Genomic DNA, 124,735 nt, shown 5'->3' with positions numbered 1-124,735 from the left:
GCCTTTCCACTTTTCATCTTCCTCATAGCAGTCCTCACTTCATCCTTACTGATCCACCCCACTTCCAGATTCACTATCTCCACCTCTTCCAACCTTCTCTCTCTCTCATTTTCTTCATTCATCAGCTCCTCAAAGTACTCCATCCACCTTCTCAACACACTCTCCTCGCTCGTCAGCACATTCCCACTTGCGTCCTTTATCACCCTAACCTGCAGCACATCCTTCCCAGCTCGGTCCCTCTGTCTTGCCAATCGGTATAAATCCTTTTCCCCTTCTTATGTATCCAACTTCTCATACAGCTCGTCATATGCCTTTTCCTTGGCCTTAGCCACCTCTCTTTTTGCTTTTCGACGCCACTCCTTATACTCCTGCCGACTTTCTTCATCTCTCTGACTATCCCACTTCTTTTTCGCCAACCCCTTCTTCCTTATACTTTCCTGTACTTCCTCATTCCACCACCAAGTCTCCTTATCTTCCTTCCTCTGTCCAGATGTCACACCAAGTACCTTCCGAGCAATCTCCCTCACAACTTCTGCTGTCGTTGCCCAATCATCCCACCCATCTTTACCACCATCCAACGCTTGTCTCACCTCCTCCCTAAATTTCACGCAACAGTCTTCCTCCTTCAGCTTCCACCATCTGGTCCTTGGTTCAGCCCTCACTCTCTTCCTCAACCTCACCTCTAAAGTCATCCTACAGACCACCAATCGATGCTGTCGAGCTACACTCTCCCCTGCCACAACCTTACAGTCACTGATCTCTTTCAGGTTGCATCTCCTACTTAAGATGTAATCCACCTGTGTGAACTTTCCTCCACTCTTGTATGTCATCCTGTGTTCCTCCTTCATCTTGAAATACGTGTTTACCACTGCCATTTCCATTCTTTTTGCAAACTCTACCACCATTTGCCCTTCCACATTTCTCTTGTTGAGACCGTACCTCCCCATCACCTCCTCATCCTCTTTATTCCCTTCCCCAACATGTCCATTGAAATCTGCTCCAATCACCACTCTTTCATCCTTGGATACACTCTCCACCACTTCATCTAACTCACTCCAGAAATCTTCTTTATATTCCATCTCACACCCCATATGTGGGGCATATGCACTGATGACATTCATCATCACCCCTTCAATTTCCAACTTCACACTCATCACTCGGTCAGACACCCTCCTCACCTCCAATACCCTCTTGACATGATCTTCCTTCAGGATTATCCCGACACCATTTCTCCTCCCATCCACACCATGGTAGAACAGTTTGAAACCACCTCCAATGCTCCTCGCCTTACTCCCCATCCACTTGGTCTCTTGTACACACAGTATGTCCACCTTTCTTCTCTCCATCATATCAGCCAACTCTCGCCCTTTGCCAGTCATCGTCCCAACATTCAGAGTTCCAACTCTCACCTCCACACTTCTACCCTTCCCCCTCTCCCACTGCCTCCGGACTCGCCTTCCCCGTCTCCTTCTCCTCCTTCGCCCAGCAGTAGCACAATTTCCACTGGTACCCTGCTGACCACCGGTACCGGTGGCGGTCGTTGGTAACCCGGGCCTCGACCGATCCGGTATGGAAATTCGTTTTGTTGTCCGCATAATGATTTGGCACATGTTTTACACCGGATGCCCTTCCTGACGCAACCCTGGTCGCCTCTTACGACACACAGGGATATGGTACACCTATTCTAACCGGGGCATACACCGGGCCCAGTACAACTGGTGCTCATTTCGCCGACCTCGGAAGGATGGCAGGCTGAGTCAACCCCCTGGTGTTTTCGACTTGGTTTATATATATTTATATATATATATATTTATCTATATATATTTATATATATATACATATATATATATATATACACATTATATATATATATATATATATATATATATATATATATATATATATATATATATACATATATATACAGATATATATATATACATATACATACATATATTAATTCAGTGCATATTTTATTTATATATATATATATATATATATATATATATATATATATATATATATATATATAAATAAAATGTATGTGATGTGAAGGATAGGAAATCAAATCTGGAATTGAGAGATATAATAGGTTAGGTATAGAAAGCATTAGTGAGGTTATGCGTAGGGGTAGGTTGAGATGGTTTGGACATGTGGAAAGGATGTGGTCAGGTAGTTGTATAAAGAGGTGTATAAATATGAATATGAATGGAAGGAGAGCTCGAGGCCGTCCGAGGAAAACATGGGATGTGTTGCTGAGAGATGATCTTCGTGTGAAAGGCCTAACAAGAGAGCTAGCAAGGGATCGTGCAGCCTGGAAAGCAGCCATTAGGTGAACCACGGCTTAAATATGCAAGCGTGGAAATGGTCATAAAATGATGATGATGATGATGATGATTATGATGATGATGATGCACACAAACAGACAGAAAAGGGTGAAAACATAACCTCCTTCACCTTTGGTGGTGGAGGTAAATATCATGCGATACAGTACTATATCGTTTTTGGCCCTATCTCTCAATGGAGCAGAATCACTTAAAAAATTCAAGTAGCCGGATCTGGATCTTTTCCAAAACCTAATCAGTTCATCCTTGTCACACACCGAACTTGTCCACAAAATTTCGTCTAGATCCGTCCACAACTTTATGAGATATCCTGCACACAAACAAAAACAGACAAACAAACAAGAAGCCATCATGGAGAGCCCGATACTTGCAGAATCCATAAGACAAATTTCACCTCAAAAATAATTGGTGGTTGAATTCAATAACCAAATCTGCAACTCCTCTTAAAATTTCAAGTGAATCGGATGAAAATTGCCAATTTTAGAAATTTGAACTGTTAACCTTTTGGCCGATGTAGACCTCCAAAATAATCCACGGGTTGAATTCAGTGACCTGAAGTAGAAATCCTCTTCAAATTTCAAGTCAATTCGATGAAAATTGAGGATTTTAGAAATACCACCAGTTAGTTGTTGACCTTGGGCCTCTGTGGACCTTTTGGTCCATGATGACCTCAAAAGTAATTGGCTTGTTGAATTCAGTGACCTGAAATAGAAATCCTCTTCAAATTCTAAGTCAATCGGATGAAAATTGAGGATTTTAGAAGTACCACCACAGTTGTTGACCTTTTGACCTCAAAAACAATGGCCCTTTCCTCATGAATAACTCGACCATGTGGTGAAGTTTCGTGAAGATCGGTTTAAAATTGTGACCTGTAGGCGATAAACAGACAGACAGACAGAATAACAAAATCGACGACCTGATATACTTGGAAAAAACCTTCGATTTTTTTGCAAGTAACAAACAGATAGAAAGGGGGTGAAAACATAACCCCCTTCACCTTCAGTGGCGGAGGTAATAAAATGTAAAAGCAGAGGGATGAAATCTCTAAAAAAATATAACAAAAGTAAAACGTCAAAAGATGTCGTCATGGTAATCTGTAAGCAGATTGTTCTGTCCTATTGTGGCGTCATAATGTGGTGTCATTCTTCATTGGTAGTCTTCTTTTTCTTCTTCTGCGAAGTTCTTCTTCATCCATCGCTATCCCACAACAAATTAAAAATGTCAAACGATGTCGTCATGGTAATCCGTAAGCAGATTGTGGTGTCATTGCTATGTTGTTTGGTTGTTACTTTTTAGATATCTTTCCTCTATGTTTTTACTCTTTTTTTAAAACGTTTTTTTTATGGTATATACACACAAACGCACACTTTATAAGTCGGTTCACCTGAGGTGGTGTAACGACCGTAGAATATAGTCGGTGGTTTCGTGTACTTTTCACGGTTTCTGTCTCGTTTTTCTTTCTCTCCCCTCCACTGCAGATTTACAAGTCGTGCTCACATTAAAACGGCATCGTGTCGATATTTCTATGGCCGAAGTTAAAAAAAAAAATGTACCAAGAAGTTATTTAAATATCCGCTGTTTCCGTTTCCGTTTCCGTTTCCGTCATTGCTGGTCAACATGGATGCGCCTGTAAATGGCGTGCCCAGTGATCTGTTTCCTTTTGTGTTGCGATTTCTGCGGGAAAACAGGTTCTCAGAAGCGGCTGCGGCTTTCGTTAAAAAGACCAACCTGGTATGTTTCACAGGGCCGAGTCCCGTCGTCCTGTCCGGCGGTGTAAAGAGCCATGGACGGGCGTCGAGTTTCCAATTGTGGTCACGTGTTGTAGCCACGTGTTTCGAGTTCGAAATCGGAACGTCTGACACCGTTGGCAAACTATACGGGTTCCCGCGTCACGTGTGAATGTTGGATCGCGGGGGTTTGAACCCCCACGCTTGATTATTTATTTGTTAATTTTTCCAATGGTTGTGATCGATCCCAGGCGGGTACAACGAGCGAGGTGTGTGTTCAGTGATTGAATATATTGTTGTAAACGCTTAATTCGTTAGAGTAGACCAAATATACATGAAAACGTCTTTGAGAACATGTTTGACCGCATGGTTTGTTAAAACACACACACACACACACACACACACACACACACACACACACACACACACACACTTTTATTAGTACAGATGCAGATAGAAGGCAATGAGAAGCTTTAATGCTCCTAACGTGTCAGATAACGTTACTCGCATCCTGATGTAGGTGTCCTTTCATTCGTCATCATCGTCTGACGAGTCCTGCTGGTCATGCTCTGGTTCATCATCATCGCTGGCCATGTTGGAGCAAGTGTGCAGCAGCTTGCATGGTGCCGTACCTTTTCAAGCCATTGATGATGCATGAGCAGTCAGTTGGCCGACAAGGAGCGAGCGCACTTGTGCACGACATCAAAGTGAGAACAACTTCGGGAGCCGGGGGGATCCTGTCATCCACTGAATGACAAGGCTGCCATCTTCACTTGTTTTTCCATCCGCGCCCTTGACTGCGTTGGGAATATCTGGCGAATTGACCAAACTCCGTCGTCATATGGCCGCCTGGTGGGTTAAATCGACCTGTCCTGTAAGAGCGTGTCTTCGTGCCTGTGCCTACATTCGTTTATAAGAAATCCACAGCACTACGTATGGAAAAGCTGGAAAGTGTTGAGTTTGACACGCTACATCTTCCCATATGCGTATATCTGTCTGTCTCGACAGCGCTTGCCTTTGATAATAGTGACAGGCAAGAGGAAGTCCTTCACATCGTGTCAACGGTAACATTGTTCAATAAACATCCTCGTCGTGTGCGCCACCGAAATATCCCAAGAGCCCACAAAGGTTTATTTGTGTTTTGTTCGCCAAAAGGTCTGAGAGTTGATTCGAGAGTGAAAATATCTGTAGAATAACGAATATGCTGGTCTGATAATCCACTTGGACAGTTTTCCACAAATTGCGTTTTTCTATGGGAACCCTATAATTTCCCGTGAACGCATTTCGTTTCGTAAACATTCCGAACAAACTTTATAAGTAATTAATTTTGACTCAAGTCCAATAGCTACACCCAAAAATGAGATATCATGCTAAAGCTTATCGTTGACCCGATTCTATGAACTATTCTGTTTCTCAATTTGACTTCAAAAAAGTTGGATTAGCCTGATTTCAATGATTAACCCCAATTTTACTTACCGGCATGTTTTATCATCTTATATTTTTAGTGTAGTTTTTTCCAATCCTGAAGTTTTCAAGAGGATTATTTACAAAACAAATGTACTATTTTGAAGAACTATCATTCCCTTTTCCTATGCAAAAAAACAACCACGCAAAACGGTTTATATTTTGCAGGGTAATGAAAAAAAAAAGGAGTATACATGGGGTTACTTGGAAAATATCACAGTTTTTGAGATTTACACAATTCTCAAGCAAACGCTCTCATTGCAAAATATCCTGTTTTATATTGATATGGTGTATATACTACCTCAATGTTCTGTGTAAGTGGAAAAGTTATTGGCTGAGTAGTATACCCAGATAATTACAGCGCGGCGACATCGCGCTGTTATATAATTGGCTATTCTGACCTGTGTCTTCTGTCACACTTATTGTTCGGTGTGATGTGGGCGGAGATTGCCTGGTGGATTGTGGGCGGAGATTGCCTGGTGGATTGTGGGCGGAGATTGCCTGGTGGATTGTGGGCGGAGATTGCCTGGTGGATTGTGGGCGGAGATTGCCGGGTGGATTGTGGGCGGAGATTGCCGGGTGGATTGTGGGCGGAGATTGCCGGGTGGATTGTGGGCGGAGATTGCCGGGTGGATTGTGGGCGGAGATTGCCGGGTGGATTGTGGGCGGAGATTGCCAGGTGGATTGTGGGCGGAGATTGCAGGGTGGATTGTGGGCGGAGATTGCCGGGTGGATTGTGGGCGGAGATTGCCGGGTGGATTGTGGGCGGAGATTGCCGGGTGGATTGTGGGCGGAGATTGCCGGGTGGATTGTGGGCGGAGATTGCCGGGTGGATTGTGGACGGGGTTAATGCGGAAGAGCCACTTTTTTGTGCTGAATCATTTTCTGTGTGACACCGGAAGTTGATTTTCTGAGCAGGAAGTGATAATCTTCCTGTTCCGTTAGTTGTTGACCCGTAGCGTTGTAACTCTCGTTCTTCATTGTTTTTTTTTTTTGTTTTTTTTTGCACGTCCTTTTTTTTATAGTGCGGCGACATCGCGCTGTTATATAATTGGCTATTCTTTCCTGTGTCTTCTGTCACGTCTTCTGTCACACTTATGGCCGTGTACGTCCCTTTGATCTGAGGGCTATAAATAGAAATTTGTCCAACGTCACAACTCTTCCCATCATGCATGCTAATTCACCGTGTCCACATTTAAATTTTATAACTGCAAAATTGTTTCATCATTCTTAACCAAGACTTTTACTGCCCCCAGCCTCGCGATATTGAAGTATTCGCTTCTTGTTGGTTATTTGGTATACTCTATTTTCAGTGAAATAGATGGTCGGATGTCAGTTTCATTTTTTGTTGCACAAATATGACATACTCTAACTATAGCAGATGCATGTATAATATGGAATAGGCAAAGCCCAGAAGCGAACGTAGAATTCTTCTTACATTCGCTTCTTAAATATATCAAATTAAAGTCTTTTTGCTCTGAAAAAATAAATATTACCTTGACATTGCCTTCACAACAACAACTACACCGCCTAGAACAGGATCTCATCTGAAAAAGAAATATTACCTCAACATTACCTTCACAACAATAACTACACCACCGAGAACAGGATCTCATCTGAAAAAAAAAAAAATCCTCAACATTACCTTCACAACGACAACTACACCGCCTAGAACAGGATCTCATCGAAAAAAATAAATACTAGAAGCGAACGTAGAATTCTTCTTACATTCGCTTCTGACTTTACCTATAACTTGTTCACAACTGTATACGCAAGTTCCGGTTACTTCGGCCTGGATTCGGGATCAGCGATCAAATAACGTAAATCACGATTAAAAATTATTTTTTGATGATGCGGGAGATATCTTTATTAAAATCAGTGGAGGAAATATACACCATGACTGATATTCTTTGGGTCTTTAATGTCTCCGACGATGCCTTTATCTCCCAGCATGCATCATTCCCCATGACAAAAACCAGAAGCAAAAAAAAAAACGGAAGCAAAAGGGTCATAGGCAATGACATGGATTCAAAATTGCCAGGGTATTGTGTTGTTGTTGTTTCGCATTCTCTCATGTGCACGCGTTAAGTAATATTCACAAGATAGAAATAAAACCCAATCGTGTTTCTACACCGCACAGCGTTTAAAAACAACCGGAAGCAAAAGGGTCAAAGCCAACAATACGGATTCAAAATCGTCAGGGGTATTGTGTTGTTGTTGTTGTTTCCTATTCTCTCATGTGCACGCGTTAAGTATGAAGCTCACTGTGTTCGCTAATATTCCATCTTCTTTGACCAGACTACGATGTTTATGTATAGCACGCGTATTTCCTGTATAATGAATGGAGTTGGTGGTGGTAGAGTAGCATTTTTTCTTTCTTTCAAGTTCACCAACAGCAAACAAAATGACATCAAAACGTACATGCATTCTCCATATTCACGGTAAAACTACCGAAGAAGTCAATCGAGCGTATGGAACAAATGACCGGCAGCTAGTCCTTTTCTCCTTGGGCCAAATGTGTCCCATCTTCTTTGCTGGGAATCGTCCCAACTACGCTCGATGGCTAGTTCGTTATTATCACAATCTGATGAACCTGGACAACACACATCCTGGTGTTCGGGAAGCCTTAGAAAATGGAGCTTTATCTGTGAGAAGAACCAACAAATCATTTTCGCGAACTCAAGTCGACATCACCCTCGAGCAGACGGTGAATGCTGATGCTGCATCAAGGCTGACAGGAATCACTTCGTTCAGTCAGTCCGACAGTGTCAGACAGCTGTGGATGGTCACTCGAGCTGCTAGAAGTTGTATTCTTGGAAGTCTCCTCAACAAAGCTGGCTTGAAATTGAAGGAAGACGTCTCCAAATCGTTGAAACTGTATCGAGTCACCCGAGACAATAATGATCTCTCGAAGCTGCTTGACACATCAAAAACACCATGAACCCGTTTGATGAGAACAAAAATGAAACCCTCCACTGCATCACGACTGTGGCCAGTGTACCAAATGATATCAAGGAAGACCTTTTGGGGTTTCAAGTGAAAGCCCAGGAGTTGTGTGATAGTTTCACAACAGAGAGCTTCAACGATCAAGCTCGCTTCGAGAAACCAATCAGCAGAAGGAAGATCAAGAACTTTGTGAGTGCTGCTGTGAATAAAACATCACCACCAATGACCAGAAGGTAGTCGAACTACAAGGGACCAGAGACCTGTTTGGAAGGCTACTCCACATCAGTACGTTGGAAAGGATAAATATTGAGAAAGTCTTTCAATATCCACTGACCCCAATTCCACTCGCCCTGGCACACGTGGATGGCAGCATCAACAAAACTGACAAGTCAAAGCTTCTGCGCAAGCTGGAGGGAATGGTTGAAAGCGAGAAACCAGGAGATATTGACGTCACATTGGTCGATGCAATGTTCCTGCTACACACATTGCTGAATCTCCCTCCCACATTTGGTGGGGTCGCGGAAGTAATCCTCTGACGGTTGTGTGAGATGTCACCACGCACTGATCTTGTTTGTGATATATACATCACTCCGAGTATCAAAGAGGCTGAGCGAAACAGATGAGGGTCAGAAGAAATGACGTTTGCTGTGACAGGTCCTGAACAGAAGTGGCCTCAGAATTGGCAAACAGCTTTTCAGTCATGTTCCTTCAAAGCAGGATTTCTTCACTTCCTTGCAAACGAATGGAAGAACAACAGATATGCTAGCATCCTGAAGGATCACATTGTGGTCATGGGTCTGGATCGTGTCTACTACACGTTCAGAGAAAACGGAGGGAGTGTATTCAGCGAAGACACAGAGGCATTGAACTGCCAACATGAAGAAACTGACACTCGACTTGTGTTTCATCTTGATCATATCATGCAAGTATCACCAACCGCAACGATGAGGGTCAGAAGCAACGACACGGACGTCCTTGTGGTTCTTTTGTGCTACGCAGGTGCCGCGCACGACTGCCCAAACGTATGGATGGATGTTGGACTCAGCAGTAACAACACCAGGCGATGCATCAGTATTCCCAAACTGGTTGATGAATTGGAGTCTACTGTCCTGCAAGCTCTTCCTGGACTTCATGCATTTACTGGTACCGACTTCACAGCATCCTTCATGAACAAAGGAAAACAGAGACCCTTGACATCATGATGAAACACAAACAGTTCATCTTGGCGTTTGCCATGCTAGGGGAGCACCACAATGTGCCTGATGAAACGGTTTTGACAATTGAGCATTTTGTATGGGAAACACAACTTACTCAGCATTGACACTGCCCGCTATGTTATGTTTCAACACATATGCACCAAGACAGCTGGGGGATCCACTGGAGAAGATCAAGGGTGTAAACCCAAGCAGTATGCCGCCTTGTCGATCCGTTCTGATCAAGAAATTCAAGAGAGCAAATTATGTTGCCTCTCTGTGGAAGAAAGCTGCACGTCAAGAGCCATCGAGCTTATGAGGCAAGCCGTGCCAACACGGATGGATCCTGGTTGATGGAAGCTATGCAATCGATTGGTTTGATGGTGATCAGATGCCACGCCACATCAGCCAAATCCTCAGTGAAAAGGAATCCGTCATCGAATCAGAGGACGACGAGGATATGGAAATGTCACACAGAGAATTTTTGTATGGATCGGATGAATTGGACTTGGACGACGATGATTCAAGATGAGCAAAATGGATAGCTCATTCATTGTGTGATGACGGTTCAGATACATTCATGGATTCATTATAAAACCGAAGATTACCAAGACACTTATCGAGATCAATAGGAACATATTGAACTCGAGGGGGATCACTCGGGAGAGTGCAAAACCTCCACCGCCAATACTGCTGGGTCACTCAAGTGAACCTGATATCCTATTCATTAAATTTGACGTCAACAGTGCTCACAGAGTTATAGTTTGCAACTTTCCCTTTTACTTTTAACTTTTACATACTCAATTCATTCGTACTCCACATACTCAATTCGTACTCCACATACTCAATTCATTCTCTAAAAAAAAAACACGCAAAATTTTGTTTTTTTTTCTCCAACAATTTTTTTTTGGGGAGGGGGGGTGGGGTTGGAAATCACTTAATACATGCAGAAATGCAAAAACAAAAATTCAAATATTTTTTCAAAATGGCCACCATAGCGGCCATATTGGACTTTGGACCAAGTCCAAAATCTAATGGCATGATCCTTGGACCATACCTAATCCCCCCACCAAGTTTCGTCAAAATCCGTCGGAGTTTTTCCGTAATACTGTTCACAAACAAACAAACAAGCAGTCATAGACTGGTACTTACGAAATCGTCAACTTGACCTCTGACCTTGTCGAATAAAAGCTGTCTCTCGAGAAGGTAGCGACGCAAACCAGAAGTTTCTTCGATGATTCTGCACCAAACAATCAAAAATCGAATGTTTTGGATGTTTGACCTCACTGTGACCTTGACCTTTGACCGATTTTGACCAAAATGTAATCAGCGCTAGCCACCACCCTCCTGAATCACGTGGTATAATTTGACATTGGAAGCTTCTTCCGTTCTCGAGTTATCGTGCCGACAAACAAACAAACAAACAAACAGAAATGGAAGTCATCAATATACTTACGAAATCTTTTGATTTCGTAAGTAACAAACAAGCAGTCATAGACTGGTACTTACAAAATCGTCAACTTGACCTCTGACCTTGTCTAATAAAAGCTATCTCGAGAGAAGGTAGCAACGCAAACTAGAAGTTTCTACGATGATTCTGGACCAAACCATCAAAAATCAAATGTTTTGGATGTTTTATCTCACCGTGACCTTGACATTTGACCGATTTTGACCAAAATCTAATCAGCGCTCACCACCACCCTCCTGAATCACGTGGTGTAATTTGACATCGGTAGCTTCTTCCGTTCTCGAGTTATCATTGTTTGGATGTTTGACCTCACTGTGACCTTGACCTTTGACCGATTTTGACCAAAATCTAACCAGCACTAGCCATCACCCTCCTGAATCGCGTGGTGTAATTTGACATTGGTAGCATCTTCCGTTCTCGAGTTATCTGTGCCAAACCATCAAAAATCGAATATTTGACCTTGCTGTGGCCTTGACCTTTGACCGATTTTGACCAAAATCTAATCAGCACTAGCCACCACCCTCCTGAATCACGTGGTGTAATTTGACATTGGTAGCTTCTTCCGTTCTCGAGTTATCGTGCCGACAAACAAACAAACAAACAGAAACGGAAGTCATCAATATACTTACGAAATCGTCAACTTGACCTCTGACCTTGTCTAATAAAAGCTGTCTCTGGAGAAGGTAGCGACGCAAACCAGAAGTTTCTATGATGATTCTGTACCAAACCATCACAAATCGAATGTTTGACCTCACTGTAACCTTGACCTTTGACCGATTTTCACCAAAATCTAATCAGCGCAAGCCATCACCCTCCTGAATCACGTGGTGTGATTTGACATTGGTAGCTTCTTCCGTTCTCGAGTTATCATGCCTCCAAACACACAAACACACACAAACAGAGGACGGAAGTCATCAATATACTTACGAAATCTTTAGATTTCTTGAGTAACAAGCAGTCAGAGACTGGTACTTACAAAATCGTCAACTTGACCTCTGACCTTGTCTAATAAAAGCTGTCTCTGGAGAAGGTAGCGACGCAAACCAGAAGTTTCTACGATGATTCTGTACCAAACCATCACAAATCGAATGTTTGACCTCACTGTAACCTTGACCTTTGACCGATTTTCACCAAAATCTAATCGGCGCAAGCCGTCACCCTCCTGAATCACGTGGTGTGATTTGACATTGGTAGCTTCTTCCGTTCTCGAGTTATCATGCCTCCAAACACACAAACACACACAAACAGAGGACGGAAGTCATCAATATACTTACGAAATCTTTAGATTTCGTGAGTAACAAGCAGTCAGAGACTGGTACTTACGAAATCGTCAACTTGACCTCTGACCTTGTCGAATAAAAGCTGTCTTGAGAGAAGGTAGCGATGCAAACCAGAAGTTTCTACAATGATTCTGTACCAAACCATCAAAAATCGAATGTTTGACCTCACTGTGACCTTGACCTTTGAGTGATTTTGACCAAAATCTAATCAGCGCCAGCCATCACCCTCCTGAATCACGTGGTGTAATTTGACATTGGAAGCTTCTTCCGTTCTCAAGTTATAACTTTTTTTGGGATGTTTGACCTTACTGTGACCTTGACCTTTGACCGATTTTGACCAAAATCTCATCAGCGTGAGCCATCACCCTCCTGAATCATGTGATGTAATTTGACATTGGAAGCTTCTTCCGTTCTCGAGTTATCGTGCCTGCAAACAAACACACAAACAGAGGACGGATGTGATCAATATACTTGCGAAATCTTTAGATTTCGTAAGTAACAAACAGAGGACGGAAGCGATCAATAAGATTTCGTAAGTAATAATCATTAATTGTGACGTCAATCGTGACGTCTTAGCACGGTGTCTTGTCATTGGTTGACAGATAAATGGATGTAACTTGGGAACCGCTTGTCCGATTAATATCAAACCTTGAAAAGGCACATACTCAGGTCCCAAGCGTTGATTGTGACGTCAATCGTGCAAAAATAGCAATAAATAAACAAGCAGTCGTAGACTGGTACTTACAAAATCGTCAACTTGACCTCTGACCTTGTCTAATAAAAGCTCTCTTGAGAGAAGGTGGTGACACAAACCAGAAGTTTTTACAATGATTCTGTAGCAAAGCATCAAAAATCGAATGTTTGACCTCACTGTGACCTTGACCTTTGACCGATTTTGACCAAAATCTAATCAGCGCTTGCCATCACCCTCCCGAATCGCGTGGTGTAATTTGACATTGGTAGCTTCTTCCGTTCTCAAGTAATCGTGCCTACAAACCAACAAGCAGTCATAAACTGGTACTTATGAAATCGTCAACTTGACCTCTGACCTTGTCTAATAAAAGCTGTCTCTGGAGAAAGTAGCGACGCAAACCAGAAGATTCTACGATGATTCTGTACCAAACCATCAAAAATCGTAACGTCAACCGAAGCATAAATCTCCATTTCTCCACGCAATTATTTTATATTATTTTATCAAAGTCACAAAACTATAATATTCGCCCATCCACCAACAATCTTTACATAATCTGATGGCTTAGCGAGTCAGGCATGCGACGATAACCTTTATTGGGATAAAAAATGACTTTTAAACACCATCTTTTTCGAAGACAGCGTCTGCGCGCACGGTAAACTTTTACGTGACTCAACGATGCGTCTGCTCGAGCGCACTGCATCACGTGATGACCCGTGACGCGTCGAGTGAAATTTTTTTTATACAATGTTAAAACGTCTCCAAAACATCCGATTTTTACCAGAATTTCGACAACCGAGTTTTAAGCGTCCTCAGCGATCACAAAAACCGAAGACAAAATTAAAATCGAAGTTAAAACGAACTCGTAACGTCGAGCGAAGCAAAAATACTCCATTTCTCCACATGAATTTACGGAATTATGTTTGACCTCACTGTGACCTTGACCTTTGACCGATTTTGACCAAAATCTAATCAGCGCTTGCCACCACTCTCCTGAATCACCTGGTGTAATGTGACATTGGTTGCTTCTTCCGTTCTCGAGTTATCGTGCCTACAAACAAACAAACAAACAAGCAGTCATAGACTGGTGCTTACGAAATTGTCAACTTGACCTCTGACCTTGTCTAATAAAAGCTGTCTCTCGAGAAGGTAGCGACGCAAACCAGAAGTTTATACGATGATTCTGTATCAAACCATCAAAAATCGTTACGTCCACCGAAGCAAAAATCTCCATTTCTCCACGCAATTATATTATACCTTAACGTAACTCAACAACGCATCTGCTCGAGCGCACTGCATCACGTGATGACCCGTGACGCGTCGAGTGAAATATTTTTTATGCAATCTTAAAACGTCTCCAAAACATCTGATTTTTACCAGAATTTCAACAACCGAGTTTTAAGCATCCTAAGCGATCGCAAAAACTGAAGACAAAATTAAAATCAAAGTTAAAACGAACTCATAACGTCGAGCGAAGCAAAAATACTCCATTTCTCCACATGAATTTACGGAATTATGTTTGACCTCACTGTGACCTTGACCTTTGACCGATTTTGACCAAAATCTAATCAGCACTAGCCATCACCTTCCTGAATCACGTGGTGTAATTTGACATTGGTAGCTTCTTCCGTTCTCGAGTTATCGTGTCGACAAACAAGCAGTCGGAAGTCATCAATACACTTACGAAATCTTTAGATTCCGTAAGTAACAAACAGAAACGGAAGGCATCAATACACTTACGAAATCTTTAGATTTCCTAAGTAACAAGCAGTCATAGACTGGTACTTACCAAATCGTCAACTTGACCTCTGACGTTGTCTAACAAAAGCTGTCTCTGGAGAAGGTCGCGACGCAAACCAGAAGTTTCTACGATGATTCTGTACCAAACCATCAAAAATCGAATGTTTGACATCACTGTGACCTTGACCTTTGACCGATTTTCACCAAAATCTAATCAGCGCGAACCATCACCCTCCTGAATCACGTGGTGTAATTTGACATTGGTAGCTTCTTCCGTTCTCGAGTTATCGTGCCTACAAACAAACAAACAAGCAGTCATAGACTGGTACTTATGAAATCGTTAACTTGACCTCTGACCTTGTCTAATAAAAGCTGTCTCTCGAGAAGGCAGCGACGCAAACCAGAAGTTTCTCCGAAGATTCTGTGTCAAACCATCAAAAAACATAACGTCGACCGAAGCAAAAATCTCCACTTCTCAATGCAATTATATTATACCTTAACGTAACTCAACGACGCATCTGCTCGAGTGCACTGCATCATGGGACGACCCCTGACGCGTCGAGTGAAATATTTTTTATACAATCTTAAAACGTCTCCAAGACATCCGATTTTTACCAGAATTTCTACAACCGAGTTTTAAGCGTCCTAAGCGATCGCAAAAACCAAAGACAAAATTAAAATCGAAGTTAAAATGAACTCGTAACGTCGAGCGAAGCAAAAATACTCCATTTCTCCACGTGAATTTACGGAATTATGTTTGACCTCACTGTGACCTTGACCTTTGACCGATTTTGACCAAAATCTAATCAGCACTAGCCGTCACCCTCCTGAATCACGTGGTGTAATTTGACATTAGTAGCTTCTTCCGTTCTTGAGTTATCGTGCCTACAAACAAACAAACTAACAAAGTAACAAACAAACAAACAAGCAGTCATAGACTGGTACTTACGAAATCGTCAACTTGACCTCTGACTTTGTCGAATAAAAGCTGTCTCTCGAGAAGGTAGCGACGCAAACCAGAAGTTTCTTCGTTGTTTCTGTACCAAACCATCAAAAATCCAATGTGTTGGATGTTTGACCTCACTGTGACCTTGACCTTTGACTGATTTTGACCAAAATCTAATCAGCACTAGCCATCACCCTCCTGAATCACATGGTGTAATTTGACATTGGTAGCTTCTTCCGTTCTCGAGTTATCGTGCCTACAAACAAACAAACAAACAAACAAACACAAACGGAAGTCATCAATAAACTTACAAAATCTTTAGATTTCGTAAGTAACAAACACACAAACAAACAAACAGAAACAGAAGTGATCAATATACTTACGAAATCTTTAGCTTTCTTAAGTTACAAAGAAACAGAAACAGAAGTGCTCAATATACTTCCTGAATGTAAAGATTTCGCAAGTAACAAACAGACAGGGGTGAAAACAGTAACCTCTGTCCATCTTCGATGGCGGAGGTTAACAAAAGTCAATAGTTTTGCATGTTCATTTTCCAAACTTCTCAACACATTGCTATTAATACACATGGATGGCAACCATTTCATTTACGAGACAGATACATGGGGAGAACAAGTATTTGATACACTGCTGATTTTGCAGGTTTTCCCACTTACAAAGCACATAGAGGTCTGTAATTTTTATCATATAATAGGTACACTTCAACTGTGAAAGACGGAATCTTAAACAAAAATCCTGAAAATCACATTGTATGATTTTTAAATAATTTATTTGCATTTTATTGCATGAAATAAGTATTTGATCACGTCCCAACCAGTAAGAATTCCGGCTCTCACAGATCTGTTAGTTTTGTCTTTAAGAAGCCCTCCCATTCTCCACTCATTACCTGTATTAACTGCATCTGTTTGAACTCGTTATCTGCATAAAAGACAGCTGTCCACACTCAATCAATCAGACTCCAACTTCTCCGCAATGAACAAGACCAGCAAGACAATGGGCGAGCCCCCCCTCTCGGACGATGCTGTCAATCATTGTCCGTAACCAGTTTTGGTTTTCGCACCCTACTCTCGACAGCCAAATGTTACAGATTCGGCGCCATCCTTACACCCGCCGTCTCCGGGGTTATAACGCCGGCTTGTTCGGCACAATTCTGGGGTGATGCGTCTCGAATCACGATACCAAAATAAACCTGTACCTTGCCAGCTGGGGAAATAGACCCCGGTTACAGACTGGTTTTGTCAGATACCGAGCGGAGTCTACCAGTCTGTAACCATTTTGGTTTTTATATCCAAATCGAGCGGGTCGTTCCTCGGCGCGGCACGAATTAATTCAAAGCGGCAACTTCATATTATACGAATCAGCCAGATTTATTGGGGACATCGGGCAACACGACAATGTTATAATTAATCTATAACCCGTTCTTAACTTGGGAGCTACGGATTATGGGTTTCAAAGGGAACTCCAGCGAGATAAACCTTGGACGACATGCAAACAAGACATAGCCAGCATGCAGACAAGACACAGAATACTTGGTGATGTTTCATGGACGAGAGGAAAGTGTTAAAGGCACGAATGTGGCTCTTGACAAGCCGATGTCAACGGATTCGAGCGCCAAAGCTAAAACACGCCGCGTGGCAAGATGGCGCTCGACCTCCTTTTGTCGTACCGCCCATGCTCGCGGCCTCCGCGCGTTCTGACCCTGTGTAAGGTCGACGGCACAAGACCGTCAGATCGATGGTGGGTTTCAGCTGGTTTCGCACAAGGTGCAGCATACAAGTCCAGGCCTGGCCTGTTCACCAGACCAGGCCAAATCGAGGTGTTGGGCTCCGCAGGCTGGGTCCATGGGATTCCAAGACGTCGTCGAGCCGTGAGGAGGTGAGTAGGGACAGTTAGAGGCTCCGTCACTGGACTCCGGATGAACCTGTCGATGTCTCCTCACGAAAGCCGATCATGCCCCACCTCGGTGCTCAGTTTCACCACTGCCGATCGCAGACTCGTCGCGCTCAGGTTCAGCTTCTCTCCTGGCAGATTCACACTGCCTTTCCTTTTCTCGCTTTCCTCGAAGCACACTGCAGTTTTACTTCTTCAGTTTCACTTCTCCTTTTTTGGCCCTCGCTCGCCGCAAAGCCAACTGTTGACACACACAGCCAGCCCTATTCAGCCGATCGCGCCACACCGGCGCTCAGTTTCACCACCGTCTTCCCGGCGCTCCTGCAGTCTTTTCCTTCATTCGCTCGCCTCAGAACCGACTGCCCAACTCCGTGCTCTCAGTTTTTCCACCTTTTCTTTTTGGGGTACGCCCCTTTACGAAGCTGACAAACTCTTCCCTGCAGTTTCACTTCCTTCTCTTGGCCACTCCCCCTCTCAGTACGCTGGGCAGAGTCTATTGTCCGAAGAGAGGAAGTAATAAGAAGAATCTCTCGGTCCACCACCAATGTACCAACGATGAACAGCCTCTTACACTTCCCGACACACATGTAGCGTTCATTTATCGAACAACCTGGCTAAACTTGCACTTAATGGGGGGTCTGGGCTAATCCTATATTTAAAAACACACTAAGGGCCATTTCCACAACAATATATTGTTGCAAATTCTGGCCCGCCCAGCGTGCGATCGGCCACGTAACTCGAATCGCGACACGTCGCCCACCGGAACGGACAATTCAGTCGTGACCCTCCGGGAACTACCGCCTGGAGCCAGTCACGGGTGGGGGTTTTACCTCACCACGATCGTGCCAATTGCCCACCCGTGCAGGATAGGGTTGCTCACCAAATTCGACCTACCTAAGTACCTGCGCGAGTGGTCGACCGGGCGATCGTACCACTCCACAGGTCGACTCCGGACACGAACCACTTAAGCAGTTCGTTCCGTATTACAGGGATAACCGAGCGGAGTTATCGTCGGCCTTGACGGTTCCGATTATTTACCGGGCGTTTTAAACCCACTATCAATCCCTTACGTGATACAAGATGGAGATTCAATAAAAGGAAGGAGACGAAGCAAAGCGGGAAAACAGTTCAACAAGCAATGCACTTTATTTGCACACACACAGACAAGCCATACAGTCAAGATGCAACCAAAGCAAATGCAATACGGCGCAGAGCTACAACCGAATAAAAGGGGAATTATTTACAACACTTATACAGTTCTACTTGTCGGACTGGCGCCACACACACACATTTACACAAAAGCCCAAACAAAAGAAAGTCGTGACTTCCATGCGCGCCATCGAGTTCCCCTCCCGCAACCTCAGCGTGGTCGCGCCTGGTTCCAATTTCCCTCGCGGCCGGCGAGCCCTCTCTGGCACTCCTCGTCCAGACGCGTAGGCTCACGCCCCACAGCCGGCTCTGCCGCGTCTCACGTCCGCGCCTCCCGCGTGGCAGGCGAGAATTCTACCACTGAGCCACGAAGGACGACCTCACGACGAACTCACGACCACTCCAATTCCAACTGCTCTCTCTCTCTTTTCGACCTCTCTCTCCACCTTTTTGTCTAGCGGGCTCCGCCCTCTGCTCCGCCCCGTTTTCGGCCCCGCCTCCCTTCGAGCTTCTGCGAGAAGCCTCTCGAAGGGGGGCGTGCCCTCTTGCTCTCCCTCCACCCCGCGCCGTGCGGGGGCCGGGGGAGTCAGTTTTGGCTCGGGGCCATGGAATTATTTCCCCAAAATGAGACCCCTCCCTTACATGACCTCTGACCTTTGACCTGCATCGCCCCTCCTCCACTCCAAAGTGCGGGGAAGATCAGGCGGGAAAAGTCCGCGCAGGCTCCGCAAGAGTTTTTGTTCTGGCAATCCTGCGTGCGTTCCTGGACGGTTTCCACCGCGGAAATCATGGCCGCGTGGTCCGTGGTGGACGGCGTTCATAAGTGCGGGTAGTGGCGAAGATGGTGGTGGTCGTTGTGGTGTGGGTTGCACATGCTTGTTTGGTGGTTGGCGGGCGTCGTTTGAGAATTGCGCATGAGGCGATGCTTGCGGGGTTGGGTTGTGGAGGTGAAGGTAGTGGCGGTTTGGTGGAGTTGTTCGGGGGCGTTGTTGATGGTGGCTTTATGGTCGAAAATAACAAAGAGAAAGAAAAATGGCTAACTCAAAGCGTCGCAGCCCGGATGAATCACACATATTCCCTCTATACAACGGGTTTGGGCTAACTACACATGGACTTACCGATATATCGCACCTGAGGACTCTTTTTATGGTGTAATGCGAATTTCCACAACCGTAACAATACATATATATATATATATATATATATATATATATATATATATATATATATATATATATATATATATATATATATATATATTGTGATGTCCACGGGACTTGAACAGTCCCGCCAACGTAGAATGAGCCGAAACGATGGAGGCGGTTTATTTTTTTACAACCCAAAGATGGCGGTTTTAATCGCTCCACAGCAAACGGGACGAGGAAGGTGGCACGAGTCGCTTTTCACTGAGTTAATAATGTTTATTTCTCCAACCAGAAATAATAATACTCGGCAAGAGGAGGGATCCGGGGCGATTCGACGGAATGGTGGTGTGGGTTCGGGCGTGGGGAAAACACAAACAATTCCAATGGATATACAAATCTCAAACCCTCGAAGGTGCCAGGTACACACACACACACACACACACACACACACACACACACACACACACACACACACACACACACACACACACACACACACACACACACACACACACACACACACACACACACACACACACACACACACACACACACACACACACAACGTAGCTGGTCCTGGTGGTCAGGCTGGCCCATGGTGTCGACGCAACAGTCCCTGGATTGGCGCCGGACGAGCTGGCGTTGCGCTCGTCAGGGGCAGGAGACACCGTGGTGCTGGTCCTGGTGGTGTCGACCTCCTGGTGTAGGCCCAAGACCGCTCACATCCACCAGGGAGCCAGTTCTGGCGCCAATATGCGAGCAGGAGAGGGAGGCAGGTCCGACCGCCGTTCGGTCCTGTACTCGGAGCCAGCAGAACTCCAGAGCCAACCGAGGTGAGGCACGAGGCACAGCTAGGCCACGAGACACGACGAATCGAGGAATGAACCAGCGCAACAAGAGAGCACGCTCTGAGACCAACAGCCTCGACCAGACTCTTTCTTTTTATGACTCTTCTTCCTCTTCTTTTCCCAAACAGAACCTTTTTATACTCGAGTCCTCGTCACTTCCAATCTAGCCGTTTTATTGACCCTCCGCCGTCACCTTCCGCCAATCGTGATCACGGGGCGGAGCCATCCGCAGCACTGTCCTGTTACGTCACGGCAAGCCTACAGGGAATACTAATTGGGTTTACGCAGACACACTTACCCTAACCCGTCTCCCTATCTAATTACGTGACAATTATAATTTTCCCCTTAAAGAAATGGACATTTCCTAGACAACTTATCACCACTGAATTGCTACTTATTACATCGAGATCCTGGTAAACTCGAACAGCATGGCATACCTAATTAAACATCCTAATTACCCTTTGAATGCATACCCCCCCCCCTCAGACGTAACAATATATATACATAAATATATCTTCTTCTTCTTCTTTCGGCTGGTCCCGTTCAGGGTCGTCACAGCGGATCATCCGTATGATCCGCATAGTGATTTGGCACATGTTTTATGCCGGATGCCCTTCCTGACGCAACCCTGGTCGCCTCTTCCGACACAGGGATATGGTACACCTATTTTAACCGGGGTATACACCGGCCCAGTACACTGGTACTCACTTTGCCGACCTTGGAAGGATGACAGGCTGAGTCAACCCCCTGGTGTATTAATTCAGTGGCCCAACGGGGATTGAACTCGGGACCTTTTGGATCCCAAGCCGCTGCCCGAACCACTACACCAACACCAGTGTATGTGTGTATGTATATATATATATATATATATATATATATATATATATATATATATATATATATATATATATATATATATATATATATATATATATATATATATACATACATACATACATACATACATACATACATACATACATACATACATACATACATACATACATACATATATACACACACATATATATATATATATATATATATATATACATATATAAACACACATATATATACACACACATACACATATATTTGGCACATGTTTTACGCCGGATGCCCTTCCTGACGCAACCCTGGTCGTATATATATATATATATATATATATATATATATATATATATATATATATATATATACACACACACACATAAAAAATATATATATACACATATATACATATATACACATATATACATATAAAATGTGTATATATATATAAAGGTGTATATATATATATATATATATATATATATATATATATATATATATATATATATATATATATATATATATATATATATATATATATATATATATATATATATATATATATATATATATATATATATATATATATATATATATATATATATATATATATATATATATATATATATATATATATATATATATATATATAGATATATATATATATAGATATATATATATATAGATATATATATATATATATATATAGATATGTATATATATATATGTATATATTGTAACGGAAATGGCCCTTATTGGACTACTAAATACAGGATCAGCTCAGATCCCCCATTAAATGCCTGTTTCGCTCGGTTGTTTGGTAAAGTGTACGTTATATGTGTGTCGGGAGGTGTAAAAGGCTGTTTTTATGTTCATACTGTGGTGGTGAAACGAGAGATCACTCTTCTTCCTCTCCTCGATGGACGATAAGCTCCGCCCATTCGGCTGAGGGGGTGTGGCCTGGATAGAGGGTGTGGCTTGAGGGAGGTCGTGACGTGAGGGGAGGGCTGTTTGTCGCCGAGAGAGGCGGGTGTGTGTGTCGAAGGAGCGAACAAAAAGAAACTGTGGTGAAACGGTGAGCGCCGTCGTGGTGCCAATCGGCTGTACACGGGACAGCTATGTCTTTTTTCGTGAGGAACGAGCCGAAAGAAAGGCAGGGAAGGCAACAGAGAAACGAAGGAGAGAAAGAGTGTTATGTGTGAAGAACAGTCGACTTCTCGAGGCGTGCTCGGAGTCGCTTCGAAGCGAGCAAACGGAGGAGGGACAGTGTTGGATCTGCCGGGAGAGACGCTGACCCGACCTGCATGTCGAGGAATCTGCCGTGAGAGGGACAGCAGCCGGCATCGAGGTGAGAACGAAAAGGTGATTCGACAGAGAGAGGAACTGAGAGGACGAAGCGGAAGTCGGGCTTCGAGGCAGAAGGCAGGAGAGGAGACGCCGGGGCCTCGGACGGTCCTCACTCACCTCATGGCTGGACATTTGCCGATCCGCTTGCGGAGCCCGGCTCCTCGATTTGGGTCTTGTCTTGTGAACGGGCCAGGCCTGGATTTGTATGCTGAACCCTGGAGAAAGATCATCTGAGACCTATCGTCGACCCTACGCGGGGTCAGAGCGCGAGCGCGCGGAGACCGTGTGCGGTGCGAAAGGGGCAAAGGGAGGACGAGCTCCATTTCGCCACGCGGCACGTTCGAGCGGGAGTTGGAATCCGTGGACATCCGCCTGTTGCGAGCGACATTCATGCTTTTGACACTGTCCTCTCATCCATGAGACATCACCAAATACTGTCTTGTCTTGCATGCATGCTGTTTGTCTGTCTGTCTTTGTCTGCACGTTGTCTAAGGCATATTTTGGAAGCAACCCCCTCGAAACCTTTAGTCCGTGGTTCCCAAGTTAAGAACAGGTTGAGGATTGTTAATAAAACCATTGTCGTGAATTTTGCTTGAGTTGTGATCCCCGATGTTCCACAATAAATATGGTTAATTCGTATGAAGTTGCCGCTATGGATTAATTTGTGTTGCGTCGAGGAACGATCCGTTCGATTGGCATATAAAACCAAAATCGCTTCAGACATGAAATCCTTCCTCTTCTCCAATGGCTTGATTTCCAATCATCAATTTGGTTTCAGACCAGGTCACTCTACCCTGGATATGCTGCTTCTGCTCTCCCATCAATGGATGGAGGTCCTCAATGCCAGACAGGAAATCCGAGCCGTATCCCTGGACATATCACGTGCTTTTGACACAGTCTGGCATCCTGCACTACTCACCAAACTCTCTTCCCATGGTATTCAAGGCCATCTCCACTCATGGCTCGCAGACTTCCTCTCCTGTCGCAGTCAACGTGTGGCCCTAAATGGAGTTCTTTCATCCCCTCTTCCTGTGCAGGCTGGAGTTCCTCAAAGTAGCGTTCTGGGCCTGTTCTTTTTCTGATTTTCATCAATGATCTTTCCGACTCTCTGGAAAATCCTCTATTTCTCTTTGACGACGACTCCACCCTCTGCCGTACCATCTGTCATCCCTCAGACCAGCAAGCAGCAGCTTCTTCGCTCACTGCAGATCTGGATAAAATCACAAACTGGTCCAACATGTGGAACATGTCTTTCAATCCAGACAAATCTCACACTCTCACTATGTCTCTTTGAAAGGACCGTTTAGAACCCCCCCCCACCCCCATCCACTTTCTCAACAATCCTCTGGAAGAAGTCTTTTCTTTCAAGCTTCTGGGTCTCACTATCTGCCATGACCTTTCCTGAGAAAGTCACATTTCCAACCTCGCCTCAAAAGCCAGTCGCCGACTGGGAAACCTCCGTCGTGCAAAGTCCTTCCTCGGCCCTCTTGAGCTCGTGACCACTTACAAAGCTTTTGTCCGTAGCCTGATGGACTACTGCTCTCCCCTCTGGGCTGGTGCTCCTGCCTCCCACCTTTCTCGGCTTCACGCTGTCGAAACCAAGGCATTTAAGATCATCGGCATCTCCCGGAATGAAGCTGAGTCTTTGGGCCTCTCACTCAATCACCGCAGGTTGGTCGGTGGTCTTTCTGTCTTCTACTGACTCCTCTCCAGTCTTGCCCCCCTGCTCTCTCTGCGATTTGTCCCCACCACATTTCCACAGGGCGCTCAAGGTCCGCCAACAACCCCCTTCTGGTAAAACTATCAAAATCACGAATCACTGCTCATCTTCACTCTTTCATTCCTCTTTTTTCCCGCCTTTGGAATAAACTTCCTCACTCTATTCTTTCCCATTCTTCCCTCCAGGCTTTCAAAACAGCTGTTCACCACCACCTCTTATCTTCCCCTATCCAAATCCTCGATCTTTTCTACCCCCGATAATCCACCCAAACCCACTTCCTTCAATTCCCCTGCTTTCCTTCCTGAAAGTCCCTGTAAAGCGAAACGGGAAAACAATTCACACAAAGCACATTTATTTCCCGGCACACGGAAAGCACACATATACAGCCAAACCCAAAGCAACAACGACGCAGAGTTACTACCGACTACGCGCACACACGGCAACACTTGTACAGTTCTACTTTACAGACAGCGCCAACACACATTTACTCAAAAGCAAAGGAAAGAAGCCACCCTCATAGACAAGGGGGCAGACAGGCCTGTAGGTCAATTGTGCGCGTGACCTGGAGGAGCGGCCAGGCCCGCGAGACCGGGGGGGGGGGGGTCCTACCCGCGTCCTCGTGACGCGTTGGCGGACGAGCCGCAGATGTGGCCGCATGGCTGTGCCCCGACTCCGGGTTCCTTGGCGGGTTTCGTTGGCACGACGTTTGGAGTGGGGTGGGAACGGGGCCCTATTGTTGCACTATCTCAGCGCGGGGGAAAGGGGAATTGTTGATGCCCTGGGGGAGGGAGATGGCTGGCTGGCTTGGGTCCCACGCTGAGCGATCCCACACCGCGGCCTCGTCGCCGACTGCCGTCCTTCTCGCCTCGGACCCGAGCTCCTTTGCCTCTTCCCGCAACTCTTCTCAGCTGACTCCAGAACCCAACTCGCAGACACACCGATCACTTCGCCACCCGACTCGACTGACTTCATTCGTCTTGCGCTCGCCTTCTTATAGGCCGGCAGGAGCAGTTAATATGCAAATATCCGGATCAGGATGACCTCGGGGTTGGAGCCACGCTCACCCATTGGTCGGAGGAAAGGGGGCGTGAATCTCCCCTGATCCCAGAATTTGCATATATCGATTTCACACAGACGCGCCTGGAGGCGGGGTCAAGCCGCTCTCTCCCCCCCTCTCTCCCCCCCTCTCTCCCCCCCTCTCTCCCCCTCTCTCCCCCTCTCTCCCCCTCTCTCCCCCCTCTCCCCCTCTCTCTCCCCCTCTCTCCCCCTCTCTCCCCCTCTCTCACCCCCTCTCTCACCCCTCTCTCCGCCCTCTCCCCCTCTCTCTCCCCCTCTTTCCCCTTCCTCTGTCCCTTCTCTCTCCCTCCCCTCTTTCCCCCCTCTCTCCCTCCCCTCTTTTGTCTCCCCTCTCTCCCCCTCTCTCCCCCTCTCTCTCCCCCTCTCTCCCCCTCTCTCTCCCCCTCTCTCCCCCTCTCTCTCCCCCTCCCTCCCCTCTCTCCCCCTCTCTCCCCCTCTCTCCCCCTCTCTCCCCCTCTCTCCCCCTCTCTCCCCCTCCTCTCCCCCTCCTCTCCCCCTCTCTCCCCCTCTCTCCCCCTCTCTCCCTCCTCTCTCCCCCTCCTCTCTCCCTCTCCTTTCTCACCCTCTCCTCTCTCACCCTTCTCTCTCCCTTCTCTCTCCCCCCTCTCTCGCCCTTCTCTCTCCCCCCTCCTCTCTCCCCCTCCTCTCTCCCCCTCCTCTCTCCCCCTCCTCTCTCTCCCTCTCCTCTCTCCCCCTCCTCTCTCCCCCTCCTCTCTCACCCTCCTCTCTCACCCTCCTCTCTCACCCTCCTCTCTCACCCTTCTCTCTCCCTTCTCTCTCCCCCCTCTCTCGCCCTTCTCTCTCCCCCCTCCTCTCTCCCCCTCCTCTCTCCCCCTCCTCTCTCCCCCTCCTCTCTCCCCCTCCTCTCTCCCCCTCCTCTCTCCCCCTCCTCTCTCCCCCTCCTCTCTCCCCCTCCTCTCTCACCCTCCTCTCTCACCCTCCTCTCTCACCCTCCTCTCTCTCCCTTCTCTCTCACCCTCCTCTCTCACCCTCCTCTCTCACCCTCCTCTCTCTCCCTTCTCTCTCCCCCCTCTCTCCCCCTCTCTCCCCCTCTCTCCCTTATCTCTCCCCCCCCTCCTCTCTCGCCCCTCTCTCTGTAAATGTATTCACAAATGTCTACCAAGCACAACAATAATAATAAGGCACATACTCAGGTCCCCAGTGTCGATTGTGACGTCATACCAAACGAAGAAGAAAAAGAATTGACGTCAATCGTGCCCGAAAAATAAAACAAATAAATAAATAATTAAAAAACATTAATTGTGACGTCATTCGTGATGTCATAGCACCATGTCCTGTCATTGGTTGACAGATAAATGGCCGTAAATTGGGAACCACTTGTCCGATTGATATCAAACCTTGAAAAGGCACATCCGCGGGGCCCCGGCAATATTCCTGGCAAGTTTCAATCCGATTGTACCGGTGGTCATCTGGTTATTAATCATTTGTGAAAAAATGGCATGATAAGGTGAGAAGGTGTAACGACACCTTCAGCTGCCATATATACACCTTTTCAACACTGAAAAAGCAATAAAATGGCCGTAACTCGGGAACCGCTCGTCCGATTGATATCAAACCTCGAAAAAGCACATCCGCGGGTCCCCAGCAATATACCTGGCAACTTTCAATGAGATTGGACCGGCTGTCGTCGAGAAACGGCGGTCGCAGACAAACAGACAGACACACAGATTGCTGGAATTATATCGATGGAAGAAGTTCAAGATAACAGTCAATCTCCCTCGGTCTGGAGCTCCATGCAAGATCTCACCTCGTGGAGCCTCAATGATCATGAGAGGTGAGGGATCAGCCCAGAACTACATGGCAGGACCTGGTCAATGAACTGAAGAGAGCTGGGACCACAGTATCAAAGAAAACCATAAGTAACACACTACGCTGTCATGGATTAAAATCCTGCAGTGCACGTAAGGTCCCTCTGCTCAAGCCAGCGAATGTCCAGGCCCGTCTGAAGTTTGCCAATGACCATCTGGATGATCCAGAGGAATGGGAGAAGGTCATGTGGTCTGATGAGACCAAAATAGAGCTTTTTGGTTTGAACTCCACTCGCCGTGTTTGGAGGAAGAAGAAGGATGAGTACAACCCCAAGAACACCATCCCAACCGTGAAGCATGGAGGTGGAAACATCATTCTTTGGGGATGCTTTTCCGCAAAGGAAACAAGACGACTGCACCGTATTGAGGGGAGGATGGATGGGGCCATGTATTGTGAGATCTTGGCCAACAACCTCCTTCCCTCAACAAGAGCATTGAAGATGGGGCGTGGCTGGATCTTCCAGCATGACAACGACCCGAAACACACAGCCAGGGCAACTAAGGAGTGGCTCCATAAGAAGCATCTCAAGGTCCTGGAGTGGCCTCGCCAGTCTCCAAACCTGAACCCAATAGAAAATCTTTGGAGGGCGCTGAAAGTCTGTGTTGCCCAGCGACAGCCCCGAAACCTGAAGGATCTGGAGAAGATCTGTATGGAGGAGTGGGCCAAAATCCCTGCTGCAGTCTGTGCAAACCTGGTTAAGAACTACAGGAAACGTCTGATCTCTGTAATTGCAAACAAAGGTTTCTGTACCAAATATTAAATTCTGTTTTTCTGATGTATCAAATACTTATTTCATGCAATAAAATGCAAATTAATTATTTTAAAATCATACAATGTGATTTTCAGGATTTTTGTTTTAGATTCCGTCTTTCACATTTGACGTGTACCTATGATAAAAATTACAGACCTCTACGTGCTTTGTAAGTGGGATAACCTGCAAAATCGGCAAGGTATCAAATACTTGTTCTCCCCACTGTATATCTGATTATCATGATTATGTTGTTCTACATTGTTAAAAATTGTCATATGATAATGTCAATAAATCACGATACAGTAATACCTTGATATACGAATGCACTAACTTACGAGTATTCCAAGTTACGAGCCGTTGCTCGGACGATTTTTTTGCTTGCGTTACCAGTCGAGATCCAAGTTACGAGTGGAGCGAGCTTTGAGAGGCGCGCAGCCAAGCAAGCGAACACCCGCATCTCCCGCCTTTTCACGCATCTCCCGCCACTCACTCGTTCAGTTCTCTTGGTTATCTCATTGAGTAGGGTCGTACTGTATTAATCTGCGTTGTGTAAATAAATTGTAGCAATTAAGTGTAACGGCAAAGGGAATAAAAAAAAATGAAATGTAAAAAAAAATTGTCGCAATTAAGTTTCGGGATAAAGTGAATAAAAAAAAATTGTATCAATTACGTTTAGCCATAAAGTGTGATGAGACCTTCAAATCTCCTCCGCCTATCTCCTCCACCACGGCCGCCACCACCACCTCCACCAGAATCTTCCGTAAGCCGAAGTCGTCTCATCTCCAAGGTAAATACACTTTATAAAACCCGTTTATTTATTTATATTCTATTTTATTATCTTTGTATCATGTTTTGTATTAATTATTTCTTATTTATAAAGAAATTTCTCATTTTTAAAACTACGTAACAAAGAAATTCGGGAGTTTTTTGGGGGGGCTGGAACTGATTAATGGTATTTTAATTAATTTAAATTGGGAAAATTGTTTTGATATACGAGCAAACCGAGTTACGAGCTCGATCACAGAACGAATTAAACTCTTATTTCAAGGTATTACTGTATTGTAATTCAAACGTAGCCTCGACTTATTTTACATTTACATGTATATTCCAAGAATAACCGGGCGTAGTGGCGTGCGCCTGTAATCCGGCTACTCGGAGGCTTGGGTTGGAGGATCGCTTGAGGACGGCAGCTCTGCGCTGAGCCACGCTATGAGAGGGTGTAGGGCAGCCCGGAATCATGGCGAAACCCAATCCTTATCCCTGTGTCGTAAGAGACGACCAAGGTTGCGTCAGGAAGGGCATCCGGCATAAAACCTGTGCCAAATCAGTATGCGGATCATAACGGATGATCTGCTGTGGCGACCCCTAACGGGAGCAGCCGAAAGACGAACAACAACATGTATATTCCAAGAATCATCGGAAATTGCGATATTTTCCAAGTAACCCCATGTATACTCCTTTTTTTTTCATTGCTCTGCAAAATATAAACCGTTTTGCGTGATTGTTTTTGCATAGGAAAGGGGAAGATAGTTCTTCAAAATAGTACATTTGTTTTGTAAATAATTCTCTTGAAAACTTCAGGATTGGAAAAAATACACAAAAAATATATGATGATATAACGTGCCGGAAAGTAAAATTGGGGTTAATCATTGAAATCAGGCTAATCCAACTTTTTTGAAGTCAAATTGAGAAACAGAATAGTTCATAGAATCGGGCCAACGATAAGCTTTAGCATGATATCTCATTTTTGGGTGTAGCTATTGGGCTTGAGTGAAAATTAATTACTTATAAAATTTGTTCGGAACGTTTACGAAACGAAATGCGTTCGCGGGAAATTATAGGGTACCCTAGAAAAACGCAATTTGTGGAAAACTGTCCAAGTGGATTTTGATCAGACCAGCATATTCGTTACTCCACAGACATTTTCACTCTCGAAACAACTCTCAGACCTTTTGGCGAACAAAACACAAATAAACATTTGTGGGCTCTTGGGCTAAAACCAGCCATGACTGCCTCCACGAAGAATAAAAAGCACGCGATGAAGGCACTGGGTGTACAACTGCCAATGTATGTTATTGGGAAAAGGAACAGTCCACCCACAATCATACCACCCGACCTGACGGCAACACATGCAAGTGCAGCACTGAGAGCATGTCAACAGACTTGCTGTGAGTCTTTGTGCATGTGTATGACACATCTGAGAAAACGAGTTATTGGACAGGATTCAACATTCTAACAAGAGTGCAAAAAGAAGTGATGACAAATGTGATGGGCTACATGCCTACAATTAATGCACCCACAACTGAATTATTAACCATCCAGGAAATTTTGTGACAGTCCATTTCTATCCAGTCATTTCTTCATCTTGAGAGCATTGCAGTTGCCTTGATCAGGCACTGTACGCAATGGCAACAGAAATTGCATGGAAACCTCCGGAAAGGTGTGGGGGGAATCGTGCTGATGATGGGGAACTTCCACACGATTTGCATCTTGATGTCCACAGTTGGTAAGATGTTTTGGGATGCTGGACTTTGAGATCTGGCTGTGGAATCGGGAGTCATTGCGGAAGGATCGCTCAACGAGGTTCTTGAGGGGAAACGGTCCAACCGGGCTGTCTATCTTCATAAGTTGACGCATGACGTGCTGCTGAGGTTAGCATGGTAACAAGGCTGCCATCTTCACTTGTCCATCTGTGCCCTTGACTGTGGTTCGGAATGCCTGGCTTGAGGCCCTGTCACACACACCTTGACGATTTAGCCAACGTATGTCTGACGTGTGCAAAATTGGGCTAAAACGCCGGCACATGTCGAATACGTTATGGGTAAGTTTGTATACGTTAAGAGCACACTGGCATACGTCGTAGCACGCTGGCAAACGTCGTTGTTCACCGAGCTGTTAGACAAATTTTCCATGCTTGAAATTTCCCGACGTATGCCAGCGTATGATTCGCACGTTCCGCATAACGCTGGCCATAAGTTGTAGGCACGTTACGCGATCGTTGACACACGTCGACACACGTTACTTGTAAGGTTCTCATAAGTCGAAACGCGTGAATGTAATGGTTGGCGTCAGTGTTCCAGACTCCCTGGTTTTTTTTCTTCGGTATGACAGTGATGTTGACACTTTGATTTCTAGTGTGGTTATAATATAATATAATTAAAAGGCTGCCGCTCAACGATTGAAATCATAACCGTCATACTGAAGAAAAAAAAAAAAACCAGGGAGTCTGGAACACTGACGCCAACCATTACCTTGACGTGTTGACGTGTTTCGACTTATGAGTAACGTACAAGTAATGTGTGTCGACGTGTGGCAACAATCGCGTAGAGTGCCTACAACTTGTGCCAGCGTATGCGGAATATGTGTCATACATCGAGTACGTCGAGAAATTTTCAACATGCTGAAAATTTCTCGACGTACTCGGCGTACAATGACTTATGCCAGCGTACTACGACGTATGCCAGCGTGCTCTTAACGTATACAAAACTTACCCATAACGTATTCGACGTGTGCCAGCTTGGTTCAGCAAATTTTTCATACGTCGGCATACGCTGGCTAAAACGTCAAGGTGTGACAGCGGCTTCACACTTCAATGTCTAGTGCGGTTATGATTTGAATCGTCGAGCCGCAGCCTATTAATAGCCTACGCCACGTGATCGTCGGCGATACGCTGCCGCGCTATGCATAAGTTAGACTATCGTTGGGCATAGGTTATGAACGCCGACAACACGCTCAGCATTCGTTGGTATAAGTTGTCTATATGTGATTAAAACGTTCTGTGTATGTTACTAATACGTTATGCATTCGTCCAACACGTTATTATACGCCCAAAAATTAAAAAAACATCAATAGTTCAGCGTACGCCAGCGTTTTAGATCAATTTTGATTCGTGGCCATACGCTGGCTAAAACGTCAAGGTGTGACAGCGGCTTTATTGACTAAACATCGCCATATGGCCGCCTGGTAGTTAGAATGACGTGTGTGCTGTAGGAGAGCGTCCTCACATGGTGTAAGCTGTGTTGATTCGAGCTCCCCTCGCGTACTTTGGAACATTTGGTATCTGAATTTTAACTTTGGTCTCTGGTTATTTTGACAGTAAAGTTGACAGACAAACTCCTGGATGATGAAGAACATCTCATTGGTCATGTTCCAGCTCGTTCCAAGCGATGTGAAGATAGCTATGAACTTCTGATCACGCAGTGGGATTTTCAAAGCCTTCATCTTTCCTTGCCCAGCAAATGCATTGAGGGTGTCACATTCAGTCCATGGATAAAGTCCTAACAAGGATTTGTACGTGGCAAAACACAAAGGAATCATGCCTTGGATGCCCGAAAGATGGAGGGACCTGTCCCTCTCTGTCAGCATGCAGGAATCGAAGTAGAATATCAACCATCTCTATACATGTCATCCAAAAATCTGCAAGTTGATCTCTGTCGTGTCATAAAACTGTCAGGTAAGCGAGAAACCGGTCAAGCATCGTCCGGCAGGATTTGTTAGTGATTGTGTGTGGAGTGATAAATGTTTTTGTTAAGCTCGGACACTAGCTAAATAGTGTCATTCAAGTTCGGCAGATCTTTAGCAAGGTTGGTTCCCAACCATTCTTCAAAGAGTGACCATGCTAACCTCAGTCGTGCTTCATATGTCAACTTGTGAAGACGGACAGCCCGGTTGTACTATTTCCCCCTCAAGAACCTTGCTTATTGATCCTTCCGCAATGACTCCCGATTCCACAGCCAGATCCCAAAGTCCAGCATCCCCAAACATCCTATCAATTTGGGATATCAAGTTGCAGATCGTATGGAAGTTCCCCATCATCAGCAAGATTTCCCCCATACCTTTCCGGATGTTTCCTTGCAATTTTTGTTGCCTTTGCTTCCAGTGCCTGATCCAAGACAACTGTAATGCTTTCAAGATGTAGAAATGACTGGATCGAAATGGACTGTTGCAAGAATTCCTGGATGGTTGATAATTAATCCAATTGCGTGTTCGTTAATTGTAGGCAGGTATCCTATCACATCTGCCATCACTTCCTTGTGCTCTCTTGTTAGAATGTTGAATCCTGTCCAAGAAATTGTTTCCTTGGATGTGTCAGACACGTGCACCAAGACTCGCAAGTCTGTTGACATACTCTCAGTGCTGCACTTGCATGCGTTGCTGTCAGGTTGGGTTATATGATTGCGGGTGGACTGTTCCTCTTTCCCAAAAAACGTATATTGGCAGTTGTGCACCCGGTGCCTTTATTGTGCGCTTCTTGTCCTTCGTGGAGACAGTCGTGACTGGTTTTGGTGGTGCACATGATGAGGACGTTGGTTGAACAATGATACCGTTGACATGATGAGGTTCTGTTTCCACTTGGGACTTCCTCTTGCCTGTCAATATTGTCCAACGCAAGCACTGTTGTGATGGATGGATGTACGCACATGAGAAGGGTTACTATGTCAAACTCAACACTTTCCAGCTTTTCCATACGTAGTGCTGTGGATTTCTTCTAAACGAATGTCGGAACAGGCCTGAAGACACTCATACGGCACACACGTCCATCTAACAACGGCCATATAGCGACGGAGTGTGGTCAATTCACCAGATATTCCTAACCCCAGTCAAGGGCACAGATGGACAATAAGTGACGATGGCAGCCTTGTTATTCATTGGATGACAGGATCCCCCCCCCCCCCCCGCTCCTGAAGTTGTTCTCACTTTGATGTCGTGCAAGTGCGCTCGCCCTTGTCGGTCAACTGACTGCTCATTCATCATCAATGGCTTCAAAGGTACAGCACCACGCAAGCTGCTGCACACTTGCTCCAACATGGCAAGTGATGATGAGGAGCCAGAGCATGACCAGCAGGACTCATCAGACAGTGATGACGAATTAAAGGACACCGACATCAGGATGTGAGTAATTATCTGAAACATGAAGAATAGCATTGAAGCTTGTACTTACTCAATATCTGAATGTTAAATAAGTTAAACATCATAAATATTTCAGGAAGCACGATGCCAGGTCTGGACAATTTTGTGCGAGAAAAATCCAAATTCTGATGCATTTTTCTCAATTATTTTGGAATGAAATGGACCAATATTTACTGAAGGTCTACTGAGCATATCTTAAGGGTTGTATATGCCTCAGATTAACTATTGCCAAGTTATCGTCAATTTTCAGAAATATGATCAAATGAGGCATCCATTTTCCAAGATGGCCACCGAATAGATGTTTCGCTGCTCTTTCGAGATGTCCATCACTAACAGACATCGACCTAACTGGAAAATACAGTGGCTTTTAATCCCTCTTTCTGCTAGTCAACTCTTGTCTGGTTGGCTGATGGATGGCTGACTACATGTTGTCCCCATCGTGTGCTGCCTTTTTGGCTGCTGGTTGCATCATTGGTGAAGGGCGTGGCTATGCCGCTGATGCAGTGCCCCAATTACCAGTAACATACTGGTGCTCACTTTGCCGACCTCGGAAGGATGACAGGTTGAGTCCAACCCCCTGTTTTTAATTCAGTGGCAAACGGGAATCAAACTCAGGACCCGAGGATCCCAAGCCACCACCCTAACCGCGAAGCCAACACCAGGCTTACTATATGTTGTTAAAATATTAACTGTTGATGGTTCATGGTATATAATACAAAGGATAATATAGCTGTTTTTTTTTTAAATCTGAAAGATGATATGTGAAATTCAGAAAAAAATCTCCACTTTGAACCCACTTGACCTTTGCATGCTTGAAAATGGCCCTAAAAGTCGTTATCTAGGTTGGGATCCATTTGCATCTTTTCCCACATGCGATGAATAATTTATCCAGCATGGATCGTTCTTTTTCACGATGAATATTGTCGCAAGTCTAAATTTCACATTTATATAATTGTGCCACGGCCTGGATTTTAATACAACAAACTGGTCGACAATGACCAATCCACTTATTCAATTGATTTGGTTTTCCGGTACAACCGTGATTTGTGTGTCGACTGGATATGGTTTGTAGACTGTAAAATATCCCTGTGACTTTATGCTTCATTGCACTTCCATAGTTACCTCCGCTACCAATGGTGGAGGAGGTTGTTTTCACCCCTTTCTGTCTTTCTCTGTTTGTCTGTCTCTTTTTTTTTTTTTCTGTGTCCAGGATATCTCAAAATGTTGTGGACGGATCAGGATGAAATTGGGTGTGTGACGAGGACGAACTGAATAGATTTTGGTGAAGATCCGGATCCGGATCCCAATCCGATTACTCAAATTTTTTAAAAGTGATTCTTCACCATTGAGAGATGGGCTGAACTAATATATAGTACGATATCTCAAAGTTGTGGACTGATTCGGACGAAACTCAGTGGACGGGTTTGGTGTGTGATGACTAATTGATTTGATTTTGGTGAAGGTCCGAATCCGGATCTGGATGTGAGAATTATTTAATGTGTAAAGTTATTCTTCACCATTGAGAGATGGGGCCAAAAACGATATATAGTATGATATTGAATTGTTGCAGACCCAGCATCGCAGGGGTACAACGTGGTTGGGGTTAGGGGAGGGGGGGGGGTAATCCCTGGTTCTCTGTGAACTGCGAATGCCAATTGCTTGGCATGTGACTTGGGGTCCTCTGTCTGACACAGTTGACCTTGGAACACCTGTTCTTCTTTATCGGGGAATCGTGCCCTCGGCAATTATGCTCTTATCTTTATTAATTTGTGAATAATGCGGCCAAGCTTTACGCAAGCACAATGCCGGACTGATACGAGAGCCCGTTAGTGGGGAATTATAACCTCCCGGCTAATCTACATATGGATATTGCTGGACTGATGGAAGAAAGGATGACCACGGGCAGATTGGAAATGTAACAATAATTATTTATTTACAGCGAGCGATGAGAGGTATGTGAAGGAGGGAGGGGAACTTAAGAGCTTTAATGGCGTCGAAGGGAAACCGTGGCAGGAAAAGGGGAAATGCAATCTAAAAAAAAGAGTGTAATCAAGGTGTGTATTTATAGATAAAAAGGACAGCAAATATACAAGTTGCAGACTGAACCTATACCTTAACTACCTGCTAACAAAACAGGGTACCTATCGGACCACACACATGGTGAGGGAAATTGGGACTGGTACGTATATCACCGTCACCCTCCTCAACTCGGTACCGCTTTCCGAAATGGCCCCGACACTGCTCTCCACCACCGAGGGTCCACAAGCTCCATCAGGAGCAGGAACCAATGTGTCCAGCACCTGGGAAGAGACTAGTGCGATGACCCAGGCAGACAGACAGAGACAGACAGAGACAGAGAGACTGACTGAGCTCGTGCCACGACCAGAACCCCGATAGCTCGAAGCAAGAGAAGAAGGACCGGCAACCAGGACCAAGGTCGCTCGGGGCCAAGACAGAGAGACCGAATCGGTGTGCCGAGCACAGCTTTATAGGCATGGGGGCAGGCGGAGCCAAAGCCACATGTCAGGTCCCCTGAGGAGGCCCAGGACCAGCCATTGGGCCATGCCGGACCCCATGAGCCGGCCCCATGTCAGCCTTTGGAGGGTCCCCCTGCAGCCCTGGATATTCAGTCATTTGGTCCTTCTGGCTGCCGTCATGAAGCTCCACACACAACGTAACATATCCCCTCTACCCCCATGCTCCTGGGACGAACCCCCAAACGTCCAACAATGTTCATGGCACAAAGCCAGGAAATGGGGCAATCATTTCAGGGAGGCGGGGTCATGTCTGTTCGTTTGCCAGTCATTTTTGGTGGTGGGGGGGGGGGAATAAACGAGGATTAGGGAAACGAAATACAGTACAGTGCCTACCCAATCCCTCAAGATTATTCTAGGAAGGAAAAGGCAGAATTGCACAAAATGAAAAGGCAGAAAAAGAAGGCGCTATTCTTAACGTTCATTACGGAGATGACTATTCAAAACGTCTACATGCTGTGTGCGTTTCAATTTCAGCATGTGGTTTATAAATCTGTGACAATACCTCTGCCACTGAAGGTGATGGAGGTTATGTTTTCACCTCTCTCTGTCTGTCTGTTTCTTTGTCTGTGTGCAGGATATCTCAAAAAATGTGGACTGATCCGGATGAAATTTGGTGGACAGGTTGAGTGTGTGACAAGGACGAACTGATTAGATTTTGGTGAATATCTGAGAATTATTTAATTTCTAATGTGATTCTTCACCATTGAGCGATCGGGCCAAAAACGATATACTGTATAGCATGATATTTCAAAAAAATGTGTTTGGCCAGAGATGTTCTCATGGATCAGGCATGACGGGGCGGAGGTATGCGCTCTACCGAGTGCCCTTCTGGTTATATTTGTGTTGCTGTGCAAGTATGTGCTGTTAGCTTGATTTTTCATGTTGAAATTCTTCTCCCCATGCGTAGAAAACCCCTGAGCCCAAGGCACCCACCCTTCTGGAAATGTACAATGTGTGGTCCAGGTAAGTGCTTTTCTACATCTGCTTTGTTATGAGAGCTTAGAGATTTGTTAGAATCCTCTTAGTTTTGTTTCTCTGTGACATAACGATTAGAGAGTCCACCACTGAGTGTGGGAGGCCGGTGGTTCAGACCCCAGCTGAGTCAAACCAAACGCTTTTTTCAATTATGGTATGTGCTACTTCCTTGCTTAACGCTCAGCATTTAGAGGGAAGAGCATGGATAAACCCCTTGGGCTGGCATTTCATTGGGGGGGAGAAGGGGAAGTTACCCCTTATTTGGCCCGTTGGTTGTGGAGAGAAAAGCGACAACGTAAAGACGGCATTGCCTGTAATCGGTACACAGAGTGTACTGGGAGGTTATTACTTCCTCAAATGTCACTAGCTGCATTTGCCTTTCGTTTTGTCCAGTGTTGTCTCATTTATTTGTCTGCACATGCAGAAGAGACCATGTTCTGGGGGAACAAGAAAAGAAAAGGAAGTCGATGTATGAGGTTTTACATGCCTTTCTCCAGGCTAACCACTTCAATATAATTTGTTTTTGCCTGAGATTTAAAATGGTGAAAACCAACAGCCTTTAACCTCACTTAGAAAATTGTATGAAAACTTGCTTTGCCTACTACAGGATGATCGGTTTAAAAAAGTTTCTCACCAAATCCCACTTGCACTTCTGCCTAATCATATTGTATGCTCGATTGAAAAACAAAAAAATCAATGTCACCCGTCGGGTGACCCGTATCTTGCCAAAAGGTGACCACGTGTGACTTCTTTAAGGTCACACTGAGGTGAACAGAGCTGCTATCCACCAGGAACGACTCCTTGAGGAATATCTGCCTACGAGAGATTCCGATGAGAATCGTTCTACAGAGTAACCATGAAAAATATGCGTTTTCCTCATAACGTCACCAAATGACGTCATAATGTCTCAAGCTTGACATATCTAGAAAGCACTCATCGAGGTGTTCAATTTGAGGTACTACACGATATGGTTCCGAAAACTTGAAAATTTGACCTTGGGGTCAAATGTTTGACGTAAGGCGCTAACCATGAAGGTCAAGGCCGATCGCCACCAAAAATTAATCAGCTGAGCGCCAGACCATGAACTATATTCCCATGAAGTTTGAAGACGATCTGATCAAAATTACTCAAAAAATAAGGGTTTCGTCGACTCCCCTGATTTGCAACAGTGACCTTGACCTTTGACCTTGACCTTGAAAATTTTATGCACTGAAAGGGACCTCTATAGGCCTCTGATATGTGAAGTTACAAAAATTTCCAATGATAACTGTGCTCTGCAGAGTGATTGACACGTGATTACAGACAAACGAACAAATATAAAAAAATAAAAATAAAAACATACAAGCTGATTAACATATCTTGCAAAAACTTCGTTTTGGCAAGATAACAAACAAAAAGTTTTTGGATAGTTGGAAATAAAATTCATAGTTACCTGTCCAATGTCAAGTTGGCACGTTTAAATGACAAGGATTTGAATATTTATTAGTATTTTTTTTAACATGCCAGTCCTTTCCAGTTGCTCAAATCAAATTATCAATTAACCCATCACTATCTCTACCCACTTTACCCAGTCGCACCCAACTGTCCCTGGACTCTGTATCCTTTTCTCCTGACAAGGTGGAGAGCTTGCTTTCAAACCTCGAGTCAGATTCTGCAACCGGTCCAGACGGCATCAGCCCACGTGTCCTCAAAGCCTGCTCTTCTGCTCTTGCTCACCCTCTCTCTCTGTTCTATTCACCCTCTCATTTGCCCAAGGTCATCTGCCATCTGCTTGGAAATCTGCTAACATCACTGCCCTGCATAAAAAGGTGCAAAAACAGATCCCTATAACTACAGACCAATCAGCCTTCTCCCAATCATCAGCAAGGTGATGGAATCCATCATCGCCTCAGATATGAAATCCTTCCTCTTCTCCAATGGCTTGATTTCCAATCATCAATTTGGTTTCAGACCAGGTCACTCTACCCTGGATATGCTGCTTCTGCTCTCTCATCAATGGATGTAAGTCCTCAATGCCAGACAGGAAATCCGAGCCGTATCCCTGGACATATCACGTGCTTTTGACACAGTCTGGCACCCTGCCCTACTCACCAAACTCTTCCCATGGTATTCAAGGCCATCTCCACTCATGGCTCGCAGACTTCCTCTCCTGTCGCAGTCAACGTGTGGCCCTAAATGGAGTTCTTTCATCCCCTCTTCCTGTGCAGGCTGGAGTTCCTCAAGGTAGCCTTCTGGGCCCTGTTCTTTTTCTGGTTTTCATCAATGATCTCTCGGACTCTCTGGAAAATCCTCTATTTCTCTTTGCCGACGACTCCACCCTCTGCCGTACCATCTGTCATCCCTCAGACCGGCAAGCAGCAGCTTCTTCACTCACTGCAGATCTGGATAAAATCACAAACTGGTCCAACACGTGGAACATGTCTTTCAATCCAGACAAATCTCACACTCTCACTATGTCTCTTCGAAAGGACCGTTTAGAAGCCCCACCATCCACTTTCTCAACAATCCTCTGGAAGAAGTCTTTTCTTTCAAGCTTCTAGGTCTCACTATCTGCCATGACCTTTCCTGGGAAAGTCACATTTCCAACCTCGCCTCAAAAGCCAGTCGCCGACTGGGAATCCTCCGTCGTGCTAAGTCCTTCCTCGGCCCTCTTGAGCTCCTGACCACTTACAAAGCTTTTGTCCGTAGCCTGATGGAGTACTGCTCTCCCCTCTGGGCTGGTGCTCCTGCCTCCCACCTTTCTCGGCTTCACGCTGTCGAAACCAGGGCATTTAAGATCAACGGCATCTCCCGCAATGAAGCTGAGTCTTTGGGCCTCTCACTCAATCACCGCAGGTTGGTCGGTGGTCTTTCTGTCTTCTACCGACTCCTCTCCAGCCTTGCCCCCCTGCTCTCTCTGCGATTTGTCCCCACCACATTTCCACAGGGCGCTCAAGGTCCGCCAACAACCCCCTTCTGGTAAAACTACCAAAATCACGAATCACTGCTCATCTTCACTCTTTCATTCCTCTTTTTTCCCGCCTTTGGAATAAACTTCCTCACTCTATTCTTTCCCATTCTTCCCTCCAGGCTTTCAAAACAGCTGTTCACCACCACCTCTTATCTTCCCCCATCCAAATCCTCGATCTTTTCTACCCCCGATAATCCACCCAAGCCCACTTCCTTCATTTCTCCTGCTTTCCTTCCTGAAAGTCCCTGAAATGTCCATCTTCTCTTCGCCATGTTCCCCGTCCCATCCCCATCCCTCTCCCTTCCACAGTTCACCTAATGTGTCTGTTCCCCAATGTTTTGTCCCTTCCACTCCCGCCCCTCTTGTCTCATGCCTCCTTGCTGTGAGTTGTGTGTTAGCTCTCATACGAGCCTCGACCAAGGTATACAAAAAAAAAAAAAAAAAATCAAAGGGTGATTGCATGTGTGTGGAATGGTGATACGCTCGTTAAAAACTGCAGAATAGGCCAGCTGAACCGGCCAAGCTCATTCGACGCATATCGAGAGAGAGTGCGAGATGTCATTTCCAATATTCAATATATCGGAGGCGTTAACACTTCAGTCGAACACTTGTTAGAATGTTGCTTTAAACTAACTTAACATTGGCAGGTGAGTAAACTTGTTTATTTGGAAGCACTTTCATATTGTATTGACAAATTTTGATTTTATTTATTTATTAATTTTGATGATTCCTGGACAAAAGGTACACACTCAGATTACATGTCGATATGCTGGAGTTTACTTTGCACTAGCCTCGGAATGTATTGTTAAGCATGTGGTGTTAGGCGTAAATGGGGAATAGATTATAATAGCTATTTCATTTTGCATGTCAGCATAAGTGTGACGTAATTGCTTTAATTAAATGTTGAGTGGTGTTCAAAAGCTCTTGTACTTCCCTGTCCAAATGTCTGTTTCTGAGGCCCATTTTCCACCTTCATACTCAGGCCCGCCCTGCATTTTCAAAATCGGACGGGGCTGATAAATAGGCCTCGTCATGTGGGGTGAGGGGGCTGATTTTTAATTTCTTCAAAATCTTGTGAATTAGTTTTTGTAAATTGTTTTAACATGTGGTCCAAATTGACCAATGTCCGTACAAACTGAACTGCCAAATATTTTGAATAAACTGAGCCTAATCCTAACTATGTAATTTCAAAATGTACCTTTAAACGGCCCTTCTTGGGGCCAAACACAAAGTTCTGAGAAACAGAACTTTCTGCTCAAGCACAGTATTTTCCCACAATCCTTTTCATTAAAAAGTATTAGAACGAAGTTGTCTTTGTTGTTGTGGGTTATTACCTGTAATGACAAATGTTCTGACAATTTGCATGAATGATGTGCCGGTACAATACATTACATGACTGTATGCCAGTGAACTGGGACCATTCAAGTATTACGTACACAAGTCCAACCCATTTCTCCCCCTGGACTAGCCCACTGTGTTCAACAAAAACATGGGGATAAATCTTGACTTTTCACTGCCATTACCTCGTCATGTAGGTTGTACTTGAATGTCCACCTGGATCCACCAGTAACAGTAATAATGTCAAAAGATTTATTCTCGTAACAAATTAAAAACTTTATTCGCTGCAAAGCTGAATGACCAAAAAAAAAAATCTTAACAGTCGCAAATTTAATGAGTTTATTGATGCATTTGTATCTCAACAAAACTAATTTATCTGCAAGTATCTCTCTCTCTCTCCAGTCCAATAACATAACAGATACATGTGTTCAGTACATTCTGCCAAATACTAATTAACTTTAGTAGGTTTAGTATTGATGTAAATCTTCAGGCAGAAACCCCCAAAAGTCACTCTCATCAGACTCATCAGATAATTGTGAAAGAGATTCATCCCCTGAGCTACCTGAAGATAAGTCCAACACAACAGTGTTCTCATCATCTGTGGAGATGGCTTCACCCATGTCATTGTCCATTTCTCGCGTCCAAAAGGCGACCAATGGTGTTGAACAAAGGTGTTTTGTTTTGCCATACAGGTAATCTTTGAAAAAATAAAAATTAAAAAAAACATTTTTTTCCCCACAGCTTAATTTTACGGGTCCGATAAAAAGACCCCCTGAAAATCGACCACCGGGCCGATCAGCCCCGTCAAAATGCAAGCCATTCATACTCACACGAAGCGATCAGATAAAGGGCTCTGTCATGCATCAGGAACACAGCTGATGTGTGATTGGAAAATCACCGCCTCCCCTCACCCACCCCCCCCCCCGTCGCAAATCCGCACAAACCAGCGAGCCTGGCTCAATGCATGCGGTGCCCAATCAGTTGTTTCAGCGAGGGTCCAGTTCCACCCTGTCAGAACTACCACAAACCCCGACCGCAAGTTGTGCACAGAATTGGTGAGTCTCTAAAGGAGAAGCGTGAGTTACACAAGTGAGTACTCAGGAGGAATGCAGGCTGCAGGGCATCTGGTTTCTGGCATCCCATCCTTGGTGCTCCATCGTTCTTTGGTGATCCCGCATTGTGCTGGTGGTGCCATGGTGTCATGCAGCACTAGTCTCTCTTTCGTGCTCTCGCTCTCGCTCTCGCTCTCACTCACCCTCCCTGACTGGGATGCGAAGCTGCTGTAAAGATCCCTCGTATGTAATCTATGCCTGATATACACCACCAAGCAGGCATGTCCACTATTCTCTCCCTCACTCCTCTCTCTCTCTCTCCCTCTCTCTCTGTCCCCATTTCGTCACCCTGTATGAGTGCGTAAGGTTGATCATTAAGCCATCGAGTTACTGTTGCACACGGGCTTGTTTATTATTGAGTACAGTCTGGTTTTACAGCATGTGCGATCATGTTCCTTCTTCTTCCCTGCCCAATTGTGAATAAATCCTGATTGAAATGAGAAATTGTGTGGTCATAAGGGAACGGGATGCCAACCACGCTTAGAGGATTGACATTAAAATCAGTTAGCCAGGTAAATTGGGGTTCGCACAATTGAAGCCCCATAAAAGGTGAATTGTGTAACGGTTTTCTCTGCCACTTCGGACAGGCCGATTTTCTACGGTCATGTGGTTTTAACTGCTGACCCACTCCCCAAATTATCGAGCGGACACAGCGACCTCTTGTCCCTTCCTCACCCAGTGGGCGCATCGGTCTTAAAGACCCGTCACTGTCACAATGTCTACAGTACATTGATTGGACTTTTGTTGTCTCGAGCTGTTTTTTTTTATTACTCTTGATATTTGCTTTCATTCGACATTTCTGTGTATGACATATGCTGTTCTGGTTGTGTGGGAAAAGCTTTACCTTTCTTATACTAAACAAATCAGCCATTCCTTGTGTTGAGACTGAGTGGCCTTTACCTGTGGCAGATCTCATGTACAGGTCAAACGAAAAGCAGATTCAGTATCGGAACATGCCCAAGTGAAGCGTGGTCGGCAGGCAGACCCATCAAGTAGTTCTGAGAGTTCAGAGAGCGAGGAGGAGGCTACAAATGCCAAAGGTAGACTTGTCACACTTGGACCCATTTAAATGGATTTCTGCTTGCATTGTGTTCCCTGATCCCTTCCCCCTCTCTTTCATTCTTCTATCTCAACTGAAACACCTGCAAAGTGTCATTTATATTTATCTTTCATCTCATTTTGACACAATTGGTTTGCTTGTGTGGTGGACTCATGTGTTATTCTGGCTTTAGCAACTGCACAGGATAAGAAAGTGAAGTCCCAATCAAAGTCTGGGAAAGGAGAAAGCAGCAGTAGCAGTAGCAGCAGTAGTTGTGAAGAGAAGGTGGCTGAAAAGCAAAAAGTAGAAGGAGGGAAGAAACATCTGCAGGTGAGTTTGGCTCCACGAAGAAGGTAGCCATGTTGTTTTTTGTTGTTTGCATATTCTTCATGATTGTGTATGTTTTTGTGGTGATGTCATGTAACTTTGCTTATCTTGAATTTGTTGACGGGTTCAATAATTTTTATTTTATCTCCTGATGACATTGGTGTGGGCTCAATGGGATATTGTTGCGGGGCCGGGTATCGGTGGCGAGCACGACCGCTAGAGGGCGCAGTAGAGTCGGCTCCTCCGAACACACCAGAATTGAGGTCGTGCCTTGTGGATAAGTCCGAAAGGCACGGGTCCCTTACTGGACCAGGAATCGCCAATAATTCGACCGCGTGGGGTAGGGTCAATTGTCAAACTTCAATATTGGATTCGCTATATATGCTAGATATCCCTTATTGTCGGGTTTTCCGTGTGTGTGTGTGTGTGTGTGTGTGTGTGTGTGTGTGTGTGTGTGTGTGTGTGTGTGTGTGTGTGTGTGTGTGTGTGTGTGTGTGTGTGTGTGTGTGTGTGTGTGTGTGTGTGTGTGTGTGTGTCTGTCTGTAACGTGAGGCTCCACAGCACAAACCAGCAAACCGATTATTTTTCAAATGGTACTCCTTCAAAAATAGGGTGTCTATTTACAGTCATATTTTATGAGGAGTGCCAGTTGGCAAAATACGCAATAGGAAAAATCTTGCCAGGCAGAGGAACAATTGTATGTGAACCAATACGTCTTGGCAATTAATCTTCGTCGGTGGATCGGTCAGAATGAGAAGCATCGTATAAAGTGCTTCGATTCTAGCGAATCCCTCGTCGCCGACTGGCTTGTACCTAATTACCCACGCGGACAAAGCTACCGGGGAATTCACACCCTCGACGGACCTCGAGCGGAACGAGCCGTTACCGAGCCCGAACGGTGTGTAACCCGAGCGGAGATTAAGGCCCGGTCACACCTTGACGTTTTAGCCAGCGATGGCAACGTATTAAAATGTATCTAAAACGCTGGCTTACGTTGAACTTTTGATGTTTTTTTTTAAAGATTCGGACGTATTCATAGCGACTTGGTCTTATGTATAACGCATTGGTAACGGACACAGAACGTTTCGTTGTGTTATAGATAACTTATACCAACGAATGCTGAACCTGTTGTCGGCCTACACAACCGATGCCCAACGATAGTCTAACTTAGGCATAGCGCGTTGCACGCATCGCCGACGATGTCGTGACGTAGCCTATTAAAAGGCTGACGCACAAAGATTCGAATCATAACTGCCGTAGAAATGGAAGTGTCAACATCGCGGTCACACCTTGGCGATCTTGCCAGCGTATGCCGACCTAAGAAAAATGTGTCTAAAACGTTGGGGCACGTCAAATACGGTATGAGTAAGTTTGGTATACGTGAGTAGAACGATAAAGTACGCTATCATACGTCGTAGTAAGTAGAGTACGTCAAGAAATTTTAAACATGTTCAAAATTTTACGACGTACTCGGCGTATGACACACGTTCCGCATGCGATGGGGATAAGTTGTACACACGATATGTGGACGCTTACACACGTCCACAAAGGCTACTTATAAGCTACTCATAAGTCGAAACACGTCGCGGTAATGTCTTTTTTACGCGAAACTTATTTCTAACTTATGTTTGACGTGCTTTGAACCAATTCTTTACGTAGTCCCAACACACATCGACGTATGTAGACGTATTCCAATGACGTCTTCCGGTCGACAAAAAAAATAAATTAACGTGTTTATAGCTTACAACTGCCATATAAAGACGTGTTCCCAGCGGTTTTGGGAATTGGTATATAAAAATGCTGCTCATAAAAGGGGAACCCAACAGTGTTTTTGAGTCCTTTTTGAGTCGATGTCCATGTCAGCAGTAACAGTATCAGTATCAGTAACAGTATTAGTATTAGTATTAGTATTAGTAGTAGTTTGTTCATGTTGGCAGTAGTAGGTGAGTGTGAGGGGGAGGGTGTGGGTTATGATGGATCGTCCTTGCGTTTAACGATTTAACGATTTAAATGATAAACTCGACGATTTAAATGGCTGCATCTCCACTATTGAAACTAGACCCTTGCGCTCAACAATTGGATTTTTTTTACACTCAACGACTTTTAAACGGTACCACTCAGCTATTTTCATTGTTTACAATGAACGATTTAAATTGCTGTCACTCGCCTTTGTTTTTTGACGCTGGCGCTCGGAAATTTTAATCGTTTCTATTGAACGTGCTAAATCGCTCAAACCCCACTATTGAAAGTAGACGCTTGCGCTCAACAATTCGATTTTTTTACACTCAACGACTTTTAAACGGTACCACTCAGCTATTTTCATTGTTTACAATGAACGATTTAAATTGCTGTCACTCGCCTTTGTTTTTTGATGCTGGGGTTTGGAAATTTCTAGCGTTTCTTCTGAACGTGTTAAAACGCTCAAACTCGACTATTTTAAATAGACGCTACCGATGGACAATTGGAATCATAGCCAAGCTAGACATCGAAGTGTGAACATCCTCGTCATGCCGAAGAAAAGTTTGAAGAATGCTGCAAATAAGTGTCCTGGCCGTGGCCGTGGACGCTGACGCAAGGACGATCCATTATACCGACGTCTTTCAGCCTATGAGTAACTTAAAAGTAACGTCTGTCGACGTGTGGCAATGATCGCGTAACGTGCCAACAACACGTTAATCATAGGTTAGAAATAAGTTTCGGGTACGCTAAACATTACCTCGGCGTGTCTCAACTGATGATTAACTTACAAGTAGCATGTGTTGACGTCTGTCAACGATCGCAGACCGTGCATACAACTTGTGGCCAGCGTAGCGGAACGTGCGAGTCATACGCCGGATACGTCGTGAAATTTCAAGCATGAAAAAATTTGAGGACAACCAAAAAGTACAACGTTTAAAGCCAGCGTACAATGACGTATGGCAGTGTTTTTCAGCGTGCTCTCAATGTTATCAAAACTTACCCATAACGTATTCAACGTGTGCCAGCGTTTTAGAAAAAAAATTCAAAAATCGGCATACGTTGGCTAAAACGTCAAGGTGTGACCGGGCCTTTACCGAGGCCCGTCGGACCAAATGAACAATTTACCAGCCCGAACGACCTCGCTATTTCTCAATTCACACCTTGCCAATTCACCCAGCATATGAAGCTGGCCGGCCTCTGGTCTGGTCCCGTGAGGTTCTGGAGGGAGTGCGGTGGTGCCGGCCACTCTGAAAACGGGCTCGGACCTAACCTACCGTCTCCCCCCAACCTATCGCCTTTGCCTGTCTTTGTCCATACCCACTCCCTTAATTTGCAACAATGAAACAAAATTTAGCCCCTTTTTATTTTATTTTATTTATTTTTCTCTATAATTTTGTCTCTCTAACCCCCTTTATCCTCTTTGTCCAGCTAACCTATCCTGTCCATCTACTCCCAGCCGCTAAGTTCCTTTTTTGGAGGGGACTAAGGGAGAGACGAGCATCCTGTCTCGAGGCCCAATGAAGCCCCAGAATAGCCTCCTACATAATTCAGCCATCTTAAGGGGCTGTCACACCTTGACGTTTTAGCCAGCATATGGCAAGGTCTCAAAATGTATGTAAAATGCTGGTGTACGCTGAACTATTGATGTTTTTTAAGTTTTGGGTGTATAATAACGTGTTGGACGTATGCATAACGTATTAGTAACATACACAGAACGTTTTAATCACATATAGGTAACTTGTACCAACGAATGCTGAGCGTGTTGTCGGCGTTCACAACCTATGCCCAACGATAGTGTAACTTATGCATAGCGTGGCAGCGTATCGCCGACGATCACGTGGCGTAGCCTATTAATAGGCTGCGGCTCGACGATTCAAATCATAACCGCACTAAGACATTAAAGTGTGAAGCCGCTGTCACACCTTGACGTTTTAGCCAGCGTATGCCGACGTATGAAAAATTAGCTGAACCAAGCTGGCACACGTCGAATACATTATGGGTAAATTTTGTATACGTTAAGAGCACGCTGGCATACGTCATTGTATGTCAAAATTTTCAGCATGTTGAAAATTTCTCGACGTATGACACACATTCCGCATACGCTGGCATAAGTTGTAGGCACGCTATGCAATCATTGACACACGTTACTTGTAAGTTACTCATAAGTCGAAACACGTCAATGTAATGGCTAGCGTCAGTGTTCCAGACTCCCTGTTTTTTTTTTATATAATTTTTTTTTTCTTCGGTATGACTGTCATGTTGACACTTCGATTTCTAGTGCGGTTATGATTTAAATAGTTGAGCAGCAGTCTTTTAATTATATTATATTATAACCGCACCAGAAATCGAAGTGTCAACATCACCGTCATACCGAAGAAAAAAAATAATAACTAGAACTGCCACTTTATAACTGCTGGCAGTGATGACCGGGTACCCAGTCCGTCCGCCTTTGATACAACATGGGACTTTCTGCAGATGACAGTCGCAAAGTTTCGCATTGAAAGGATAAGCGGTGCCAGAGAAAACATTATTTAATAGTGATACAAACACAGGCCTGCTTCGAGAGGGCGCGGAACAGACGAGTTACGAACCGGGCAGCACAAAGCGTTCAATTTCGTTATTACTGGCTTCCAGATTCAAATAATTAAATAATTCTGGCTCCCAAACCGCGTGACCGATCAGGTTGAAATTTTAAACTTTTATTTCGCATGTCACCTGAATTATAAATCTGAAGTTTCGCATATATAGAGGCAGCGGTTCCAGAGTAAACATTAATTAATATTTATCCTTCAATCCAAGATGGCGGCCAAACCATGTGACTTGTGACGTCATAATTTGCAGCACGTGTGCAAACACGATGGTGGATGATAACTGCAAATTTTCGCTTCTCCAGGTTAAGCAGTTCCAGAGAAAACATTATTTAATATTTTTCTTAAAACCAACATGGCTGCCAAACCCTGGGCCCGATTGCGTTGAAATTTCAAATCCTCATTCCGCATGAGCGTTCCACCATAAACTTGATGTTTCACATTTATTGATGCAGTAGTTCAAGAGTAAACATTAATTAATATTTTTCCTTCAATCCAATATGGCTGCCAAACGTTGCGTCGTACCTCAAAAGGGGGTGAGAACTTTTTATTCGTCATGGAGAGGCGGTCATAGTGGTCGAGTTTCGCCTGGATCTGTTCAGCCGTTTCAGAGAAAAAGACGTTTGAAGATATTGTTTTTCAATCCAAGATGGCTGACGAACCATGTGACCTATGACATCAGAAATTTATATTCTGCTTCCAACTGGGTATTGGAACAAGTTTGTGAAGTTTCGTGTTAATCGGTAAAGGTGCGTTTTTCTATCCAAGATGGCCGCCAAACCATGTGATGTGTGATGTCATAATTTTTACCATGCGTGCATACACGATGTTAGATGATAATTACAAATTTTCGATTCGTTTGGTTCAGCGGTTCCAGAGAAAACATTATTTAATATTTTTCTTTAATCCAAGATGGCGGCCAAACCGTCTAACGTATCAATTCGAAATTAACAAACTTATATCGCCTACGTGTCCCGAATATAGTTGTGAAATCTCCCCTTCATCCGACCAGCGCTTCTGGAGAAGAAGATGTTTGAAGGTTTTAGGGTTTTTTCAAGATGTCCGCCGAACCATGTGACCGATCAAGAACAAATTAACAAACTTGAGAAAGGACCTCATGGGGAATATATGTGTGAAGTTTCGTCTTCATCTGTCTTGCCCTTCTGGAGAAGAAGATTTTTAAAATTTATTCATTTTCAATCCAAGATGGCTGCCGAACCTTGTGACCTATGACATCATAAATTTAAATTCTGCTTTCCATCGTCGACCCGAACAAGTGTGTGAAGTTTCGTGTAAATTGGATAAAGTCTATTTTTCTATCCAAGATGGCCGCCAAACCATGTGACTTCTGAGGTAAAAATTTTTTACCATGTATGCAGACTTGAGGGAGGAAGGCACTTGCAAATTTTCGCTTTGATGGCTTATGAAATACCAGAAAAAACATTATTTAATATTTTTCTTAAATCCAACATGGCGGCCAAACCATGTGACCTATCACTTTGAAATTAACAAACTTGCATCGCATACATATCACGAATATAGTTCTGAAATCTCGCCTTCATTGGACCAGCGCTTCTGGAGAAGAAGATGTTTGAAGGTTTTAAGGTTTTTTCAAGATGGCCGCCAAACCATGTGACGTATCAACAACAAATTAACAAACTTGAAAGAGGACCTCAGGGGGAATGTGCCTGTAAAGCTACTCAATCTGCACAGCCGTTCTGGAGAAGAAGATTTTTTAAAAAAAACACAAAAAAACAAGATGGCGGCCGAATTACGTCACCGATGACGTCAAAATATTTTTTTTCTACGATGAATTTTTGTGTAGATGATGCTCAAGAAATTTCAAATTTTTGCCATGTGGCGTCTCTACTTGACGAATTTTTACTGGGATACCTCTTCACTGATGACGTCACGAAAAATCACACGTATACCCGAGAGGGAGCTTGTTCAAATGTATCAAGCGAAATTTTTTTACACGAGAAGGTTTCCGAGATACAGAGGTCCAAAGTTGATCTGTTTTTTCAAGATGGCGCCCGTATCACGTGACCTATGACGTCATAATTATCAATTATGTATGCTATCAAAAAAGATACATATCTGGTGAAAATTTTGTGTCGATTGGTCTTACCATTTCTGAGAAAATGGCATTTAAAGCGAAAAAAACTGGAAATTTTGCAAATTTACGGCGGAAGAAAAATAATAATAATAATAATAATAATAATAAACAGAAGAAAAACAATAGGTTATCCAGTCCATTTGACTGGATACCCTAATAAACAAATCAGGGAGTCTGGAACACTGATGCTAACCATTACCTTGACGTGTTTCAACTTATGAGTTCCTTACAAGTAACGTGTGTCGACGTGTGTCAACGATCGCGTAACGTGCCTACAATTTATGCCAGCGTTATGCGGAACGTGTGAGTCATATGCTGGCATACGTTGGGAAATTTCAAGCATGGAAAATTTGTCTTACAGCTCGGCGTACTACGACGTATGCCAGCCTGCTCTTAACGTATACAAACTTACCCATAACGTATTCGACGTGTGCCAGCGTTTTAGCCCAATTTTGCATACGTCAGGCATACGTTGGCTAAATCGTCAAGGTGTGACAGGGCCTTTACCAAGGTGGGTCCAGTGGCCTACGGAGAGCGAAGGGATGGATGGTGCGAAGGGGTACATTTCCTTACTATCCTAGCACTTATTAACTTTAAACTACCCCTGGGCTTTTCCATACGCCTGGCTCTTTATCCCCCGCCGCGTGGCGGAAATGGGATATTGTTATCACCCGGGTCGTCCGTCCGGCTGTCCGTCCGGCTGGGCGTCAACATTTATAGCTGTGAGTGCGATAACTCATAAACTGTTCGCCATATCGATTTGAAATTTGGGTCACACATGTACCACCTGAAAAGTAAGAACCCTATTGATTTTTGGGCGTGGCCGGATCCAAGATGGCCGACTGGGGCGGTCGTCCGGCTGGCTGGCTGGGCGTCAACATTTATGGCGTCAACATTTATAGCTGTGAGTGCGATAACTCAAACTGTTCGCCATATCGATTTGAAATTTGGGTCACACATGTACCACCTGAAAAGGAAGAACCCTATTGATTTTGGGTATGGCCGGATCCAAGATGGCCGACTGGGGCGGCCGTCTTGAAAAAAAATGTTTTTTCGCCATATCGATTTGAAATGTGGGTCACACATGTACCACCTGAAAAGGAAGAACCCTATTGATTTTGGGCGTGGCTGGATCCATGATGGCCGACTGGGGCGGTCGTCCGGCTGGCTGGCTGGGCGTCAACATTTATGGCGTCAACATTTATAGCTGTGAGTGCGATAACTCAAACTGTTCGCCATATTGATTTGAAATTTGGGTCACACATGTACCACCTGAAAAGGAAGAACCCTATTCATTTTGGGCGTGGCCGGATCCAAGATGGCCGACTGGGGCGGCCATCTTGAAAAAAATGTTTTCTGTAATAAATGGAAAACCGCTTATTTGATTTCAATTATTTTTCAATGGCGGGGGATTCCCCATCTCTGATGGTATATTTTTAAGCTATAGGTTCTCACAACCATGATTCCCGTCACCTGTGTTGGTGTCCATTATTAATTTGGGCCCTGCCCACAAATTTTCACTCGTGCCCTTGCACAATTTCATGGCTGGCAGCGTGGCTTACTTGGCAGGGATTTCCCTCCTGCCGGACTCTAACTATGGCACCCCCGGGCCCTGAGGCTGTCTCCGAGCCTACCTGCTCCCTTTGAGTGTGGGGGGTTGCCCTTCCTCGTATTGCCCCCCCTTCCATGCCCACGTGGCATTTTAGTGCTCCGGGTCCCTTTCTGAGGGTCGCCCGTGCCCACTACACGATCCCGGTCCCTTGGACCCTTGGCCTAATCTGGCCGACTAGTCCGGTTCCCAGGGTGCCCTCTACTCATTACGCTCATTACAACAGCCACGCTCCCAGCCGGTCAATGAACTCTTGCACCCCTCCAAATGGGGTTCGTGCGTTCATACACCACCAACATAGAACGACCTCCTTTTAGTAAATTTAACTAACATTACTCTGACCCCGGGGTCCCTTGGGTGGGATTCACTCCTCCCCCCAATCATTCATTCACACCATGTATTCCACCTTCACTACCTGTGTTCCCCTTACTATCTCGTGCTCCCTCGTCGTCCCTTACTCTAATGCACGTTCCATTTAATCTACGTAGCTAAGATACGTCCCCACTACACATTCCATGTCCGTCCATGTCTCCCAAATTCATTCTAAATCTAAATCTACTTTCCCACTAACGATTCCACGGGCCCCATGGAGGACGGCTCATGCCCCCATGAGGCCAGTCTAACTAAGCTAAACCCATCCCGCTAACTAATGCTCCTATATGCCCAAGCAGGATGTCTACCACATCCCGGCCGGGGCCATGTACTTGGAGCGGGGCCCCTTTGTTTTTTTGTTTTTTCTTGCACTGCCAGGGCGGCTGTCTCCAGCTCACTCGCTCGTCCCTTCCATCGGGCGATACGTGCAGCCATGACGTCACCCTGCAAATTGCACCAAGCGCTCACCTTCGAGGCATCCGCCATGCGAGTCGACGTGCGCTGCTCACCTGAAGCTCACACCGCGAGGTCTGTGCCGATGACGTCACTCGCACACGGACCCTGCGTGTTTTACCGTGCCGTTCCCGCGACTTGCTCCGCGCGTCTCGCGCACGCCTCTTGCGCTGTGCAGCACGTGGAGCCTCGCACACACACCCGCATGGGGACCCGTCCGTTCCAAATTCACACAATACTCGCCAACATTTTCGCCGTCCACGTGGCCGTCTTGTCCCAAACACAGAACGTTTCTGCATTGGATTCCTTCCACGCAGACGAGCGCGCGAGGACCGTTCGCAAAATGCGGAACGGGTCTTGCACGCGGCGTTTCGCGGATCCGGAGCGATTATCGAAATACCTCCACTACTTGGCTCGCTACTCATGTCTCCCATCTGGACCGGTCCAAGTACCAATTCCATGCATGCACTCACGCACGCCATGTTACTCACACCACTCGCACGTTTCAACACACTCGCACCACTCATACACTTTACCACACACACTGGGACATTTACATCAGGGATTTGTGTTACCACAAGAAATCTCGAGGTTTCCATACCCCCCAAGCTCCACGTGCACTCATTCGCGCACCATACACTCGCTCGACCTCGCACGGCCTGACCGGACTCACCTGGTCGCAGTCCACTTCAAGGGAACATTCCGTCTCCCTCTGTTCCTGAGGGAGGCTATCCTGATGCTCGCACCGGGTCACGAAACATTCCACCAGCTCAACTCCATTGTGCCTCACTAACTCTACTTGTGTGTGTCACTTCAATTTCATGCAATTCGTCCCCCTCTTTTGATTTCTGTGTCTCTGTCACCTCATTTATTATTTCCGTTAGTTCCTGGCTTTTCGGCTCTTTTATTCCCCGCGTCTCCGTCACCTCCTTTAATTTTTCCGTCGTCCCCTCATGTCTCACTCTACACATTTCCCCTTTAATTGTGGTGGTGTCTCTCATCATCCCGACCTCACCCCTCTCCATTGCGGGCCGAACACATTTTGCACTCCTGGTCGGTTCGGTCGCTCTGCCACGTGGTGCCGCCATTATGCCTTTTATGCCCTCCAGACTTGCCTGCAGGCTCAACCCCATGCACTGCATTTCACTCCTGCCCTCATCCATTTTGTGCTCCAAATACCCCTTCATACTTTGTGCGCTCACATCCATTTTGTGCTCCAAATCCCCCTTCATGTCATCCATTTTGCACGCATTTGCATTCATTTATTTTTTCATCCTTTGCGCATCTCCCCTCAGTGTTTGCATATCACCCCTCATTCGGTTTTCCATTCCTGCTAGCATTGCCATCAACTGGCCCATGTCAAATGACCCTGACAAAGCCGATTCACTTCGTTCGGGCGCGGATCCGCCGGGGGTCGGGAGGGACATTTGATGTGGGGGGGGGGGTTATTGGCCGCCGCCCCTGCCCCCCATTACCACCTCTGAGTTTGGTTGCGGGGGCACGTCTTCTTGCATGGGGGTGTCCTGGGCCACTGGTTCCTCTAAACTTACACCAAAACCCACTTGAGCCAGCTCATCTTGGCTTGCCATGTTGCATATTAAGAAATACATTTTACTCGCTTGCAATTTGGGGGAAACGGGGGGGGGGGGTTGCTCCACGCACCCCTGATCCGACTCCCGTGAATTTCTCTATGGAGGCGTAGGGACCGAATCGCACTCCTGAACACCAATTGTTGCGGGGCCGGGTATCGGTGGCGAGCACGACCGCTAGAGGGAGCAGTAGAGTCGGCTCCACCAAATACGCCGGAATTGAGGTTGTGCGTTTTCGATAAGTCTGAAAGGCACGGGTCCCTTACTGGACCATGAATCGTCAATAATTTGACCGCGTGGGGTAGGGTCAATTGCCAAACTTCAATATACCTAATTACCCATGCGGACAAAGCGACCGGGGAATTCACACCCTCGACGGACTTCGAGCGGAACGAGCCGTTACCGAGCCCGAATCGTGTGTAACCCGAGCGGAGATTACCGAGGCCCGTTGGACCAAATGGACAATTTACCAGCCCGAACGGCCTCGCTATTTCTCAATTCACACTGTGCCAAGCCAATGAAAGAAAAACAGAAACGAGCTGGAACACTTAGCAAAAGCGATATTTATTTATGATGGGGCAGGGGAGCACGCAAGAAGGCAGAGTTTACCGAATAATGAAGGCATAGCAATTTATGTACAAGCACTTATGCAGTTTTACTTAATAGACTGGCACCACACACACACACACACACACACACACACACACACACACACACACACACACACACACACACACACACACGTACACCCAAAAAGAAACGGACCCGTCAGGTCTTCATTGGGGGCCTCCAGCTCGAGGAAAGGCGAGCTGGAGGTCAGAGCCTATTCTTGGACCTTTCTGCCTCATGCGGTCTTCGACGATCCGGTGTGGCAGGACTCGAACCCGCCACACAATGCCGCTCCAAGCCCAGGCAGGCGATCCTCGCGGGACAGGCTCGCAAGCACACAGGCAACAAGATAAGACGCTCTGTTGGTGGGACCCCAGGAAAGTGACTACTGGCTTCAGAAGACCACCAGACGTCCAAAGGCCGAAGACCAGAAGACAACCACTCTTCCGAAGACCAGAAGACAACTCTCAACAACTCCCTCGTTTGACCCATGCGTGCTTCTCTTGTCCCACGCTCGCCCTCCCTTATTGGGCAGAGAGAACGCTCTATGCCCATATTTGGAGCCAAGCCAGAACAAAACGCTTCTGCCCATATTTGGGGCGAAGCCAGAGCGTAATGCTTGTGCCCATATTTGGGGCGAAGCCAGCACACCAACGTCCAGAGAAACCCTGCTTAGCACACTGGACTCCGCCCACATACGTGCTGACACGCACACGTGCAATGGTGCCAGTGGATGATGGTGGAAGGAAACGAGGGCAGGTGTCGTTGTTGTTGGTAATTTAAATCCTAACTATCAAAATAACTCACAGCACACGTACAAATAATCACCCATTAAACATAGGATGGGACCCCAACTAGAAACACATACTTACCGATATAGCTGATCTATAGGACCTCGCTGTTGTGTGAAGTAAGCTTCCAAATTCGCAACATTATAACAGGTTAAGTTATTGAAATTTAATTTTAAACTATGTACTCCGATAGTGATTGTGATCAAATTCACTGTATGATGGTAAGCCTTGTCGTAAATTAAGATTGTGTATTGAGATATCCCACCTGCTTGTCATGTATGTTCAACTTGTCTCGCTTGATTGCATGACAAGTCACTGTCGAACTGCAACGATGGTTTTTCCCCACTCTCCAAAATTTCACAAGAGTTAAATCATTGAGGTCTGAACACAATCTTGTCATAAGCTTTCCGGTTGATGGTCATTGTTATTATTTTTTGTAATACTGTTACGTTTGAGGGGGGGTATGCATTCAAAGGGTAATTAGGATGTTTAATTAGGTATGCCATGCTGTTCGAGTGTACCAGGATCTCGATGTAATAAGTAGCAATTCAGTGGTGATAAGTTGTCTAGTAAATGTCCATTTCTTCAAGGGGGAAATGATAATTGTCACGTAATTAGATAGGGATACGGGATAGGGTAAGTGTGTCTGCGTAAACCCCTTTTAGTATTCTCTGGAGGCTTGCCGTGATGTCACAGGACAGTGCTGCGGATGGCTCCGCCCCGTGATCACGATTGGCGGAAGGCGACGGCGGAGGGCCAATAAATGGCTCGATTGGAAGTGACGAGGACGGGAGCATAAAAAGGTTCTGTTCGGGGTCGAAAAGGAAGAGGAAGAAGATGGGGACAGAAAGACCGTTTTTTTGGGGGTGGAGGTTGTTGTGCTGGGAGCGTGCTGTGTTGTTGCGCTGATTCGGCCCTGGTTTCATCGTGTCTTGTAGCCTTGCTGAGCCTCGTGCCTCACCTTGGTTGGCTCTGGGGTTCTGCTGGCTCGGAGTACGGGGTCGAACGGCGGGCGGACCTGCCTCCCTCGCCTGCTCGCAATTTGGCGCCAGAACTGGTTCCCTGGCGGCTGTGAGCGGACTTGGGCCAAGACCAGGAGGTCGACAGCACCACGGTTTCTCCTGCCCCCCTTGACGAGAGCAAGGCCAGCTCGTCTGACGCCAATCCAGGGACTGTTGCATCCACACCACGGTCCAGCCTGACCACCAGAAATAGCTACGTTTTGTGTGTGTGTGTGTGTGTGTGTGTGTGTGTGTGTGTGTGTGTGTGTGTGTGTGTGTGTGTGTGTGTGTGTGTGTGTGTGTGTGTGTGTGTGTGTGTGTGTGTGTGTGTGTGTGTGTGTGTGTGTGTGTGTGTGTACCTGGCGCCTTAGAGGGTTTGAGATTTGTATATTCATTGGAATTGTCTGTGTTTTCCCCACGCCCAATCCCACACCATCCCGTCGAATCGCCCCGGATCCCTCTTCTTGCCGAGTCTTGTTATTTCTGGTTAGAGGAATAAACGTTATCAACTCAGTGAAAAGCGACTCGTGCCACCTTCCTCGTCCCGTTTGCGGTAGAGCGATTAGAACCGCCATCTTTGGGTTATAAATAAATAAACCGCCTCCATCGTTTCGGCTCATTCTACGTTGGCGGGACTGTTCAAGTCCCGTGGACGTCACAATACATTGTTTATTTATTTATTTTCAGGAGTGGGGACCTGGAGTTCCTCCACTCCATGGAGGCCCTTCTGGTTTGGGCATGAAATGTTGCACCCAGGTCACATCTCATGTCTCATTTTTCTTCAAGAACTGATCTCCCTCCCTTTTGTGGAATTTCAGAAGCTCTATTGCATTGCCCACACAACTTGCCTTTTGATTAAACCTGTGGTGCACCATTAACTCTCCTTATTGAATTTTAAGTGAGAGTGGATGACACTTCCAATACTTTCCTCCTGAAATGTAATGCACAGTAATCTTGCAATTCTCCAAAATTGCTGTCTTCATTAATATTTATTTTGGTGATCGCAGTTGCTTGCATGTGAGAATGCACAATATTTCTCACCAATTCACCCCCATCTTGGAACTCTGTACCATATAAACAACTGCATGAAAGCCATACATCACCATCTTATATGGGCAGTGTCCTGTTAATCTTGATTGGTTTGATGTTTTCCTTCTTGAGCAACTTCATGAAAGATCACTCTTCAACTGCATGTCACCAACTCTGTTTTACCAATAATCTTTTGACTTGTGATCATGTCACTTTTTTTTTTTTTACGACTTGCTCAGTGTTGACGCCCTCACTGCACAAAAATTCAGCGTTCAACTTTTTTCCACATCTTCCAATATAACGACCTGAACCTTGAAACATTGTATTTGGAAGGTTTTCTCTCATTTTTAATGATGGTAACCCTTTTTGGCTGAGTTGCTTGTGCAGATATTATATACCTCTTGTATTTGAGAAGTGTGTTTGGGTAAGATTTGCTTCATGACTTTTTTCGATGACCAATGTCTGTTCTGGATGTTTTGTTTTTCAGAAGGAAAGTGCAAAAGAAGAAACAGCAGGTTCAAAGAAGAAGCAGCAAAAAGTAAAAAGCAAAGTTGCAGTCAATCCACCAGCCACGGCAAGTCAAGGTCAATTGGCTACAGCTGGCATGAAAGGCAAGAAGGGAAGTCGACAATCGGATGCTCCTTTGAACAAGAGGGCCAAAAATTGTGGTGAGTTTGGATTTTTTTTTTTTTTTTTAATCAGCAAGATGCGAACTTTTATTTATTTATTTATTTTTCTTCTGACAGTGTTCAAGGAGTTCAAAAGGTTCAAGTGGCAAAATTAGTGAAAATATAGTGTCCAAGTTGTTGTTTAAATTGTTGTTTTTAGGATGTTAAAAAATATAATCTGATTCTGAAACCAAAATGTGCAACATTTTCAGTTTGGCAGCTCTGTAATCCCTTTCTCACATTAGTAACACCCGCTCCCACCGGGAGTAAAATAAGGTATCAACACCTTTATCGTGGAGAGTAGTACTCCATATAGAGGGATGATACGGGTGAAAATTGGCCACCCATTCAAATGTGGACACAATGATGGGCTCATAAACAACGATCGAGTGAAGTCATAAACATTTAAAAGCCATACCTTTTCTTCTTGAGCATTTTCTGAACTGCCAAGACTTTTAAAAGATGTCAGAATACATTGCTAAAGTACCACATCGGGAGATCGCGAAATAACCAATTTGTAGTTCTTCTTCTTCATCTTTTTCTTCTGCTTCATCATCTTCTTCCCCTCTAAAAACAATGTAAAACTGTAGCCCAATCTACCTACATAACTGCTGAAGCCATGATTGTGATTACAACGCGAGGAAGTTACTTTGTCTCTGTGCTCGTGCACGCATCCCAAAAAATTAAAACATATAAAACAATTGTTTTAATTGGGCAAAGAAATTGAACGTAAATGTGGACTCATCCAGGCCAAGATTGTTGGGGTGGGGGGAATGGACACTCGACAGAACCATTCCAAAAGTGATACATGTCCAAACTATCATCCAAATCAACTGAAACAATTATTAAAACGATTTAATAACAGAGGTGGATTTAATCCTTACCAGAATAACAAAATTGATAAAACATAAAGCACTTTATTATTTTTAAAACTATATAGTAGAGTTCCCACAATAGGGTCCCGTGACTGTTTTTCCAGGACCAAGGTTTGAAGGTTGATTTTAGTCAATTTGAGGGTGCTGATTAAAAGAGCTGGGGTGAACCTCGTGAAATGTGGGCGAACTCGGCCAGATGCAAAAATTCAAAATGGCCACCATGCTACTTCCAGTATATCAAAAATTGCATATCTTTGGTTCTACATGTCCGATTTTTATGATTTTGGGTCAAAATATATGTTTTGAAGGTCAAGGATGTCTTATATTGCCATTCCAGATTGTTATATTTAAGGGTTAAGTCACAAAATATGAAATATAACTTTTCGGGGGCCAAATCCAAGATTGTCGTCGAGTAACATCTGGAAAATAGCAAAAAATCAATTTTCTTCTCATAATATTATTGGCAGTGAATCTTTTCATGCAAGTAAATGTTTGATTATATGTCGGAGTGCACAACAAATTGAGACAAGAAGAGAAGGACACAATCATTGTCTTTATTTTCAGAACATGATGTGAACATAATATCAATTTCTCAACTTTTACACTGTTCAGGTAGTTATACCATTCTTTTGTATGTCCCTCCTGTACTTTATCTAGAACAGTAATATGATGAAAGAATATCAACATTCCTTCATTTTGTCTGTAGAGCAATAGTGTTTCAATGGAAAAATGAAATAAAACATGAATTATCTGAATTCCTGGCAATTGACGCTTTCCCGGTAATTATTCTTGTAATTTGCATTGACCAAAGTTTGATGTACTGTCCAAACTGTCTTTTATCGAAGACAGTCATAATAAAATAATATTAACATCTCTTATATTTTGACTGTGCCAATGTTTTTACATTTGTAAATGAAATGAAATCTCCATTGACACACATACATGTAATCCTTCAGTCACTATCTGAGTCGCTGGCTCCAGTCACAAACTTCATTACTTTCAGCCTCATCATCGTGCAACAATGTCTGTTCTTGTTCAACCAAGTCATGTAAACTTCTTGGGAGTGCATCATGGGTATACCTCACTGACACACATCTACCATCTTTCATTGTCCATCCATGGTTGGTGGGATTTGGGGGTGCATCCGGCTTGTCATAGTTTAGTTGAATGTAAACTTGGTAGTTAACTCGCGTTGCATGCAGATTGTGAGAATCTGGATCTGGTGGGATGCGGGACGTGAACTTGTTTTTCATCTGACCCCACTTCCGTGCTCTGCTTCACCTAACGTTTTACTGATTGTGTCATTATAGATGTGTCTAATAGTGAATGTTGTCATTTGCTGAAGCACCTCTTGTGTCACTGGAAGTGTTTTGCCAACATCTTTCAAAAGATCGCGTGCCTCCTGAGTTCCTGTTCCTTTTTCATAAACTGTGTTTTTTCCATGTCCATAAAAGCCAGATGTTGTATCAGATCCACTATGGATGTGTCATGGGATTAATATTTCGGCTACATCATCAGACCAAAGGTCTCTGCAGCTGATGATTCTGTCTTTCCGTTTGATATCAAGGGTGCCCTCCAGTTCATGTGCAACATATGCAGAAAGAATCACTGCATCTGTGTCCTCGGCATCAATCACGACTGTCTCCATTTTTCCTGCTTTTCGGATTTGCGAATAGATGAAGAACAGCATTGTGTCCGCCTCAATGTGACTACATTCAAATTCTTCCATCCTTTCTCCGGAGGAGATGTTCCAACAATTTTGCCTGATGGAGTACACAAAGTCAATTTCTCTATGATTCTTTACAAGCTTGGTGAACTCATCCTTTAGAAACTTTTGCAGCCTTTGTTTGTTTCCCTGATTGCTGAACAGCACCTGGAAGTTCTTTGTGGCAGGAAACCTATCTGATGTTTTCATGTACACATTTCTGGACTCATCTCTATATGCTGTCATGGATTTACGACGCTCATGCTCACTGTCTTTGATGGAGTTTTCCACACCATCGGCATCATTTACAAAAACATTCTGGCTTGCATTTGGATGCCTTCTGCGAATAACGGAAAAAAGGTTTTCAGCATAATCTCCCCACGTGAGGGCAGACCCATCAGCTTTCTCACGATCTTCTGCAGTTGGGGTCGCTAATCTCCACAGGAAACCCATATCGACGAGGGCAATGTACTGATCTGGAAAAGGTTTGACAGGCTGCATGTTTAATTTCTCAACTAACTTTGATTTTTGCACTTTCTTCATGGTACCGTTGATGTTAAATATGGGTAAACACTCATCTGTCACGCGAAATTCCATCACCTGTGCGAGAGTAAACTTCTCTTCACCAGATTCTGCCAGCCAAATTAACGATGCCATTGCTCTGTTTTCCATAGCATCTGTCTTTGTCACTTTGCCTGAGACTGAATCCCTAGTTGCAGGAGGTTTGCTGAAAGCGTATCTTGAACATCTGTGTATAGTAGCATCAAATGGTGTGTTCTGTGAAAACATTTGTTCTCTGAAGAATTGAGTCACTCTTGTTTCACCATCTTCGTGAGCACTTTCAAAATCACGTACCAGGTCACCTGAGGCGACAACACCGGATACCAGAGCTCTCAGTTGTGGTTTATCCAAGTCAAATGGGTCACAGTCAAACTCAGTGATGCAACTGTCTAGGTCTTGGACAACCTGTTCGTTAATCTTCAGACGACTGGGGGTATTCTCAATATGCTTCAGAGCAGAGGTCTTAATCTGTGCCAGTGTGTGAAGAGCTGCCCTTACTCTGTTGACTGAGTTCACGTTCCTCGTAGTAGTTAACAGCATCTTCTCATTCCGCAGAATTTTCAGCCATCCAGCCTTCATCTTGGAACCTTTGTTCATTGCCATTTCAATCCAGAGGTCTAGAGGCAAACACGAATATGGCCTGCCAGTCATTAATTGTGCAAACAATCCATCTCGTAGGTATCTGGCCTTTTCCTCAGGAAGACTACTTCAAGCCAGAATTCCACAAGCCAGCGAGCATACCAGTCATTGACGTAGACATGGAGCCATGGCATCATCATTCGCAATGAAGCCTTGAATTCATCCCAGTTCCTTGTTTTCACTGCATGGATACTCAGCATCAGAACTTCTACCATGGACATGAAACTCAACCAATACTTAACCATGGAACTGTTAGATGACACTGCTCTCTGGAACACTTGTTCCACGAAGGACACAATATCTGGGTGAGATTCCAACTCTGAGTAGACTTCCTGCTTTTGCTCTGGAGTTGTGGAGGATTCCTGAAGTATGGCAATCTTCTTTGTATTTTCAGACAGGGACCCCATCCTGCATGCCTTCTCTGATCATCCGTCGACTCAGAGCTTCATACATCAACCAAAGACATCTGATGTTACGTTTGTAGTGTTTCCCACGTAGTACCTTCTCTACTGAACCTTCAGCAATGGCCTGTGCAGCAACCAGTATGTCAGACAAGCCAGAACCATCAAACCGTTTACAAATGGCAGACATGAATGAGCACTGTGTGTGGAAAGGCCCAAGAAATGGCACAATATCTTTGAAGGCTTCAGGATTTTCATTACTCAGTTGCACCATAAGTGCATAAACTGGTTGATCACCAACTAGCAAAAGAAAGGGCATTCTTTTTTTTCTCAGCTGCAGCAACCATCCTGCACATCACTTCGTGGATTACAGATTTGTGTGGAGGCTTAGGAAATGTTAAGAAATAGTATGGTTTGCTCTTTTTCACATGTTGCTACACACTAACCTGAAACCCACCAAATGCACCAGTTATTTGTTCATCAGCAGGCATGTTTGCTTGGTCATCTGCATGACGCACCAAAGCATGGATGACACCCCTCTGTCTCTGTACATCTGTGTTCTGACAACTAATATCAATCTCTGGACGAGGAGCTGGTTGTCCACGTTTCACTGTTTTATTGGGCTGAACAACATGTTTCTCCAGGCACAAACGTTTCAGGTCTTCTGAACTTGTGGGCAGTGGTTGCATGTCTCTTTCTGCATCTGGTAGAGTTACTTCCAGGTTCTGAGGTTGCACAAATATAACATTGGTGCGATGTGACATATCAGCGCCTGTCAGTGTGTCTTCACAGAAGTCGTCATTGTCAAGAATGCCAATTCCAGGAATATTCTCTGCAAGCTCTACTGGACATGCATCATTTTTTTCAAGGTCATGCTTTGCCCATGAATCATAGAGTTGAAGAACAGATTTATAGTTGATTCTGAGGGAGAACTTTTTGAGGATGTCCAGAATCTCTCGACTTCGGGTCAGTCCATGCAGTGTCACTGACAGCTGTGTTTGAAATGCAGAGCTTTTTCCTGTGATGTATGACAAAAGCAGCGAGGCAAATGCACGAACCACAGGATCTCTGCTGCTTTCTTCAAAGTTCTGCTTCTGTGGGGTTTTCAACCATGTCAGAAACTTCAAAAGCATGTCATTTGGGGCCTGTGGTGTCTCCAATTCCTCGACACTTGGTGGCCATGCAATTTCAGGAATAGTAGCAAGAGCATCTTTCATGCGTCTTGCAACATTGTTGAGCAGCTGATCATCACTGACACCCAATGAATAAATGGCTGCTTCAGTGTAGCTGCCACCAACTGATGTATCATATACTATTGTACTTTCATTTTTTCGATGGCAGTCATGAAAGCCAATGTTTTCACCAAATTCTTTCTGAAGCATTTCCTTGATGTTGCTTGACTTCTTGCCATGGGGTCAAAACCAAAGTTTCTCAGTAAGGCTTTATAATCAGACAGCAGCAGGCTCGGATAATCAAAGGGTGGAGGAGCTCCTTGTGAGCCAACGGCCATCCATATCTAGTGCCAAACTGTGTCTGCAGACATCCTCCTGCAGTTGGGTTACTTTTTTATTAGGAGGTGGGTGGCAGGATTTCCATCCGGCCACCGTAAAACCCCTCACTCCGCAAAACACAAAAACGCAAAAAAAATCTGAAAACCCACTCCGTGGGAGTACCTCCTGTACAGCTTCCCTTTGCAGGGCAGCTCACCGGATGACGGGATTGGGGCATTGCCTTCGGGACCCCCAATCTTTGATGATAGGAGGAAAACCTTGGGGTAACATCCCTGGGTCATATTGCGGGAGAGTGTGTCGGAGTGGTACTGAGGTGTCGTCCACCAGATGGCGGTCTCCTTGGGTTAACCTGAGGCGGTCCCTTCGGGTGGGGTCCCTGGAATGTCCTATCCCTAAGAGAGGATGATCACCTGTCTCTGTTGTCCAAACGCTTTAGCTCAGATGATATCAGGATTGCAGCTCTCTCTGAGGTTCGGAGACCGGATTGCGGCGAGATAATGGTGGGTGGTTACACCTACTATTGGTCTGGTCGCTCTGATGGTTACCGTACCCAAGGAGTTGCTGTAGCTGTGTCCAATAAGCTGACCCCAATGATAATTGAGGTAACACCGGCAATGAGCGTATTATGAGATTAAGGATTCGTCACTCCTTAGGTGTCATTTCCCTGGTCTCTGTTTATGCTCCGACTGAGGCGAGTGATCTCACCGTGAAGGATGCATTCTACGCCACACTCGAGTCTGTGGTTGATCAGTGCCCCAGACGAGATACACTTCTAGTCTTGGGGGATTTCAATGCATCGACTGGAACTGATATGGATGGTTATGAGGTGTGTGTTGGTCCCCATGGGTCAGGAACTATGAACCAGAATAGCACTAAGTTCCTTGACTTTGCAAGAAGTCATGGACTTAGGGTGGCTGGTTTATGGTTTCAGCGCCCACAAGCTCATCACTGGACTTGGTATTCCAACGCTGGTGGTGTGGCAAAGGAGATTGACCATGTCCTCATTGACGGTCGTTGGAGGATGATCCAGAACTGCAGGGTCTACCGGAGTGCTCAGTTCCTCAATACTGACCACAGGCTTGTTGTAGCAACTCTAAAGCTACACCTTAAATCCTGGAGAATGGTACCATTCCAGCCTAGGCTGGATGTTGGCAAGCTCAGGGATGAGAGAGTAGCTGAGGAGTTTGCGAACAGGCTGAGTGGACACTTGGGGGGTCTGGGTGCTGTGGGGGGTCCTGAGAGTTGTGGAGTGCCTTCAAGACCACCGTCCTTCATGTTGGCGGTGGATGTCTTGGAATTCACCGCAGGGTAAAGAAGAATTTTGTCTCTAAAGGGACACTGGATACCATTGACCAGAGTCGCAGGGCCAGGCTGAATGGCAGAGCTGAGTTGTTCAGGGAGCTGAGACGTAAAACTGCACGTGCACTGAGGGTGGACAAGGAGGCCTATGTGCGAGGAATCTGTGAGGGGGGAGAGCATCACCTGTGGACAGGCGATTCTCGTCCCGCTTACAGGGGAATTCGCGCATTGCGTTCATCCAAGCCCATCCCTCAGAGCACTGCAGTTAGAGCAGAGAGTGGTAGGCTCTTGACAGAGGAGTCCGAAGTGAAGGCCCGCTGGGCCGGTTACTTTGAGCGGTTGTTCCAGGCTGATCCTCCAGCTGTCGAGTTGGACGTCAAGGGTGTTACAATCCCTGATGCTGACCCTCGAATCAACTGTGGTCCACCTTCGCTTGTGGAAACACAGGCTGCGGTGACCCGGTTGAAATGGGGCAAAGCTCCAGGGATCTGTGGCATCCATGCCGAACTTCTCAAGGCTGGTGGAAATGCTGCACTCGTGTCGTTGCATGCCGTTTTGTGCTCTGCCTGGAACACAGGCATCATCCCAACTGACTGGAAGAGGGGCCTTGTTGTTCCTCTCTGGAAAGGGAAGGGTGATCGCCAAGACTGCAACAAGGGGTGACGCTGCTCTCAGTGCCGGGCAAGGTCTTTGCTTGGATAATTCTTGATAGGGTTCGCCACCATCTGCTTGAGCAGCAGCGTCCAGAGCAGTCAGGCTTTACACCAAAGAGGTCAACGATTGACCGTATCCTTGCTCTTCGTGTCCAAACCGAACGCAGACGAGAGTTTCAGCAGGGGCTGCTTGCAGCCTATGTTGATCTCTGGAAAGCGTTCGATTCAGTGAATCGGGATGTCCTCTGGAGGATTCTTGGTCTTCGTGGGGTGCCAGCAAAACTGATCGATCTGATGTCTGAACTCTACTCTGGTACTGAGAGTGCTGTGAAGTGTGGTGCTATCATCTCTGACTTATTTCCAGTTGTTACTGGAGTTCGTCAGGGGTGTGTACTGGCCCCCACACTTTTCAGCACTTGTATGGACTGAATTTTAGGGAGGATGTCAGAGAGATCAAGCTGCGGTGCATCATTTGGGAATGTCAAGATCTCTGACCTTGATTTTGCAGATGATGCAGTCATCTTTGCGGAGACTTTAGATATCCTTTTCGGGGCCCTCGAGGTGCTAAATGAGGAGTCGGAGCCGCTGGGATTACGGGTTTCTTGGGTCAAAACTAAGATCCAGGCTTTCGGTGACATCTTGGATGCTGCTGTCCTGTCTGTGTCTGTTTGTGGTGAGGATGTTGAGGTCATGGAGAGATTCACTTACCTTGGCAGTGATATTCATGTCTCTGCTGGCTGTGAGTCAGAGGTCAATTGACGTCTGGGTCGGGCCTGGGGGGTCATGGATTCACTGGATCATGGGGTGTGGCGCTGCCGGTACCTGTGCGGGAGGACGAAAGTCCGAGTCTTCAGGTCCTTGGTACTTCCAGTCTTGCTCTATGGATGCGAGACTTGGACTCTGACCAAGGATCTGAGACTGAGACTTAATTCCTTTGGTACCAGGTCTCTTCGGAGAATCCTTGGCTGTCGCTGGTCAGATTTTGTGTCCAACGAGCGGTTGCTGAGAGAGACTCGGATGAGATTTGTTACCTGCATGGTCCGTGAGCGTCAATTGCGGCTGTATGGACATGTGGCTCGTTTTCCTGACGCTGATCCTGCTCACCAGATTCTCTCAGCGAGGGAGTCTCATGAGTGGAGGAGGCCAGTGGGCCGACCACGTGCCTCGTGGTTGCAGCAGGTTGACCATCATCTCAAGTAGATGGGGATGGGCCTGGCATCTGCCTGGGGAATGGCCAGACGGAGGCCCCTGGAGTACCGGCGGAAAGTGGACGCAGCGACGCGCTGTTCTGGCACATGCTCCCATACCTGACCTGAGGCTCTGTGGAGTTCGCAACTCATGCTCTTCGAACACAACCAAGCGTACATGTTTGAAGAACATCTCTCGTACTTCAGAAAGACGAATATCTTGTACATGGAGCTGGCCATCTTCACTGCTTTTGATGGCGACACATACTTCTTACAGCAGGACCGGTAATAGCGGATTTCTGCTTTAAAGGGATCTGGTATTGCATCTATAATCGTTAAGATGCGATAACGCATCCTGATGTCTTGGAGGTACACTGTATGTGCCTTGAATGCATACCAGGCATCCATCGTTTGCATAATATGCCATCTGTCCCTGGTGGGGTGTTTTCATCTTCTGGCTTCATGCACCATACGCAACAGTTTTTGTCATGCATCACCCCACTTGCTGCTCGAGATAGTCCCTGGGGTCATTCCACAGAACAGCGAGCAGAACAGCTACTTTCTTCTTGGAGTATCTCCTCAGCTGCCAAACTTTTGTCTCGTCTCTTTATTGCCAGCTGTATATGACGTTTACTAGGAAATGTAATCTTTCAAATTTTATGAAAGAACATGTTTTGTGGTCCACCATCCCAATTCACGGTGTTGTATACTGTTCCAAACCTATTTAGATGATGCCATTGCTGTGCTAAAGTCTTCAGATTGTCCCATGATTCAGGGGTAGTATTGGATTTGTTTTCATCGCAATACTCACCACAGAGGATGCACTTGTGGCTTTCTTCACTCTCCTCACGTCTCCTTTTTTGGCTCGCCTGTTCAAAGAACAGAGAGCTATCGCGATACCCCTGGCGTGAGCGTGAGCGTGAGCGTGAGCGTAAGCGTGAGCGTGAAAATGTTAAATTTTTTGTATTACGGAAAAAACTCCTCGACGGATTTTGACGAAACTTGGTGGGGGGGTTAGGTATGGTCCAAGGATCATGCCATTAGATTTTGGACTTGGTCCCCCCACCCCCCCCCCAAAAAAAAATTGTTGGAGAAATTTTTTTTTGCATTTCTACATGTTTTAAGTGATTTCCAACCCCCCCCCCCAAAAAAAAAAAATTTAGAGAAAAATTTTTTTTGCAACTTTTTTTTTCAACAAAATTTAGATTTCTTTTTTTTGCATTTCTACATATTTTAAGTGATTTCCTACCCCCCTCCCCAAAAAAAAATTGTTAGAGAAAATTTCTTTTGCATTTCTACGTTTTAAGTGATTTCCAAACCCCCCCCCAAAAAAAAATTGTTAGAGGAAAAAAGTTTTTGCAACTTTTTTTTCAACAAAATTTTGATTTCTTTTTTTTGCATCTCTACATGTTTTAAGTGATTAGGATTTCGACCAAACTTGGTGGGGGGGGTTAGGTATGGTCCAAGGATCATGCCTCTAGATTTTGGACTTGGTCCCCCCCCCCAAAAAAAATTAGAGAAAAAGTTTTTTTTTGCATTTCTACATGCTTTAAGTGATTTCCAACCCTCCCCCCAAAAAAAATTTAGAGAAAAAAATTATTTTTTTTTGCATTTCTACATGTTTTAAGTGATTTCCAACCCCCCCCCCCAAAAAAAATTGTTAGAGAATTATAAAAAATATTAATTATTGGACTTCTTTTAAAAACGATAAATGTATAAACAGGCGAGCATTAGGTGGCTTTGACACCAACTCTGGTTTACCTTTTCCCTTGGACGACATGGCTATGACTCATTCAAGGATCTCTGTAATAAATGAAAATTGTGTTAAAACATCGTAACATTTCAGTTTACTTAAAACCTATGCATCTTAACTATTCAGGGTGTCTTCCTGGTCTTCGTTGCAGTCAGCTTGCGGCCGTCTAGGATTTTTCTGCTAAAATGATTTAAAAAAGCATTTTTTAAATTCTAATTCTTACACTTAACAAGATATTATGCTGATGAATAAAATATTTGACCTTAAAACATATGTTTGGACCCAAAAATCATAAAAATCGGACATGTAGAACCAAAGATATGCAATTTTTTTAATATACTGGAAGCCGTGTGGCGGCCATTTTGAATTTTCACGTCTGGACAAGTTAGCCCACATTTTCACAAGGTTCACCCCAGCTCATTTTAATCGGCACCTTCAAATTGACTTAAATCAACCTTCAAACCTTGGTCCCGGAATAACGGTTACGGGACCCTATTGTGGGAACTCTACGAATAACTGCATCGACATTTCCACATGTGGTCATCCGGTAATCCACATAGTGGTACCATAAGCCAAATTTTATAACGTAAATTGATTTAATCCATACCAAAATATATAAAACATTAAACATTTTACTACTTTGAAAAATTGCAGAAACAAGAAAGAAAAAACATTAACAAAAATGTAAAAACAGAGGGATGAAATCTCCAAAAAAAAGCAAAACCAAATACGGTAGGAAAGTATGGACACCACAATCCTCTTTTGGATTACCATCATGACATCTTTCGACGTTCCATCACAATCCCACAACAATTATAGCATCTGGGGGTGGTAAAACATATGGGAGCTAAGCAGCCAGCACAATGCCAGGCAGCTATAGGTAAAGCAAATAGGGTTTTAGGTTGTATTTGGAGGGGGATCAATTGTAAATCAAAAGAGGTGGTTTTAACATTGTTCAGCAATTGAGAGACCACATCTAGAATATTGTGTGCAGTTTTGGTCACCACAACTCAGGAAAGACATAGCTACCACCCTAAAATAGGGTTTAGTGGAGGGCTACTGGATTTATTTTGGGCCTAGCTCGACTCAGCTATGAGGAGTGGCTGAAGGAGACAGGGCTTCATACACTAGAAAGGACGTAGTTACGAGGAGATATGATGGAGATGTTCAATATCATGAAGGGTGTAGATAAAATAAGTGTGGAAGAATTATTCAGCAGAGTAGACCATGATGGGACCAAGCGCCCGCCATCGCCTGAGAGTAAAGAAGAGGATGAAGACAATGGTAAAGCAGGGGCCTTTCACTCAGTCGTTGATGCATGGAATGGTAGAGGCGGCAGAAACAGTAGATATAGTCCTGACGGGGGGGGGGGCTGGTGGGGGGAGGAGAGTTTTTGTACATGACCCTTTTAGAGCAGTAGTTCAAATTTTCTTGTTCAACATGCCAATACTTGCAAAAAAAAAAGTTTGGGTAATACCTTCAGGTCAAGTTCGTTTTCTCTGCAGAGCCCAACTGGGATTTTTGGTTCGGCACCAAGCAGCTAAAACTAGTGTTGGCGATTCATTGAATAAATCATTAGGCACCCACAAATTATAATTCATTTTGATTGTTTGGGTACTACGAACAACTTTTGAGCACGATTCGCTGCCATAAATCTTGGTTCACAGGACAAAATGACCATATTTTACTGAATGTTGGCCAAAAATCGCTTTCACTTTGAAAGTAGTCCTATGTTTGACTTCTTAATCACCCAATATTGTATATGGAGTAACCAAAATTGGCCAAAAGTTTCCTCATTAATTGCTCTGAGCAATCAAATTTTCATATATGATGCCGATGGCGCCTGTTGTAACCCAAAAACATTCTATCCCTATCGCTGCTTCGAGGACATTTGTGAAAATGAACATATCTCTAAAAGTAAGTGCCATAGGAAGTTGATATTTGTGTCCAAATGGAGGTGTTTGACACCAAGAAATTGATTGGCACCATTATTGTGATTTTTGGAGTTGGCCTAATTAGCATAATTCTAAGATTTCATTCAAAATGGCTTCCAAAATGTAAAATTAGACATTTCTTGTCATATAGAACAATAAAATTAAAGGTGACACTGAAAGAGTCATATCCACGCGCTCCCCCCAGAGCCGATATGAAAAGAGGCATCATAATTACATTTAACTGCACATATGAGATGGATTAACAGTATGATTTTTTTCAGGGCTGTGAAGAGTGATGTGGGTGTGGTGCTGCATCCTGATCAACTGTGCTTTATCTTTTCTTGCTGCAACAAAATGCTTTCAAGATGCCGTCTTCACTCGTACTTGACCTTCACGATTCATATTGTGTGTCTGAAGCAGATCTATATTACCTGACTTGGTAGATATATTTGGATGATCGATATTACCACAATGAGTGCATGATTAAGTATATGTATAAGTACGAGTCAAGCTCCAAGGACTTGGTGCTTAAATTGTCCACCGAAAAGCTTGCATGGAATCGGGTTTTTCTGGAGTTGAATCAATGCCGGAAAAATGGCAAGGGCTATGAGCTGAGTGTTAAATGAGACAATTTGAATAGTATTGACGATCAATGTAACTTCTGCAATGGAGATGTTGAAATTGTTGAAAAGTTAAAGTAAAGACAACATCTTGAAAGAATTTTGTTGCAGCAAGAAAAGATAAAGCACAATTGGATTCATTAATTCGATATTTGGTGTGCACTCCTTTGCACGATTTGTTATCAGATGATACAATTCACGTCTCGCAATGCTGATTCATTAATGCGATATTTGGTGTGCACTCCTTTGCACGATTTGTTATCAGATGATACAATTCACGTCTCGCAATGCTGTTGCTGTCATATATGTAGTCGGCGGGTGGCGGGACAGCCTTGGAACGAGTGCTTCTATCTGTTTTGTTATGCTGGGGAAAAAGGTTGATTCTTGGCCTTGAGCTAGATTGGTTTTTGTTATTCTATCCAGAATGGACTTCATGGTGCTCTTTTTATAACATTCATTCATCACATGATTTAACAAACAAACAAAAAAATCTCCTTCAATGAGTTTTTGTCTCTTGGAAACATGGTGATTGTGTTTGTCACTGGCTTTTCATATCCTTATACAGCCATTGCTTGTGCTTACAACTTTATCATATCTTGCTTAATGGCACAAGATGTACTTGGTCACATCAAAAGAAATGCCTTTGGATGACTGTAATAGTGTTAGACTCCATCATTGAAAACAAATTTTCTGCGTTAAGGTGTTCGGAGACGGTTGATCAGGCTACGGCACCGCACCCACGTCACTCTTCACAGCCCTGAAAAAGAAAGTGCTTACTGTTACTCCATCTTATAAGTGCAGTTAAACGTAACGAGCAGAGTACCTGCCCTATGGGCGATCTTGTTCCAAGCATACAACACATTTTCTGTTGCATACCTTTATTTGGATGATGTATAGGCAACTGACAGGTCTGTATATGCAAAAAAAAAATTATATATATATTTTTAAACAAGTGAAGTTATGTGCATGAAGTTAAAACATACCTACTGCTTATAATTTGAAACACCTCACTGCACTGGAAAACATAGGGATGGGAATACTGCACTGTAAATGGTGGCGACTTGTAATACCCTCCCCCATCTGGAGGTGGTGCTACATGATGCACATTTTATCGAGAATTTTCATCCGTCCTCTCCCCCCCCCCCCCAAAGACCATCAGCAAAGATAAAAACACCCCTATACACTAATAGGGGTTATGCTGATCCTATGAAGCAAGTCTGGATGTAATTGGCCCACATCTGTAGAAGGAGTAGCACGACAAACAAACACCAATCCGTGAATTATAGTGAGGACAAGTGAAGAAAGGGGGAAGGGATTGTGACTTCTTTTTTTTTTCCTTTTTTTGTATACCTTGTCGAGGCTCGTGTGAGAGCTAACACACATCGTGCAGCAAGGGGGGCATGAGGCAAGAGGGGCAGGAGTGGGAAGGACAAAACAGTGGGGAACAGAGACATTAGGAGATCTGTGGAAGGGAGAGGGATGGCGTGGGGAACATGGGGAATGCAAGATGGACATTACAGGGACTTTCAGGAAAGAAAGCAAGGAATTTGAAGGAGGTGGGCTTGGATGGATGATCAGGAGTAGAAAAGATTGAGGATTTGGATGGGGGATGATTAGAGGTGGTGGTGAACAGCTGTGTTGAAGGCCTGGAGGGAAGAATGGGATTGAATAGAGTGAGGGAGTTTATTCCAAAGGCGGGAAAAAAAGAGGAATGAAAGAGAGAAGGTGAGTAGTGATTTTGGTTAAACCAGAAGGGGGTTATTGGTGGACCTTGAGCACCCTGCGGAAATGTGGGGACAAATCACAGAGAGAGCATGGGGGGGGGGGGTGGCGAGGCTGGAGAGGAGACGGTACAAGACAGAAAGACCACTGACCAGCCTGCGGTGAGAGAGTGAGAGGCCCAAAGACTCAGCCTCATTTCGTGAGATGACAGTGATCCGAAATGCCTTGGTTTCCACAGCGTGAAGCCGAGAAAGGTGGGAGGCAGGAGCACCAGCCCAGAGGGGAGAATAGTACTCCATCAGGCTGCGGACGAAAGCTTTGAAAGTGGTCAGGAGCTCAGGAGGGCCAAGGAAGGACAATGCATGACTGAGGATTCCCAGTCGGCGACTGGCTTTGGAGGCAAGGTTTGAAATGTGGCTCTCCCAGGAAAGGTCATGGCAGATAGTGAGACCCAGTTGCTTGAAAGAAAGGACTTCTTCGAGAGGATTGTTGAGAGAGTGGATGGGGGTGGGGGGGGAGGGGGTTCTAAACGGTCCTTTCGGAGAGGCATAGTGAGAGTGTGAGATTTGTCCGGATTGAAAGACATGTTCCGTGTGTTGGACCAGTTTGTGATTTTATCCAGATCTGCAGTGAGCGAAGAAGCTGCTGCTTGCCGGTCTGAGGGATGACCGATGTTACGGCAGAGGGTGAAGTCAGCAGCAAAGAGATAAAGAGGATGTTCCAGAGAGTCGGAGAGATCATTGATGAAAACCAGAGAAAGAACAGGGCTCAGAACACGAGCTTGAGGAACTCCAGCCTGGACAGGAAGAAGGGATGAAAGAACTCTATTTAGGGCCACATGTTGACTGTGACAGGAGAGGAAGTCTGTGAGCCATGAGTTTAGATGGCCTTGGATACCATAGGAAGAGAGTTTGGTGAGCAGGGCAGGGTGCCAGACCGTGTCAAAAGCACGCGATATGTCCAGGGATATGGCTCATATTTCCTGTCTGGCATTGAGGACCTCCATCCATTGTTGGAAGAGCAGAAGCAACATATCCAGGGTAGAGTGACCTGGTCTGAAACCAAATTTATGATTGGAAATCAAGCCATTGGAGAAGAGGAAGGATTTAATGTCTGAAGCGATGATGGATTCCATAACCTTGCTGATGATTGGGAGAAGGCTGATTGGTCTGTAGTTGCAGGAATCTGTTTTTGCACCTTTTTATGCAGGGCAGTAATGTTTGCTGATTTCCAAGCAGATAGCAAATGACCTTGAGCAAATGAGAGGGTGAATAGAACGGAGAGAGGGTGAGCAAGAGCAGAAGAGACCAGAAGAGCAGGACACGTGGGCTGATGCCGTCTGGACCGGTTGCAGAATCTGAGTTGAGGTTTGACAGCAAGCTCTCCATCATGTCAGGAGAAAAAGACACAGAGTCCAGGGACAGTTGGGGGTGACTGGGTAAGGTGGGTAGAGAAAGCGATGGGTTTTGGACACTATTTTGCTGCAAACACTGAGTTTAGGCATTCAGCCTGTCACATTTGCCACGGCGGCCGTGGGGTCTCCAAAATCTCTGGCCACTAGCAATTATACGGCGGCCGCAGTATTTCCACGGTCACACAATGTAGCAGTCACATATGTTTTTATTTTTCGGAGAGTCGCACGGCATATTTATAAATAGTGGAGACCAAAACGTGGGGGTGCCGTACGGTCTTTAATTTGATGTCGCACGGTGACCTTTGGGCATTCCTGCGGCGGCCATAGAATATTCAAGGCAGACACAAGGTGCCCACAAGGCGACCACAAGGCGACCGCAGGGGGGCCCTAAGGCGAACGTGCGGCGAGACGGACGGTAACGAGTGGGTTCTTTTTTTTTCTTTTTTTTTCACCACTTCTTTGGTTTTGGCTTGTAGAATTGCTACGGCGAACGTATAAATAAAAAAAGTTATAATTCCGCGCCATAATTCCACGGCGACCCTATGGCCTGTAAAATATAGCCATACGGCGTAGGGCCACCCTGAGGCCACCTCAGAAACTTTGCGGCCGTCGCACGTTTCTGGCAATTCAGAGGGCGTATGGCCGCCGTATCCTCGCCGTAGAGCAAATTTGACTTAGGCCTCAGCCTTTTCACGTGCTGTCTCAGCAGTGCGGCCATTTGAGGTAAAGGCCCCGTCACTCCTTGACGATTTAGCCAGCGTATGCCTGATGTATGAAAAATTTGGCTAAAACGCTGGCACACGTTGAATACGTTATGAGTAAGTTTGGAGACGTTAAGAGCACCCTGGCATACGTCGTCATACGCTAGCATATGTCGTACGCTGGCATTGGTCATAGTATGCCGAGCTGTTAGACAAATTTTCCATGCTTGAAATTTTTTGACGTATGCCAGCGGATGACTCACACGTTCCGCATAACGCTGGCCATAAGTTGTAGGCACGTTACGCGATCATTGACACACGTCGACTCGTGTTACTTGAAAGTTACTCATAAGTCGAAACACGTCGAGGTAATGTTTAGCGTACCGGAAACTTATTTCTAACCTCTGAGTTGCGTGTTGTAGGCATGTTACGCGATCGTTGACACACGTCGACACATGGTGTGGTTATAATATAATATAATTAAAAGACTGCCGCTCAACGATTGAAATCATAACCGTCATACCGAAGAAAAAAAAAACCAGGGAGTCTGGAACACTGACGCTAACCATTGCCTCGACGTGTTTCGACTTGTGAGTAACGTACAAGTAACGTGTGTCAACGATCGCGTAACGTGCCTACAAGTTATGGCCATCGTATGCGGAATGTGTGTCATACGTCGAGAAATTTTCAACATGCTGAAAATTTCTCGACGTACTCGGCGTATGACGACGTATGCCAGCATACTACGACGTATGCCAGCGTGCTCTTAACATATACAAAACTTACCCATAACGTATTCGATGTCTGCCAGCTTGGTTCGGCAAATTTTTCGTACGTCGGCATCTGCTGGCTAAAACGTCAAGGTTTGACAGCGGCTTTACACTTCGATGTCTAGTGCGGTTATGATTTGAATCGTCGAGCCACAGCCTATGAATAGCCTACGCCCCGTGATCGTCGACGATACGCTGCCGCGCCATGCATAAGTTAGACTATCGTTGGGCATAGGTTGTGAACGCCGACAACACGCTCAGCATTTGTTGGTATAAGTTATCTATACATGATTGAAACGTTCTGTGTGCGTTACTAATACGTTATACATACGTCCAACACGTTATTATATGCCCAAAACTTAAAATAAAACATCAATAGTTCAGCGTACGCCAGTGTTTTACATACATTTTGAGACCTTGCCATACGCTGGCTAAAACGTCAAGGTGTGACAGCCCCTTAAGGGAGGGATGGAGGGGGAACATACACCAGAAACAGATTTGATTAGATGCCACCAGGATTTTGAGGAGGGAGAGAGGTTTGAAAGTTCAGACTTGAACTTGGAAAGATGTTGTTTTCTAATCTTCCATCTTCGTTTAATTTTAACATTGTTCTTAAATGGGAACAGGAACAACGCAGGCATGATTGGCCGAATGGCTTTCTCATGCCCCAAAGTTCCCTGTGTTACATTATTAAGAACAGGAAGAAATGGGGAGGGGAGGACAGAAAGTTTGGGGTGAGTGTGCATGCAGTTTTCAGAGGGAGATTGAGATGTTGGGAGGGGTGTATGGAGGGTTGAGGACTTTAAGAAGTTCTCAATGCACGCCTAACAATGTTTGTTATTTCGATGATCACCATTGACATTTTGGCAAATAAGAGAAACATATGATGCCTTTTGAAATGCAATGTTGAATTTTATTTGTTTGTTCACAAATATTATGCATTAAACTTGGGGGGTGGGGGAGCAGGAAATATTTTGATAACATTAAGGCCATGCCGCAAAATGTTTAAAATGTAAAACACTTTAAAAAAAAAATTTTTCCTAATACCTCCACATTGTTTATTCTATCCAAGCAGAATCCTACAATGCTGTTCCCCCTCTTGCAAAGCTCAACAAATCGTCACAAAAGCCCACATGCTCTCCAACGACCAACGCATCTGCAAAGAAAGCAGAGTCGTCTGACTCTGGTAAGGATCAAATTATATTATGGGGAATTGTGATAGAGCTGTAATAAAGCTTTGTAACTGTAAAAGCAGATCGATTTGTTTTGGGTTTGAATTTTTACGCATTTTTTTTTCCTTTTCATTTTTACGCATTTTTTTTCTTTTCATTTTTACCTCCGCCACTGAAGGTGGATGGAGGTTTTCACCTCTGTCTGTCTGTCTGTCTGTCTGTCTGTCTGTCTGTCTGTCTGTCTGTCTGTCTGTGAGCAGGATCTCAAAAGGTTTTGGACAGATTCAGATGAAATTTGGTGGACAGGCTGGGTGTGACAAGGGCAAAATATTTTGATGAAGATCCAGATCTGGATTCTGGAATCTTTTTTTTTTAAATTAATTACTTTATTTTTAAAGTGATTCATCATTGAGAAATGGGGCTAAAACAATATATAACACGGCATCTCAAAAACATGTGGATGGATTAGGATGAAACTTGGTGGACAGATTGGGTGGGTGTATGATGAGGAAGAATCGATTTGATTTTGATGAAGATCCGAATCTGATAAAAAAAAAATTTCATGTGATCCTTCGCCATTGAGTGATGGGGTTAAACTAATATAGAGCACGATATCTCAAAAAGTTAATGATGGATTCGGATGAAACTTGGTGTACAGGTTGGGTGTGTGACAATGACTAATTTATTCAATTTTTGTGAAGATCCGAATCCAGATACGAGAGTTTATTTTTATTATTATACGTGAGAAAAATTTTTATTTTTATTATTTTATTTTTTTTTTAATTTTTATTATTCTATTATTTTAAAAATTTTTATTTTTATTATTTTATTATCTTCACCATGAGAAAAATGGGCCCAAAATGATGTAAACCAGAATATCTCAAAAAGTTGCGGATGGATTATGACAAAACTTGTTGGATGAGTTGGTTAAGATGACAAGAACAATCCAATTAGATTTTTGTTCGAGTCAGCAGATCTCACCTATCGGTGGAATACAAAATGTAAACTGTTCAGCCTGGCAGAGGTATGCCCTCGATAGAGTGCCATTCTTGTTCCTTTTGTGAATACTTGGTTGTAAATTGTGTTGTTTATTGTTCAGTGAGGAATTTTCTGTTTTGTTTTATTCAGATTCAAGTTCTTCAGATGAAGATCAGAGCAAGACTGTTAAAACAAAGCTTCCTGTTAAAGGAAAAAATCTTCCACCATCGGTTGCTACAAAGAAAACGAAAACGAAGGACAGCAGTTCCTCTGACAGTAGTGATTCTACAGATGTTGAAAAAACTACAGCACAGACAAAGTTGACAGGCAGCAAAAATATATTGCAGGCTTCTGCAAATGCTTTGAAACAAAGCACCTCGGAATCTGGGACTTCAAGTGATGAGGATAACGGCACAACCAAGACTGTGAAAAAGAAAGGGCAATTGGAAAACAAAAAGAAGGTTGCACCTAAGCAAACACTTGTAAAAGCTGTTCCGGCAACCAACAAAAAAGCTGTTCTGGCAACCAACAAAAAAGCTGTTCCGGCAACCAACAAAAAAGCTGTTCCTGCAACCAAGAAAAATAGCAGTTCCAGCTCATCTGATAGTTCAAGTGAGGAGGAGAATGATTTGAAGTCTCAACAAACACCTGTAAAGCCAAAGCAGAAAAATGTCAAACCAGAAAAAACCAAACAGGTGGGCAAGGTTGTGGCAAAATCTGCAGCCAAGAAGAGCAGCTCTGATTCTGATAGCTCAAGTAGTGATGAAGATGAAGAACCAAAAACGAAGGGAAAGCCTGTTTCTGCTGTGAAAAGTAAAGCAACTCCTAAAATTCCAGACAAGCCTGATTTGAAAGTCAAGGGTCAAGGAAAATCTGTTGCTGGAAGTAAAAAGACCACAAAGGATGATGATGATGAAAGTGGCTCTGAGGATGATGCTAAGCCAGCGAAGGCTAAAAAGTCAATTTCCAAGCAACCTTCAAGCATTAAGTCCTCTGTAAGTAAGGCTGTTGAAAAAGATAGCACCTCTTCAGGTAGTTCAAGTAGTGAGGAAGAGAAGACTCTGCCAAGTGAAGTTGATAAACAAGGCTTGAAGAACAAGGGTGGCCAGGGTCCAATTGGGAAGGGGAATGAATCTGCATCAAAAAAGTCTGTTTTGCAGAAACCTCCTAAAAAAAATGAAAAGGAAAGTTCCGATTCTGACAGTTCCAGCGATGAAGGGAAAAATGGAGTTGAAAGTAAAAATGTGTCACGAAAATCTCAGTCCTCGAAGGAAAAGTCGGCTGGGAAACAATCGGCAGGGAAAGTGACTCCTGCAAAACCCCTAATGGCTTCCAATAAATCAAGCAGTTCTAGCTCATCTGACAGCTCAAGTGAAGAGGATGTGTCAAAGGCTCAAGTTGCTGCGAAGGGGAAGGCAGTGACCCAGTCAAATAAGTCTAAGCCTGCAGCAGCCAAATCAGCAGGTACGACTATTATTCCAAAGTCTGTGGCAAAGGACAGCAGCTCAGATTCTGACAGCTCGAGCAGTGATGAGAATGAAAAACAGAAAGTAAAAAATGTGAAAGGAACACCAGCTGTTGTAAAGCAAGCAGCTGCTTCGAAGACTTTGAGCAAACCTGTTGGGAAACCTCAGCCCACAGGAAAATCTTCAGTGCAAGGTAAGAGAAAAGCAGAAGAGAGCAGCTCAGATTCTAGTAGCTCAGAAGAGGATGCTGAGCCAGAGCCAACGAAAACTGTCAAGAATGGCGTTGCTAAACCTCAAAGCATTTTAAGCAAATCCAATACACCGATTATAGCAAATGCTGCAAAAGACAGCAGTTCATCTGACAGTTCAAGCAGTGAGGAAGAGGATAATGGGCAGCCAAAAGGTAATTCATCAAAAAAAGGAGCTAAAAACACAAACTGTCAGACACCTAAAGCTTCAGGTAAAAAGCAAACGTCAACCAGAAAAACGAAAAATGCCAAGCAGAAAGAAGTTGCCGAAAAGAAAAAAATGACCAATGACAGTAGTTCGGACTCTGATAGTGAGGAAGGAAAACAAAAAACATCAACGCCTGCCCCACAGGTAGTTCCTTGTGCAAAATTGAAAACTGCAGAAAGCAGCTCGGACTCTGAAAGCTCTAGTGCCAGCGAGGAAATTGAGCAAAAGAAGAAGACTGCAAAAAAGGCAAAACCAGATGCTTCAAACGAACAAGTTAATGGTAAGCCGGTCGTGTTTTGAGCATTTTGTTTCAAAATCGATGCAGATGTGTTAGGCCTAAGTCACATTTGCCACGGCGGCCGTGGGGTCTCCAAAATCTACGGCCACTAGAAATTATACGGCGACCGCAGTATTTCCACGGTCACACAATGTAGCAGGCACATATGTTTTTATTTTTCGGGTAGCCGCACGGCATATTTATAAATTGTGGAGACCGAAAACGTGGGGGTGCCGTACGGTCTTTGATTTGATGCCGCACGGTGACAGAGAACCATAGAATTTTCAAGGAAGACGCAAGGTGCCCGGAAGGTGACCGCAGGGGGGCCCTAAGGCGAACGTGCGGCCAGACGGATGGTAACGAGTGGGTTCTTTTAGTTACCAGTTTTCTTTTTGTTTCGGCTTGTCGAATTGCTACGGCGAACGTAGAAATGAAAAAAAGGTATAACTCCACGTTATAATTCCACGGCGACCTTACGACCTGTAAAATATAGCCAAACGGCATCGGGCCACCGCAGAAACTCTGCGGCCGCCACACGTTTCTGTCAATTCAGAGGGCGTACGGCCGCCGTATCCTCGCCGAAGAGCAAATGTGACTTAGGCCTTCGGTCTTAGAAATTGTGGAGACCGAAAACGTGGGGTTGCCGTACGGTCTTTGATTTGATGTCGCACGGTGACCTTAAGGGGCCCTGCGGCGGCCATAGAATTTTCAAGGCAGATGCAAGGTAGCCTGCAAGGGGACCGCAGGGGGGGCCTAAGGCGAACGTGCGGCCACACGGACGGTCATGAGTGGGTTAAATTAAAAAAAAAATTTTACCAGTTTTTTTTGTTTCGAAATGTCGAATTGCTTCGGCGAACTTAGAAATGAAATAAGTTATAACTCCGCGTTATAATTCCACGGCGACCTTACGGCCTGTAAAAGATAGCCAAATGGCGTAGGGCGACCCTGAGGCCACCACAGAAACTCTGCGGCCGCCGCACGTTTCTGTCAATTCAGAGGGCGCACGGCTGCCGTATCCTCGCCGTCGAGCAAATGTGACTTCAGCCTTCACAGTGCACATTTTAAAAAGCTATTTTTGTTTTTTTCCCCTCCCCCGACCCTCAATTGTTTGTTTGTGCCTGGTATCAAATACTATTGAGAGAACATTGCACTCGTTTTGGTAAAACTGGGTTTGTTTTTTTATTTTTTATTTTATTCGGTGAGGTTGCATGTGTGTCACCAGATTTATCAATGTTCTTGTACCATCCTAACTTGATTGGACACATTTCAGAGTCAACCTCACAGAACAGACCTGTTCCACAATTGAATGAAACCAGATGTCCAAGCAGCGTATGTTATAATCCAAAGGTTGTGGAATTGCATGTGTGGGAGTGCAGGCCAGGGTTAAAGTGCCGGTATTTTTGTATACCCAATTATTGGATAGCTTCTTGGTGTGCCAGCTGGGGTTTTTTTTTGTATACATCGCAGAGGTGAGGGGAAGTCAGGGCACAACAGGAGGAAAAGAACAGACAATGGCTGTGGGGAGGAATGGGGTGGACAAATGGATGCAGATTGATGCAAAAGGAAATTCTCAAGAGGGTGAAACTGGACATTTTGAAGGAGGAGGGGTTGGAGTCGTTGGGTGGGGTTAACGAGCATAGAAAAGATCATGCTTTTGAATTGGGGACAATCTGAGATTGTGGAGAATATCTTTCTTGCAGACCTGGAGAGAAGAATGAATGAGTGGAGGTGAGTAGGGATCCTGGATTGAGGTAGATTCACCAGAAGGGGGTTGATGGTCTTCTGGTGTCGGAATGGTGACCCGTCCAGGATTGTACCCAATAGCCAAGGAAACTGCTTATGCAGCACCAATGCTCTGCACAGAGCATAGTCTCGATGGATGGATGGATGGGGTTGATTGTGGACCATGTGTTCCCTGCAGAAAACTAGGAGGGACAAAGCATAAAAAGAGCAGGGTGTGGAAGACCAGAAAGAAGGCAGAAATCCCACTGACCTGCCTACGATGGTGAAGTGATAGGCCTATACTCTCAGCATCATCGTGGGAGATTCCAATAATCTTAAAGGCCTTGATTTCAATGGCATCAACCTGAGCAAGAAGTGAGAGAGGGGAGCCAGCCCAGTGGGGAGAGCATTACTCCATCAAGCTGCAGATGAAAGCCTTGGAGGTGGATAGAAATTCAATTACCAAGAAAGGACTTTGTATGACTGAGGATGCCCAGTCAGCAGCTGGCTTTGGAGGCCAACTTTGAAATGTGGTTTTCTCAAGAAAGATCGTGGCCGACAGTGAGATCTCGGAGTTTGAATGACTGAACTTCCTCAAGAGGTCAGGTCAGGTTTCGGAGCAGCATGTCACTGCGTCCACTTTCTGCCGGTACTCCAGGGGCCTCCGTGTGGCCATCCCCCAGGCACATGCCTGGCCCATCCGCATCTCCTTGAGATGCCGAATCACCTGCTGCAACCACAAGGCATGTGTTCGGCCCATTGGCCTCCTCCACTCACGAGGCTCCCTCACAGAGAATCTGGTGAGCAGAATCAGCGTCAGGAAAACGAGCCACATGATCATACAGCCACAGCTGATGCTCAGACTATGCAGGTAACAAATCTCATTTGAGTCACTCAGCAACTGCTCGGACACAAAATCCGACCAGCGATAGCCAAGGATTCTCCGAAGAGATCCCTGGGATCTTCCTTAAGGAATTAAGTCTCCCTCTCAGATCCCTTGTCAGAGTCCAAGTCTCACATCTGTAGAGCAAGACTGGAAGCACCAAGGACCTGAAGACACGGACTTTCGGCGTCCTGCACAGGTACTGACAGCACCACACCCCATGGTCCAGTGAATCCATGACTCACCAGGCCCGACCCAGATGACTATTGACCCCTGGCTCACAGCCAGCGGAGACATGAAAATCACTGCCAAGGTAAGTGAATCTCTCCGTGAGCTAAACATCCTCACCACAATTACGTACAGACAAGATAGCAGCAAACAAGATGTCATTGAAAACCTGGATCTTCGTTTTGACCCAGGAAACCCGTAATCCCAGCAGTTCTGACTCCTCATTCAGCACCTCGTGGGCCCTCAAAAGGGTGTCCAGAGTCTCCGCAAAGATGACTGCATCATCTGTGAAATCAAGGCAAAAATCTTGACATTCCCAAATGATGCACCGCAGTTTGATATCTCCGATATCCTCCCCAGAATCCATTCCATACAAGCACTGAAAAGTTTGGGGGCCAGTACTCGCCCCTGACAAAAACTCCAGCAACAACTGGAAATAAGTCAGAGATAGTATCATCACATCTCAAAGCACTCTTAGTACCAGAGTATAGTTCAGACATCAGATTGATCAGTTTTGGTGACACCCCACAAAGACCAAGAATCCTCCAGAGGGCTTCCTGATTCACTAAATCGACTGCTTTGCAGATATCAACATAGGCTGGAAGCAGGCTCTGCCAAAACTCTTGTCTGTGTTCGGTGAGGACTCGAAGAGTAAGGATACGGTAAGGCGTTGACCTTTTTGGTGTAAAGCCTGACTGCTCTGGGTGCTGGTGCTCAAACAGGTGGTGGTGAACCTGATGAAGAATTATCTTGAGCAAAGACCTTGCCCGGCACTCGGAGCAGTGTCACCCCTCAGTAGTTGTTGCAGTCTTGGCGATCACCCTTCCCTTTCCAGAGCGAGACAGCAAGGCCGCTCTTCCAGTCAGTTGGGACGATGCCTGTGTTCCAGGCAGAGCACAGAACTGCATGCAATGACATGAGTACAGCATTTCCACCAGCCTTGAGAAGTTCAGCATGGATGCCACAGATACGAAGAGCTTCACCACAGCCTGTGTTTCCACAAACGAATATGGATCACAGTTGATTGGAGGTTTCGCAATAGCGATAGTAACACCCCTGACATCCAACTCAACAGTTGGTGAATCAGCCTGGTACAGCCGCTCAAAGTCACTGGCCCAGAGGGCCTTCACTTTGGACTCCTCTGTCAAGAGCTTACCACCCTCCGCTCCAACTGCAGTACACTGAGGGACAGACTTGGAGGAACGCAATGCGTGAATTCCGCTGTAAGCAGGACGAGAATCACTTGACCACAGATGATGCTCTTCCCCCTCACAGATTCCTCGCACATAGGCCTCCTTGTCCACCCTTAGCGCATGTACATTTTTATGCATCAACTCCCTGAACAGCTCAGCTCTGCCATTCAGCCTGGCCCTGCGACTCTGGTCAATGGTATCCAGTGTCCCTTGAGAGACAAAATTATTCTTTGCCCTATGGTGAGTTCCAAGACATCCACCGGCAACATCAAGGACGGTGGTCTTGACGGCACGCCGCAACTCTTCAGGATTCCACAAAACACCCAGACCCCCAAATTCCCACTCAGCCCGTTTGTCAACTCTTCAGTACCCTCTCATCCTTGAGCATCCTGCCTTGGCTGGGATGGGACCATTCTCCCAGATTTAAGCTGAAACTTCAGAGTTGCTTCCACAAGCTTGTGGTCAGTTTTGAGTAACTGAGCACTCTGGTAGACCTTGCAGTTCTGGATCATCGACCGTGAACATCAATCCTCCATCCACCATCAACGAGCACATTGTCAATCTCCTTTATCACACCACCAGCATTGGAATACCAAGTCTCGTGATGAGCCTGTGGGCGCTAGCCATGACCCAGCCACCCTACGTCCATGACTTCTTGCAAAGTCAAGGAACTTGGTGCTCTTCTGGGTCACAGTTGCAGACCCATGGGGACCAACACATGTCTCATAACCATCCCTATCAGTTCCAGTCGATGCATTGAAATCCCCCAAGACTGGAAGATTATCTTCCCTGTGGCACTGATCAACCACAGACTTGAACATGGCATAGAGTACATCCTTCATGGTGAGATCACTCGCCTCAGTTGGAGCATATACAGAGACCAGGGAAACGACAGCCAAGGAGTGACAAATCCTTAGTCTCATAATATGCTCGTTGACCGGTGTTACCACTATTATCATTGGGGTCAGCTTATTGGACACAGAGACAGCAACTCCTTGGGCATGGTAATCATTCGAGCAACCAGACCAATAGAAGGTGTAACCATCCACCATGATCTCGCCACTATCCGTTCTCCGAACCTCAGAGTGCTGCAATACTGATGTTCAAATGCTTGAGCTCAGGTTAGAGACAGGTGATCATCCTCTCTTCAGGATAAGACGTTCCATGCACCCACCTGAAGGGACTGCCTCAGGTTAACCAATGGAGACCGCCGTCTGGTGGACGACACATTGTTAAGATTCAAGAGGATTGTTAAAGTTCTTCTGTTCTTGCATATGGCAGCTTGGCTGCTGGGTCGCTATCATTTTGTTGGCGTGTGACTATGCCACTGATGCTGTTCCCCTCTTCCAGTACATTGGTACTCATTTCACCAACCATAGAAGGATGACAAGCTGAGTCAACCCCACCTGGTGTTAATTCAGCAGCTAACGTGGCTCAAACCCGGGACCCGAGGATCCTAAGCCAGCCACCCTAGCCGCTATACCAACACCAGGCTTGTTAAGAATTTAGATGGGAGGGTTTGCCAGATGGTCGTTTGAAGAGAGATGGTGAGTGTGACATTTGTCAAGATTGAAAGACATTCCAAGTGTTTGACCAGCTTGTAAATTTGTCAAGGTCTGAAGAGATGGAGATGCTGCAGCCTGCCTACCTGTATCAAGGACGAGGGATGTCACAGCAGAGGATGGAGTCATAGGCATTTGATAGAGGATCTTCCAGAGTGAGAGAGATCATTGATGAAGATCAGGATTTTGTTCTATTGATTCACATTCCGATCATATGTATTTTTTCCTGACGTAAGAGCATTTTTATGTTATGTACGTTATATATGCACTCGTGTTCTTGATGCACGTACTTTCTCGACCTGCTCGCGTTCTAATAGAGGTAATTGGTTAGGAGAAGATGATGTGCAATTGGGGATTTCTGCGCATGCACACGGTGTTCTGGGGTGGTTTCCTTTGTTTCAAAATTCCCGTATTCTTTTGAAATGATTGTCTTTTTTGCAACATAAACAATTATCCCTTGAGTTCTGAATTTGAACAAATGTAATTCACAGTTGATTCCACATCATTATCCAGAAAAGAAAAAAAATTGAGAGCATCGTATTTGAGAACAAGTTTATTTCCACATCCTGGTATAAATATATGTTGCATTAATTATTATTTTTTTCGCATTATGCATACATGAACATAAAATGCTTCCAAAATCGTGTTTTTTTTCTCTTTGATCAATCTGATTCAAAGTAATTTCTGCAGGAAAGGTGAAAAAGAAGAAAGGGAAGAGTGAAGATGAAAGTAATGCCACCTCTATTAATCATAGACAGCCGGAAACACCTCAAACCTTCCCCAAGGTTAACAAGGTGATTAAAGAATCTCTGCCATTGCTTCACTGTAAAAATTTGAAAATGTACTTTGCTTTTGTATAATGCAGGCACAGAGACATTTAAAAGTCTGCTCTTCAGTGTATTGTTGTGCAGCATGGCGTTCAAATTGAACCAGAATGCCTTTTTGACCGATCTGCCAAGCAGTTTAGCAAGTATTTGCTTTATTAATCCGTTTTTTTTTGTATGTGCCCCTGTCCAAATCAAGACCGCCTGACGAAGTGTGCTTTGATTCAGCAAAATCGAACTTGACAAAAGACGAACGTAAATCGATGCAAACGCACACAAATAATTGCCTAAAATGATCCCTAATTATAAACAAACAACCCTATACCTACGGCCACACACAAACCTGATCTCTTAAATGATTTCCTTGTCTAAACGGTTGAGAAGGCAAGACCAAGCCATTGATCCAAGTTTGTCATTGCACCAAGGATAGTTTCATCAATTTGGGAGCAGATAAAGCCAGAGGAAAAATCTTGACTAAAGCGTGAACGATCTTCGGCTCTGCAGCTTTTCCTCCACCTTGATGAGCTCCAGTGTGTACATGGCTCTCTGCGCCACTCCCAATCCTGCGATGTCCAAATTTGCTGCACCTGATGGGGAGCCACCACTTGTTTTGTGGGGTTCATCTGTGGTCTTTGTCTCTGTATGTGCGTGCGCACGTTTCGGTGCCAATAACCTTTGAAATCCCTTTTTCCAGCTCTCAACTGATTTATTTTGGGGGAGAGCCTTTCCTGCCATCTTTCTCCACATAGTTTAAAAATGGGAAACTTGCTTACATTTTGCTTTTACGTGTATTTCAGCTTTCGTTTTGGCTTTCACATTTGGCTTTTGTATTCTTTCACAGTAATTCCAGCATTGCTACAAAATGCCTGTTGAGCAAGCATACCCAATGTTATACATGTTAACGTGTTTATGGCAGCAGTAATGTTGTTATACATGTCACATGGCTACGGCTGCTCCAGTAATGTTCTCCTGTGGCTTTTAAATGATCCGGCTCACACTTGCATGCAATTCCATTCGATGTCGTCATGAGAAATCTGACAAATAAACAACAACATTTTGCACTAATAATCTCTCTCGCTTTCTCCATCCATTCAAATGTTTGAATGTCCGGCATCTCTTAAATTCTGCAGAACGTGTTTTGGCATAATTAAATGCTGCATCAACAACTCATCTTGTAGGCTGACAAGATAGCTTAGTCATGCACACTCACCTCAGAGCTGTAAATCCTGGGTCCGAATCTTGAACCGAATCCTAGCTATAAACTGTCGTCCCTGTGTTTTTCAGGAGAAGCATGAATGTGTGCCGTCCCTCGCAGAGCCGTTAAACTAGGTGAACCTTCTTATGGAAATTAGGGATTCCACGGTGTGTTTCGTGAAGAGTAGGCAAGCTATCTGCCAGTACCTTGAACAAATTCCAACTACCTACTCTAATCTACAGAGGGCACTACTACATCAGTGGCATTGCCATGTACCTGCAAGACCTGATGCTAACCCACAGCCACATGCTGCTTATTAATGATTCGCTCATCTTGTTGGCTTTGGCTTGGTTTTGGTAATCTCTCCCCCCCACCCTGATTTTGTTCCTCTCGCCCCCCCCCCCCGGCATTGTTATTATTGTTATTATTTTCAGAATGCTTCTGATTTTGTGGCATGATTGCTGGTTAAATGTCATGGGTCATTCCATTTGATTGAGGAAAGATTATTGTTGTATCGATTGCTCTATCTTTTCTTCGCCAATTTTGATGACCTCTCTTTTACCACATAGAGAACACAGAATGTACCTTTTCGGCGTGTAGAAGATGACAAGGTGTTAATTGACCCCCGATTTGCCGACAATTCATTTGAAGCCAAGGTGTGTACCAACGATTATTGACTTGTGAAATGATTATTTGTATTTGAGTGGTGCTTGGCCACATGTAAAACTGACTCCCTGCTTGTTTTGCCTCACACTCCCCCCCCACCCCCTTTTCCAACACACCCCCCAACCACCAACTGCCACTTGTTTATTGAAAAAAACAAAAAAAAAACACTGGTATATGGAGGAAATTGGACCTCATGCATACAGTTGCTTCCTTATTATTATTATTATTATTATTATTATTATTATTATTATTATTTTTGATTCTTAATTATGTTTTTTTATATACAAAATCCTGGTTTGTGGAAAAGCAAGAGAGAGCATGGTGAGCTTTAATAGAAACCGTAAATTGGTCCATTTACAAACTATATATGTGGCAGCATTGCCGACTTGTGTATCCGAAGACCAAAATGGTCTTGCTGTAAATTCTGATGCACTGGTCCATCCTACCCCACCAACCATAATTCGCTGATTCTCTTCTGCCCGTGTACCGATCTACGCACGATAGTTCCGCAACCATCCGTCAGGGAGGCTGCTGAAGCATCCTTTTGTGGCAATCTTGAGAATGTGACCAAATGGTCAACTTCCTTGTGGTTTCCTTGCATGGAAAGACAAGTTCATCTTCTCACTTTGTCACACCACAAGATCCAGCAGGCAAATCCCCCAATTTATTTTTGTGGTCAGCTCTTTTGTTTTCCTTCTTTTTTTTTTTTTTTTTTTTTTTTTTTTTTCCTATGCCTGGTGTTGGCGCAGTGGTTAGGGCAGTGGCTTGGGACCCAAAAGGTCCTGAGTTCGAACCACGTTGGGACACTGAATTAATATATGTATATATATATATATATATATATATATATATATGTATGTATGTATGTATGTATATTGTGTATATATATATAATATGTATATGTATGTATGTATGTATATGTATATGTATATATATATATATATACATGTATGTATATATATATGTATGTATGTATATATATATATATATATATATGTATATATATATATATATATATATATATATATATATATATATATATATATATATATATATATATATATATATGTATATATAAACCAAGTCGAAAACACCAGGGGGTTGACTCAGCCTGCCATCCTTTCGAGGTCGGCGAAATGAGTACCAGTTGTACTGGGCCCGGTGTATGCCCCGGTTCGAATAGGTGTACCATATCCCTGTGTGTCGTAAGAGGCGACCAGGATTGCGTCAGGAAGGGCATCCGGCGTAAAAACCCATGCCAAATCATTATGCGGACAAGAAAACGAATTTCCATACCGGATCGGTCGAGGCCCGGGTTACCAACGACCGCCACCGGTACCGGTAGTCAGCAGGGTACCAGTGGAAATTGTGCTACTGCTGGGCGAAGGAGGAGAAGGAGACGGGGAAGGTGAGTCCGGAGGCAGTGGGAGAGGGGGAAGGGTAGAAATGTGCAGGTGAGAGTTGGAACTCTGAATGTTGGGACGATGACTGGCAAAGGGCCAGAGTTGGCTGATATGATGGAGAGAAGAAAGGTGGACATACTGTGTGTACAAGAGACCAAGTGGATGGGGAGCAAGGCTAGGAGCATTGGAGGTGGTTTCAAACTGTTCTACCATGGTGTAGATGGGAGGAGAAATGGTGTCGAGGTAATCCTGAAGGAAGATTATGTCAAGCGGGTATTGGAGGTGAGGAGAGTGTCTGACCAAGTGATGAGTGTGAAGTTGGAAATTGAAGGGGTGATGATGAATGTCATCAGTGCATATGCCCCACATATGGGGTGTGAGATGGAGTATAAAGAAGATTTCTGGAGTGAGTTAGATGAAGTGGTGGAGAGTGTATCCAAAGATGAAAGAGTGGTGATTGGAGCAGATTTCAATGGGCATGTTGGGGAAGGGAATAAAGAGGATCAGGAGGTGATGGGTAGGTACGGTCTCAACAAGAGAAATGTGGAAGGGCAAATGGTGGTAAAGTTTGCAAAAAGAATAGAAATGGCAGTGGTAAATACGTATTTCAAGAAGAAGGAGGAACAGAGGGTGATGTACAAGAGTGGAGGAAAGTGCACACAGGTGGATTACATCTTTAGCAGGAGATGCAACCTGAAAAATTAGTGACTGTAAGGTGGTGGCAGGGGAGAGTGTAGCTCGACAGCATCGATTGGTGGTCTGTAGGATGACTTTAGAGGTGAGGTTGAGGAAGAGAGTGAGGGCTGAACCTAGGACCAGATGGTGGAAGCTGAAGGAGGAAGACTGTTGCGTGAAATTTAGGGAGGAGGTGAGACAGGCGTTGGATGGTGGTAAAGATGGGTGGGATGATTGGGCAACGACAGCAGAAGTTGTGAGGGAGATAGCTAGGAAGGTACTTGGTGTGACATCTGGACAGAGGAAGGAAGATAAGGAGACTTGGTGGTGGAATGAGGAAGTACAGGAAAGTATAAGGAAGAAGGGTTGGCGAAAAAGAAGTGGGATAGTCAGAGAGATGAAGAAAGTTGGCAGGAGTACAAGGAGTGGCGGCGAAAGGCAAAAAGAGAGGTGGCAAAGGCCAAGGAAAAGGCATATGACGAGCTGTATGAGAAGTTGGATACAAAAGAAGGGGAAAAGGATTTATACCGATTGGCAAGACAGAGGGACCGAGCTGGGAAGGATGTGCTGCAGGTTAGGGTGATAAAGGACGCAAATGGGAATGTGCTGACTAGCGAGGAGAGTGTGTTGAGAAGGTGGATGGAGTACTTTGAGGAGCTGATGAATGAAGAAAATGAGAGAGAGAGAGAAGGTTGGAAGAGGTGGAGATCGTGAATCTGGAAGTGGGGTGGATCAGTTTGGATGAAGTTAGGACTGCTATGAAGAAGATGAAAAGTGGAAAGGCGGTTGGCCCAGATGGTATACCAGTGGAGGCATGGAAGTGCTTCGGAGAGATGGCAGTGGGGTTGTTAACCAGATTGTTTAATAAAGTCTTGGAAAGTGAGAGGATGCCAGAGGAGTGGAGATTAAGTGTACTGGTTCCGATTTTCAAGAATAAGGGTGATGTGCAGAGCTGTGGAAATTACAGAGGGATAAAGTTGTTAAGCCACACCATGAAGTTGTGGGAAAGAGTAGTGGAAGCTAGGTTGAGAGGAGAGGTGACGATTTGTGAGCAGCAATATGGGTTTATGCCAGGAAAGAGCACCTCTGATGCGATGTTTGCTTTGAGAATGTTGATGGAGAAGTATAGGGAAGGCCAGAAGGAGTTACATTGTGTGTTTGTGGATTTAGAGAAAGCTTATGATAGGGTGCCAAGAGAGGAGTTGTGGCATTGTATGAGGAAGTCGGGAGTGGTGGAGAAGTATGTGAGGATCGTGCAGGATATGTACGAGGAGTGTGACAGCGGTGAGGTGTGCGGTCGGAATGACGGACCGGTTTAAGGTAAAAGTGGGATTGCACCAAGGATTGACTCTGAGCCCTTTCCTGTTTGCAATGGTGATGGACAGGTTGACGGACGAGATCAGACTGGAGTCCCCATGGACTATGATGTTCGCGGATGACATCATGATCTGTCGGGAGAGTAGGGAGCAGGCTGAGGCGAGCCTCGAGAGGTGGAGGTACGCACTGGAGAGAAGGGGAATGATAGTCAGTCGGAGTAAGACGGAGTACATGTTCGTAAATGAGAGGGAGGGTGGTGGTATGGTGCGGTTGCAAGGAGTTGAGGTGGGGAAGGTGGATGGGTTTAAATATTTGGAATCAACTGTCCAAAGTAACAGAGAGTGTGGGAGAGAAGTGAAAAAGAGAGTGCAGGCAGGATGAAGTGGGTGGAGAAGAGTTGCAGGAGTGATTTGTGACAGAAGGGTAGCTGCAAGAGTGAAGGGGAAAGTATATAAGACGGTAGTGAGACCAGCTATGTTGTATGGTTTGGAGGCGGTGGCACTAACAATAAGACAGGAAGTGGAGCTGGAGGTGGCAGAGTTAAAGATGCTGCGATTCTCGTTGGGAGTGACGAGGATGGACAGGATAAGGAATGAGTATATTAGAGGGACAGCGCAGGTAGGACGGTTTGGAGACAAAGTGAGAGAGGCAAGATTGAGATGGTTTGGACATGTGCACAGGAGGGAAGCGGAGTATATCGGGAGAAGGATGTTGATGATTGAGCCGCCCGGCAGGAGGAGAAGAGGAAGGCCAAAGAAGAGGTTCATGGATACGGTGAGGGCGGACATGCGGGTGGTTGGAGTGTCAATGGAAGATGTGGAGGATAGAGCGAAATGGAGACGGTTGATCCGCTGTGGCGACCCCTCACGGGAGCGAGCCGAAAGAAGAAGAAGAAGAAGCTCTTTTGTTTTCCTCTTCCATAAGCTTTGATATCTTGCTTTCAAAATAAATTAAACTAGTACTTGGGGCAGTGGAGAATTTGTGAATATATAGTGAACAAACTTGTGAGTGGTGGTGAGTTCTTAACATGGTGGGAGGGAGGTGATCAAAGGTGACATGAATGATGGAAATGGAAGACTATGCGATGATGGTCAGCTCTTGTCTTGAAGTACTGGAATAAATGGAGAGGTGCGGGGGAGGGGGGAGGGAGGTTCGATGGTTAATATTTAAATGGTCGAGCCTGAAATATTCGTGTAATGAACATATACATCCTGTTAATTATTGGGTGGAGTGAAAAGGTCAGGTGTGATGATAAGAGCACATCTTGTGCTTCACCCTTCTGGCAAATGGTACTGGGTCATTCCGTGTCATTTCAGCCGGGGGTTGCGGTGACCCCCTCAGATTTTTCTGAAAAAATTCTCAAAGCTACCTCAACATATATGAGGAAGGTTTGCCAAGTTATAGCTCAAAATTCCAAGTAGTGTCCAAGATATGGCCCTACAAACACCCTCGGGGAGTTTCAATTCTGGCAGTCGTGAGTTGCAGATTTGTATCTGAAGCATTTTTGGAGGGCTCTAAATTCCAGAGTTTTACAAGCAGAGTTCTAAAAATTCACACAAATGGTGCCTATTAGTGAGGCTTTCAGAATCTGACATCAAAAATGTTCAACTTAAAATACTTTTTAAGATAAGTACTCTCAAAAGTAGTGATTTGTAACATGGAGTCAAAAAAATTTGAGTTTTCAAATTGCTGCCAATAGTCAGTTTATTCATCATGAAGAATTTTGTTGCCTGATTGACATAATCTCGTGACTGGATCATTTACACAAGAAAACTGAAACCTTTTGGAGCAAAATCTTGGGTGTTATAGGTGTCTTAACTTTGCTCCAGACTCAACGACACTGAAATTTACCCCGGTTTTACCCCAAGTGTTCACCATGTTGACAGTTACACAGCTCTTTTAAATTTTTGTCACTTAAAGACACATACATTGGCAAACTGTGGAAGAAAATTCAAGAGTTGTTTTCAATCACTTCTATTTTTAAACGATTTTTATAAAAGCCCACTATTTAAAACAAATCATGTTCGATAAAAGATGTAGAAAAGAAGCAATAGGTGTGCTTTTGAAGTGAAGCCATGCCAAACATTCATAAGTTGGCACCACAATGATCAAATCGTTGTGTTTTTTGGGCAGAATAAGTATATGGTTGCTTTAATTTTGCTCAAATTTTTTTTAAAGGATATTTTAGTTTAAGGCCGCCACCAATCTCAACTCCAAATTAAGACACATAATGTGATCATAATAATCACCATTATAAATATTCATTTGCATATCTCATTGTTTATATACTTAGTGTACATTGTACGAAAATCTACATCCATTTGTAAATAAATGTAGGTACAATATCTGATTCAACTTTTTTTTCATAATTTCATATCTATTTGTTTGGACAAATGTACTTGGATCCATTGTACAAAGTGAACAGTGATTCGTTTTATAATTGCCAGGATATAATAAAATGTAACAATGAGCATTGGCAGTTACTACAGGGCTGTGTATTAGGTTAAAGCCTAAATCAGATAGAGTTGTGCTTCATGCCGAACTTTGGAAATGATTTTGGTACACTTCTTTAAGCTTTACGAAACTGATTTATATATTGTTAGATTCCACTTAAGTCATACTTCCTTACAATATCTTTATTTTTTCTATATGTTTGTTCGTAAAAAAAATTTATTTTTTTAAAGTAGCTTTTGGGACTGCAGAATCATTAGAAATTGATGCATTTTTTGTAAATTACTTTAAAACTTCAAACCCCACATTTATGATATTTTGCATGAATATAAAGGTTTACACAAGTATTGACTTGGTATAAATTTGATGTTTTTGTGCAAATTTAATTCTATGATACGAGATTAATAATGTTATAAACGAAAAACAGATTTAAGACTGCAGACCAATTTGACCAAGCAGAGTTTGGTTCACAGGTGTGAATGATCAGAATCCACCCCCTGAGTAGCTCCTGTTTATTTAAGAGCTGAATTTAGAAACCTGGTTAGAGTGAGGATTAACCAGTCTATTGAACCTGTGCCACATGTATATTGAGCTTAAGTCAGAGCTTTGTCATTATGCCTACTTGACATATCTATAGTGTGTGTAGTCAGCACAAGCACCATGTCCGCAGAAGCACTGGTGCCTTGTAGTGTTGGGGCTGCTTTAAATTCTGATCATTGTCACCGATTAACTCACTGTAGAAAAACTGGATATATTAGACGAAATAATCTGTCAGAAAATGACAAGAAGCTGTTAGTGTGGAGGTGTGGAAAAAACTTTACTAATGAAGATGATAATATTTGCTGTCATCATGAGAAACTCTACACAACATTTCTCGCTATGTGCGGCTGCAAAAGTATCGTTGTGATCCATTGAAAGTACACAAGAAGAAGTTGGACAGTAAGTACTACAATTTAATTATCAAAATAATGCTTAAAAGTACCATTGTGAAGTAATGATTTCACCCTGTCAAAGACTAGAAAAGTACATGTTTAATCTCCTACAAATCTGAAACATGTAAGTAATAGAATATGCACTTATTCCAATGTCACTTTCCAGATGAAAATAAAGTATATGTCACTTTTTAAGATATTGTTTAATACTTATTACTTTTATATCATACAAAATGAACCATTGTACATTGTGCCTTTTTCATGATTGAGATACGTGTTGGCATCTCATTTTTAATTCGAAAAATACATTTTTGAGTCAAAGTAAATTAACCACAAAGTTATTCTGACCATGAAACACTACAACATGCTCATTGTGGTGTCAGCTTAGGAATTCTTGACATGGCTTCCACTTCAAAAGCATACCTATTGCTTTTATTCTACATCTTTCATCGAACATTTTTTTTGTTTAAATAGTGGGCTTTTATAAAAATCGTTTAAAAATAGAAGTGATTGAGAACAACTCTTGAATTTTCTACCACAGTTTGCCTATGTATGTGTCTTTAAGTGACAAAAATTTAAAAGAGCTGTGTAACTGTCAACATGGTGAACACTTGGGGTGTTCCGGGGTAAATTTCAGTTTACTTTTCCGGGGTAAAAAATTACTAACCCCGGTAAAAAATTTCCGGGGTAAATTTCAGTGTCGTTGAGTCTGGAGCAAAGTTCAGACACCTATAGCACCCAAGATTTTGCTCCAAAAGGTTTAAGTTTTCTTGTGTAAATGATCCAGTCACGAGATTATGTAAATCAGGCAATAAAATTCTTCATGATGAATAAACTGACTGTTGGCAGCAATTTGAAAACTCAAATTTTTTTGACTGCATGTTACAAATCACTACTTTTGAGAGTACTTATCTTAAAAAGTATTTTAAGTGGAACATTTTTTTATGTCAGATTCTGAAAGCCTCACTAATAGACACCATTTGTGTGAATGTTCATAACTCTGTTTGTAAAACTCTGGAATTTAGAGCCCTCCAAAAATGCTTCAGATACAAATCTGCAACTTGCGACTGCCAGAATTGAAACACCCCAAGGGTGTTTGTAGGGCCATGTCTCGGACACTACTTGGAATTTTGAGCTATAACTTGGCAAACCTTCCTCATATATGTTAAGGTAGCTTTGAGATGTTTTTCAGGAAAATCTGAGGGGGTCACCACAGAATTTCATTTTTTTGGAATGACCCTACTGACTTTGTTCAGTCTGTTTATACATCAACTTAAATTGCAGGTGGACTTCATGGGAACCTGCTGAGAAGGCAGAGCTCTCCACTGAGAATCACCATTGACAACCACCCAAAACCTGCATATGCAATATTTCAAAAATATTGGAGTTAATTTAATATTTAAAGTTTTTTTTTTTTAATACTAGAGATATTAAAAACACACACATATGACACATATGTACAAATAAGCTGTGTAAGTTTCAATATGATAAAAAAAATCGCAAAAAATCCCATTTGATTACAATGGGATGAAATTGTTGTCATAGAAACCGTTAACATGTCAAAATGGCTAAAATTTGGTTGATGCATTTAAAATTTAAATGAACTCCAATGTACCATATAAAATGCCTTGGAGGTAATGAATTTGGTCCTGTAGATGGACTTGCGACTTAAAATAATGCATCATCTCGTTCCGTCAAGTCGTGGCCAATTTCTCGTAACATTCATGATCAGATTTCTCCAATCATCCCTATCCTGAATTGCTTCCTGAAGCTCTGGCAGACACAGCTTGGTGGCTTCCTTTACCGCATCCATGTGGCACATTGTATAAGGTCTGCATCTTTCTGACCTCATCTTCCTTCAACCATTCACAGCTTGGTTGACTTCTCCAGACTTTCATTTTCTGCACACGTGTCCAATGTATGACAGGATCTGTTTTACCATCGGTTCTTTGACTGCACATGGTGGTCTAATTTCGTCAAACACTGATTATTATTTTTGTTATTATTTTCTTCTTGCGCTCCATGGAATTTTTAACATTAGTCTTGAACACATTTTACATATGTCAATTGTCTTCCTTCCTTCCTTTTCCACTGTCCATGATTCGCATCCATAGGTTGCAACTGGAAATACCAGAGCATTCACCAGCATCTTAGTTTGTTTTTTGTTTGTTTTTTGCCACATCTTTGTCTTTCCAGATCCATGTCAATCCTGACATTGTTGTTTTCCCCAATGCAAACTGTTTATTAATTTGTCCTCCACATTCTCCACTCACTTCAATCTTCGATCCGTCTTAACTTCAATTTTAGATCCGTGCTATATCTCGTTTTTAGCACTGTAGTTCAATGGTGAAGAATCACTTTAAAAAAATTTCAAAGCTGGATCTTCACCAAAATCGAATCAATTCTTCCTTGTCACACACCCAACCTTTCGTCCGAATCCATCCACAAAGTTTTGCGGCATCCTTCACAGACACAGACAAACAAACATACAGGGGTGAAAACATAACCTCTGCCCACCTTCAGTGGTAGAGGTAATAACCATCACAACAACAAAGATGTGCATAGCACGATACTTGTGAAATGCAAATAAAGAATTGTTGCCATGGAAACATGGCAATTTGTTGCCAAGCAACTTGACATCATTATTTTTTTTTTATATGATTGAATGTTATGCATTAAAATTTGGTTGATGCATTTTCGAATTGCAGCCGAGTAGGTGTTTTACATGTTTTGGATGCCCTTGATCCTGACCTTTGACTGCTTTTGACCAGACTTTACGACACATACATACAAATAAGCTGTGTGAGTTTCAATATGATAAAAAAAAAAAATCGCAAAAAATCCCATTTGATTACAATGGGGTGAAATTGTTGCCATGGAAACCGTTGATGTGTCAAAATGGCTAAATTGATCGTTGTGGTTTTTGCTGAACCAAATTGATGACCTATCATGCAAATCCTGTTCAAGTTTCAAGTCAGTCGGATGTAAATTGACAATTTTAGAAATTAGACTTTGAAGTCCAAATTTTTAACATTACCCACTTCAAAAAAAATTGACTGGAAGTGATCGACCAACCACTGATTTCAAAGCTAGCCAATGGTCGAATAGAATGTAGTGACGCAAACTAAAGTCTCAGCAAGTTATTTCAAAAAGTAGGAGAGGAAACAAGACCTTGACTTCTGACTTTTTGACCTCAAAAACATACTTCTCGGTTTTCATTGGTGAACCAATTCAGCGAAAACATGCAAATTATGTTCAAACTAGCAGAGTTACCCACCCTCCAGGTGGGTGGAATTTGCACATTACTTGCTGAAGAAAGTACAGTGGACTTGCAAGCAGACTCTGCAGATGCTTATGTAGTGTGGGCCTAACAGGTCTATACGGTCTTGGGTTTGTAAAAAAATTCAAAGGGTTGAAAGGGTATGTTCCAAAAATAGTTAAGGCCTAAGGGGGGGGGGGTTAAAGGATCAAGTGGTCTCGTGGGTCTCGGTCAGGTGGGTCTTTGGGGTCTAAAGGGTGTTCGAGATTTTAAGGATCTTAAAAAGGCTAAAGAGTCGAAAAGGTATGTTCCAATTGTGGTTATAGTCTAAAATTGGTGTCCCCCCCCCTCTCTCTCTCTCCTGTTACTTTTGTTCATTTGCATCCTGATCTGTTCAGTGTTCTTGCTCTTCCACAAGCTTGGACTTTGAATACAAAAAGAGGTCTATGGGGTCTTTGGCTGAAGGGACCAAATGGTCAAAGGAATGTAAATGGTTTTTAAAGAATTTAATGGAAAGGTACATAATCAGAAAGGTACATTCCAGTATGTAATTAATAGATAGTCACAGTTCGATAATGCGTTATTAATGGACACAACCAAATTACCCATGCGTGCGATGTAGTCAATTGGATGGAAATTGCTGATTTGTGTGACTTTGATCTATTGACCTCAAAAACAATAGGTTTCCAGCTTTTGATGAGCTTCATGAGTTGATTAAGTTTTGTGAATATTGGTTTGGAATTGTGACCTGTAGGTGACTTGTCGACAAACCTACTCATGAAACAATATCCTTGCAAATCTTTGATTTTGCACGTAATAATGCATTATTATAGTCAATAACATGGTTTATTTGATCACACATTATGGAACTTACACCTCCTCAGTTGACATTGTTCTTCAAACAGGAGGGTGGATTTGCAATTTACAGAACACCATAAGATTCATTTGCAAATTAGATTTGTGAATATATTTCACATAAACAAACAAAAAAAACATCATTTAACTTGGTAATGATTGATTGTTGTTGTTCATGTTCAATTGAAAATTTTAGTAGTGCAAAGCAGGGTCTTGCTTTTCAATAAGACAAATTTCATGAAGCCAGGAGATGGAACTGAGAACAATGTGACTTGTATGAAAGTGCATCATGGCATATATTAGCCTGTCCCCTATGCAGCGGAAGACGGGGTTTTGCCTGTGTGGCTGTCCGGGCCATAATGTTTTTATCATTTGAGCTTTTGTTATTAAATTTTCAACAAAGCTTTATTATGAGATTATGGAGAAGTCAAATTAATTAATTTGCTCAAAAGATCAAAGGTCAGCCAATTTTCGTCAATTTTCGTCCAATTGGCCTTGAATTTAAATTATAATTTGAGCTTTTGTCATCCCATTTTCAACAAAGCTTTATTGTGAGACTGGAGAAGACAAATTAATAATTTGTTCAAAAGGTCAAAGATACCGTTTAGCACATTGAAGAAGTCAGAATACAAAAACGGACAGGATTTGCATTTTCAGATGCTCTCTAGTTGTAAATGTATTGGCTTTGGCATTGTTGTGAAGTGTGGTGAAGCTGATTATATATTAAGGGAAATAAATGGATCAACAATATGAAACCTTTGAAGATGGGCAGTCCTTCTGGTTTTGCTTAATTTTTCAGTGAATCTCTGTTTGCAAGGCTTCCCTTAAATATTAGATGGATCCCTTCACAAAGGCCAATTGGTTGTCTTTTTATTTTTTTGAAATTTGTTACATTCTTAGCCTGAGATTTTAAGGTCATGTATATGTTTCTTCAGACATTTTAAACCAACCTATTGATCTTTTCAGTGCAGTACTGCTATTTTAGGTTGTTGTTTCAATGGAAAGTTGTATTTTGGGAATTGAAACTTAGATGGAATAACTCATACAAAACTGGTGTGTGCTGCAGCAAAAGGGAAAGAAGAAGTCCTGCTGAGTTTCGGTTGAGTAGTGTTTTTGGTGGGTGTTGAAGTCGTCGAGGCAAAATACCAGAATTTTGTTTTCAGTTGATGCTGTTGATATGAACCCTCTAAGAGTGAAAGAGCAAAATTATTGATGCACTCATCATTCCTGATACAGTAGTCCCTGTCTTGAACAGATCCCCTGCCATGATTTGAGACCTGCTTTGTCAGGACATTTAAGCAACGTAACCAACGTTATTCATTGCATCGTCACCAAGAACCAGCACACACCTGTTCAATGCAGATGTGGACAAACATTTTTGGGGCTTTGATTATTATTTCCTCAAAAAATGGACAATTTCTCCACTAATAGTGAGAGCTAGTTCTTTCTGCACTGTACTTCGAGACCGCAAAATCATTCCCTCACTCAGATGTTTTTTTTTTATTATTTGTTTTATTTTGTTGTTGCCTCCACCGCCGAAGGTGGAGGTGGTTATGTTTTTTTGACCCCTTTGTCTTTGTTTGTTTGTCTGTGTACAGGATATCTCAAAAAGTTGTGGATGGATCCGGATGAAATTTTGTGGACAGGTTGGGTGTGTGACAAGGATAAACTGATTATATGTTGGTGAAGATCCAGATCCGACTACTAGAATTTTAAAGTGATTCTTCACTATTGAGAGATGAGGGCCAAAAATGATATATAGCATGATAGCTCAAAAAGTTGTGGACGGATTCGGACGAAACTTGGTGGACATGTTGGGAGTGTGACAAAGAATTGATTCAATTTTGGTGAAGATCCGAATCTGGATCTAATTTTAAATGGATTCTTCACCATTGAGAGATGGGGCTCAAAAACGATATATGGCATGATATTTAAGAAATGTATTTGGCCCGATATGTTCTCGTGGATCAGGTGTTACGGGGCGGAGGTGCCCTTCCAGTTGCATTGTTATTGTTTTCAGTCTTGGCTTGCCCTGCAATGGGAAAATCATTATTCTCAACCAAGAAAAAGTGGAAGTGCTGAAGAGGCCTGTCCTCAAGCATATGGAGAAAGAGAGTGAGACTGTCTATCGCTGCTGTCACACCTTGACGTTTTAGCCATCATATGGAAACGTATCAAAATGAATGTAAAACGCTGGCGTACGCTGAACTATTGATTTTTTTTAATTTTTGGGCGTATAATAACGTGTTGGACGTATGCATAACGTATTAGTAACGTACACAGAACGTTTTCATCACATACCAACGAATGCTGAGCGTGTTGTTGGCGTTCACAACATATGCCCAATGATAGCTAACTTATGCATAGCGCAGCAGCGTATCGCCGACGATCACGTGGCAGAGGCTATTAATAGGCTGCGGCTCGACGATTCAAATCATAACCGCACTGGATATCGAAGTGTGAAGCCGCTTTCACACCTTGACGTTTTAGCCAGCGTATGCCGACGTATGAAAAATTTGCTGAACCAAGTTGGCACACGTCGAATACGTTATGGGTAAGTTTTGTATACGTTAAGAGCATGCTGGCACACGTCAAATACGTTATGGGTAAGTTTTGTATACGTTAAGAGCACGCTGGCACACGTCAAATACGTTATGGGTAAGTTTTGTATACGTTAAGAGTACGCTGGTATACGTCGTTGTACGTCGAGAAATTTTCGGCATGTTCAAAATTTCTCGACGTACTCGGTGTATGACACATTCCACATACGCTGGCATAAGTTGAAGGCACGCTACGCGATCGTTGACACACGTCCACATACGTTACTTGTACGTTACTCATAAGTCGAAACGCGTCAAGGTAATGGTTTGCGTCAGTGTTCCAGACTCCCTGGTTGTTTTCTTTTTTTCTTCGGTATGATGGTTATGATTTAAATAGTTGAGCAGCAGCCTTTTAATTATATTATGTTATATTATGATCGCACTAGAAATCGAAGTGTCAACATCACCGTCATACCGAAGAAAAAAAAAATTATATAAAAAAAAAATAGGGAGTCTGGAACACTGACGCTAACCATTACATTGACGCGTTTCGACTTATGAGTACCTTACCAGTAACGTGTGTGGACGTGTGTCAACGATCGCGTAATGTACCTACGACACGTTACTCAAAGGTTAGAAATAGGTTGTGGGTACGCTAAACATTACCTCGACATGTTTCGACTTATGAGTAACTTACAAGTAACGTGTGTCGACGTGTGTCAACGATTGCGTAACATGCCCACAACACGTTACTCATAGGTTAGAAATAAGTTTCGGGTACGCTAAACATTACCTCGACGTGTTTCGACTTATGAGTAACTTACAAGTAACGTGTGTCAACGATTGCGTAACGTGCCTACAACACGTTACTCATAGGTTAGAAATAAGTTTCGGGTATGCTAAACATTACCTCGACGTGTTTCGACTTATGAGAACCTCACAAGTAACGTGTGTTGACGTGTGTCAACGATCGCATAACGTGCCGACAACTTATGGCCAGCATTATGCGGAACGTGTGAGTCATACGCTGGCATACATCGGGAAATTTCAAACATGGAAAATTTGTCGAACAGCTCGGCGAACTATGACGTTTGCCAGCGTGCTCTTAACGTATACAAACTTACCCATAACGTATTCGACGTGTGCCGGCGTTTTAGCCCAATTTTTCATACGTCGGCATACGTTGGCAAAATCGTCAAGGTGTGTGTGACAGGGCCTTCAACAACCTATTACTATACAACGATTCAATTTTCCTTTTAGGCAGTTATTTTTTGAACACGAGTTCCATGACGAGGAACTGTCAATGCAGGAGGAGGCCATTTGGACCATCAAACATGCACAATGGTTGGCAACCCATGGTTGGTTGTCTGTTCTCTCTTTTTTAAATGCTAAGCATCAAGCAAGGAAACATTTAAACCAATCCAGACAAGGCTTGTCATAAAAATACGTTACCACAGCCACTTCAGACTAAATCAGGTAGATATTGGTCTGAAGTCTTAATTTCTTGATTTGTGATGGGTTGAGGTGTTCATTTAAGGAGGTGATGCATCATTAGGTCTGTCCTTATTTTATTTTTTTTTTCGGAAATTTCAAGGGGTAACCCGAATTTAGGTTGATATTTATGAGAAAAAAATATGAACCTGAAAAGAAATTGTCTAGGGGTTGCTACCAGCTGTCAAAAATTGTAACAAGTGTGCATTTTTACGTTTTTTTTTTTTTTGTATTTTTATGTCAGAGATATTTTTCATGAAATTTTTTCGTGCTTACTGGTTGGTTCGAACGTGAATAACATGAAAAAAATGTTTTTGATCCCAAAAAAGTGTTACATATGTCCCGAAACGTGGCTCAAAAATGGGAAAATTTTCCCATTTTCAACATGAAATTATGTCTTTTGTTCTTGTACTGACATGGCTTGTTGTATGTATGAGATATTTATTGTTTAGATCTGTTGTATTGTCTCCTCATTACTCCATTGAATCACTGAGTCCGTCAGTCAGTGACTGACTGACTGCCATCAATTTCAGGTCTGGTATCCAGTCATTCAGGCATTTCGGTAGAACTGATACCATATTTGACCGAAACGTATCAATTGAGAGAAAAAGAAAAATATCTCAAACTCTAAAAGAACAAGACGATGACGATGATGAAGCACCAAAAGGAGCTGTTGTTCACCATAAAGATATCATGCGCCGAAAACTGGAAGATTTCGCATCTCCGAGAAGCAGAAGTTTTTTTGATGTACTGCATTTGAACTCTGACTTTCTGCACAAAGACCCGGATCAATGGGAAACTGAAGATAGTTTCCTACAGAGCTGTACTATCGTCAGCAAGCTGAAAGTTGTGAATGACTGTGCAGAGCGTGGTGTAGCCCTGGCGACTGAGTACAACAGTCTTATTACGTACGATGAGGAGCAAAAGCAGTACCTTGTTCGGTTCGGTATTCCAAGTGGTAACTGATCACCGAAAACGATTCCTGGACTGCAAGAAATGAACTTTGAACAAGTGAACTACAGCTCTTGTCCCGTCTGTTCAGACTCTGTCTGCAAACTGCGGAGTTCGAAAAACGCGAAAAATACATAAAATCTTGACTTTTAAGACTTTTCAAGTTTAACTGAGACGGACTGGAAAAATCTTGCCAAGTTCAACAATATTTTTCTGCAGTATTTCAGATTCTAATGCACCAGAAAACATCATGCATTACATGTTAATGTCATTTTTGCATAACATTAAAAAAAAAGAAAAATATAAAATGAAATTTATTTTTTTCAAATTTCGATGTACCCCTAAAATATATTCCCCCCCCCCCTAAATATTTTCCACCTAAAAATTTCGAACCCCTAAAATATATTTTTTTGGGTTCATAGTTTTTTCTCTTAAATATCAACCTAAATTCGGGTTAGCCCCTTGAAATTTCCGGAAAAAAAAATAAAATAAGGATAGACCTAATGCATCATGGTGTCATAGAAAACATTTTTTGCGAACAAGGTCATGCTGACGTTTTTGTAGCTTGCTTTGACTTTTGACCTATTTTTGGCAATGGGTCGACCTTGATTAGGTGGCCACGGTAAAACCCTTCAGTCTGCAAAATGTACTAACAGCACAAAGCAATCTGAAAACCCACTCTGTGGGAGTACCTCCTGTGCAGCTGCCCTCCACAGGGAAGATCACCGGATGACAGGATTGGGGCAAAGCCTTTGGGAGTCCCACTCTGATAGGAGGAAAACCATGGGGTAACCTTCCAGGGTCAGATTGCGGTAATGTGTCAGGGTGGTGCTGATGTCGTCCACCAGATGGTGGTCTCCTTCAGTTAACCTGAGGTGGTCCCTTTGAGTAGGTGCCTGGAATGTCCTTTCCTGAAGAGAGCATGATCACCTCTGTCTATCATCTGAGTTCAAGCATTTGGACATAGGTATTGCAGCACTCTTTGAGGTTTGGAGACTGGATTACGGCGAGATCATGGCGGTTGGTTACACCCACTATTGGTCTGGTTGCTATGATTGTTACCATGCCCACGGAGTTCCTGTAGCTGTGTCCAACAAGCTGACTCCAATGATAATTGAGGTAACACTGGTCAATGAGCATGTTATGAGACTAAGAATTCGTCCCTCCTTGGGTGTCATTTCCCTGGTCTCTATATATGCTCCGACTGAGGCGAGTGATCTCACCATGAAGGACGTACTCCATGCCACGCTCAAGTCTGTGGTTGATCAGTGCCCCAAGGAAGATACTCTTCTAGTCTTGGGGGATTTCAATGCATCGACTGGAACCGATAGGGATTGTTATGAGACGTGTGTTGGTCCCCATGGGTCAGTAACTGTGAACCAGAAGAGCACCAAGTCCCTTGACTTTGCAAGAAGTCATGGACTTAGGGTGGCTGGTTCATGGTTTTAGTGCCCACAGACTCATCGCTGGACTTGGTGTTCCAACACTGGTGGTGTGGCAAAGGAAATTGACCATGTGCTCGTCGATGGTTCCTGGAGGATGATACAGAACTGCAGGGTCTCCCGGAGTGCTCAGTTCCTCAATACTGACCATAGGCTTGTTGCAGCAACTCTGAAGTTGCAGTTTAAATCTGGGAGAATGGTACCATCCCTGGATTTTGGCAAGCTCAAGGATGAGAGGGTAGCTGAGGAGTTTGTGAGCAGGCTGAGTGTGTATATGGGGGAATGCTGAAGAGTTGGCGAGTGCTTTCAAGACCACCATCCTTGATGTTGCCAGTGGATGTTTTGGAACTCACTGCAGGTCGAAGAAGAATATTGTCTTGCAAGGGACACTGGATACTGTTGGCCAGTCGTAGGGCCAGGCTGAATTGGAGAGCTGAGCTGTTCAGGGAGCTGAGGTGTAAAGCTGTATGTGCACTCAGGGTGGACAAGGAGGCCTATGTGCAAGCAATCTGTGAGGGGGTAGAGCATCACCTATGGTCAAGTGATTCTCGGCCTGCTTACAGGAAAATTCGCTCATTGCGTTTCTCCAAGCCCATCCCTCGGTGTACTACAGTTATAGGGGAGGGTTGTGGGCTCTTGACAGATCAGTCCGAAGTGAAGGCCCGCTGGGCCATTTACTTTTGCTGTACCAGGCTGATCCATCAGAGCTGTTGAGTTGGATGTCAGGGGTGTCACTATCCCGATTGTTAACCCTACAATCAACTGTGATCTACCTTCGTTTGTGGAAACACAGGCTGTGGCTGCATCATCCCAACTAACTGTAAGAGGGGCCTTGTTGTCCCTCTGTGGAAAGGGAAGGGTGATCGCCAAGACTGCAACAACTACCGAGGGGTGACTGCTCCTATTGTCGGGCAAGGTCTTTGCTCGGCTAATTCTTAATGGGGTTCGCCACCATCTGCTTGAGCATCAGCATCCAGAGCAGTCAGCTTTACACCAAAGAGGTCAACGATTGACCCTATCCTTGCTCTTCGGGTCCTCACCATACGCAGACTAGTTTCAGCAGGGGCTGCTTGCAGCCAGTGTTGATCTCTGCGGGGTGTTCGATTCAGTGAATCGGGATGCCCTCTGCAGGATTCTTGGTCTTTGTGGGGTGCCACCAAAACTGATCAATCTGATGCCTGAAATGTATTCTGGTACTGAGAGTGCTGTGAGATGTGGTGATACCATCTCTGACTTATTTCCAATTGTTACTGGAGTTTGTCAGGGGTGTGTACTGGCCCTCACACTTTTCAGCGCTGGTCCAGACTGAATTCTGGGGAGGATGTCAGAGAGATCAAGCTATGTTGCATCGTTTGGGAATGTCAAGATCTCTAACCTTGATTTTGCAGATGATGCAGTCATCTTTGCGGAGACTCTGAATATCCTTTTGGGGGCCCTTGAAGTGCTGAATGAAGAGACAGAGTTGCTGGGTTTCCAGGGTCAAAACTAAGATCCAGGTTTTCATTTACATCGTAGATGCTGCTATCTTGTCTCTACCTTTTAGTGGTGAGGATGTTGGGGTCACGGAGAGATTCACCTTCCTTGGCAGTGATATTCACATCTCTACTGGCTGTGTGCCAGAGGTCAATATATGTCTGGGGCGGGCCTGGGGAGTCATGGATTCACTGGATCATGGGGTGTGGCGCTGTCGGTTCCTGTGCGGGAGGATGAAAGTCTGAATCTTCAGGTCCTTGGTGCTTCCAGTCTTGCTCTACAGATGTGAGACTTGGACTCTGTTCGGGGATTTGAGAGTGAGACTTAACTCCTTCGGTACCAGGGGCCTCTTTGGAAATTCCTTGGCTATCGCTGGTTGGATTTTGTGTCCAACGAGCGGTTGCTGAGAGACTCAAATGAGATTTGTTACCTGCATAGTCTGTGAGCGTCAGCTACGGCTGTATGGACATGTGGCTCGTTTTCCTGACGCTGATCCTGTTCACAAGATTCTCTCAGATAGGGAGCCTTGTAAATGGAGGAGGCCAATGGGCCGACCACGTGCCTCGTGGTTGCAGCAGGTTTATCAGCATCTCAAGGAGATGGGGATGGTCCAGGCATCTGCCTGGAGGATGGCCAGACGGAGGCTCCTGGAGTGCTGGTGGAAAGTGGACGCAACGATGTGCTGCTCCAGTGCATGCTCCGATTCCTGACGTGACCTGACGTGACCTGACCTGACCTGACCTGTCGATCTGAAAAGCTCTGTATTGAGGTTTATGTTGAGCAATATTTTGTGATGTTAAATAACCTGATTATGATGCCGCTTGTTTGTGGCCATTTGGCAATTCTGTTTGTGTTTATTGACTTTTTGTCTTGTCCTACATTGTTTTTGTTTTTTTTAATGTACATTTTTCAGTGTCCATTAAAATTTATAATCTTTGAAAAAGGGCACGTTTGATTTTATGTGCGTCATCAGTAAAAATTTGTTTGATTTATTTATTTTATTTTTTTTGGAGTGCAAATTTGAGCGACTATTTGCATTTGCTTGGAAATTTCTGATTTCCCCCCCCCCCCCCACATGCAGGGGGAGCTGAGGTTTTGCAATCACTTTTGTGTCTGGGTGTCTCGGCCATAGCTTTCCATTTGAGCCTTGTCCTTTATTATGAGAATATGGAGAAGCCAAATTAAGAATTTAGTAAAGGTATCGTTTAGCATACAGAACAAGAAGAACAAGAAGAAGAAGAAGGTCTGAATACAAAAAGCGAGCATATTGTAGCATCTGGTTTTGTACTTTCAGATGCTTTTTAATTTTTATCTTAATTTATGACTTTATCAAAATCCTTTCCCTGTAATGAAAGGACACCTGCCATGTTGAGACCATTTTGCTTGGACAGCGGGTGTCCGTGAAAGACGAGGACTACTGTATTTTAGCAAATTTGCAAACGTATCCCCTGAGATGGTTAATATGGATCTGGCCCTTTTCTCTTTGTTTAAAACTTATTTCAACTTTTGTCCCCTCCCTTTCTTCCCCACCTCCAAAATCCTTTCTCTCGCAATAGAAAAAGTTTTCTGCAGACTGGGGTACGAAAGCCTGTGCGGACTTGTTTAAAACACGAGGGAAGTTATTCAAGCATGAGAAGATGAAGAAGAAGAGGGGAAGCTATCGTGGAGGAGAGATCAACACAGGCGTAAACTCAGTAAAATTTGATAGTGAATGATTTTGATGACAGGAGTCTTCTGTTTGACATTTGACTTAAATCACCCATTTAGCCTTCAATATCTTTTTTTCATTTTGTTCCTCGTATTCACTGCGATTCTTCTTGACCTTTTTTATTTTGTCCTTCAAGCTGCCAATTTTTTTTTTTTTAAGCTGTACTTGTTGGTGATAAAATTTAAAAGAAGAAACGTTTGCAGTTGGAATTTATCTGCCACATTATTTTGTTATGGGACATGTGTATCCTTCATTTGTTTCATATTGTGCTGATAGAACAGTGATTTGTACATTTTTGAAAACGGGCCTAAAAAGCCAAAAAGCGTTCTTTTCTGTTTTGTTTGGTCAATTGATGGATAAATTTACAGTCTGCTTTTAAGAATTAAGGTATTGTAACTGTTTGCTCCTCCTTTCTAAAAGGTTTTTTAACCTTGGATTTGGCAGAAGTTAATGCAGATGTTTTGTTGAATAAAGGATGGACTATTCAAGATTGTTTATTTATTATTGTTATTTTTATTTTTTGTGTACAGGGTCTCAGCTCTTGGAGTAGCTCGAACCCAGAATGAACCAGAATATAACATCATGAAAAGAGGGGTGGTTGGGAGGAAGAAGTGAATGCAAACAGCCCAGAGTTGAGGGAGATTTGGAGGAACAGAGGACACTGTGGAATGAGACGAACAAACTGGGTGCAGGTACAGAATCTCAATAACAGAAGTAGAATGGAAAACTGAGGAAGAGGCAGAAATGAAACAAACAAACAAACAAACAAACAAACATTGCAGTGTGTCAGGGAGCAGGGTGAAACCTGAAAACATGAAAAGGGGTGGGCTTATGATGGGAGAAATAATTATTGAAATGACTTTAGATGGTCATGAACAGCTGTCTTGAAGCCCTGTAATGAGAAATGATATTTTAGAGACTGAGGATGTTGGTTCCACAGGTGAGAGAAAAGAGGAACGAATGAGTGCTGGTGAACGGTGACACTGCATTTTGGGAGTGTCACTGGAAGGGGGTTGCATGCAGATTATGTTCAGCAGGAACCAGGAAGGAGGGAGTAGAACACCGACCAGAAATTTGGCTTCATCACAGGTGATGCTCATGGTTTTGAAAGCCTTGGTTTCCACGATGTGAAGCTGAGCAAAGTGTGAAATGGGTGCCAGGCCAGAGCAGAGTTCCATCAAGCTGTGGAAGAAGACTTTGCAATTGGATAATAGTTCAGGTGTGTCAAGGTGAGGATGCCCAGTTGGCAGCTGTCTTTGGAGACCAACTTAGAAATGTGGGTTCTAAACATTTTAGTGATTGCTCTTCCAGAGGTTTGTAAAGAAGTTGATGGGAGTGGGGGGTCACCAGACCATCCTTCTGGAGAGACAGGGTGAGTGTGATTTGTTTGGAATTTAATGTTTTGAACATCTTTGCATAGAAAAATCTGAACACATCACGAATATCACTCCCAATTGTGACGAACACGTAACCAGTCGGTACATGCAAAATTGCTTGATTGTTGGGAATTGTGCATGTTGATCTATTTGGAGGCAGGCAGCCTTTGTCCATGTTTTATGATGTGATTTTTTCTACATTAATATTGATCAATTTCCAATATTTTCTACTCTTAGCTGAGTGAGATTAACAAATACCAATTTAATATCTTTCGATTGAGTTAGTTTTCATTCTTGGAGGCTTTTAAGTTCATTGCACCATAGCAAGCATGAAGGTTGCTTGCTTGACCTGAAATCCAATATCAGTTTGAAGTCTTTAAGAAAGACACCAATGACGACACATCTCAGAAGGATGCTCCTACAGGCCTGAACCACTTTTGGCCTGCTTTCAGCTTGTGTCCCAGGTACTTGTAAGCAGCACGAGTGTTCATGGTTTTGGAGATCATCTTCAACTCAGATTTCTTTTCTAAAATTGAGTTCTAAGCAGGTTAGCTTGAGAGTCACCTATTTAGATAGTTGCAGTGTGGATCCAGTGCCACCAAATTGGCTTGTGATGGTCTGATCCCTAAAAGTTATCGTGTGCATGATGGTTCATTTTACAAGGTCATATCCTTTTAATCCAAGAAAAGAGCCAGAATGCACCCATTTCACAATCTTCCCACCTCTAAGCAGAAGCCCTTTGTCAATAAGTGCCTTCTCCCTGGGCCATGGCATGGTGTGGTTGAAATTAAATGCACAAGACTGTTGTGTACAAGAGGTGAAGATTGGCCTTGCAGCCAAATCTGTAGGCTTAGCCCAAGATTGCTGCACAATCTTAACTTACCCCAAATTCAGGCCACCTGACAGTGACAGTTTAATTCTTAAAATGAGTCTTTACTGAGGTAGAAGAGGGCATAATCATCATGTAATCTTTGAGTATGTATTGTTGCGAATCTGGAATCCATGAGCACACATCATACAGGTCCTATAGAATAGTTATATCGGTAAGTATGTGTTTTAGTTAGGGTCCCCATCCCTTGTTTAATGGGTAAATAAATGTACATGCGCTGTGAGTTATTTTGATAGTTAGGGTTTTTACATCACTCACAACTATGGCTCCTACATCTCCAACAACAACAACAACAACAACAACAACTATTGCTCCTACAACTACAACAACGATAACCCTCTGCTCTCAGCATTCTCCACGCACTCGCTGGTATGCGGGCGTGTTCGGAATGCGTTTGGGGATGGAATTCCATTCCAAATATGGACATAAACCGATTAGCTTGGCTGCGCCCGAGAGCGAGCCACGCCTGAGCGAACCACGCCCGAGAGCGGGTCACGAGGAGTGAACCGCGCCAGAGATCAATAAAAGGGACGTCGAGCGAGAGAATCGAGAGAGCGAAAAAGCGCGGGAATCTGCCAGAGCGTCAGAATCTGGTCGAGCGTGAGGATCTGCTGGAGCTCGGAGGGGAAGAGGCAGCTCTCGAGGCTGGGTGAAAGGCATCTCGTCGCTGGCGTGCTCTGGTTATCGGCTCGTCTTGTGGCTGGCGTAGTCTGCGTCGGCTGCCCTGGTTCCTTCTTGGCCGAATGGTGCCCCGGGAAGGTGTGGACGTCGAGCCGCGCGGTGCGGCCAGGTAGCCTGCTATTTTATTGTCCCTCAGCTCGTCTTCCCTCCGAGCCGAAGGGATAATAAAGACCACTTTGGGTCCGTGTCTTTTGGGTGTGCGTCTGTGTGTGGGCCTGTCTGTAAGTAGGAATTGTATAAGTTCTCTTTGCTGTACATACTTGCATCTCATTAGTCGTGATAACTCTGCTTCTTGCGTGCTTCCCTATTTTCCCCATTATAAATAAATACATTTGTTAAATGTATCAGTTCATTGCTGTGTTTCTTCTATTGGCTTAGCGTGACGTGTGTTGGTGAATTAATTATGAAGGCTGTGGCCGCTGTAAATGTATTTTTGGACCGACGGAACTTCGGAAACCGTCCGCTCGGGTTGGGCACGCTAACGGCTCTACTCATACGAGGGCCGTCGAGGGTGTGAGTACTCGGTAACTCACCACGTGGAGCTCTGGGTATTTTGAAGATTGGCAAATAACCCTGTACCATGTGGTGGAATTATTGATGACTCGCGGTCCGGTAAGGGACCCGTACCTTTCGGAGTTTTCCGAAAGGTACGATCTATATTCCGGGTGTTCGGTAGAGTCGACCATACTGCTCCACCTTGCGGTCGTGCTGGCAGCCGACACCCGGTCCGCAACAGTATTACATGCCATATCAAACCTATTCAAAATATAGTTCGAGTCCTAATCCCATAAAAATGCAACTGCCCCTTTTCTTGGGATTGGGTCCCATCCTTCAGCTCCCCCTCCTATCCTCACCCCTCCCCCCACAACGTACTTAGGACGTCACAACCTTTTAAATTCTCAAACATGAGGGCTGATTATTGGGCAGTCCAACTACAGGGTCAAACCTTGTATAAATATTTATCAGTTGAATATTTAATAACTATAACGTTATCCAATCAAACGTAACAGTTTTCAGATCATATTATTCATAGTCAAGACATCAATGAAAAATTTCAGTTGTCTCCAAAGAAATTTGACAATTTTACAATGAAGTTACTGATGATGTCGACGTTTGATACACTCAAAATGGACACCATTTCGCTCAATGCAGAGGGCCACACATCGAGCAAAGTTATTGATTTGTATGCACTGTTATCAGAATTCAACTCAAGCTTTCTTTGCTGATGTTGAGCTCTTGATCGCAGTGCTGAAGAGGTTTGTTGGGACTGCAGGGGATTGAGTCAGCAACAGCAGCAATATTCTCAGGTGACCTTCCTGGTGTTGGCTTAATAGTTAGGGTGATGGGTTTGGGATCCTTGGGTCCTGAGTTCAAATCCTGCTTGTTTAGAGCTGTTGAATTAATACCAGGTGGGGTTGACTCGGTCTCATCCTTCTGAGGTTGGTAAAATGAATACCAGCTTGCTGGGATGATTGAGCCATTTGAGTGTCCTGTGTTGGAGTGATGACCCATCCAGGATTGTGTTCAATAGCCCAGGAGACTGCTTTGGCAGCACCAATGTTCTGTACAGAGTATGATCCCAATAGATGGGTGTACCTTCCTTGTTTTGGTTGGCCATGGTGGCCTCTTCTGTTTGGGGAATTCATATTCAAGACCGTCATGCTGTCTGAAGTTTTTAACAAATCTTTGAATTTGACACTTGCTGGGTTGCTTTTCTTGTTGCAAAATGTGTGCAGAACAGGAGCCTTGTCTGTAAGAACGAATTTGTCTGCAGATAGTTTACTACAGAAAATGACTTTCTTCAGGTGACCATGCCATGGCGTGTGAATCAAACGGAAGACAAATTAGGAACCTGAATCAGTTAAGAGCAAAGATGGAGTCATCAAGAGGAACCTGGATAGGATTCGTGTTTCAGCTACTACTACTGCTCTGCCCTCAACCCCATCCAGGTGCAGCCTGCAAGAATTCACTTCTTCAAGAGATAGATTACGAAAGAGAGTAAACGAGATGAAAAAGCATGAATTCGAATGAATAAAGTGAATTGTGAAAAATTTAGAAAGCTTTGTTCTTTTCACATTTCTGTCAGGAAGAACTTGGAAAGAGAGAGAGAGTTCAGCAGTTACTCCCCATGCTCAAACGCAGCAACATGTACAAGCTACTTCAGGTCAGTGTCTTTGGTGCGTAAATGTTATAGATTAAAGAACCTTGGCAGATACACTATCCCTTAGTTCAGACCTCTTGAAGAATGAAAGAGATCGAATGAAAACTGTGAAGGTTATTTTTTAAAGTTTTCCTGGAGCCCACTTTCACTTGGGGTGCATTCTTTGTCCCTTCCCTGTTTATGGCCACAATGCTTAAACTCTTTTTTGTTGTCCAGCTGTGGCAAAGAACATGATGGAATGAAGTTCTCATCAATGCCTGGCCCATAGTAACAGGCTTGGATTGTCATTCAGGATTTGCAGAAAATCTTTAATGGAAATTCGATTTTGCTTCTGGTGGTTTAGTCATTTGGCCTGCTCTCAGAAGGTGAATGTCTGAGGGACATCAAATTTTGACTACACCAGTGAGCCATTCATGACATCAAAAGTACCAGTAAGGACTGCTCCACGTGGAAATGCTTGGTAAGTTCTACACATTGAATAAATGTCCCCTCTGCAAGATGTCATAGTGTAGATTTCACGACTGCTGGCATGGTCACGATCCCTGTAATGAAACCCAATGTTCGTGGATCGATCGATGAACAACCAGTAATCTGGCGTCGTCCAAACTTGAGTATATACTTTGTTCATGAGCTGAATATATATATATATATATATATATATATATATATATATATATGTATATATATATATATATATATATATATATATATATATATATATATATATATATATATATATATATATATATATATATATATATATATATATATATATATATATATATATATATATATATATATATATATATATATATATATATATATATATATATATATATATATATATATATATATATATATATATATATATATATATATATATATATATATATATATATATATATATATATATATATATATATATATATATATATATATATATATATATATATATATATATATATATATATATATATATATATATATATATATATATATATATATATATATATATATATATATATATATATATATATATATATATATATATATATATATATATATATATATATATATATATATATATATATATATATATATATATATATATATATATATATATATATATATATATATATATATATATATATATATATATATATATATATATATATATATATATATATATATATATATATATATATATATATATATATATATATATATATATATATATATATATATATATATATATATATATATATATATATATATATATATATATATATATATATATATATATATATATATATATATATATATATATATATATATATATATATATATATATATATAAATATATATATATATATAAATATATATAAATATATATATATAAATATATATATATATATATATAGCATTCTTGAAAGTCCCTCTAAATTTGAAAAGTTGTTCAAACAAATATTGTCTCAAGATAAAACTTATTGGATGTTGCTGAGAAATGTTCATTCTAATTTCACAAATGGATGTACTTCACTGACTTTGACAGATCCACCACTCAAAATCCAGAGGGATAAACCTTGATGTTTGTTGCCAGATTCATCTCAATTGCCTGGTCTGAATCTGAACAAACCGCTTCAAAGTGGTTGCGTTGACCAACTGATTCAGGTGTGCTGAGCAGGGTACCAGGCCTGTGTGCTCCATTGCCATGCTCGGGTGTAACGCTCGAGTCAAGTCGGGAGACTTACTGAGAATACTGTTTGCCCAGTTGGCCAAGTTGCCGAGACACAGGTACGTTTCATGATGGGTGATAATTGCCACAACCCCAATCAGTCCTTTAACGGATGTTGATAGCCAATGTGGCTTGCGATCAAACACAACTCCAATCACTCTGAGACTAAGTGATTTTATAATTGTGTATTGGAACAGCCAAAGTTGTTGGAATACAAAGAAGTAATACGATTATTCATTGTCTACCCCACCCCCTCCCATCTTCCATGACCCCCATGCATTGGACGAGCAGTGGCTCCTTATCTTATCTAAATCTTTGAGGCCTCAGACGTTCCGCAGAAGAATCGGAGAAGACGTAAATACGGGTGTTGTGTCCGACGGGACATGGAGGGACCTCAGGTGAAATACGGCCCCGCTTGGAAAACAGTTTGTGCCGCAAGCATGAGCCAGCAGGATGGAAAGGTGGGTCTGAGCGTGGCTTGTGGTGGGGCTTTGGTGGAAGGAGGGAGTACTGCAAGCAGGGCCTGTGCCAACGGAAAGCACCAAGAGACCGTTCACAGCTCTCCTTGTCGAGTCCAAAAGCATCTCTGCCACTGCGGTTTGCACCTTCCTTTGTTGTCTCAGTCCCTCCATAAGTCCGTGAAAACGCTAGCCTCCCACCCCCCCCCCTGCTGTCATTGGCTCGTGAGCCCAGTTCATGGGTGGGGCATCCCATCCTAACCTCTCACTTGGATTGACAATGTGGGTCTGGTCGTAGTGGTGGCTTTTCCTGCCTAAACTCGTGCCAATGGCCTGTAAAATCGTTGAAGAGAACATTCAAGACATTACAAACGGATAAAACATTAAAAAGGTTTCAAGGGAAAGTGGTGTGAGACACAAGTACCAAGCAGGAAGACAGCAGCTTTCTATCCACCTAACGACGCATAATCCTCCAGCACAATTAAATTACCTCACACTTATGCTCAAACATGCATGAAGGGAAATAACTATCGTTATACTAAACTGTACAAGGTTACCCCCCTGGAAAGCATTCCCACAACACTTATGTTAATAAGATAGCCTCAAACCAAGAGCAGAGTTACATTTCCTCGCAATGCAACGCAGGAAGGAATCCAACAAAGCACCACAGCCGACGAGAGAGAGAGAGAGGAACTAATAATTTTCCCCAAACCTGCAACTTAATGGACGCAACTGCTATTTTATCAAATAATTCCACTTTGTCGTCACAAATGCAGTTACCAAGCGTGTTGCCATGGTTTTGACTGATTTTGCAGATGTGAAATGTATGGAAATGGGCTGTGCTCATACAAAGTGTGCTTCACTCGAAACAAAACCTCCCTTTGGAGAGTCTTCAGAATGCCTGGGAGTCACAACAAAGTGAACGAAGATGTGACCAACATTCCAGCGGTCACAGCTGCAAGTAACAACCAGCTACAGTCTGCAGACGATGTTAGCAAGAGGAATGCCAACAAAGCAGCCACCACCAACTAAACAGAAAATAACTTCAAATAACTAAACCTGAAGATTTTTGATGTATTTCTTTATTTGGATACTTCATTTAGCAGTTGTGACCTCTTGATAAGTGTTGATAGGATAGCTCGTCAGTAGCATCGTTGCCTTTCCAGTTGTCTCATGGGCGTTCGACTCTTGTCCTGACTTTTGGCTGTCATCCTGTGACGGTGGTGCGTCCTCCACGACGTTCAGCTCGGTGTCACATATGCTCACCTTTCCTGGTGACGTTAAAGATCCCATGGTACCTTTTAAACATAGTAAGGCATTGTCTGCTGATACTCTGGCTAATTTCCAAATTTCTGCCATGAAAAGCAATAGAAAATTCTGGAATGTGCAAAAAAAGAACAGAAATAGTGATACTATCGACATCCTTAATCAAAATCTTAAACAATTATCCATTAATTTTTGTAAATGGTGGAATTATTTGTTCAGAACACTTATAATTATGGACTTGAGGTACACACACCCACCTCGAAGCTGTGTAGCCTGGGTTTGAATCTCAACCCAGCTATAAACTGTCATCCAGGTGTTTCACACGCAGGTGATTCATCAATGTGCGTGTTGTCCCTCGGATGGACGTTGAACTGGGTGTCCTATCTGCCTGTATTAGTTGATGGACGTTAAAGATCCCACGGTGACCTTCGCATTCAAAGAGTCGGCGAGCTATTGGCGGCGCACTGAACAAATTCCAAATTCCTGCTCTAACCTACAAGTGGGCACTGCATCAGCGGCACAGCTGTGCCTCCAGGAAATGATGCCACCTGCAGTCATGTGCTGCATACAAAAGAATAAGTTATTATGTTTGATATTGTACAACCTAATGCTACTTCAGTGGATTTATTCAATGTCACCCTGGAATCATTCAGATGGGATGCTGCCACCCACCATTCCAGAGTTATTTTGTCTCGACACTCCCCAAGAACTCCAGGATCTACACGTTCTTCCAGAATACCCCTTATGGTGATACTTCGAAAATACACACTGATTTACCATCTCGAATTGCTGTCCCACTCTTCCCTCCAGGGCTTCAGTTCAGGCAAGCAATGCACAACCATCTCACATCATCCCCTATCTTTACCCACAATCTTTATTACCCCCATTAACCCTTCCTATTCCAACCATCTGACTTGCAGGTTACAGTTTTTCTTTCATTCTTTTCTCCCTCTTTTCTTATTTGTTGATTCCATTGCTCGTTGTATCGAAGAGTAACCCCACTACCACTGTCCGACTGTCAGTTCATAAACCCCCATTACTTTGCTTCTTCATGAGCCTCGATCTTGGAAAAACAAAAATGCAGTCACAGCGTCGATCTGTAAACAAGTACAAACAACTGACATTATTATTGAAAAAGAATGTTTTAAAAACGATAACAGGTATGCGGTAGAATGCGTACCTTCGCACGCACGCACGCACGCACGCACGCACGCACGCACGCACGCACGCACGCACGCACACACACACACACACACACACACACACACACACACACACAGAGCCAGAGAGAGAGAGAGAGCCAGAGCCAGAGAGTCCACCAATAGAAATGAAGGCCAAGATCGAGCAGACTTGGCCAAACAACGCGTCAGGGGAGGAATGAGGGGCAGAGGAGGATGCATATGGAGGACAAGATGGATACATAAACAAATGTTCAGGAGGGAAAACTGGAAATTTGGGGGGAGGGATTGGGGTTGGGGTTAACAAGGATAGAAAAGATCAAGATTTTGAATTGGGGATGATCTGAGATGGTGGTGAACAGCAGTCTTGAAGACCTCGAGGGAAGAATGAGATTGAAGAGAGTGTGGGAGGTGGTTCCATGGGCGGGAGAAAAGAGGAATGAATAAGTGGAGGTGAGAAAAGCACGGAAAGAGCAGAGGGTGCAAGACCAGAAAGGAGATGGTAGAATACGGAGACCACACACCTGTCTGCAATGACAAAGTGATAGTCATTTCTTTTTTGACAGTTCTCTTTATTCATTCTAATTCTTGCTTTTCCTTTTCTTTCATCTCTTGTACTCTCTATTCCTCTCTTTCATTATCTATGTCTCTAAGGAGAAGTGAATTCTTGCAGAAATTTTCCTGCAAGGCTCACTTGGCTGTACCTGGATGGGTTTGAGGGTTGAGGAGTAGCAGCTGAAACCCGAATCCTATCTAAGTTCCACCTGATGGATGACTCCATCTTTGCTCTTTACTTCCTCAGGTTCCTTCTTGGTCTTCCGTTTGATTACATATGGGTGAAGGTTTGAGGGTGTGGAGAAAGGGGAAGCATTGAGAGGGTGGAGTGAGGAGGGATTCAGAAAGGGAGGACATGTAGCTTTGAGCGGGTGGGGTGGGGATGGATGCTTATTCTGTTTCCAGATTCCCGACTTTGACAAACGGAGATAAAGATCATGAGATGGGAGATAAGTTCCCTTATTGAACACACAAATAAATGGTGGGGGATGGGGGGAGGGATGATTGGTGGACCAAGCTCCGAGCAGACAAACATCATTGAAAAATAAATCTTGTGAAGAAGAGAAAGAGACATACAAGAGAAGAGAAACAAGGAAAACTTGTGTCACATTTCTAAAGGAGATACAAGCGTTGAATGTATTTTCAAATTGATTGTAAATACTTTTAAAAGAGGAAGGAGCGTTTATATTTAATGTAGATTCAGTTTGGATGTATTGAGACACGTGTGGTGGCAGTAAAATGTGGAACCAGAATCAGAAGGAAATTCAGGTAGAAATGAGAATCATTATGGAATTAAAAGTGAAGGTTATTTTTTGTTTGTTTTGAATTTTTTAAGTGAGGAAAGGAAATAGGATAATATTGAGGAGGTCGAGGCAGGATACCCGGGAAGAAGGAAACAAAACGAGGAACACAAGCAAATAGTTTTCAGCCTTTCCCTCTGAGGATAGGCCTTGTCAGGCTTTGAACACCATGAAATGAAACAAAACGAATAACAAACACAACAAACGAATTGACACGAAATATAGCATGGGATACAACATCGGGACAAGACACAGTAACATAAAACACGACAAATCCGGTTCGAAAAACTCAGCTTTATGAGGTGGAAATGAGGAGCTCAGATTTTCACCAAACGTGCAAAAAAAACCCTGAACTGGAAGTTTACGTTTTGTATCCCACCGATTGGCCGGATCTGGATCTTCACCAAAATTGAATCAATTCATCTTTGTCACACACACGCACGCACACACACACACACGCACGCACACACACACGCACGCACACACACACGCACGCACATACACACACGCACACGCACACACACACGCACGCACGCACACACGCACGCACACATGCACGCACGCACATACGCACACGCACACGCACACACACACACACACACACACACCCTGTCCACCAAGTTTCGTCCGAATCCATCTAACTTTTTGAGATATTATGCTCACAGACAAACAGACAGACAGGGGTGAAAACATAAGCTCTGTCTACCTTCAGTGGCAAAGGTATAAAAAAAAAAAATTTTCTTTACATTTGCAATCTCTTTTTTGGGGTTATTTAGCTTGCACTGAAAAGCTTAACATATCTGTATGAGCCCCCCCCCCTTCCCAGATCTAATTTATACTAATAAATATCAATGTGTGTGTGTGTGTGTGTGTGTCAGTGTGTCTCTTCCATAACTCCAAAACCATGAAACCTAGTACCATCAAACTTTGCATACATACAAAGAAAAGTCGAAGGACATGTATGAGTGAAAATTGGGTGTTTGGGTTAATTAAAACACCCCTTTTGGAGATAATTACCGGCCTTATTTAATCATATCCTTCATCAGGCGATCCTCGGCCACCTCACTCTCTGGGGTCTTAAGGCGTATCCTGGGTAACCTTGCTGGGTTCAGAAGCCGCCATGTTTTTTGGCCTGCTCAACCATGCCATGATTTGGAACAGGCCGTAACGATTTCTCAACGATAAAGTTATTTTTTCACTTTCCTCACTCAGATTATCGAATGCATGTTCAACATAGCCACGAATGGCTGTATACATCGCTTTTATACGTGCTATCGTTTTCAAATTAGGAGCTTGGAGTGATTTCACGCATTATATGATGCAATTTTCCACGATCTACTCTCACGGACGAATTAAATGATGTCATCGAAATATTATTTTGGTTTTGAGTATCAGATATCATCTGGACTAAAGAAGTGTTGAAATCTGTTGTAAAATCTGATAATATAAAGAAATAACGAGTCTTATAACTAAGCCAATATGCCTATTTACTTTAAGCAAACTTGGCAATGTTTCCTCCTTCTCCAGAGATACACAAGAAAATGTTAAATTTCCAAAGCATTAAACTTGTCTTTTCCTACTGTTTGGAGAATTATATTGAGTGAACAAAAAAGTTTCGGAATGTGCCAAAATTAACGAGCTTCATTGAGCTATATGATTTAATGCATTCACTGCTTGACCTCCTCACCCCCTGTCCCTCAGAGGGACTGCCTATCCATAGCATCTGCCACATCTGTGTCTGTATTTTGTAAGGTTTCACGGTGTGCTCTGCGGGGAATCAAAGCAAATCTAGTGAAAAACTGACATTTTAAATGAAGTTATAACGGACTGCGAACTGATGTACCATGTGATACGTGCACAGACGAGCAAGCAACGTGGCGGATTATCTGCAATGTTGATTTCACGGGCAATTACATTTTTCAATGTCTCCAGGGTTGTTCAACATTAAACAGCAACTCTTTTGTGGATAAAGTCATTATTTAAACAAATTCATGACATTTTTTAAACGCTGCAGGTGCGGTGAAGACTGTCTTTAAAGTTATAGGGATCCTATATGGTATGCAGCCACAACCTGGCCAGCCATTCCTTATCAACCATTTAATTGGAGTGCTTGCTTGAGTGCTTAAGCCACTTGCTGAGTGCCCTACGGTCGATAGCGGTACAGTTCTTGTCCCGATAGGGATGTACTGTCAGCAGTTGCTACAAGGTGGAGGTACATGATTTACAAAGGTTATATGGTTTCTCTTTGTGAGTTTCAAAGCAAAATGTATTTGATAACACCCGGTTTCTGACCTGTTTGCCATATGAACATGTTTTCGAAATTACAGAGCCAAATTTTTTTATGCCCGTCACATGACAATTAGCAGCTGGTTTATACAGATTAATGTTTATGCACATCTCCCTGAAACGACTATAATGCAACGTTGTTTTTTAATTTGTTTATTGAAATTCCCCCAAAACAAGGGTTAAAACTACTCAAGGTTTTTGGGTTGTATACAGTACGTACTGGTCGGTAATCACACTGACCCTAATCTGCCGATTCCTGAAGAATTGCCGATTTCAGCCAAGCACTAATACAGTGTGTGTGTGTGTGTGTGTGTGTGTGTGTGTGTGTGTGTGTGTGTGTGTGTTTTGTTCATGAAGCATAACATTTTCTCTCTGCAAACTCCCGTCCCCCCACCTGCCTCTGTCTCTCCGTCCCATCCTCACTTTGCCCCTGCCTAATGCAAAGCAGCACCCTCCCACACACACATATATATATATATATATATATATATATATATATATATATATATATATATATATATCTCTCTCTCTCTCTCTCTCTCTCTCTCTCTCTCTCTCTCTCTGCCTCTGTCTCTCTCTCTGCCTCTCTCTCTCTGCCTCTGCCTCTGCCTCTGCCTCTGCCTCTGCCTCTGCCTCTGCCTCTGCCTCTGCCTCTGCCTCTGCCTCTGCCTCTGCCTCTGCCTCTGCCTCTCTCTCTCTCTCTCTCTCTCTCTCTGCCTCTGCCTCTCTCTCTCTCTCTCTCTCTCTCTCTCTCTCTCTCTCTCTCTCTCTCTCTCTCTCTCTCCCTCTCTCCCCCTCTCTCCCCCTCTCTCCCCCTCTCTCCCCCTCTCTCTCCCTCTCTCTCCCTGCTGGTCGTTGGTGAGTCGTGTGTGGGTGTGGCGTCATGGTGGCTTCGTGTGTGCAGCTGTGAGTACTGTGTTGTGTTGTTGTCGTTCCTATTCCCATTTCGCTTCCCTCTGTGTCCCCGTACGTGTTTGTGGATTTTTTCCCCCCTGTTTCCCTTCCTGCTGAGACGAGAGAGAGGGAGAGCGCGCACGGTCGGTGCTTTGTGGGTTTTCCTTGAAACCTTCGGTTTCTGGGCCTACTTTTTACCTGCCTTGTTTTCATA

The 124,735-nt window shown here is 43.8% G+C and overlaps 1 protein-coding gene across 3 annotated transcripts; it reads left to right on the top strand.

Moving 5' to 3' along the window:
• Positions 1 to 3,915: 3,915 nt before the first annotated feature.
• NOLC1 (nucleolar and coiled-body phosphoprotein 1) lies at positions 3,916 to 110,730 on the top strand. Of its 3 annotated transcripts, XM_085881645.1 has the most exons (11): positions 3,947 to 4,076; positions 37,428 to 37,511; positions 37,761 to 37,816; positions 44,138 to 44,268; positions 44,461 to 44,597; positions 59,198 to 59,378; positions 78,199 to 78,309; positions 79,424 to 81,475; positions 87,751 to 87,854; positions 89,649 to 89,735; positions 110,091 to 110,730. In XM_085881645.1, exons 3-11 carry the CDS (start codon positions 37,797 to 37,799, stop codon positions 110,247 to 110,249), a joined length of 2,982 nt encoding a protein of 993 aa, XP_085737771.1. In that variant the 5' UTR covers positions 3,947 to 4,076; positions 37,428 to 37,511; positions 37,761 to 37,796; the 3' UTR covers positions 110,250 to 110,730. The 3 variants fall into 3 exon arrangements, with proteins under 3 accessions (XP_085737769.1, XP_085737770.1, XP_085737771.1); XM_085881643.1 differs by lacking the exon at positions 37,428 to 37,511 and having other exon boundaries at positions 3,916 to 4,076; XM_085881644.1 differs by lacking the exons at positions 37,428 to 37,511; positions 110,091 to 110,730 and adding an exon at positions 101,704 to 101,753 and having other exon boundaries at positions 3,916 to 4,076.
• The last annotated feature ends 14,005 nt before the right edge of the window (positions 110,731 to 124,735 follow it).

The sequence above is a fragment of the Eptatretus burgeri genome, chromosome 5 (assembly GCF_056783735.1).
Source record: "Eptatretus burgeri isolate ZD-2024b chromosome 5, Ebu_testis_v1, whole genome shotgun sequence".
NCBI lineage: Eukaryota > Metazoa > Chordata > Myxini > Myxiniformes > Myxinidae > Eptatretus > Eptatretus burgeri.
Note: the sequence above shows the minus strand (reverse complement) of the source record. Positions and strands in the feature narration are given on the sequence as shown.

Bases quoted from the DNA above. Each gene is read 5' to 3' on its own strand.
- NOLC1 (XM_085881643.1), top strand. From the start codon at position 3,963: ATGGATGCGCCTGTAAATGGCGTGCCCAGTGATCTGTTTCCTTTTGTG. The intron at 78,310-79,423 runs GTAAGGATCAAA...TGTTTTATTCAG, and splicing joins AGCAGAGTCGTCTGACTCTG to ATTCAAGTTCTTCAGATGAA. The intron at 87,855-89,648 runs GTGATTAAAGAA...TTTACCACATAG, and splicing joins CCTTCCCCAAGGTTAACAAG to AGAACACAGAATGTACCTTT.